The 144,179-nt window shown below is 29.2% G+C and overlaps 4 protein-coding genes and 1 long non-coding RNA gene across 6 annotated transcripts in view; 3 read left to right on the forward strand and 2 right to left on the reverse strand.

The window, feature by feature from the left end:
• Positions 1–3,989, forward strand: part of LOC129972420 (transmembrane protein 72-like) — a 7,798-nt gene extending 3,809 nt beyond the window's left edge. The window contains exon 6 of the mRNA XM_056086555.1: positions 3,537–3,989. Coding sequence (XP_055942530.1) covers positions 3,537–3,627 — 91 coding nt within the window. The 3' untranslated portion in view covers positions 3,628–3,989. The remainder of the gene's footprint in view (positions 1–3,536) is intronic.
• A 32,575-nt stretch (positions 3,990–36,564) lies between these two features.
• LOC129972592 (uncharacterized) lies at positions 36,565–63,225 on the forward strand. Of its 2 annotated transcripts, XR_008784874.1 has the most exons (4): positions 36,565–36,619; positions 40,053–40,148; positions 61,309–61,525; positions 63,136–63,225. It is a non-coding gene; the product is annotated as an uncharacterized LOC129972592 (long non-coding RNA). The 2 variants fall into 2 exon arrangements; XR_008784875.1 differs by lacking the exons at positions 61,309–61,525; positions 63,136–63,225 and adding an exon at positions 53,856–54,041.
• Positions 43,424–86,405, reverse strand: LOC129972591 (protein Skeletor, isoforms B/C-like). Its single transcript, XM_056086782.1, has 16 exons — positions 86,261–86,405; positions 71,843–71,995; positions 65,752–65,824; positions 64,745–64,853; positions 63,176–63,341; positions 61,722–61,794; positions 59,606–59,780; positions 57,005–57,110; positions 55,921–56,057; positions 54,057–54,198; positions 50,472–50,582; positions 49,891–50,073; positions 48,302–48,495; positions 46,739–46,799; positions 44,577–44,746; positions 43,424–43,628 (listed from the first exon to the last, which is right to left on the reverse strand). The coding sequence occupies exons 1-16, from the start codon at positions 86,334–86,336 to the stop codon at positions 43,476–43,478; spliced, it is 2,082 nt and encodes a 693-aa protein (XP_055942757.1). The 5' UTR covers positions 86,337–86,405; the 3' UTR covers positions 43,424–43,475.
• Positions 86,406–89,952: 3,547 nt separating this feature from the next.
• On the reverse strand, positions 89,953–98,337 carry LOC129972430 (ribosomal RNA processing protein 36 homolog). Its single transcript, XM_056086567.1, has 5 exons — positions 98,057–98,337; positions 96,941–97,045; positions 95,069–95,146; positions 91,738–91,855; positions 89,953–90,128 (listed from the first exon to the last, which is right to left on the reverse strand). Exons 1-5 carry the CDS (start codon positions 98,150–98,152, stop codon positions 90,001–90,003), a joined length of 525 nt encoding a protein of 174 aa, XP_055942542.1. The 5' UTR covers positions 98,153–98,337; the 3' UTR covers positions 89,953–90,000.
• A 209-nt stretch (positions 98,338–98,546) lies between these two features.
• LOC129972429 (transcription initiation factor IIB-like) lies at positions 98,547–112,500 on the forward strand. Its single transcript, XM_056086566.1, has 10 exons — positions 98,547–98,799; positions 101,623–101,733; positions 104,359–104,440; positions 105,477–105,581; positions 107,220–107,306; positions 107,426–107,555; positions 108,431–108,540; positions 109,225–109,319; positions 109,623–109,699; positions 110,641–112,500. The coding sequence occupies exons 1-10, from the start codon at positions 98,783–98,785 to the stop codon at positions 110,772–110,774; spliced, it is 948 nt and encodes a 315-aa protein (XP_055942541.1). The 5' UTR covers positions 98,547–98,782; the 3' UTR covers positions 110,775–112,500.
• The last annotated feature ends 31,679 nt before the right edge of the window (positions 112,501–144,179 follow it).

Below are 144,179 nucleotides of genomic sequence, written 5' to 3' on the forward strand. Positions count from 1 at the left end.
AAAACACTTTTATCATGTAGCATATTTGCCTCATATTATAAGAAAAGCTTGAACATATAAACAGGTCGAGTAAAAATGAATATATCTGTGCATTTTAACCACTTACATAAGCATTTTTATGTAATATATTATGTGACAAAACTTTTCTCTTATTAAGGTAGCATAAAAATTGTAATTTGGCATTAGAATAATATTCAGTATTATTATTTTCTTGCTTTTATTTTTTTTTCTAAATAAGTTCTATTGGAGTAAATTAAAATACAGTAATCAGAAGAATCATGATTATCTTCATTAAAAAATATTGAGATATTTGTTATCATAAATATGTTCCATTTTGTAATTTCTTAAATAAAAAATTGCCCATATTTATTTTCAAAATGCTCATATTGAAGCAAAAATTTAGATGGTCATTTCAGTTTAATTCAAGGAATGCTATTGTAAATTTTTTATGCTTGACATATTCAGATTTAAAAAAATTCACTATTTTCTGAAATATATTATTTTTAATTATTTTCCTAGAGCAGAAAGACATTGACACACTTTTGCATATAATGCTGCCTTGCTAATAAACTAGAGTTCTTATTGAAATTTCAATTCTTTCCATAGTTTTGGAATTGTGATTATTTAAATCATTTTGTTACAAAAAGGTTTTTTGTTAAGGGGAAAATACCTAGACTTCTGATAACTACATTCTTAAACAATTTCTGTACAAGGAAATAAAACAGTCCATTTTAAGATTTAACAATTCTACGTAAAGAAATATATATATATTTATTCCCTAAATATTTTTTAACCCCTACCACATATTAATTTTTATGGTTTCTTCTTATTTGCTTTTTGATTTATATAAAGATATTTTATTATTATTATTATTATTTATTTTTTTTATTTTTTTTGTGATTCTGTGTATAGGCTGAATTAATATTTGAAACATATTTTGCACAAACTTATATTTTGAAATGTCATAGGTCTAATAAAATGTTTGCTTTTATCAAAATTTTTTATAAATTTGAATTTACTCTAAAACTATTTGGAAAATATTAATGTTTATTCAGAATATTCATTTTTTTATTCTTTTTTTTTATGCATTTTGAACTTTTTATCCCTATTTTAATTCATTAAAGTTTTAGAGACATTTTTTTTTCTTTAAATGTAGAAGCAGTTGTGATCCAATTTCAAAACTCCTGACCTGCTCCTGGAATAAAAATCCTAGCACGGTTTCAAATCATTCAAACTTAAATCTGATACAATTAATTGCTTACACACTTATTGCTTTCAACAATTAAGGGATTTTCAAATGAAATAAAGTGATTATAAAAAAAGCATCTGATGTTGTAATTGATTAAACTATTAACTATACAATAAAAGCAAATGACAAGTCAAAGAAAGTTAGTGGTTCAATTACGCATTGAGAAGAAGTATAGCAAATCTTCCAGTGCCACCGACAACAGTTCTCAAATAGGGAATTTTCAAACATTAGTGACAGTGGACTCCTCAAGAACTACTAGGCACCTAGACCTCTTCATTTCTCATTGCTGTTAGTATTTTCTAGCAATGATCACAGAAGAATCTATTTTTGGCACTGTTATCCATTTTCATATGTTTCTCTCCATCACGCTTATGCCATTTGCTATTTAGACACATAATTGAATTTGTATAATAAAACAGCTTTCTTTAATTGTCATTTTCTTTTTTAATGTTCTTGTTTAATTAAAAAAAAAATTTTGTTGTTTCTTTCTTATTGCTACATATTCATTTCCTAATTATTATGAACAGTATGGACTAGAAACGTAAGTTTTGGGAATAAGCAATTTCGTGCAAGAAAGTAATTTATTCAGGGTGGCAACAGAACCAAGAAATCAGGGAATTTTATTGATCTGGAAAAATCAAAGAAATTCATAAAAATATCTAAAAATCTGGCAAAATTGTAGGTGAAAGCATTTTGTGCAATCAGCGATTTTGCACTATCTTTTCTCTACATCTGAAGCCTAATATCGCCAAAACAATCAGAAACAGCACCCAGACAAAAAAAAAAATTCAAGGTTATGATGACTTTTTGAAATTTTTGCACTGTCTTTTCTCTACATCTGAAGCCTAATATCGCCAAAACAATCAGAAACAGCACCCAGACAAAAAAAATTTCAAGGTTATGATGACTTTTTGAAATTTTATTATGACAGGAAGAGTAATAAACTGTTAAATGCTACTAACAGCAGCTCTAATGAAACTTTCAGGATGATTAGTTTTCACTTGAGACAGAATGAATAAATTTTGGTTTGACTTGTTAACAACTCAAAAATTGCAAGCCTCAAAAATTTTTAAAAATAAAATAAATAAACTTTTAAAACTTTTTAATTTACTCAAACCAGGACTGGTTGTTTTAAACCAAGTATATTATATTATAAAAAATAATATAATATAGAGCTATAATTTATAATTATAGCTCTAATAATTGATCTGTCAGTTCTGAAATTAATTGATTATTACTTGTAATATTTTACATTTTAATTGTGATAGTTAAGCAAATATTATTTGTTACTTGAGTTATTAGGATAAAATTAATATCTTATATTTAGCATTATTTGTAATAATAAATGGAATTAAAGGAACTTTTTATTTGTTATAAAAGCATAAGTTTTTGATTAAAAAAAATAATTTCTTATGAATTATTAAAGAAAAAAATTTAAAGTAATATTTTGGCAGTTTCTTTTTTTTTTCTTTGTTAAAATATATGTTATTAGGTGCACATGATAGTTCTATTTTGATATTTATGCTGTAACTTATAATTCTGATACTGTACACAGAATGCTAATTAGTAATTGGATTAATTTGAAATTTTGAATAAAGATCATAATAAACTTTACTGTTAACATAACTTAATTTGTGTTGTAAAGAGTATTTTTAATGTTTCCTAGAATTCTTATAACGTTTTAAAAGTAAAGTATTTTGTTAAAATTTCCAGTATTTTTTTTTTTTATAAGAAATGTAATGTACTGATTTAATAGCGTTTTTTTGGGGGGGGGGGCTGGGGGGTGAGGAATGCTCATTCCATTTTTTATTAAATTAAATTTTTTAAAAATATATAAAAAAATACATGATTTATAAAAATGTGTTTAATAAAATATCTTGTAAACTTACAGTGATTCAGAATAGGGAGAAAGCCAGGGAACTAATATGATTAGTGGCCATAAGTCAGGGAAATTTTATTCACTGTTTATGTAATCACCCTGTAATTGTCTTGAACAGCAACAAATTTCAGTAAACTTTCTTCCTCTTCTATAAATTATCCCTATATTCTTTATACATGAAAAAAATAATATATATATATTAAATAGAATTTCACAAGCTGACTTAGTACAATAATGATCTACTTTCTGTCATTATGCCTAAAACAAAATTTGAAAAAGTAAATGATTCTATTGTTCAATAATTTCAGATTTAAGAAAATAAAAATTATAGAATTCCAAAATTTTCATCCCTTATGAATATAAATCTTTTTATATATTTAAAAGGTTTACTTTCTTAACAATGCATAGGTTTGAAGATCTTCAAGATGAAATTGATGACAGCCTTCCCTCCCCAAACTGTGGCAATGTTGGTGATCAAGACACTATTCTGCGTGTTTGAATAATTTGTTATGCCTTTTATTCTACAAGCCAAAGAACAGATGGATTCTGTTATATTCAGCATGCTTCTACTGCTGCATTTTGTACTGTGGACAGCTGCTCGATTCTTTGCTGCCTTCTGTAGAAATCATCCAGTATTCATCCATTCATAGTTATTATTTTTCTGAAAGGTTTGTTTCTGAAAATATTATTATTGTTGTATATCGACTTGTTATTAATTTTGTCACCGGTGATTTTCAACTAGCTAACTATATTAGGCTTGGTATATTTATTTTTATTATGAAAAGTTGCTGATATAATTTGGATATGTTGTATGTGATTACTCAGTTATTGGAGCTTAAAGTTCAGTATTAAATTCATCATATTGCCAAAATGATATAAATGACTTTATATTGCATAATATTAAAAGATAATATATTCTTTAATAAGTTTAATTATTGTGTAGATTTAATTACCAGAATAAAAATGCCAGTATTAATAATTTGCATTTAATGCTGCAACTATTTATTTATAATTAATAATTCTTACTTATTCTTATTGAAGTTTTTTTCAGTAAATATTTTCCATGTGATAAGAATTGGAGATAAAAAGATGATGATGTACTAATCCTTCTAAGTCACTAACTATTAAATTATGTATTACACTGTGGACTACTAACTATTTATGTTGTATGTTTTTTGATTATCGATAGATGATGCATTGTAAAATTCTCTTTTCTAGCATTTACTAAGAATTATTCTAGCTATTTTGTCTTCCGATGGCTGCTTAATGTTGAGACAATCTAAGAATCAGCTGAATAACTGTAGTATACTATCAGTATATTGTACATATAACAATTTCTTCCTTTTGAATTGCCTTGTGATGTATTCACTTTTCCAAAATTGGAAGAATTTGTGCATTTAAAATTATTTATGTCTAATTATCAACTTACATATATGCACTAAATTTTAATTAATTTTATTTCACTTCATTGATTTTTTTTCATTTTATGGTTTCTTATATTTCTGACTAAACAAATGTATTAATTTTTGTAATTACATGCTTAACTTTATAATTTTAAGTATACAATGTACTGTAATGCTACTATATATTTCCATTTGATTGTGAAATATTTAACTTTTAAAATATTTTTGTCGTCTCTGAATAAGAGAGTTTCTAGCAATAAGGGTAGGTTGCTGCTATTGCCTGCTATATTTTCTTGTCTTTGTAAATAGTTTAAGTGTCATTTATGTACATATATTTATTCTATACATTTTTTATAAGTCGTTGTGTGATATAGCTCAATATTTTTGTTTATAGTCTCCTATATTTTTTCCTATTTATTTTATTGGTGCATTTCACTCATTGTTTTTATATTTTGTTTTTGTTCTATTACCTTTTTATTATATTTATGATTATTCTATCCATATTTGAAAGTAGGTTGCATCCTTTTTTTTTTTTTTTTTTTTTTTTTAATCATAAGTGTGAATAAGAATACAAGATTTTCCTTCTTATCAGAATTAAAAAAAAAAAAATGATTTTGTTTTTATCCAAGTACTCCATTCCCTTAATATGGGCTATTGGTATTTCATTTCAGTATGCAGAATTTCCACTTCATTTCAAATTCAACATTAGATTTCAAATTTTTATATTATGGGATAGTCAGACCTGAAAATAAAATTGCTTCCTTTGTATTGCATTGGTTGCAATAGTTTGTTTATGTAGACTTGTACGTTGAAATGCTATGGAATTTTTATATTCTTAATGCTTCTAAAATAGAAGTATGAATTGTTTATCATTGTCAGGCCTTGCAAACATCCTGGAAAACATTTTTTTGGATATCTTAATTCTGTATTCTTTATTCTCTATTTTGCTAATTTAAATATTTAGATTTAATTATTTGGTTATACAAGGAAAAAATTTTATTAAAATTTCTCATTTTTAATCTACTTTATAATATATATCTCCTTCAGTTAGTTTGTCATTAATGCTAAACTCCCTTAATGGCATTATGAAGTTAAAAGTTATGTAGTTAGGTATAAATGTTTAATCTCGTAAAGCAATAGAATTTGTGTTTTAAAAAATTATGTATTTTTAAATTCCTTCTTTTGAAAAGATTGCTTAATGCATTCTACATGCAATTAAGAATTATGTATGCATTCTACATGCATGCATAATTCTTAATTATTATTTTGATCTGTATTCTTTTAAAATCCATATAAATATTTTTATTAAAGAAAAGAATGTTGAATTTGTTATTTTTAATTCAGTATAGATGTGATTCCCTGATGCGTACGTGGGGAAAATTTGCCTATAGATTGAATTCCATGCTGTTTGCATGGAATAAAGGATTCTTATTTTTTCCTTAAGAAATTTTTTTCAGCTTTAAAATAATACCTGATTATCTGTCTTATATCAATAAAATAAAGGATAAATTATCTGCAGTTGTTAATTTCAAAATGACAAAACTTCAATCACAAATAAAAAATATATTAATTAACAAACTAATAAATACAGAAATCTACTAATTGCTAAGTCATAAGTATATGTAAAGTCCCCCTCCCCTTACTATGTAAATAAAATGTGTTCAAAAACATTTTCATGTTTTGTTGCATCCGGCCATTTTGTGGTTTATTCATGGTTACTGCTCCATCTAATTCCATTAATAATCAATAATTTATTGTAAATACATCATAATACTTAATTTTATTGAAAGAAGCCGAATTCCTTTAGATTTTTGTGGAAAATTTTAATTTTGTTAAACATTAGGGCTGAAAATTCAGAATTTAGATTAACATCAATCTAATAATTATGGTGTTCTAGTGTTTATTTGCTTCAGTGCAAATATTTCCTTAATTAGTTCAATTCAGTTAGTGGGATGAGCACCTGCAATTTAAAACTAATAGTTGTGTATTGTCTTATTATTTGATGCTAAACGATTTATTGTTTTAAGTTTTATAAAAAATCAAGTTTTGGACAGCAGTTGTAATTATAGCTTTTAATTTTAATTCTTTAAATAATTCTGGATTTTTTTTTTTAATGTTTTGACTATATATTTAACTCAGGTAAAATATTTTTTACCTACTTTTTTCTTAATAAATGTTGCTTAGAAGAATTTTATTACTAATGGAATCTGTGAAAGCATCTTATTGCATCAAAAAATACATATGTAATATTTTAAAAGATTTTAATTCCTTATTAGTTTCAAGATTTAACTATACAATAAGTAAATAATTTATAGCTTCCTGTTTTCATAAATTATTTTTATATTATGTTCTTTAGGATTTAAAGTTTTAATGCTCAGGCGATTTTTTTTTTTACGTTTCATGGTATGATACTTAATAATATTAATAGCCTATTTCTGCTACTTCAGATGTTTTTTATGGGTTACTCAGCATTATGTTTGGAAATTTAAAATGGTTAAAGTTTTGAAATTTAGTTCTTTTTTTTTTTTTTTTTTTTTTTTTTTTTTCCCATAAAATTGTTTTCAAAAGGTGAAGTAATGTTTAATGTTTCCTTTTATTGCCATTTTCTAATCTTACATATATACTTTTTAAACGTATAGTCATCTATCATTTAAGTGTTTTTAAAATTTAAGCATAAAGAGTTCTACTGTCTTTGCACACAATTTTTGATGTTTAATCATATTTGTATCTAAAGACTCAAAAAAAAAATCTTAACATATTTGTATTGTTTTTAAAATTATTTTTTAAATATATTCAACATTTTGTATGCTTTAGTAATATTTCATTGTTTGATAAATCGCAAATCATTGTTTAAATTAATATGGCATGTTTTGCATTTTCTCTGTGAGAAAATTTAGTTCACCTTTTTAGGTGTACCATCCAGTGAATGAATGTTTTGAAATGTGACTGACTATTTCTAATGTAAATTTTTACTTTTATACATATGTTGGAATCTTGATTATTCAAGAATGCATGCTGTATTTCCTGATGGCTAAATTTCTAGTCTTTTTCAACGTTTTAATATACTGCGTGAGTTTTAACTAACCTGCAGTTTTGTGCTAAAATTACACCTCATAATCTAAATAGATATCCTTAGAAATATATGCACTGAGATAAGATATAAAAGGATATTATTAAATTTCATCTGCATCCTTTTTCAGTATCACCCAAACTTCTATTAAAGATTGTACTTTAATTTTTAAAAATTGATATTCATAGCATGAAAATGTAACACTTTTCTAACAGAAGTTGTGTGTTTAGCATTCAAAAACTAATTTTAGAGCAATGGTAAAAGACTCAGGAAGAATGTTTAGTTATGTTCTAGTAGATTTCAAGGCAGTTTTTATTATTTTTTGACCAGGTTATATTATTGAATTGTTTTTAAACGTACTCACTTTAAAAACTTTATTTATTAAATTCCTTTTCCACTTTCCTTTCACTAATTAAAGTTTGTAGAACTATTGGATATGATTCAAAATCTATTTTAGTAAAAAGTTATAGGTTAATTAACATACTGTAGGTTTCTGTTCTTGCTTTTCGTATTGTAGATTTTGTTTCTGCTATTATAAAAGTTTATAATTGTTATTATTATTTTTTGATGAAATTAGGAATTTCTTGGTGAGGCAATAAAAGAAATTCCAATGCTGTTGCCTTCAATTTTGTTATAAATAATCACTTAAAGAAAATAAATTGAATAAAAACACTTTTAAAGGCATTTTTTATTAATATTCTTTACAATAAATAAATGTTTTTCATGCAGTCTTAAATTTAAGTTTTTTAAGTAATGATTATCGATAACTAATTGTTAAAAAATATACAATTTTATTTAAATAATTTTTTACTTTTTATTCTTTGATTATAAATCTTTGATTCTTCCATGATTATAAATATTATGGATCCAATTTGTCTGAATCAGAATTTAATGTAATTCATTGATGACTAAGCTCTGATAATTTTAAAATAACATATTACCACTGAGAGTATTTATGTGTGCAAAAGTTCTGCCATGTATGAAACTTAATGAAAATTCATTACAAATTCTGTTTTAACAAATATGAAATAAATTAAATAAAAGTGTATAAAAGAATTTCTATATAAAATAGTTTAGCTTTTTTTTATTAAAAAAAACACTTGTAGTAAGTAATATATCAATGAAATCCAAAATACATATTTCATTGATATTAACTAATTTTAGTATATTTCCATGAATAAAGTGAAGCATAAACTTATATGTTTGTGTATTAATTAGACATTTTTGAAAAACAACCTTTAAAAATTTCAAATTCAACATAATTTTTTTAAATATGATAAACTTTATCATAAATTATATGAGCAGGAAGTAGGTAATGTTGGCTCATACTTATAAATTTAATTTCGTTTCCCTTTTTTCTGGGTATGATTCATCAAAAATCGATAAAATGCATTTCTGTTATTCATAAAATATGCTTTGAAAGCTCAGATTTTTAATGTATAAATTTTTTGTTTATTTATTAAAAATTATTTGTTAGGTATACTTAAAATAAGCAATATTTTCAAGAGCAATATTATCTGTTTATTCATATGCTCAAACATCTTTAAATCAATGTTTGCTGATGATACTCTGCATAAAAGCATTTTTTCTCATCTTGTAAATAATATCACTTTCCTTTAAACTTGTGTGGGCTTGAGTTTGAAAATTAGGTGTGAATATGTATTAGTTCTGTATGTTAAGCAATATTACAAGTAACGATACAAATAGATTGAATAAATGTATATAGTCTGATTTGTTGTCCGTCCATTTTTGAGTTCCTTATTATTTAAACTAATAACATGCTAATTGTTTAAATATTCTTTAGAATAAGTAACAAAGGGTTGAATTATTATCTAGTTTTAGAAATTGTATTTTGTTACTTTATTATGTAGAACAATTATTTTAGTTGTTGCTTGTTTAAAATATGAAATTGTTTTATGCCTACAGAATATCAATATTTTAAAAATAGATCATGTTATCGTGTAATTTGAAATGGTTTAGGAGTTGATTAATTTCAATATGTGTCTTAAATTATTTATTAATGATTATGTATTATGTATGTTTTTTTTTGTCTTATATGATAAATGATTATTTTAATTCTTTATGAATTATCTTCTAATGCTTTGTAAACTTCTGTGTTGGACATTATTTATTGATTTCATTTTTTTTTTTTTTTTTTTTTTTTAAGTTTTCCAATCCTTAAGAAGATTAAATATTTGTAAATTTGTTCCACATTCTAGTAATTGATAACACTAATATAGAATTATGTCCAGAATTTTTGACATTTGTATATGAAAATTTTTAAATATTTGTAAATCCTATTTATCAAAACATTTCCTCTTGTACTATTTTATAATAGTTATATACCTTTTAAATTGTATGCATTTCATATAAATAATGCAGAACTTTGTTACTTGGTTCATTATCTACATATAAACATTTGCAGCTATTTTATGATGTTTATAATTTCAAATTGTAAGCTATGTAATTTAAGAAATGAAAAATAGTTAAATCATATCCGTGTACAATTACATTTTAATGGGGTTCTTAAAATTGATTTTTTTGCTTTAACTTCAGATCATTTTTAAATTACAAATGTTACAATGTCATTTTATTAAAAAAAAAAAATTTGTACGGTAAATTTAAATATTAAATTTTTCTCTGTATATAAAATTTATATTTTAAAAGCTTCAGAACATGAGTTAACTTTAATTTGAAGCAATTAATTTTTTTATTGTTATTGAAGAAAGTTGCAAACATAACTTTTTGATATTCTTATGCTAACAATATTTTGCAGTTATTGCATAGCTGAAAGATTACTCTGCGTTTTACATTGGATTTTTAAAAAAATGTATGAAATATTAGATAAATAAGACATGGAATATATAAAAAATTAGTAAGAGATTTGGAATGAAGTTATTGGGGATTTGTTTTTGAATTTGTAAAAATAAAATAGTTAGTTCTTTCAAAATTGTATTGAGAAGGTCTGGCTTATCATTTTTCTTCACTAAGTTATATTATTTTCATTGATTAATGAAGAAAATTGTAAATGCAGACCTGATATTTTTTTCTTAGATTTCAGTATTCTCGGCATCGAATTTTATTATTCATTAGATCAGTTAATTTTATTTTATGTATTAACTTTACAGTATTTTTTCTTAATATCAAATCTTTTTTTTTTTTTTGTATAAATTTATTCATTTTGTTGTCCAAATAATCATACTTATTTTATGTTTATGTTTGACACAATTCATTACTTTATGAAATTCAGCTTTATTTGTTCCAAGCTTCTATTATGTCTGTAAATGCTTGACTTTTTAAAAATGTTTTTATTGACTGCATTTTTTATCTAAAAATAATAGCATTTTTCCAATAGCTTTCTTAATAATCTTTGTGTGTGTGTGTGACAATGCATATATGCATCATTTTTCAGATATACGTTATGTTTAATGATTTATTAATATCTTTTTTCATTTTTTCCTTTCCTCTTTATATGTTTTTTATCCAAGGATATTAAAAATTTTCTTAGTTATTTTACCATTTAGTCCTGAAAAGACCACCATGTTTCAAAATTAGAAATAGATCTGAAAATTCAGGATTAAATAATGGTAAATAAAAGAAAAATCGATTTGAACTGTTTATTAAGTAAATTTTGATTATTTTTTCCTGGATATAATGTTAACTATTTGTACTTACAAGAAGATCTCTCTGCAAAAATTTGCTCAATCCCTTTGTCCCATTTCTTTGTCAGCCAAAATGGGATTATATTTCACAATAAAAATTCCTATTTTATACCAATATATCCGTATAATTTCATCTCATTTTTGGAACATGGAATATTATTACTTAAAGCATCAACTTGGTAATTTAGAAGGATACTGAAGTAAGATCTGTTATTCATATTTATGTGTGCTTAGCATTTGCCAATGAAAACTTAACTGGAAATGAAAATTAAATTTTATATTATGTAAGAAAGGAGCATTTTAATAATGCATTGTATTGCTCTGTTGCCAATCTGGCAGTTCATTGCCAAACTTGCCAATCTTTATAAAAACAAACTCGACTGCCTTAATTCTATGCACCAAATTTGTTGAATTATCAGTCTAAAGAATGTCAACTTTATGAGATATTTTGTGATGGACTATATTTAGTTATCATGGATGCAAATTATATTTAATGATTATATTTCTGTAATGAGTTTTCAATGTCTTATAACACATTTTAAGCTATAACTTGCACTTTTTATTGTTTAAGATTTAGCTTAAAACCTTTTTCTCTCCTTAAAAAAATTGTTAAATAAATATGAATGTGAATATATCTGCTTAATTATTGTACCAATTGGGAAATTTTGGTACTTTTTTTTAATTGTGAAATATGTGCTTTCTTTTGTAAAAAAATATGTAACTAGAATCCCCTCTCATTGCCTGTTTATTATTCCTTAAAAATAAGGAATTGTTTGCACCCAGCTGACTTTGTTTGAATTTCTTTTACTGTAATGACTTGTAATACCTTATAGCACATATTTTTGAAATTGTATTGTTTAATACCAAAAGAAAGTTTTTCTTTTGCTCTTCAAAGTATTCTGAATCTGATATTTCATAGTTTCATTTCTTTGAAACTGTATATGTGTGTATGCCATTTAATAAAATATTTTGCTCTTTTGAAAAATCTTATTTTTTATTGCATACATTGATTTATATTAATTTAAATAGAACCAAATGCATTTCTGTCTAATAGTATTGATATTGTTGGAGTTTCCAAAGATTTTTATTTGAATAAATTTACTTCATATTGACTGCAGAATAGATAACAGCCTTGAATTTTCTAAATGAAATATTCCATATCCAAAGTGTACTATGGTTGATTTTTTTTTAAATATCAAAGTATATTATAATATTTATTCTATCGAAAACACATAGGCTTAGTGCAGTAGAAATCAAAACTAAAAAGAATTATTGATGTTTTCAGATTGATTTAGATACAAACTATTATAATCACCAAATGCGCGAAACTTTCTCTAGTACTTACTTTTTGCTGTCTCGTACACGTAATATAAAGTATAGTAATCGTCAAAAATTCAAACTCGAGTTTTTAACGAATCTCCACGTTCCAGACCTCTTTGAATACGAAAAACATATATTTGGAAAATGTCTGTCTGTGACAAAGATTAATGCAAAAATGCTTTGAGTTAAACAGTTGAAATTTGGTATACGGTCTTTATACTAAATTTGCAGATTTCTATCAAATTTTGTGTAAAATCAGATCCGTCTGTCCGGCGTTTAGAATATAAGGTAACACGATAACTACAAAACAACGAGAACTAAATTAATAAAATTCAGTATACAGAATTAAGCTGTCAAATTTTGAGCTAAATTCAATAACGGGTTGATTGTCTGTCGGTCTGTAATTTCAGAAACATATAAACACAGTAATTCAAAAACACAATGACTTAAATATATGAAATTTGGAATAAGACTTTGTGATTTAAAGTACAGCTTTGTGTTCACTTTTTGTTTAAATCGATTGAGAAAAACGTGTCAAATTTTATTTTAGGTTGCTATTAACAGTATGTCGGGGGCCGCGGTGGCATGGTGGTTAGGTCTCGGCTTCGGAACCGGAGGGTTTCAGGTTCGTGACCCCATTCCACCGAAGAACCGTCGTGTAAGGGGGTCTGTTGCACGTTAAATCCGTCATGACCAAATGTCCTCCCGTTGGTGTGGAGAGGGGGTGCCAGCTCAGGTGTCGTCCTCGTCATCTGACCGTGGTTCAAAATTACGAGGCCCGTCCCAAAATAGCCCTAGTGTTGCTTCAAACGGGACGTTGATATAACCAAACCAAATAACAGTATCTCGGGGGTTAATCGCAAAAAAAAAAATTTTTTTAATGTCAAAGATGACACGATAACATCAGTAAAAATTATAATTTTACGTTAATATTTCGTAGCTATTGTACGCCAATACCATGCAACGCTTTCTCTGGCATGACAAGCTTATTAGAGGGTGTGCAAGTTTTGAAGATATCACTGCCGCTGATTATGCTAGGCCTCGAGATTCAATTGCTTGGATAGTGATAAAATTTCTATATCTGAGAAGTCATGTCGCCTGTTTTAGCTTAACCCTAAGATCGCCATTTTGGGCTATTATAAAGACGCTTCGGTCGCTTGTTAAATCCTGTCCTTATTATCCAGTACCAAATTTGGCGAGTTGACTCGAAAGGAATTAATGTTTGGAGTCCATACATTGTTGTTTAGCTGAACCTTTCTTTTGCTAATGTCGTTATTCAAAGGATGGTATGCTTTAAATGTGAATGCTGCTATGATATGTGATGATGATACATAAACAACAACGTTGAAAGCTTCCCAAATATTTCTTTCTCGGTTATTTGATAGGCATAAACTAACCTGGGAGAGGAATCAAACTGCCATATACTTAAGTTTGAGCAAAAGGAAAAAGTCTGATGAAAGCAGATCTAATGTTTCCAATCCAAAATATAATTCTTTGCGTAAAAGGTAAGCGTAAAGGTTTGCTTTCTACAAAGTCAAGGTGCGTTCACACAAGGCCAACTATTGCGCGCAATAATTGTCTTTCTGTTATTGTTCTAATATGAACAATTTTTACACTGCCTGATTAAAATAATGGCAAATATTTACTTTGATGAGGCAACTATTTGCCACTGTCCCATTGGGGCCACATGGTCTTCCTGAAGTAGATGTCTTATTCTATTTCGTCACAATAGTTGGCCTCGTGTGAATATTGCTTAACTTAAAACCATATTAATTTTTGCTATGAAATACAAATTTGCATTAATTTCTGCATTGTAAATGTTGCATCAGCATTTAGTATTAATAAATTACTATCAATAAAACTTCTCTAATTACCAAGATGCTGAAATATCAGATTCTTTTAATCCGTACAACTGATATGGAATTAGGCCAATTTGCCTGTGTGACAAAATAACGCTCACAGTTGTAAGAAAAGAATTTTAATGAAACTAATATTTTTTTTTTTTTTTTTTTTAAAGCCATACTGAAAAAATTTCCTGAAATTATTGTTTGCGATTTTTTTTTTCAAGAAATTGTTGAGTTGATTAAATTAAATCATGTAAGCAACAGTAAAGAAATGTCGAGTTTTTATTGTTTTTTTTATTTGTTACCACTTCTTTTAAAGATAGTTAATTAAAAAAAAAAAGAATTACGCATTTAATGCTATATATGAATGCGAAATTGCTCAACTTATGAGCAAGAACAAACAGTAATACTATGTTGGGTCCCGTTTTGTAAAAAAATTATATTCTTAAACTTTAAAAAATATTTTTAATGTCTTTAGCGACAGAAATTTTAAACTATATATTTTCGAAGTATTTTCAAATTATGCAAAATAAATTTGGTACTCGCTGATACTTTCTGGTTATCCTTGAAGCCCTGCTTCCCCTAAATCTGAAAATATTTTCCCGGAAGTCAGTATAACTGTCATATCCTGTTAGGATGGGTTTATTTCTTTGTAAACAAAATTTTTAAAATCACCATATCAAACCAAGTTTTTTTTTTTAGATCCATTGAAACATTTATTAATTCAAACATGTTTATTTTTAGTTCTGCCAAATTAATTACCAATGACGGAAAATTAAAATATTTTTACTAAACGTTACTTCTTTAGAGATATAAAAATTCGCCAATTTCAATGAAATGGATTTGTCTACTTCACAAGAAAATACCGGAAGTCATCAAGTAACAACGTTTAACTCTTCCACAGCTTGGGCCGATGTTTTGATGGCAGGAAATGTGAAGATTCAAGCAAAATAGTAACAAAAATACTATTTCCATTTATTTTTTAGATTGAAATCTAGTTTAGGGTGCCCCTTCACATCGCCATACTAACAATGCCAAGTCACCAATCAAGATGGCTGTCCTAATAAACAAATATTGTGTCATGCTTGATTTTTTTTTTATTTTGGCGGTATGGCATCCTTGGCGAGGTGAAAAAGCACTCTAGATTTCAACCCATTTTTATTTTCTCGTATACGAAGTATAAAGAAAGTTGAGCTATACTTATTGGCTTAAGCTAGATAGTTGAAATTTGGTATACGGTTTTTACACTAACTTTTTAGATTTCTATCCAATTTTTAGTAAAATCCGTTCAGGGGAAGTCTGCCTGCCCGGCTGTTCCAATATAACACGATAACTACTAAACGAAGAGAACTAAATAAATAAAATTCGATACACGGATTTAATATCTATGCTGTAGTCTCTAATCAAATTTTGAGCCAAATCCAAGTAGGGGATAACTTTCTGTCGATCTGTATTTTCAGAAACTTGTAAACGCAATACCTCAATAGTGCAATGACTTAAATATAAAAAAATTGATATGCGATTTCATGACTTCAATTGTAGTTTTGTATCTTTCTTTTTTCTAGAAGAAAAAAAACTTTTCTAAAGCACAAATTCGATTTTCGGATGCCATGGTTTAATCCACAAAATATTCACCAAACATCATATGATAGATTTAGTAAAAATGTTCAATTCACGCCAAAAGTTAATATTTCGTAACTATTGCACGCCAATGCCATATAAGGCGTTCTCTGGGATAGCATCTTTATTACAGTGCATGTGAGAAAGTTTTGGACAGACCACTGCCGCTGGTTATTTAAAAGTTTTTTTTTCATTATTTCATGCACCTTTTTCCCATTTATGGAATTTTCATACGGACATTCTGTTTTGTTGAATATCAAAGTTACAAGTAAAACTAAAAGCAGTTCAATGGATCCAAATTCTTTGTTAATAAATAAATACACAGTAAAATAACGAGTACAGCTCGTCATTGAATTTTCATGCGATGCAGCACGATGGCGAGCTACACTTGTCATGCGGTTAAAGTGGCTGTTGAATATGATAACAAATGTGGTTTAAAATTTTCAGTGTATTGAATCTGGCAGCATTTTTGTTTCTTATATTAATACTGTAGATCACTATCACATATTGCTTACCGTTAGAATTTCTTAATATAAATCACGACTAAATTGTTGTTAATCAGTGGGATTTCATTTTTATAAATATTTAGTATAAACATAGTCTGGCCAACATATTGTTTCGGATCAATGGGTTCGCTTGTAGTGGGTGTATAGTATGAAAAGACAATCAGCAGGCCTCAGTAGAAAACAACAACGACGTTTATTAAACACAAAGACACAGTCGACGAATACAAAGACGACAACTACATACAGCCAAGACGTACACACTGGACAGCACACTACAGCAACAGTAGCCCAGAAGTAGTAATCGACCACAGCACACAAAGCGGCGAGACAGAATCCAACAGGAGAGGGGATCCTCGGAGCTTCGCTCTACCGTCTCTTCAAACGGCTGAAGTTCTCACTGTCCCCTCGCTTTAGCTGTATCCAACTGCCGACTCACTACTAAACGATTGGCTACTCCACACGCGACATGACGCTGCTTCCACAGTAGACAACAGAATTCGGCACACAGCTCAGCTTAGCAATAGCTTGGGCACCACACAACGCTAGCACTCCGCAGTTGCTTCGCTATTCTCTCGAAGACTCGTTGCTTGTCTACGATTCCAATTTGGTTCACTGCAGCTTGAGACTTCCGGCCTTTTATAGCTTCCGGGAGGCGAACCGAGAATCTTCTAGGCCAATCCGGTGTATCTCGGTTCCTAATGAACGGATCATTAAAATTCTCGAAGTTTCCAGCATTATCTATTTTGTCGCCAAAGTCGCCGACATGGGCACCAAGTTTGTCGCCAAGTTCTGGGATTACTGGCTCCGCATCCGAACAGCATCCAATAAGATGATTGTAAATCAGTCTTTCCAGTGATAGAACTAACCGTGCTGGGAAGCAACTTTACAGGCTTATAACAATATATGTTTACTAAAGGAAAAACATGTTGTGAAATAAACTCATTAATGGATAGCGCAGACTATGAATATCAAGGTGATTGGAGGGATTCTGAAGAATCATAAGAAATGAGCAAATACTAATAATGAAACTCATGATATTGAGAAGACGAAAACATATTAGGCGACTAATAAGTGATTCTAGAAAATAATTTAAGGGAGTGCCTGGTATAAACGCTCAGATGTTGGGAAAACTAGGTGCTAATCCGAAATCATTAGAGGTTTTTAACGAAGTGCTGAATATGAACTCACGAATTGCAATGATATACATATCAATAATATAATTTTAATCAATATTATGTAAGAGCTATAAAATGAAACAAGATTTTTTTAATAAAAATTAAATGGTTATTTCATACATAACTTTTTATTATTAAATCATACCGGATAGGATTTTAAGCTGACATTTTTTCCATTATAGTGAAGGTGGAAATCCACCAATGTGTTGTGATGTGCTTCCATTAAACAGAGAATTTGCAGTGGGATGGTCTAATGGGATAATAGAGGTAATGTCTCTTAGAATGTTTGCTTTATTTAAATGAAAAAGTGGGGGGAAATTATGGAACATTAAGTAAAACTTCTGATGGGTGTTATACTTCTTAGAGCTAAAGTAACCGCATTAGAGGGAACAGTCCAAGTTTTCAACGTTTATTTTGGATTTGAAAAATCTTAGGTTGAAACAAAAGGATGCATTAGACTTTATTTTTTTCTTTTAAATAAATCATTCATATTAAAAATTATATTTTTAAAGATTGCTTAGAAATTTTTTTAATGTAACTTCTGTTTAATTCTTAACAGTTACTAAACATAAATAGTTGATCTAGTACTTTACCAGAACAAAAGTCAATAGCATTTTTTCTGTATCTCTATGTAATAAATCCATGACATAATCAAGCAGCAATAGCACAAGAATTTGTTTAGGACAAACTGCGCCGAGTTTACCGCTATTTATTGTAAGTACGATATGATCATCCTGTTTTGGATAATGGCAACTTTTTGTACCGTAATGCGTTTGAAAAAAATGATGAGTCTTGTATTAGGAACATTTTTATGAATAGACTACCACCTAGAAACGCCACATTTATAATTTTAAAAAAATTCACATTTTTATAATATTAAATTCAATATGCGATTAATTTAAATTGTAAAGATATTATTAAGAATTATCATTGTATTGATAGTGAATTCTTGATGCAAGAAATAAATATTGTTACTTTTCCATTCCATCGACGCAGGCGATAAAGTCGCCAAAAATGATACAACAGACGCCAAGTTCCAATATCCCCGCTGGTAACCTTTTACCGCCATATTTTCAAAACAAGTCGCAGCCGTTTCTTATCAATCACGTCATTTTTCTAATGCATGAAAATGGATGAAAAACCAATGAAAGTTTGGGATTTTTTTATGTGTATACTGTGTGTTGTTGCCAATAAAGTCTGCATGGCTAGATTTGCGCCAGTAAAATGGAAAAGTATCTAAAAATTATTGAAAAAAATATTTCACTTGTTTTTTCCAGTTTCACTATGTTATTCATTTTTAGAACATTTATAATTTTATACCAAATTTCTTTGTATTTACTGTTTTGTTTGTTTTACATAAGGGTTGTCATGTAACTTCCGCACCGGCCATAACGGAAGTTATTATTAAATGATAAAGTGATCATGTCTCAAATTAAATATCGATTTTTATTTCCATTTGTTCTAATAGCTGGACATCTGGAAATTTTATTTCAAAAGATTCTCCTACTGACAATTTTTTTAGTATGTTGTGATGCCAGTATACAGCATGTTAGAATAATGTATAGTGTAGAGTTAGAATTCTTTTCAGGATCAAGATAATAGATCGAGACTCTTAATGTTTGCCACTTTGACTTCCTTGTGCATGGCTGAATCCATCATAGATGTTTCTGTCCTTGCTTCCATTTTAAGATAACACATCGACATTCTTAACGTTTGCCACTTTGACTTCCTTGTGCATGGCTGAATCCATCATAAATGTTTTTGTCCTTGCTTCCATTTTAAGATAACAGATCGAGATTCTAAACCTTTGCCACTTTGACTTTCTTGTACGTGATTGAATCCATCATAGATGTTTCTGTCCTTGCTTCCATTTTAAGATAACACATCGAGATTCTTAACGTTTGCCACTTTGACTTCCTTGTGCATGGCTGAATCCATCATAAATGTTTTTGTCCTTGCTTCCATTTTAACATAACAGATCGAGATTCTAAACGTTTGCCACTTTGACTTCCTTGTGCATGGCTGAATCCATCATAAATGTTTTTGTCCTTGCTTCCATTTTAACATAACACATCGAGATTCTTAACGTTTGCCACTTTGACTTCCTTGTGCATGGCTGAATCCATCATAAATGTTTTTGTCCTTGCTTCCATTTTAACATAACAGATCGAGATTCTAAACGTTTGCCACTTTGACTTTCTTGTACGTGATTGAATCCATCATAGATGTTTCTGTCCTTGCTTCCATTTTAAGATAACAGATCGAGATTCTAAACGTTTGCCACTTTGACTTTCTTGTACGTGATTGAATCCATCATAGATGTTTCTGTCCTTGCTACCATTTTTGGGGAATTACCTGGCATGAATCCTTTCATCAACAACCACAGTCACATAGTACTAAATCATTTAACGTAAACAGATGTCATCAATTTTTAAGACTCGAATGAGCATGTAAACCAAATTATATTTATTTTTTATTTATTAACTAGGTTACTTATTTATTAGTAAGGTGACCACCAGAATTTCAGAAACAGAGTGCACTGGCAATTGCGAGTTCATTATTGCTGTGAGAATTGATTATCATTCGATATTTTTTAAAAAAGAAGTAATTACTATTTTGTAGTATACTTTAAGAAATTAAAGGTTAATTGCGTTAGAAAACAACTGTCATTTTCAAAATGTCATTTCTCGCATATTTTTTGGACCATCGTTTTCTTGAGCTGGATATCAAATACTACATCTGTTTCCATTCCTTCTTTAACCACAGCTAACTTTACTGGCTTTGACTTTATGAAACTGGCATATTAATAGTTTTTATTAATATATATCTGTGTTGTTATATATCATATTTGTATCATTATAGAGGCAAACTGTAATTGAGAACACGAAGTAACTAAGAAAGTTTAAGTCTTATTTAAGTACGAAACATTTGTTGTAATTAAGACACTTTCGCGCGGTTTGCAGTGTTATCTGCTGGCGTTCGTTAACTTTAATTGCAAACGTATTTTTAAAAAATTAAAATAAACGTTTTTAAAGTTTGATCTTTCTTTTTCTACATCTGTTATAAGAGAAGTAAGTTATTAAATTATATATTTCTTATATCTGTAGAATATAACTATTAAACGGAAACTTCAACTTCCGTTTTGGATTTTATTATGAGAGACAGATTAGTGTTGATCTCATTTGCTTCTGATAATTTTCATCACAGAGTTGTAAGTGCCTAATGTAACAAAAGTCTACACTATGTATTTAGAATAATATATTGTATTAAAAGGTACAGTTTAAAATTTAGAAACGAGAATAGTACTCTGCCCCGCCAATATTGTTTATTTTTTTGTGTCAAATTAAGAAATTTTTTTAAAAAATCTTTTTTAATCTGTAAATAAATGAATTTTTATTATTACTTTGACGGTGACACCAACATGGTACAATTGGTATGTCACCAGTAGATGTCATGTTGGCTATTCATATCAAATAAAAAAAACCATACATTTTGTGAGTAAATCTTGCAAAGTTGCGTTGCATTGGGTAGGGGGGGGGACTGTTTGCTATCTATAATCAAAAAGAAATATTAACTGAATGCAGAATTTTGTTTGAATGGAATTATTTTATTTTTAAGAGAAGTCTAATAATATATTCAGGCTTTGTAATATATATATTTTTATGGGTTTTTTTTTCATAACTTCGATAAATCACGTTTATTTACTTCCATCATTTAATAAAAAAACAATTAAATTTATTATGTGCAATGAATTTTGTGCTTTATATTTTAATGAACAACTTTGCAAAACGTTCCTACAACAGAAAAGAAAATTTTTGTTAACCATGTGGAGGTGAAAGTGTTAATCGTTATTTGAAATCGTTTGGTGTCAAACAAGAAAAAAATAGATCTGAAATTGATGAAAGAATCTAAAGATGATGGTTTGGTTCTTTTCAAAAAGAATTGGAAACTACAGAGGAATAAGGAATAATTTGTCTTGAATCATGGTTAATCTCTGTGTCTAAGAACACCTATGCCTGCCTGTCTGTCCAACAACATCTGCTGATTGTCCATATGGTATCTGTTGAAAAACAGATTATTCGTAAGCCTGTAGGATTGCTGGAATCGACAGTGATAATATATATATATACTAGCCGCCTTTGGCGACCAGCCAGTTCACCAGTATTACCGCTCGCTACAATTTTCAATTAAATATTTTAAGTAACTTGTCTCTTAATAGATTCTCAAACAAAACATTTTTAATCTTCAAATTTTGATAGTCATACCAAACTTATACCGTTGCTTAGATCGTTTCGTTCAATTTACTATATATATTTTGCTAATTTGTTGTCATTTCCGGTAAAACTTCAACTTTAATTTAAAATGGAAATGCTGAAATTGCAATTAATGTAAAGATATTTTTTAATGAAACCAAGCGTTTTATTTTATTTATCATTTTCGTTGTTATTTATTTATTATTATTATTATTGAATATGAGTACTGCAAACAGAATCGTTCGATATTTAAGTCTTATGTGAACTACAAAATATTTTTCATAATTTGCGTAATATCTCAAAGAATAATTCAACAAAAATTTCTCAGATTCAGCATAAAATTCAGTTTTTAGTTTTGCTTTCAAAAGGATTGAAATGAAATCAATAATAATATTTTGTTCCGGCCTATAAATATATTTCAAAAATTATGAAGTCTAAATTTTATGCAGTAAGGTATAATATTCTGGACACACCAAATTTTAAATAAATGAATGAATGTTTCTATTTTCCACTATTAACTAAGACTGATTTATGAAATTTTGAATGTTAAAAATTTAGAAAAACTCAACATTTTCATAATCTTAGGCCAATTAATCTTGAGAAACCTGCGGGCTGATTGGCGTATTTTCTTTAAAACGACCGATAGAAAATCTAATATTATCCTTTTTTTTTTTTTTTTTTTTTTTTGAATAGTGATATTCAAATTTTTATAAATCAGTCAGTTTAAGTGATTGATTTTGTTGATTGGAAATTAATTCTTTATTTAAAATATTAGTGTTTCAAGAACATTTTGTTAAACGTGATTTGCACAGCAGAAGCTTTATGTAAAATCAAAAATTCGTTATATATTAGAGTATTTATTGGATCAAGTTACATAAAATATAATCATTTTCCATTTAGACCAATTTAGCACATCTGTGTCTATTACTAAAGGTTTACAAATTAGCAGTGTGGCCCTGATTTGAAGGGATATCCTGTTCATATTAAACAAAACTTGCCTTAAAATAAAACTGATTTATTGGATTTATAATACAGATAGTGTAAAAGATCATAAAATAATTTTTCTTGAATTTATTTTTTAGAAAAAAATATTTCATATTTGTTTCATTTCCTACAGACACGTGACGAAAATCATATTTTTGCAGATTTCATTTCCAAAAAGATTTAATTTATTTTTAAATGGAGCTTTAATCGATGTGATGGCAACACTTTGAAAAAAGCTAATTTTTTCCCCATGAATGCGAAACGTGCTCGTGCAGCTTAAATTTTATTTTGTACGAAAAAAATTGTTGAAAAATATAGTTAAATTATTTATTTAAAAATTAATTAAAAATAGAAATTTAAGTTTAAGGTTAAAACATTGGTATCATTTAAAAGATAAATTTTTGATCTTTAACTTGATGTAAAAATCTTTTTTGTGCGGTAATATTTTCGGAAGTTATAGCAGAATCACGCTAAAATTTCGCTTATTTTTTCAATAAATAAAATTTTAATTAAAAATTCGAAAAAATAACCCCGACGTGCACATTCCCGGCCTCCAAGGTATACACGTGCCAAATTTCGTAGCTGTTGGTCGAACGGTCTGGCCTGTAGAGCGCCAACACACACACACACATTGAGCTTTATTATAAGTATAGATATATATGTATATCTGTGTGTGTTGTGTGTGTATGTGTGTGTTGTGTGTGTATGTATGTATGTGTTGTGTGTGTTGTGTGTGTATGTATGTGTGTGTTGTGTATGTATGTATGTGTGTGTTGTGTATGTATGTATGTGTGTGTTGTGTGTGTATGTGTGTGTGTATGTCTGTATGTGTGTGTGTGTGTATGTCTGTATGTGTGTGTGTATGTATGTCTGTATGTGTGTGTTGTGTGTGTATGTATGTCTGTATGTGTGTGTTGTGTGTGTATGTATGTCTGTATGTGTGTGTTGTGTGTGTATGTATGTATGTGTGTGTTGTGTATGTATGTATGTGTGTGTTGTGTATGTATGTATGTGTGTGTTGTGTATGTATGTATGTGTGTGTTGTGTATGTATGTATGTGTGTGTTGTGTATGTATGTATGTGTGTGTTGTGTGTGTATGTATGTATGTATGTGTGTGTTGTGTGTGTATGTATGTATGTATGTGTGTGTTGTGTGTGTATGTATGTATGTATGTGTGTGTTGTGTGTGTATGTATGTATGTATGTGTGTGTTGTGTGTGTATGTCTGTATGTGTGTGTATGTGTATATATATGTGTGTGTGTATATATATATATATGTGTGTGTGTGTGTGTGTGTGTGTGTGTGTGTGTGTGTGTGTGTGTGTGTGTGTGTGTGTGTGTGTGTGTGTGTGTGTATGTATACACTCCTAAATTGTATCATTGATTTAAATAATAGGAAAGAAGTGTTTGTTTTTTGAATGGTTCAATAGTGTATTTGAAATGAGAAAGCTCTACTTTCTATTACAAAATTGATCCGCCAGTTTTAGCTAATATTTACATGCATCTTTTAAGTCTTAAACATTTCTTTCCTGTATGTCGTCACATAGTATCATATTTGTTTATATTTACTTACAATTTTTCACATCATTTTTCGAAGAAATTGGAGATAAAATAATCATATTATTCCAAATTTAAGATAGTAAACAGTTACTTTTTCTAGTTTATATGAGATCTTTCATAAAGTGGAATGTATTTCTTCTGAGGAAAATAAATTGAATGGATAGTTGGGAGCAGTCAATAGAAAGCAATCTGAAGTAATGTACATTAATTTCTTTTCTCATTATTTCAAATGCATTCTCTTCAAATCAATTCCTTATTGTGATCAGTAATCGTAACAAATATCCCCCATTGCCCATTGTCTCTTGGATACTTTTCTTAAGTGAAACTGGCTAGTTAATAAATTATTTGGGTCTTTGATTAATGAGCCTCAGAAAATAATTACACACCAATAAAAAAATACAGACTTCTACAGCTCATATTATCATTTAAATTTGAAAAAAAAAGTATAAGAACATTTACAAAATTCAACTAAAATTATTTCAATTGGTCACATTTATTTATTATTATTATTTTAACCCTTTAAAAGGCCATTTTTTTCTAGTTATATTATGTTAAAATATTTTTATGCTTGAAATTAGAATAATAAAAAGGATTCATTTAGCTTATTAGATCAATTTAATTTGATTAATTAATTAATTTGGTTAATTAAGTAACACATCAAGACGCATCATTTTGTGTAAGATAAAGAACTGAAGCATCCAAGTTTCTGTCTTTCTAAAAAAAATTGTCAGAACTTATGCCAACCTATATAATTTCATACAAAGATTGATAAATTTGGTGGGAAGTATATTTCCCACGGCCCTAGAAAGGGTTAAAAGAAAGTATTTTATATTATAGAATATGTTAAACGAAGGAAGATTAAAGATTGATTTTTTATGATCTTTTGGCGGAAATTTACTGTATAGAAATAACGCTATATGTCAGCCTTATTTAAACTGTCTAAACCGAATCATAGTACAAGCTATGTTATTACCCCTCTTCCAAAATGAATAAACCCTACAAATGAAATTAATTCGAATCTTTTGATTTTTAAGGTAACCTAAGCCTTTAAGGTTGTTAATAAGTTTTCAATAAGTTCTTGGAGGATTGGCTGGAGAAGCGATTTAACAGGAGATATATACAAGTGAATGCTATAAGAATTAGTGTGCAAAGAAAAGGTTGAAAATCAGTAATCTTTGCTTTTCCTGTTTCCATTCCTCTAATAATGACATATATGTGCATCCATTTATGGAATATTTTGTACTGAAAATTGTAAATAAATCACTAATAGTAATTAATTTAGATAACAGTATTGCGTAGACATATTCTCACACTTCAAGGTGCGAGTGTGCACATATTTGTAAGCAAGTTTTTTTTTACTTATTATACTTGCTTATAATTAATTTCTCGTGTATATAGTATAGATAAAGTGTTGTAAGGGTTAAAATATTCTTACTTAAGATTTTGACGGATCTCTATGTTTTAATGAAATGTAATAGTGAAATGTAGTTCTATGTAAAAGGTCCCTCCATCTGTGACAAAGATAACTAAAAAACGCTTAGAGCTAGATGGCTGAAATTTTGTATACGGTTTTTACACCAAATTTACAGATTTCTATGAAATTTTGAGTAAAATTATTCAGAGGAAGTCCAGCTGTTGGAATATGAGTTAACTACAAAATGAAGAGAACTAAATATATGAAATTCAGTACACAGATTAATATCTATAGACTAGACTCCTGTAAAATGTTGAATCAAATCCAACTAAGAGTTGACTGTCTGTACTTTCCGAAATATGTAAAACCGATAGTTAAAAAAAGGTAATGACTTAAATATATCAAAATTTATTATGGAATTTTGTGACTACATGTGCAATTTTGTGTCACATATTTGTTTCAGTCGGTTTAGAAAAACGTGTCTGAAACACAAATTCGAATTTTGGATACTATTAACACATGCCAGGTATAAATCGCTAAGTAACTCGCCAAGGATGACACGATAGATTCAGTAAAAATACTAAATGCACACCAAAAGTTAATATTCCTTAACTATGGTACTCCAAATGCCATGTATGACAAGTTTATTAGAGAATATGCGAGAGAAAATTTTTGGGGAAATCACTCCGGCTGTTTTTTTAAATAAGTAAACTGTGATTGGAAGCATAAAATGACAATTTTAGCCCCAAAATTTTTATTGTATGCATATAGCAAATGGGGCACAATACAAAATATAGAAATGCAAACAACAGATCATCTTTCACCTTTTTTTCGCGCATCCATCGTACTCTCTCTCGCACTCACTGCATTCCCTCTTATCTCACATCCCTCCTAGAGGTTAACGATTAATTTCTCGCCAGGTTCTCGGAAGGGTCACCAGAACATGGCGACACCTTACAATATTCTTATAGGAAATGAAATAAAATTATATTTCCAGAGCAATTTGCTCAAAGATTAAGAAGTCTTTCAGGACAAAAAGTGAATTTAAAGCCTTCATTTTAAAAATGAAGTTGAACCCAATTTCTTCTCCCTATTAACACAAGAAACTATACGATATCTCCACGATGAATGCCTTCCAATATCGGGAAGATATCGCAACTATGTTGTTGGGAAATTTTGTGCCAATAGAGCTTGTACTTTAATTAAATAAATAATTCTGGTAAATCTGTATTACTTATGTCTTTACAAATTTATCTTCTTTTTTTTTTACAGGTGAGAGATGCGACTGCATTTAGCGTTAAAGGAATTTTGGAAGGCCCTGAAAGTCTAGCCGTCACTTGCATCAGTGCTGATGATGATAAATCCAGACCTAAACTTCTAGCATCCTGTAAGGGAATAGTTTTTGCACATTGATTAATATCACTTCTTATTTGTTCTTCTACAAATGGAAGGGATGAATTCATTATAACAAAAATTCTTCATCATTTCGATTAATGTCTCATTTTAAGCCACAAGAATACAATTTTCGAATAAACATTTTCAATTTTATTTGCAGTCTGATGAAAAGAAAGAACTCAAGCTGCAGGACATTTGATTCCAAACATATACAAACTGCACCTGCTTCTTGTATTTAGCAGAACATTAGGCAAATCGTATCCTAAATCACATATAAAAATGTCGCCAATTTGATTGGTTTTATGGAAACTTTAGTAAATTCAATGTATCTATTCTATGTGTTTTACTCTTTATTTAAAAAATAGAAGGGATTGATTCCCTCGTGCACTGGATCGTTCCATACTTTAATCGACAACTCACTCTGCTTAATCAGAAGAAAGCAGAAAGCTTTATTCCTCTAATTGTCCACAGTGTCCCATATGTTTGTGCAGCATGGCCAGATGTGGTCCTTGGGCCATTAAACCTGAAATAACGACAACAACAATTGTCCATAGTGTTAAAGTCCATCTTAAACTATTCGATACAAAAACCTATGTGGTCCCGATCGATTAACATGAATCAAACTTGCATTTACGAATAAAAGGATAATATCCTGACTGGCATCCTTTTCTCTAAAAACCAAAATTCTGCCAAAGCTATCTCTGCATATATACTTCAGAATATCTATACATTTATTTAAAAGAATTAGGGATACCAAAGAATTTTTATTTCCTTTGAAAGCCTATATGTTCCCTAAATATGTCTTCTGTAGTTGCCTATCTCACATACTCATTTTCAAGAGATATTTCAAAAATACTACGTCCCTGCAGATTGTCAAACCACGATAGAACTCCCTGAATCTAAATACTGTTCCAATTTCTCTAATTTTTATTTCAGATAGAATATGATGATTCCTAGATTTATAACTGCGATTGTCTGCCCTGATTATCCACTATTTTCTAAATAAAGACAAAAAATGGCATTTCCTTATAGCGCAATATATTCTCTATAGTGGAAAAGTTTAACAGAGTTCCTTACCCACAATCACGACATCGATTTCACCAAATTTTTTATTTCGTATAAAAATTTGGTGAACCAATGATCCTTAAATAAGTGATCTATGGTTGCTTGCTACTCTGTATCCTTTGTTTTCGAGAAATACATCAAAATGAAATCTTGAGAAAGCTACTAGCTTCAGCAGGTGGTTCTATTTCGTCAGTTAATTTTATCACTTTGAATACATAACTAACCAATTAAAATGTTCTATGTTTATGATAGCAGTATTATTTAGAATAGTACATCCATTTTTGTGTGATAGGATTTAGTTCATCAGATTTAATTGGCATTACTAAATTAATATGCAGCCACCAAATTATTAATTTGGCGGCAGTATTTCTAACTGATTGACGAATGCTGTTAATTTTGTATAACATTTAAGATTTGTAGTCCTGACTTTATATTCAAAACGAAACTAAACAGAGAAAATTCCTTTCATAGAAATTAACATGTTCCCTGCCATGATTCAAGCCTACTATTCAGACCATCCCTCTAATCAGATGAACCTATTTTTTGCTATCTCATAATTGTACACAGGGTGCGGCAAAAAAACTCGGACAAAGTTATTACAACAAAGAATAGAAGTTAATTAATATCTTTATAATTTTTGTTCATTTCTTTTTGTCTACCTCTTCAATTATAACATTTTATAATGTATCTTTTACTTTACGTACTGACTTTTGGCTTTTTTTACAATGCCAAGCTAAAACGAACAGTATGAAGTCGTTCGTTTGCTTAAAGTGCCTCGGCAAACAGTGTCTGACGCAATCTATTGTTTCAAAGAGCTTGGCAATGATGGGTAAAGTCCAGGAAGTGAACGAAAACGTATGGTGAACGTTTTAAGTAGCCGTAAGATTATCAAAAAGTGAGTTCAATGAAATTTGAGTGATTCAATGAGAAAGATCGCCCGTGAACTGGAATATGATACCGGTCAGTGCAGCGAATGGCAAAACAGAACTTAGACTGAAACCTTACAAGTTCCAAAAAATTCAGCTTCTCACTGAAGAAAACAAACTCATGCGGCTCCAAAGATGCCAAAAACTTTTGAAACGGGCCGCAAGTCAGCGCTGAGAAAGATTCCTTTTCACTAATGAGAAACTCTTTACCGTCCAAAAACTCATAACTCTTAGAACTATAGGATCTAGTCTGTAGACGTTCCAAGCACTTCTGCAAGAGTAAAACATCGCAAAAATCCAAAGTCGGTCAGGGTCTGGGGCGGAATTTGCTCAAGCGGCAAAACATCTCTGGGTTTTGTGGATGAGGGAGTTAAAATAAGTCAAAAAATCTACCATCGGGGCATTTTAGAAGTTGTTGAAATTCCGTGGGCCAAAACACACTTCGCCAATGTAAAGTGGGAGTTTCAACCAGCTCACAAGCCCAAGAAGACAGAAGAATGGTGCAAGGCGCATTTTCCGGACATGATATCATCTGGAGAGCACTGTAATCACCGAATCTCAATCTCATGATTATAGTGTATGGTCCATTTTGGAGTTCAGGGCTTGCACTAAACGACATAAAAGTTTGGACTCTCTAAAGCAATGGTTTCGGCGGGAATGAGATAGATTAAAGGTAGAAGACTTGCGGTGCATTGCTGAAAATTTCAATAAGTGTTTGCGCCTGTGCATCACTGCAAAAAGCGGCCACTTTGAAACAAAGTAAATTTATTAATTAATAAGAGTTTATTCTTATTAATATTTGTTATATTTTGTTAATTTATTTATTTTTAGTCAAGTTATATTAAAAATTGTTTGTCCGGGTTTTTCTCGCCCACCCTGTAGTAGTGTGACGTATATCATTGTAGTAGTATCTCTTAATTGAGAGGGAAATTATTACTATTCACACTTATTTATTAGAAAGTAAAGTAGAATAGGAGATTCACGTGGCTGTCAACACGTTAATATTCTGGTGGGATATGCAAACATTCTGTCCAAGGGGGCACAATTAGATTCCGGAATAAGAATTGAACGTTACATGTGAAAGCGAATTTCAGTTTCATTCATCTATAACTTAATCTCAGTCGAAATGAGGGGGAAGACACAGTTATTGACAGCAATGAATGGTTATATTTAATAATGTAATTTAATACGGGTTATTTCTCATCTCCAGACGCTTCTGGCCATACTATAATGTGGGATGTCAAAGAAGGACAAAAGATTTACACCTTCGTAAACGACAGGCAAACGCTGGCCAATGCTTTCAATTGCGATCGTACCTGCTTCGCAGTGACTGGATCCGACGCCAAAATCCAGGTGCACGACTTCGATACTGGGGCAGAGCTACAAATTCTCCAGGGAACGTAAGGGAAAGTTTTTTTTTTTTCATTGTAATGTATTCTGTCTTGAACTGAGACATTCGCCCAGTTCGTTTACATGTTAAGTATACAGAAATTATAACATGTTGTGAGTCTGTGGAGAATTGAATATCAGAAGGTGGCGTGTTCATATCACGTCCGGGTCACCAATGTGGAGAATTGAATTGAGCGAGGATAGAACCTGGGACCTTGTGGTTTGCAGCCCAGTAACGTGAACATGATACAAAAGCAATTGCTCGGGTACCGTAGCTGTTAACTGGCTTATAAGCTTTCACCACAAGTCCATTAAGTCCGTTACACTTTAAAACAGATGTAAAAGTGTAATTATAATACGTAATAGGAAATATCTGTGAAAAAGAATTGGAAAGCATGATACATTTTGTTTCTTTAAAAAGTTCTTTCTAAATGCAACTTAAAAATCATATCTTTTCATAATTACTGTTGGTTCCTGCCTTTTGTAGAAGAAAAGGGAAACTATATTCTTTCGTTAGCTGTTTTTAAATTTTTCATTCGCTTGTTTGCGGAACTCTTATTTGGTACTTATTCCCTGTACTAGATTCTGAAGTTACTTTGGATACTATTATTACACATATATTCAACCAAAGAAAAAAGAGGGACTCGGGAAAAATAACAAATGCCGTTTATTCCTCCGATTCTAATATTCGAGATTTTGTATGAATTCCAATAGAATGTTTATGCATTTTCAATGTAAGTTTCTGTATGCATATAATTAGTTAAAAAAAAGTTGGTTTATATTTTTCGATACTGAATGTGACGGACTCTGACGGTTGTCACGAAGAACCATCAGCAGTTGTCTCGACAAAACTTTCTCGTATACACTCTTATAAAGGTGTTATCCTGGAGAACGCCTTATTGGCGTACAATAGTTACGAAATAATAACTTTTGGCATGAATTTACTGAATCTAACGTGTCATCTTTAGCGAGTTATTTGGCGATTAATCCCTGCCATACTGTTAATAATATCCAAAATCAAATTTGTGTTTCGGAGGCTTTTTTCCCAACCGACTGAAACAAAAATTTGATGCAAAACTGCACTTGTAGTCGCAATAATTCAGTATCAAATTTCATATATTCATGCCATCGCATTTTTGAGTCATCGTATTTACATGAAGTACAGACCATCAGATTGTCAATCTCTTGTTGGATTTGGTTCAAAATTTGACTGACGTCTACATTATTGATGTTAAATCTGTGTACCAAATTTTATCTATATAGCTCTCATCGTTTTGTATTATCGTGTTAAATTATATTCGAACAGCCGTATAGATAGACTTCCATAGAACGAATTTTACTCAAAATTTGATAAAATTCTACAAATTTGGTATAAAGATCGTATACCAAATTTCATCTGTCTAGATCAAAGCGTTTTTGTGTTATCTTTGTCACAAAGAAACGGGTATTTTCCAAAAATGTGTTTTTCGAACTTACAGAGGATTAAAACGTTTAAATTCTTTAAAATCTCGAGTTCGAATTTTTTTTGACGATTATTATGCTTTCTCTATACTACGTATCAGAGAAAGTAAAAATTAGTTTTAGTAACTATTGTGAATTATTTCAAAATGCAAAAAAAAATTCCACAATTTGCCTCCAAAGCTAAAGACCCTAACATAGGAACTAAAGCATGCGCTTTGCATGTAGAAACTTCAGAAGCGTGCTTCTAAATTCTTCTGCATTGCATCTAATTTACTTGCATCTAAATTCACAATTTCAAAATAAGGAAAGGAAGTAAGTGGAAAAGCTTTATATTAAAAACAGCTTACAAAAATATTTGACACACGTATGAATTATTTATAGGACATTTTCTCTTAAAGGTTAGATCCTGAAACAATGGACGGTCACACGAATAGAGTTTTCTCTCTTCGTTTCCACCCTACCAGACAGAACGAGCTGCTGAGTGGAGGATGGGATGATACGGTACAGGTACTATCATTCCCACCTGTTTATAAAGTAAAGAGCAATTATTTAAGGATGAAGCAAAGTTGGTAATAATATTCAGCAAAAGCATACAACAAATTTGTACGTGTACAATAGTATTATTTTCCTCAATTTCAGTTTTTAATGAGATTTTCAAAACCACAGAGAGTAATTTTCCTGGAATTTTCTCTTACACTCCTTGATAAAGGCGTTATTTTCGTTTCCCCAAGAAAAAATCTGTCTAGTTTTCTTCGGTTCGTAGTTATCGGGTTACCCTGTACTCGAACAGCCAGATAGACAGATTTCCTCCAAAATTTGATAGAAATTTTCAAATTTTATTTAAAAGCAACACACTAAATTTCATCTACCTAACACAAAGTTGTGTGTTGTGACTTATGGCACTTTACAAGCCCGCTGACAGTTATTTGTCAGCGATTTAAGCCGAGTGAGCGTCTCTTGTTTTTTCAGTAGCGCCGACTAGAGCCAAGAGTACGACTTACCTACTTCACGCGTCACATTCGCTTGCACAACCCCTTTTAATAAGGGGGAACATTCACACACCTCACAGATAGAACATGGAAGTACAACCATGCCCGAACTGGGACTCGAACCCTGGACACCCAGATCACGGCGAAGACGCGCTACCCTTATGCCAGGACGCCGGCTAACACAAAGTAATTTTGAGTTACAACGTTCACACACAGCCATGTATACTCCAAAAATTTGTTTTTGGACTAATTTCCCCCTTTAACACTTTCCAATATCTCTAGTTTGGATTTTTTAGCAATTACAATATGTTCTGTTTATATACTTGGACAACGAAAAAGTAAAAATTTAATTTGTGTTTTCGTCAGCCCCTACTACTGTGTCGTGCTGAATTTCAATGCTTTATGTATACCGTTTCTCTATGTATTTTATTTTTCGTAGCAAAGTTGTTTCCAGGTTGCATAATAGAAAACTAGGCTTTTTTTTAATTCCTTCATATGGTTGAGAGGCTACAGATTAAAGGCTCTACAAATTAGATTACGACGGGTATAATTTCTGATAGCCTGGCCCTCAGTTCATGACTATAATTAGCTGATCTTAGTTAATGCTTGTAAATTTTGGAATTTTTTTGTCGATATTTTTTTTATTTGGAGTGGTAGAGTTTTGAAATTTTGTACACTTTTGTATTTTCAGCGCTAATAACTACTTTAATGTTTTCTAAACTATCAGACGATTGATATAATCAAATTTCTATCCCGGAAGAGTGGCGCCACCTGGAAACAAATTTAAGAATAACTGTTTTCAAGATTTCATAATATTTATAATAACGAATTATGTATTAAAAATTAAAAAGGGGAAATCATTTAAATTTTAAAAAAATCCCCTTTTTTATGCACTAATAAAAATGTATTTGAATGTAGTCGTCATTAAAAAATTGTTTGTATGAAATTTATTAAAAACTCTTTATTTATTAAGCTTTTCTTTTTCCAAACTAATGATAAATGTTAAATTTTTTTCTTTTTCAGTTTTGGGATATTAGATATCCCTATTCTAAAAAGTAAGTTCCCTTCGCCTTTACATTTAATTTTAGCTTTATTGATCAGACATGAAACGGCTATTAATAAGAAATTTTCTTTACAGGAAAATTTATGGTCCTCACATTTGTGGTTCAGGAGGCATCGAATTTTTAGGGGAAGAGAAGTTTGTCACAGCTTCATGGAGGAAAAAGAAATCACTTCAGGTAATATTGAAAACCTCTCTGAAATGTATTTATTTATTTATTTGCTCACGCCGACACAATTTACCGTAAGTCACTAGAAAGACGATGGTGGAACTAAGTACAAAAACAAAACAAAACTAAATTATGCCATTAAATTACATAAAAAACAAAGGCAAAAGTACAAAAAGCCTGAACAAATACAGAACAAAAAGCATCTCTCAAAAAAATGATCAATACTTGCAGTATAAACAGAAAAAAAAAACAGCTGGAGTGGTCTTCCCCAAATTTTCTCGCATACTCTCTAGTAAACTTGTCAGGCCAGAGAACGCCTTGCAGGGCAGTGGCGTATAATTATTACAAAATGTTAACTTTTGGCATGAATTTTGCATTTTTACTGGATTTATCATATGATCCTTGGCGAGTATGTTGGCGATTAATCCCTAATATGCGGTTAATAGTATACAAAAATCGAATTTGTGTTTTAGGCGTATTTTTCTCAACCGACTGAAACCAAAATTCGACACAGAATTACAATTGTAGTTAACAAATACATACCAAATTTGATATATTTAAGCACTTATGATTTTGAGTTGTCGTTTTTACATGTTTCTAAAAGTACAGACCGACAAACGTTAAACCTTTTTTGGATTTGTCTCAAAATTTGTTAAGTATCTGCACTATAGACGTTAAATCTGTGTACCGAATCTTATCTATCTAACTCTCTTCGTTTTGTAGTTAACGTGTTAACTTATATTCGAAGAGCCGAACAGACGAACTACCTCTGAATTGATTTTATTCAAAATTTTGTAGAAATTTGAAAATTTGGTGTAAAGACCTAATACCAAATTTTCAACCATTTAGCTCAAAGCATTTTTGAGTTATCTTTGCCGCAGACAGACATTTTCTAGAAATGTGTTATCCGAAGGCAGGTAGGTCAAAAACGTGCAGACTCGTCAAAATCTCGGGTTCGGGTATCTTTGTATGAAACCAAAATGACTATACGGCGCTGTATTGCAAGAATACTCGTCCTCGACTCGTACTTCTATGAAAATGCGATTTCCACAGATCTAAAAACGGACTTCTATGTAATATCGTAGAAGAATTAGTTTATTCCAGAGTTGCAGCAGTGAAATATTCTTAATGACTTCGTATGTATGAAAGTTGTCGCTCCACCACATATAGAGGCATATATTCCAACAGTACTTTGATGATAATCATTTCCTGAAACTTTCTTTTTCCTAGCAACTTTCAAAATAAATTCATCGAAATTGGACGATCACTCGTTCCAGCTTTAATGGATTTCTTTATGGAGGATATCTGAAATCGGAGGATGGAGTGAATTATTGAGGAATGCTCTGATTTAAAAAACGCCATCAAAGTTATCACCGTGAAATTATGCAGAGTCATGTGATTTACATAATTCACCATGTGATATAGTCATTGTTTTTAACTATCCCCCATGTGCAATGCTTAATTGCTAGTGCAGGTGGTTACATAGGGAATTTGTAATCGCAGGGAAATTTTTCTTTTTCCTCTGGCTTCTCTGGTGTTATTTTCTTTTTATTGTAAACGTTTATTTACTTATTTGCATGCATCCTAGAGCGCTGTCTTCGCTTTTACTATGAGTGCTGCTCTAGCATCATTTATATTCTTTCATTATTCTGATCATACTGAAATGGGGGGGGAATAGGGGTTGCCTTTTGAAAATTTTAAAATCTTTTCCCTATATATATGTGTGTGTTCAGCTCCTATTGTTATTCTTCAACCCTATTGCGAAGGCTACTTTCATATTTTTTAATTTCTTTAAATACAACAGGACAGTCGCTCGGAATTTATATATCAGCAAATTTTACTTATGTGTACCTTGTAATTATAATATTTGAAAAAAAAATATTTTTACTCTAACCATTGTGTTTTTTTTAAACTTTTTATTGACAATCAAGTAATATTGCTAAAACAAAGAAAACTTTAGTATTGCTTATGACTATCTACTTTATAGCAAACAATTTTTTTTAATTAAATTTCAATATTTTTAATATATAAAAAGGAAAACATACACGCACACACACACACTTTTGTCCTATTCTGTTGTTTTCACTTTTTTAACAAAATGACAGTTTTTAAGCAAAAAAGCAAATTTTCAGCAACTTATGCTAATTACAGAATATATTACAGGTGTGGGAATACGATACTGGTCTACTTTTGGATACTATAAAACCGGATGACGAGAATTGTTTCGTAAGTTCAGTACTTTCTTAATACCATAGAATAAAACATTATTATTATTCCAATCTCAACAATTCTCAATCAGAAATAACTACTTCCTTGATTAGATTTTTATGGCAACTATAATTTTAGTTATGTTTTATTTATATGATCAGTTTGATTCAATTCAATTCAGCCATATTAACATCCCGTTTTAAAGCAACACTAGGGCTATTTCGGGACGAGCCTCGTAATTTTGAACCGCAGTCAGATGACGAGTATGACATCTGAGCTGGCACCACTTCACCAAACCCGCGCCACACCAGGGGGAAGACATTTGGCCCCGGTGGATTTAATGTACACCAAACCCGTTTACACGGCGGTTCTTCGGTGGTTATTAGGTTTCGAACCTGAAACCCTCCCCTTTCGAAAACGAGACCTTACCACCAAACTACCGCGATCCCATGCGATCAGTTTCAATTGTGTACTAATATGAAATCTGCTTTGAAAAATCTTAGTATCCTCTTTTTCATCTTGTGATACCGCACTTTGAGAAAAGCAGATCTTTCTTGTTAAAACTAAATAATACTAATAAAATACATCTTAAAACCAGCTTTAACAGAACTTGAGATACGTAGGCAATTGAGAAATACCGAAGGTAAAGTAATTAAGTAGCAATTAATAGGCTTTACATCTACAGGGTATTCATTAAAATTCTTCTCTCTCACATTAACCCTTTAAAGGGCCATTTTTTTTCTAGTCATGTTATGTTAAAATATTTTTAGGCTTGAAATTAGAATAAGAAAAGGGATTCATTTTGCTTATTAGATAAATTTAATTGTATTAATTAATTTGGTTAATTAATAATTAAGTAACAAATCAAGACACATCATTTTGTCTGAGATAAAGAACTGAAGCATCTAAGTTTCTGACTTACTAAAAAAATTTGTCAGAACTTATGCCAACCTACATAATTTCATACAAAGATTGATAAATTTGGAGGGAAACACACTTCTCATGGCCCTAGAAAGGGTTAACTTGAGGACAGCGATAAATATAGCCACAAACTTGGTTGAATACAATTGGCCATGCTCTGCACAGTGAGATCAATTACAGCAGCACCTAGCGTCAAACAGAGAAATCAACGCTCTTTTCTCAGAAACGGTATCAAACATGGGAAATGTCAATTACAGAATTGTAGAGTGATTATAATTATTATTTGATTTAATATGAAAAAACACACCTTGAAAGCAATAATGCTAAGAAGAAAATGTGAAAGGCACATATTTTTTAATTCAATTTTCCAAACCTGTAACCGCAGATAAGATCCAAAAACAATTTCCAGATATACATTGTAGCTGATAAAGGATATTTCGAATACCGAAAATAGAATTATTTACTGAGAACTAATTGTTCTTATTTCTAAAGCTTTCCAACTGTTGGAAAGCGCGAGCAAACAAATGCACATTGAAGTTTTGTTCTTATCATTATTGAGGCACAAACTAACTTTTCATACTATATTGAAGACATACTACAAATCTTTGACTTTGTTCCCGTATCGTCTACTAGAATCGAGGAAAGAATGTTAATTAAGAAATAAAATAAATAAAAAATAAAAAACGCTATTCGATTTTCTGCTACTGGCTAGGTTAGAAGTGACTCCGTTGATAGAGACACGAATAAATGAGTTAAACTATAATACTAAAGGATATTATAGTATTTAATATTTTACTTATATACTATTTAATTTATTTGAAATCATTTTAAACTTGCCGTAATTTAATAACATCATCGTGTGCTGTATTAATTATTTCTAATACATTTTGTATAATTTGCTAATGTTTTATGAATAATTTTTTTACATAGAATTCTAGCCGCCTTTGGAGATCACCTGGTTCTCTTGGACTATTATTTGTGTTTACTTTCAAATAAATCTCTTATAGAAAAACCTAAAGTTCACGATGACGTCAAGAAAATATTTTTAAACATCTAAGACGTATTATTTTAAAAGCCTGATCTGTTTATAGCGTATATGAACCATTCTAAAATAGTCAAATCTCAAGATATCATAATATCATAGTACCTTGCTTTGTTCCTCATGTAAACTACACAGGTATTAAATAGAATAATTTTTCCATAACTTTCAGCAATGGAAAAAAAATCATGCAATTAAATATTTGCCGAAACTACGGAAACGATTCTACTTTCATTTCGACAATGAAGTTTATTTTGAAAAATTGTACAAAAATTCTTTTTTAAATAATTGTCAAAATTCAGGAAAAATTCGTTCGGCAGTTGATATTATTTGTAAGATATTTTTTTAATTTTTAAAATGCTAGAAAAATCAATTTTGCGTAATAATATTTTCTGGAGTTATCATGGGTAAATGCCAAAATATGGCTTAATTATTAATTAAAATTCTAATAAAAATATTAAAAACCTTTTCTAGAGGCATATTTTAACCCTCCAAAGTATATTTGGGCCAAATGTAGTAACTCTAAGTCGAATGATTTGTTCTGTAGAGTATTAATAATCAGACAAAAACACATACTCTTTTTTTTATTAGTAATAAAGATATGTTCAGTTAAAATTTTGTTCTTTAAATAATTGTACAGTTTTGAAAATATTAAATGTTAAAAGTTAATCTCATGCATATGGAGGCAAACTTAATTACATGTTAAAAAAATCTATTGAAAGTTGGTAATTTCTCGCCTAATTTTGCAACAGACATTTTTTATGGTTCAAATGGTTTTACAAGATTCATTTTCAAACCTATATTGAAGCCTATCTAATAATCTAGAAAATAGCATTAATTGACTATAATTGCTTCGATATAAGGATTACGATTTCGATGCGAATAAAGTAATTGATGATGCTATTGCTTAGCTTAGTTGCAAAATGTGAGTAGTATATTGCTCTAGGGAAATTTAAAATAATTCTTAGAATATTAAAAATTGGAATTCTTGGAATAATTCTAGCATTATTCTAGAATATAATAATTCTTAGAATAATACTAGAAGAATTCTTAGAATGCTATGAAATATTCTGTGTATTCAGAATAGTGGATTAATATTAGTGAATCATTCATACCACTCAAATTCATCGAAATTTATAAATTAAATTTGTCTTGTCATTTGATAAATCTTGAATCAGTTTTACTTTGGAATTCGCCGAAACTCACGTGGAAGTTTATGCAGTGGCATAAATTCCTATTGGCAAACATTTGAAAATCACAAGCTGTGACGGTTTTTTTTATCTTGTTTTGCTTATTTTAAATGATAATGTATTCCACAAACGCATTCCACCAAGTGTGAAAGTCACGCGCATTTAATCTTACGATATGGTAGTTATTTGCCTATTGACATATTCAGATAATCCGATTTGAAACGCTCCACTGACAATTTTGAAACTTGTGAAAGTGAAAAATGCATTATATTAAGTGTGAATAAATTTACTTTTTTTATAGCTTTACTGTTGCAGATACCTGGAATCTGAAGATGTTCTGCTTGTTGGTGGAAGTCACAGAAATATGTTGCGCATTGTAGATGTCACTGCAAAAATGGTAATATTGAATATCTATTTTTAATGTCAGATGAAAGTTTAAACTTTTTCTTAGAATTTTTTTCTCCTAAAATATAAATTTGTTCGACCAAAACAAAATCATACAGGAAAAGGAATTTTTTTAGCTAACACAGGAAAGACCAAAAACATTATTGATACAGAAAAGAATCTATTAGCTTATCTCTATTAGCACAAGATATTCTATGATATCTTCACGATACTGGTCTACAACATTATAATGTCCGTTGTTAAATTGTTACAAAACTTTCTCTGTATTGTTCAACTTTCAAGATACAGGTTCAACGATTTTTAAAAAAATATATAATATAATTAAAAATTAATTAATTTGTAAAAAATTCAAATTTTATGAATTATAAAATATAAGAATAGCAGCTGTACTATATCAAGTATAATGGCCAAATTCCTATCTCAGAAGTTCCCGGACTGTGAATCGCCACCATTTATAAATCGCGAGTCAATTTTTGATTGGTTCTGGCAAGATTTTGAATGAATATATATATTTTTACAATGGGGGATTAAGTATTCAATAAGTTACAAGTTAACAGAACGGGAAAAAAATACGAAAACAGACGACTCATGTCAACTGAGACCCCGCCTACCTGATTAGAAACTCCTTTTCGTAATGAACATTCAATTCAGATTGTGTACGCATTCATTTCGAAGTAGTTCAGTATCATTAGTGTAGCTATTTATTATATTTAATATTAAATGTTTTCCTTAATAAAAGCTCCTCTTTGTATCATAAACCTTGCTCTAGAAAAAATTGAAATAGGTTGCTATAGATTAGGTAACCAAAAAAAAAAAAAAATCGGTTGGAATATGTATTAAAGTTTAGGTGTATTATAAATGACAAGAACCATATGGATTTTAATTTGAATGCTAAAATAGATTAATATTAGAATTTGGGGAATTATGGAGGAAACATGTTCGAATTAATCCATATTGATGATCCTCATTTGCTGATTTTGGAATTTTACATACATCACTCGGGGCCAAAAATATAATTGGTAAAGCCTGATAGTTCAGTTGCATTCTATATATATCAGTCAATATTGTGTGTAACGAATTCCAGAAAGTGAATATTCTGGAATTCGTTTCTTTGCAACAAGCGAACAAATTTAAAATAATTTAAAAGTTATGGTAACGATCTGTTACTAACTCAGTTTTTAGCTTTTTTTTTATTAAAATGATTATTTAAATAATATTATTTGAATGTAGTTGTGCTGTATTTTTGTGCTCATAATTTAATTGGACAAAAAATTTAGCAATTAATAGGTTAAAACTAGGTGATGCTCCTCTAAAAATAAAATTAACTGATTGACTGATTGATGCTCCTCTAAAAATAAACAATTAATTAAGCGACTGATAATTTAATAGCGAGCAAATTAAAATTATATTGTCATCAAGAACATAAACGTCTGCAAATTTTTAAAAATCTACCATATCTTGAAGTTTGTGATTAATAGAATTTTGTAATTGATCTTTTAAATATGCAAAAAGGTAAAGTTAGATAAGAAAACAAATTTATTTGTATGTATATAATAGACTTTATTAAATACATTGCTAAAAGTTTTAAATCAGCAAATTAATGAGCTGTTTCATATTAATTAAAATTTTGGTACGTATGCATAATTAATATCACGAGAGATGGCTTTTATAAGAAATGAGGTCGTCAATGGAATTTCAAGAAGGGAAATCCGCGCAAATGGACAAATTTTTTTTCACCACATTTTTTTTTTATTTATTTATTTAGTGAGGGGGATGTGAATGTTCACAAATCATCCAGAATGATTTGTAACCAATGTTAGCACCTTCAACAAAATAAAATGTCAAAAAATCCTACCTCAAATGAACTTTAGTATACTGTCTGTAAGTTGTATTATGGCATGCATTATGAAAAAATCGTTTAAGAAGACTTGCAGGACGGACCATTGGATCTAGAACATAGCCATTGAACTGTACAAATGCGGCATTTGTTACTTCTTAAACCACAAATGCTCATTAAAAAAGTGTTTTTTAAAATTTGAAAGAAAATTTTAGCTTGTTTCTTCAATAACTTATGTACTTATTATTACAGAAAAATATTCTTAAGATACTAAGGTTTTAAAAAAAATCTGCTTTACTGTGTTATTAGTTTTACTTTTGTTCAATTTTTCTCTAATTTAATAATTTTTTTTAAAAGAGTTTAAAATATATTTTACAGCAATATTTGTCATTTTAGTTATTACGTTTTCGCGCATGCGTATTGTGAGGGTATTGAAAGCGTTTCTGTTCGAACTTTATAGTTTGACGCACGTGAACCGTAATTAAGAAAATAACATACTAAATGTTTACTATGCTGGGAGTATCAAACTATTTTAGAGTTCACATTTTCCTTGTTGTTTAATTATTCATTTTGTACAGACTATCAGCAGCATCTGGAATTTAAAAGGAGCCGTCTACTTCGTGAGAGAACTGCCGAAGCTCGACTCGACATCGTTCTCTCGCAGCTTTTGTTTCTGTTCGGAAAACAGTTTTTACATCGCTCAGACAGAAAGTTAAAGAAAGCGCATATACTTTAGAAAAGTTGGAAAATGTGCAGCTTTTTGGTGATTTACCTTGCATGTAATATTTTAGAATCCGTACTAACATATCACAATTAAATGGTATTGAACTAAATAAAATTATCTTGATGATTTTGTCGTGGCAAAAACCATTTTAATTATTCATAGTTATCAGTCATAATCACTTTGATACTTCGATATTTTTAGTTTCGCCAAAGAATCGGTCTTTTATTTACAAGATCTCGCCAATGCCGAATAATTAGATGTTTCTAGAACTTCTGTTTTTGTTTCGTCATGCCATGTGTAGAAATGACAGAGTGCGAAGTGAATTGATAGCGCTTTTCAGTCTATCGGCGACAAGCAACTAATATCGAAATTCTCAGATTATTTAAAATTGAAACGAAAATATTTATACATTTTTACATATTTCCTAATCATTTTCTATGAAAACCTTCCAAACGCATGATAATTTGTAGCACTGTGAGACAGTACTTCCAATTACGAGTTTTCAATGTCAAGAATTGCAAATTGTTTTGATAGATATTCCAGCTGTAGTCGGACTTAATCTGAGTCAAAGGAATATTCAAACTTCCCAAACAAGTCATTCGTTTCTGCAGGCGTCTTTTGGAGAGTGTCTTGCAAATAAAATGTACCTAGTCTTTAAAAAAGTTGTCCCTTTAAAAAGTTAAAAAAGTTGTGAAAACCCTTTTTATTCAAATAAATAAAATTTAAAATTTTTATATAAAACTATGTACAATTGCATATCAAGAAATAGTCCGCTTATTTTCTGTATAAAAAAGCACGATAAAAACACACATTACACTCATCAGCGAACTCAGTGGTGCACTAGAGGGCGCTGCGTTGATAATTTCATCCACAATATGTATTTTCCAGCCCATGTCTCTCATTGAATAACTCTGAAAGCAAAACAGAATAATAAATATTAGTTTTAAAAAATTCAGTAAAAACATCTAGTCAAAAAAATAAAAGATTTCATAATGAATCTGCTAAATTAACTTCACATTTTGAAACTACATGAACTATTTTAGAATAGAATTGATAATTTTGAATAGCTTTTAGCTAACGACGACCCAACTTGAGTTGGCACCGTACCACATCATCACGAGGATGTTTGATCCGAAAGCGGATATTGAAAGAGTGGTCATCTTCCCTTTATTGGTTCCAGCATTCGGATTTCAAATATCTAATGAAATATCCTGTACTATCGCTTAACAAACTACTCTACCAAGCTCAATTTTCCAAACTTTACTAATAGAAGAAAAATTTTCAGACTATCGAATATGCCAAGTTTTTTCCCCATATCTGTTATGAACAAGTTACGATAGTAAATATATTTTTGGAAGAGAAAAAAACAGCTCTGTAAGTCGAAAATCAGTCGATTTATAATCTAGAGAAATATACTTTTTGAATTACTATAATTAAATATTAGACGAAAGAACTTTTTTTTTCGCATAGTACCCATTAACTTATTTGTCTTGTTTACACATCATACAGATGTCAAATAATCGTTTGTTAAATTTATAAGGTGAAATTAAATCAATTATAGACTAGAATTCAGTAAAAAATTATACGAAATCTATAAACACCAAGTATTCTATGGATTCTTAATTCATTCAATAAAAGCAGCATATTCTCGAAACTGAAGATCTGTTTTAATTTATTGGAACGTATATTTGCGAAATCAAACTAATAAAATGTCTAACTTTGCCGTAATTAATCAGATTTTAGACGAAGAATCTAATGAATAAATCTTCATTGTTTTTAAAATTATCTTATTGTCTTCTAAATGAGCTCCAATGGACATCCTGCAATGGATGTCCAGCAGAATTTTCTATCCTACTCACTTGGTAATAGAGAAGATCCGGGACGGTTGCGTTGGGCGTCCAATAGAGGACTGACGGATCTCCGTCAGAGCAGTGCAGTCTTAGTGATTTTCGAAATTTAGGATAAGATGGATAGTCATCTACAGAATAACGATGAGAGGTATTGTGAACCCATGAGCAGAGGCGGCCAGCTGCAAGGGAAAAAATAGTATTTTAAACCTTCTTATTTCAAATATAAACACCAAATTGATGTTAGAAATATGTTTCTTGAGCTTGTAGTGAATGCTTATCATAAATCATATCAGATATTGGTAAACTACAGGCTCCGTCGAGGCTGTGTGTGGCGCCGCTCATCATCCGGGTATGCTTCTAGAATAAGCTATTCTCTCTCCTTTTGTCTTCGGAACACTCTCGCGCACACTGCCTCGGTGAAGTTCGTAGTAAAAATCAAATGTTTAATTTTTTTAGTTAAAATGTGAATAAAATTACTTTGTCTAAAGCGTCTTAATACAACAAATACACGCAACCCTAATTCCGACAAACTACTAATGAATCTTAATCATATAAAATTACAATATAATTATTTAATTCGTAGGATTTGAATTTGGATTTCTGGATTTTATTGGCCAAAGAGCCATGATTTTGGCTATGCTACGCCAAACTGTATTTTTCAGAATTAAAATATAAAATTTCAGTTATAAAAGCAATATGAAAACTTTTGAGAGAGATGAAGAAAACTTAAATATGTGGATAAAAACCTATTGATTTCAAAAATGCAAAAATTTGAACATGTGTTGTCTTACCAAGTAAGAAGGGTAATGGAGTGTTCGTATTTTGAAAGAAGTGCAAACGTTGAGCATTGAAATTTGGACATTCTGACAATATATGTTGTACAGACATTTGACAGTCACACTGGGAACATAGAGGTGGTTGTTCACCTAGTAACAAGTGGCGATGGGTGAATCTCGTATGTCCAATGCGTAAACGGGTTAATACTGTGTCTGCTTTTCGATTAGGTAATGAAGGCCACGGTTGTACATGAGGTTTAATAGTATGTAGTTTATTGTTAGTTTCAAGGTCCCACTGAGCTTGCCATTTGGAATAAAGAAGCCTTTTATTGTGCTTATTTAAGTCGCTTACAGGAATAGATGTGAACGCTGGAATATTTGCCAATTTAGCAGCCTTGTCTGCCTCTTCATTGCCCAGAATTCCTACATGAGAGGTATTTAATTCGTAATACTTGAATGTTGCAACAATTTGTTACCTACTAAACCTGTAAGATGATGCACCATGCTGACATTTGTACTTTGTGACAAAGATCTATTTAAGATAATGCGATTTTCAACTTAACTTTTTCCTTACAAACAGGATAGATGGAGTGGATTTTTTTCTCTGTACTTATCTGTATTGAGCATTAGAGTTTCATTACTCACAGATAACCATTCAGAAGATGATTTTACTCCATTTTTCGATTGCTAATAAAGCAAAATAAAAGAATTCTATGGATGTTCATGAAAGGGATCCTATCGCACATGCCCTTTATTTTTAGACTTGAAGAGTAAAAACCTGCACACTCTTCTTTAAAATTCTAGTTTTAAAAGGATGTTCGAAATTTAGTTTTTAGCCAGAAATTTTAAAAACATTTGACTTTTGAAAACATTTAGAGCATTATTTCTGCTATAATTTCTTACATTTTATTTCTAAAAAGACTTTATTAAGAGTAAAAATGAGTTCGGCGAAATGACTTCTATAATATAAATTATATTTTTAGTACATTTAAATTTTTATTAAAATTTGAATAGGTAATTGTCATGCCATAAGAGCCAAGAAACTGCAGGATAATTATGACCATTCAAAAATTTTCTAGTTATTGTTATAAAATATATAAATAATCAAAATAATGTTTTGGAAAATTATATAACGAAATATAATCGATTCATATTACAATGAATCATTTTAGAATATTCGCACATTTTACTTACGTTCTCTATATAACATTATTTCAGAGTTCGATAAACATTAGGAAAGAAATCAAACTTTCAGATGTTTTTCAAATCTATAAACTTAAAATCAATGATTAATAATAGAGCAAGATTATTTTTTAAAAATATTATAACATTTGTTATACAATCATTCTTTAAAAATTAATTACGAACAAAGTTTCTACGTTGGAAAAAACTTACCCGCCGATGGATGAGGTCGACCACGACGGTCGAATTCCACGCCAGCGTAGACTCTTATAGACTATAATAAACAAAGATGCAATTAGAAAGCTTATTGTACATCAGCAGGAAATTCTCAACTATTCATTGTTTCAAAAACTGAAGTTATAAATTTGAAGACGTAATCCTGACTTCTAATTTCAATTTTGGTTTTGTAATTTTGTTCCGTTGAAAATAACTCACACAGCAATCAACTTACGCGGAAAGATAAGTTGTTTATGAAGCATAGATTAAATCATAAAAGTGTTGAAAACAGAGAATCGCGCAACTCCTCCACTTTGTTTTCATTAATTTTTATGAAGATGACAACATTAAAAGAATAGTTATTCTTAATTTGAAATTAAGGCATGCATATGATTATGCTTTAGGAGGCTTGAGGGCCACTGACGGATTTTCAAATAGGCAGAATAGGTAGCTGCATAGGACGGCTAGGCAGAAAGGGAGCCGTAATCAAGTCGACTAACAAAACTTTATTTTCATAATTGCCAAAGAAATAAGTTCGTAAATATAATATAAATTTTACGAATGATTAAGTACTACAAAAATCATTGGTCAGATTCCTGTATTTTTCATTATAGACAATATTTATTAACACTAAATCTTTACTTCAATTGCATTGTGTACAAACATGGAATCATTTAGATAGAAATAAATACATATTTGCATTAAGCTAATAAAGTAGAAAAGATACTCCTAAAATAAGCCATTAACATGTTGAACCAGCAACAGTCTCCCCAAAACGTTCAAAAATAAAGGTGTTATCCCAGAGAACGCTTTGCATACATTGACTTTTAATAGTTACGAAATAATAACCTTTGGCGTGAATTTAGCAGTGTTTATTGAATCTATCGTTTCATCCTTGGCGAGTTATTTGGCAATTAAACCCTGACACATACTTAACAGAATCAGAAAATCGAATTTGTATTTCAAGCGAGTTTTTTCCAACCGATTGAAGCAAAAATTCGACACAAACTACACTTGTAATCACGAAATCTCATATCAGGTTTGATTTATTTCACTGGCAGCATTATCGCATATACGTATTTTAAAAAATACAGACCAACAGACAGTCAATCCTTTGTCGAATTTGGGTAAAAACTTTGAAACATGACTGCGTTATAGACGTTAAATCTGTGCACCGAATCTTATTTATCTAGCTTTTTTCGTTTTACAGTTACCGTGTTAACTTATATTCTAACAGATAATTTTCCTCTGAACGGATTTTGCTCAAAATTTGATGAAAATTTACAAATTGGGTATAAAGACCTACACCGAATTTCATCCAGCTAGCTCCAAAGCGTTTTTGAGTTATCTTTGTCATAGACAGTCGGACATTTTCTAAAAATGTGTTTTTCGAACTCGGGGCGATGTAAAATGTGAAGATAAGCCAAAATCTCGAATGAGAAATTTTTGTCGATTACATAGCTTTCTTTACACTTCCTATACCAGAAACAGCGTTTTTTATTGATAGTTATGCTCAAAAAGACTACTTCATGACTATACAACAACAACAACAATCTCTACCTTTCTTTCTTCTTCGGAGTATCTACCGTATCCTCCATGTGCATCGTCTGTTATATAAAAGGGGTGGTAAAAGCGAGCATTGTTGGGATCGTTGCCACCTTCCACCACGAAAGTGTACCTTCGATTTCGCTTCAAATAGAGCTCGGGACTCATGAGTCCGTTCACGTACCAAACAACTCCCGGAGATGGATTTCCTAAAAACAATAATTTTGTAAATTAAAAGAACAAAATCAATAGTGTAATGCAAAAACTATTGAAGCGAGAAGGCTTTGAAATAAATTTCTTTTCTTAAAATATAATTTGAGATAATTCACCAGATTTTAATTAAATAAATCAGTTTTTAATTTGGATGAAAAACAAAACTTTAATTCCACACACCAAATTAAGATCAAACTTTTGAATGTCAGATTGGAATTTCAAAAGAAAGAAATGAGTCGATAATAAAAAGAAAATTTTAAGAATTGAATTAGGTACGGAAAAATCATAGCCATTACGTTCCGTAAATACATTCATTCTTTAATGTGCGGATAATATCATTGAAAATGCGAAAGGCTGTAAACCAAAAAAACAATTTCACTGAAATCCATTATTCGATACGTCTTTCCTAAAGAATGTCTTGCCAATGCTGAAAAGGAAGATGGTTTATAATAAAATGTCCAAATGTAAAAGATATCAAATAAGCAATATGAAATACTGCCATCTGGATCTCAACTAAATAGAATTTTTGATATTGGACCTTTTGACCATGTTGAGGGACTATTTAAAACTCCTATTTTTTTTTTTTTTTCTATTTAAAATATTTATATTGGGACTAAAACACGGCCATAGAAATATTTTAATTATTTAAGTATATTTTCGTCTTCATGCCATTGAGTATTTTTGGTGAATTATGGCGATATTTTGCCAATTCTGTTTGTGTTTGGCGATCTTACTTTCTTTGACGTCTGTACGTGGTTCGATTCGCCCCTCGCCAGTACGTTTCATGAACTCCTGTTGATATGTTGTGAGGTTGGAACGATCCAATATTTTAAGAACTTTTGATGATAAGTGTTTAGTCCGGCTGTCTGAATTCTAGTGTATTTTTATTCCTATCTGAAATATTACTAGAATTTATCGATTTTAGATCGCCAACGTTTTCCTTCCGGTCGTTAATGTTAACTTTAACGTCCGAAAAAATTTATTAACATTAATAAGAATCAATTTATTTTACTTTTCATCGTCTTTCAATGGAATAATACACCTATAAAAAGTAAATATCCAAATCGGCGAAAGGTGTTACGAAAAACTTCAACATCAACATTTTTTTTTAATACCTAACTAATGAAAAAAAAAAATAAATTAAAAACCCATTTTAAGTATGTACAATTATAAAGAATATCAATTGCTGGTGCTTAAAATAAAGGAATTAAAAAATTTCATACATGTATAAATGATTTTCCTTATTGAATTCATTATGATTTTATATAGAGAACTGCTTGATGTTGCATTAGTTAGCTTTCATTCAACTGCATTTCCTTGAGCCAACGCAGACCGCAGACAACTTCTCAACTGAAAACAGCAACAGATCAGGCTGCTCATAAAATTCTTACCCGTGAATCCGGAATAGCCTTTCGATCCTCCAGGAACTCCAACCCTAACGGTGAAGGTCGTGACCTGGGGGTCCCGAATTCTCAGTGGACCCCAAGATCTCTCGGAGGCGTTCCTTTTGGGTCGAATGAAAGGTTCGCAGTTTTTAACCCCAGGCTTCCTTCCTAACTCTAGTTTCAGATCACCTACAGAGAAAGAAAAGGACTTTTGAAGTTTTTTTGCATTATATAAGCATAAATATATTTTTTAATGTGTTTGTGAAACAATAACCTTACAAATACTAACTATATTGTTAATTTGACTTCAGATTACAATATGTAAAGAAATTTAATTTAAGTAGGCTTCTTCTCTTAAAACTTCACAACATCAGAGAAAAAACATTTGCTCCAAACAGACGAAGAAGCCTCACTTATGATAAGGATCTTTGTGTTCCCGAAGTGCCCAAATTTCGTCATTTGAAGAGGCTTTATTCCACTATCAAAGTAACTAAACGATGGTTTCACAGAAAACAGAAGTCATTACGCATACAATATAAAATATATCTTATATTTCTTTAATTCTTATAACGAGAACTATAAAATACCTCGGAGCACCAATCTGTGATATGTCGGTTCTTTGAAATCGTTGTATTTTCCAATGGCCCAAATGAAGTATGTGAATCCTTCCTGCTTGAATACCTTATCACCGCTGTCCTCTGGAAATAAAATTATAAAATTGCACACAAATTCATTTGCATTTAGAGTTGAATTAACAAGAAATGAAAACTAATTCATTTAAACCAATAGTAAAAAAAATCCTGATTGCTTAGTAATTATTAGAATGCATTTCTGAAAACTAATTAGGCAATTGTTATCATTTATTGACTTTGAATTGACATGTTCAGAGATATTAACGTCTCAGTTAATATCCCTGAACATGTCATGGTTCATGGATGTCAATGTTCATGTCATGTTCAACTGAACATGTTTCCTCCTGATTTGGAAACAATGTTTCTCTGCCTATTGAATCAGTATACGTGGAAGTAAAATGCAACCACACCGAAGGCGTCCTGAAGCCCAACAAAAACACTGCCACCAAAGTAATTTTATTTTATTTGATTAAAAAAATTTTACAATGCAAAAAAACACAGACAGTGAATTTTTATTACCACATTACCCAAGAATGATTATGAAAAGGTGAACTTAATTTACAATACTGGTAATAGAAACCAGTTTCTTGTGCTTTATTCGCTCTTATTAGTATCTATTTCTAATGTATTAAATGCTTCATACTTTTAGATTATTACCTAATAATCACGGCAATCCTTATTTGATTATTTAAGCAATTTAAAATTACTATCATTTTCGTCCGTACATTTAAAGAGCAATGTTATTGAAGATCTCAGACATAGCACAGAAAATAACATTTATTAACGTACTAGTTGATTTGTTTTCAGTTTGTAATTTCAACAATTGCTGTATTTTACATTGATATATATGGGAAATAAAAATTTTTGAACTTGGATTTAGTACGAAATGTTATTATTGAACCAATGGTAAATATACAGTTATTCATAGTTTATCCATTATCTAATGAGTGGTAACGATATGTTAAAACTAATTGTTTAATTGCACTTGATATTATTATTGTTTTAGATTCAGGGTTATTGAAATATTCCTATTGAAGTATTGACCATGATTATAGCATTTATACAAACGATTAAATAGGGGGGGGGAACTACATTGGAAGATAAAGTTAATTAATCACAAGAGATATAAATACTAAAATGAAATAATATATAAAGCAACTGGCAAAAAATACAGTGCAGAAATAGAGCACAAATTATTTGAAGGCATCTAGTTTTAGATTGAAACATTGATATAGTATTACACATAAGCAAGAGCGAATTTTCGACTAGACATGTGGTGGTAACATCATAAGCCAGATAACAACTTCCGGAGAAGTGTGTACACTTTTGCCTAGTGGCTTTGTTACTCGGCTACGAACCCTAACGTTGCGAGTTCGAATCTCAAACTTGCACATTGGCGACCCTGGTTCTGAACAATCGCATCCTTCATTCAGCTGTCGTGGCTCCATCTACCGGCAGCAACCACTCGCACACGCTCGTCGTCGCCCGCCATAACACTTGGCGCGATAATCACGTTCGTCGCTCGCCATAACTGGCGCGATAAACTCTACCGACTCAGTGGTGGGGGATTATTGTGGTGGTAACATCATAAGCCAGATAACAACTTCCGGAGAAGTGTGTACACTTTTGTCTAGTGGCTTTGTTACTCGGCTACGAACCCTAACGTTGCGAGTTCGAATCTCAAACTTGCACAGACAGAGTAGGCAGGTGCCTTCGAAGATATGCAAGCTGATTAAAATGTTATTAGACTAGCAGCAAAATAAGTTTGTAAGTGATTAAAATCATAAAGTATAATTATATATGTGTAAAATATTGAAATATTAGTTATTTAATTAGTTACGTTACTTTCTATAGCAAATCCTCTAAAATGATTTTAATTTTATATTTGTGTGAAATTTAATATTTGTTTTCTAATTTGGCCATGATAAATTTTTTTTTTGTAAGTCAGGAAAACATTAACAATTAGGGTTGGTTTTTCAAGGATTTTATAGCTAAGCAATTTTTTCATGATATAAGTATTGAAAATAAAAACATTTTCACAAAATTACTAAATCAAAAAAATTAACCAAAAACTTTATCAGGATGTATATGTGTTCAAATGTGAAACTAGAGTGACTAGTTATTAAACGAGAGGCTCATATAATGCACTGTCTTGGGAAACAAAATTCCAAAGAGAGAAACAGTATATAAATACAGAATTAGCTAAGTGAGAAGTACAAGCTTAATTACAGAATATACTACGTGCATTGCTAAGTGAGTGTAATGTTACTAAATGGTTAATCTGTTCATGGATTTATTAAATGTTGTTATTCAAATGCACAGTATTCTGTTACTCTTTGATTGGTTTACTTAAAATATTAGGACGAGAATTTTCCCTTTCACACAATATTTAATAAATTTTGTTACTGAATTAACAAAAGACACAGAAAAAAAATAAACAATTTAAAACTATAAATGTGCGCAGAAAAAAGAAAAAAAAACAATTTAAAACTATAAATGTACGTAGAAAAAAAAACGAAAAAAAAAAAATTTAAAACTATAAATGTGCGTAGAAAAAAGAAAAAAAAAACAATTTAAAACTATAAATGTACGTAGAAGAAGAAAAAAAAACAATTTAAAACTAAATGTACGTAGAAAAAAGAAAAAAATAATAAACAATTTAAAACTATAAATGTGCGTAGAAAAAAGGAAGAAAAAAAAACCAATTTAAAACTATAAATGTGCGTAGAAAAAAGGAAGAAAAAAAAACCATTTAAAACTATAAATGTACGTAGAAAAAAGGAAGAAAAAAAAAACCATTTAAAACTATAAATGTACGTAGAAAAAAAAACGAAAAAAAAAAATAATAATTTAAAACTATAAATGTGCGTAGAAAAAAGAAAAAAAAAAAACAATTTAAAACTAAATGTAAGTAGAAAAAAGAAAACAATTTAAAACTATAAATATACGTAGAAAAAAGAAAAATAAAATGTTGCAAGATTATATATACGTATATGAATGTAATTGACTGGATTTTGCAATTTTAGATTGCGATTGACTATACATTTACTCACAATTTTTTGTTTCGAACTTGATTTTACAGAGTACTCGCAAGTATTGCACGTTTTGCCAAAAACTGATTAGGGTTAACGCAATAAACGATGAAGTCAAATAAGTAATATAATCGGAACTACTTATAGTCCCTAGATTTTTCTTTGTCAATTAATATTTACTTCACCTAAATAGCAGTACATGTCCTATGTTTGGTCGTATATTAAATTGACAAATTTATCTCATTTATGTCTTCATACGTCAAACAGACAAAAAAATAATTCTTAAAACCTTTTTTGTTTGTTTCAGATGATTTGAAGCATGATGATCCACCACATCTTGAAATCGAATATTTAGACAATCACAATGATTTTTTTCGTATGCGAAAAAAATAAAATAAAAAATGAAACTGTATAAAGGTTGATCAATATAATTACTTCAATCGTGGGTCATTTTGCGAATACCAGATATTTGGGTTGCATATGTGTATAAAGAAGACAGTTAACTTACCAGTATTGAGCAAATTCCTCCTGAAGGTGATGCTCGTTATGCCGTCGTTTCGAACAAATGTGTGGATCTGGTACCCGTTGGGCACACCTCCAACCTTCTCGTCGGGGCAAACTCCTCTGTATCTACCCAAGACATTGGTGCACTAGAAAAATTATTATATATGATAATACTGGATTCACATTTCTGCAGATTTAAAGATAAAAATTTTTACAATTTAAAAAAGTATGGGACAAAGCACCTCGAAGTATTCATTTATACAAATAATCGAAAAATAGTTATTGTTTGTGTGAACTATTCTTAAAATATAAGTGACATTTTTTAAAACTAATCATAGGAAAAATTCAATTTTCCGTTTTAGTTTGATTTCCTACTTCAATCATTTGATTAGGATGCCAACTCATTTTTGCCTTAATCAGCAAAGAGAAAGAAAAGGTTTATATTTCATGTCATATTTCCTAAAAAAAAATGACTAAAAAGCATAAAGAGTGCCTTAATATAGATTATGCTAAATATTTATCACTGGTTTTAATCCAAAGTATTTTTTTTAAAAATATGGAACTGGCTACTGGATTATTTTAAGTCGTTTTCATCCAACAATGGTTGACAATATAAAAGTACAGAATGACCAAGTGTTTCAAAGTTTGTTTAGTTTAGTTATATTAACGTCCCGTTTTTTAAAGCAACACTAGGGCTATTTTTGGGATGGACTTCGTAATTTTGAACCGCGGTCAGATAACGAGGATGACACTTGAGCTGGCACTCCCCTCTCCACACCACGCCAGCTGGAGGACGTTTAACGTGCACCAGACCCGTGCACACGACGGTTCTTCGGTGGAATCGGGTCTTGAACCTGAAACCCTCCAGTTCCGAAGCCAAGACCTTACCACCAGGCCACCGCGGCCCTCTCAAGTGTTTCAGAGAACATTGGGAATAGAGTTAAAACCCTCAGAAATCGCCATATGACAAGAAGTTTGAATTGAAGTATAGAATTGTGGAAGATATAACATCCCCAATCATGTTTCAAATCGAGCTCGTATTATATCTACTATAACAAATGAAGTTTCATAATAATATGCTTCAATGTATCTAGAGAGAATTGAATTACCATGAAGATGAGTATCAAGAAATGAAAGGAGGATATCTTATTAGTACAAAATGCACAACAACATTATTATGATACCTTCACGATATCCCGGTATTTAGGATATCGAACATCGAAGTTATATCATGCAGTGTCTGCTAATTGGATATATCAAGCATTTGTAACTATTCTAAAAAACTTGAAACGTTTCAATTTATTTTTTATGAAATGTTTATGAGATTATGATACTTTTAGATACAACGAGTTAAAATCTTAAGATACATCATCTAAATATCGTACATTTTTTAAAATACACTCGGAAACAATTTCATAAAAGAAAGTATGTTAGTGAAAAATATGATCAATATGGTGGAATTAACCAGAGTTCGTTAATTTAAAGGATCTTAACCTTCAGATATATTACTACTGATTCAAAAGGAAAGGTAATATAAATCCAGCAACTTGACTATTTGAATAATCCAAGTACGAATTTCACAATTTTATAAACAATTATTTTTTGTTTTATAATTTTTAAAATAAGTCTAAATAACAATAGTAATAAGCAAAGTTAATAAACCATTGATCTCAATGTAATTTTATAGATAATTGATTACTCCAATGAGTTTGTTCAGTGAGTCATCCGATCATAAATCTTCCACAAATATTTTCTCTATCCGATTTGCTGGTAATTCGAATCGTTCGTCTACCAACCATCTGCTGTTTATAAATCTGAATATAATTAAATAACAGATTCATTTGAATGCAAATTAAGAAAGGACTCACTGGAAATTTCCCCGATATGTTGTAGTCTGCCGTGACTCCCAGCAGCCCGTCCATGTAGGCAACGACAACATCCGCACCTTCCATCTGAGAACTGGTCTCGGAACCGCTGATTCCGAGAGCCATGTATTCGTCCTCATCTGAAGTGGGGAAAAAATTATTTTAATGGAAATTCTAATATCTAATCCAAAATATCGTTAATTTGATGATATTTCAAACTTAATTAGAATGTATATTATTTTTGAACTAAGTAATGTACTAAGTAGCGACAGAGTACATAAAATATATATTTAATATAAAGGCAACGCAAATCCAGAGACTGAGAAAATGAGAAGTATTTTTATAAAATGTATTAAAAAATATTTTTGAAAAATTTATCAAGTTAGAATAAATTTAATAATTTAATTAGAATTGTTTTATAACAAGGATAAAATTATCACTAAAAGTTTAGTATTTTTGTATTTTAAATTGCTGTACAAATTTAATATACTTCAAAGTTACTGAGGAAAAATGTTAAATTTTCAATTCTTTTATTAAAATAATTAGAATTTTGAAAATTTTTCTTAATGAGCCCCTATTTTTTAAGAACTATTTTTGTGTCAAATTAGATAGTTCTAAGTCCTTCTTTGTAAAGCATTTTGAACAATTTTTCCATGAATATTGCATTTTATGGATAATATGCCAATACATAAACATCAACAAATTAATTTTAAAAGTTTTTACTAACACTTATTAATATAGAAAAAAAATAAAAGTATTTTTTCTCCATTTTATTCTTTAACTGAATTTAATCTAACATCAACTGCACAACTTGTCTTTCTCTGTGCCATGAAAAATCGCCAATGGATTCCAGAACTGAATTGGCGCAGAATAGGACATGACACACAAAATCTCCAAGTAAGAAATTACATTAGTTTACTAAGTTTAGATACGTTTATTTTATAAAAAAATAATTTATCTGTTTTGAAACCTTATTTTGATAGTTCTAAATGATATTAAAATATAGGAACTTTATTATTAATGCAATTTAAAATATAATCAAAGGACAAATTTCGGAAATCTGCCCAGTATGATTCAAACAACATACCTATTTGCCCTGAGAGTTCGAAGGTGATGGCAGGTCCAAAAATTTCCCAACTCAATCTCAAATCTCGATGCAACTGCTCGCAATTAGGTAAAGGCGATTCTTTTTCCTATAAATAGAAACTTTAGTTAAACAATCGATTATTTGAAATATACAGTCCAAACAAATTTGGAAAATGCTGAATTATCCTTTTTGGAAAAGCAATATACTAGCGATTCCCAAGCCTTAAGTTCCTCATAAGAGAACAGCGAAATATACAATTTTCATAAGTTTATTTGCATTTTTAATCAACTTCTTTGGGTCGTGATAATTTTGCAGAACATTTCATGTAGATTATATGCTGTGTTATGGCAAACATACTTTCAAAATGATTATATCGATAATTTTGCATAAATTAAAATACATTAAATACCATTGCTTCATTTTCATTTATTGCAGAAAAAAAGATAATCCTATTAAGTTATCTTGTGACAATTCATTAAAATAAAATTCAGCAGGGTGGAATGAACAAAATTTTGGCTATTAGTGAAAGACGATTATTCATTCCCGGTGTTGAAATGCTCGTAGAATTTTAATTCCATTTGTTACTTCATTTCTCAGCAAAATCGCATTCCTTGTACTTGCTATCAAAAGATAGCCGAATCCATTGTAAAATTTGAAAAAGTAGGGATCAAAAGTTTAACTAAACCCACCGATTAGAATGTGTTTTGATCTAATCTCTTCATAGAGCCCAAAACGTGTTATTTTTATCTAAGTCATTCAAAAATTATTGACCAGTTTGTCTATAACTGTGTTGACAAATTTTTACATACTGCGACCCACTTTCTAGAAAACAGATTTATAGCTAACCATTTCCTTATCGGAGCACTGAGTTTTTTCAAAGTCAATTACATTCCTTTCGAAAACGGTTTTACAAACAAAACAAAAACTTTCTGAAGAATTATGCGTGTTCACACAAATGATAACGATCTGCTACGCAAACTGAAATGAACATTCAGAGTAAAAAGGAATTCCTGAATAAAGTAAACAGCGTCTCAGTTACTACAAAAAAATCTTATGCGGAACCGCAGATTGGATCAACCGGCTATGTGGCGGATATATCTTGTGCAAAAAAAAAAGTCGATTCCTTATGTACAGGGTGGTTATAATTAAAGTTACCCTGTTTAGACCTACGTAGTGTCCGCTCTAGTGAAAGGATATCGAAGAAACTTGATATTTAGGTTGTATGGATCATGGGAAAAAGAAATCTCCAATTAAAAATAGTTTAAATTTCGGCCGGTAGATGGCGGTTTCATGTACGATAAAGGTCGTTATGCAAATTTAGAGTAGTTTCAAAAGCCAGTACTCATTGCCTCAAAATCATTCTTTACCGTGCCGTTAGAGAAGGAAGAGCTTTACCGATAAAGTTGTTTTATCAAAACAGCAGTAATTTGTCAGCTGCACTACGAGAATATCTGAGCTTGAAAGGCTTACGGAAAGGGCCTATGTCCAGGCAGGCTTTGAAAAAGATGATTATTAAATTTGAAGAGACTGGAAAGTTGGGTGTGATACAAGGCAGAGGACGGAAACGGATTTCAAATGGAACTGCGGAAGAAGTCGCTCTTGCCGTGGTCGAAACAGTGTGCGGTTCGCAACATTCTTCATCAAGTGCTCGAGCAGTGGCACGTGATTTGTCCCTCCCTTGGTCTACAGTACGAAAGATTCTTCGATCCATTGTAAAGTGGTATCCATACAAGATCCATCATGTGGCAAGCGCTGAATCCTGCAGACCCGGAGAAACGAAATCTATTTGCTAGAATTTTTTTAGCCAGAATAGTCTTTAACAATGCATGGCCTTGGAACATTTGTTGCAATTATTGAGAAACCCTTCAACACCACTGTTGAACACGCCATAACACGCTTTGAACATGTGCTTGACGTAAATGGAATGCACATTGAACATATATTGTAATTAAAGTTAAATTCCAAATTGTGCTTTTTTGTTTTTCAAGCGAAGCCTTCTCACCTGGCGGTTGAAATTTGAACTAATTTTTTATTGCAAATTTCTGTTCCCCATGATCCATACAACCTAAGTATCAAGTTTCTTCAACATCCTTCCACTAGAGTGGACACTATGCAAGTCCAAACAGGGTAACTTCAATTATAACCACCCTGTACATCATTTCCACGTTGAAAAGACTTTCGTTTTTTGTTTATCCCTTTCTTATCACTCTGTAAGAGTCACCTGTTTGCGTATTGTGCTATCTTTTCTTGTCGTGTTGCTACCATACATTCCAATAATTTTATACTTAAAATCCATTTTTGTAAATTGTGGAAATATCCTTATTATATATATTCAAAACCTAATCTCGAACCACCAAAAATTTACTCGTGATTCACAGTTCGGGAATTCCTTTATTCTAAAGTATTATTTATGTAGAACGGATCGGACTACACAGTAATATTATGTATTTCTATACAGAACGGATTGGAAGAAATCTGGACTCATTAATCACGTTTAGAGTCGGAAAAATTGAGGAATCGTAGCTAAACGGGCATCAGTTTAAAAATACTTGCTATCATTTAACGAACAATATTACCAAATATTTGCATTCTGCAACTTACAATAATGTGTATGAGGGAAGGCGGAATGTTGAGTCTGTCTGGAATCACAGTAGATCCGTAATTTTCTTCAGTTCGGAAATTGTAGATACTCAACCAATCAATGTCGTCCACAGTCATCTTTCCGGGTAAAATCAAGGTCACATCTTTGCCGGAATATGGGTACAATGAATTAAGGCTAAAAATGCACACAAATTAAAAGTTTAAAAAAAATCTAAAAATAAGTAAAAAAAAATCAAAATTGAAAAACAAAAAATACATTAATTCTAAATCAAACTCGTAAACCGAAGGACAACCATGATTAGATAATATTTTTTTTGCAAATCTTAAATATTTGGCATTGCAGTGACTATCTCAATACAGGAAATGATTAATTATAATTTGTAAAATTAAGCATTTGAAATTTATGTAGGAAATTGGACTCAGAATCATACGAAATGTAATAGAAGCATTACATGTATTACATATTTCGTTATACTTATTTAGTACGTAAAAGAAGTCTCTCGGAAACTTTCTCGCTTACTCTATTATGGCCATGAACACAAAGTTTTGTTTACAGCGTCTCGTAATTAAAAAAATTTGTACTTCGTAGAGCATTAAAGAAAAATGAAATATGCATCTTGGACTACTTTTTAACCAAGCAGTCGAAACCAGAGTTTGATATGAACTACAATTTTAGTATCAAGATCAAATATTTGATTTGATTTTTCTAAGTCAATGTGTTAAGTTATCGAGTTTATATGCATGCAAACATACAAGTTGATAAATGGTCAATCAGTTTACAGATTTGGTTCAAAATTTGATATGGAACTTATCTACATTATAGATACTAAAACTGTATACATATTTTCCTCCCTTCATATTTCATAATTTGTAGTTATCTTCCACCTAGAGCTCAGATAGACTCTTGCAACTTTTGAACTTCAATCAGAATTTAAACTAAATGTATGAATTTGATGTAAAGCCCATAAAATATATTTTTTCCGTCTACCTGAAAGAGCTTGAGTTGTGTTCATAGACAGAAAAGCATAGTTCAAAAAATGTGAATTTTTTTTCCGTCTACCTGAAAGAGCTTGAGTTATCGTGTTCATAGACAGGCAAGCTTATTTCAAAAAATGTGTTTTTAACCCGAAGGGGTTTGAAATATGAAGATTCGTCAAAATCTCGATTTCTGACGCTCTTCGTGTATATTAAAAAGTAAAAAATAAAGCTTTTGAATCAATATTTCAAATTTGCACGCACCGTTTTGAAAAAAAAAAATTAAAGTTCATTTAATTTAAAAGTTTGATATGCGAATGCTTTATTAGTTAAAGAGGTTGATTTAAAAGGTATTATTTGCTTAATCTTTATTACTTTGGCTTTACATCGACGGTACAATTTTTTAAAAAGAAACAGAATGATGGATATTTCCAGTGTGGTGAAGAGTAGTCACATAGAGCAATTACATACTCAAACAAAAATATTTCCCTTTGTATTGTATTTAAATATTTTCTTCCTACAGTATTTTATAAGAAAATTTTATCTATTTCAATCGACAAAATTTTGAATAAAACTGTATCAGAAAATACCGCTATTCTAATAACTTAATATTAGACATTTTTTAAATTGAAAATATTTTTGATTCTTGGCGATATTTTAGGTGCGAAATTTGGCGGTTTAGCGATAGACTTCGTGATATACATTATGATATTTTTACTCTTTTCTAGAAAATTCGGGATCTTTCGAAAATATATGAAAGTCTTGCTTCAACTACTGATCAAAAAGTTGCTATTATGCTTCCACTGAGTGAATTGACACGTGATCATCACCGTTGTTGATGATACTGCTGAATTTAGTTTGAATCCTAGCCAATTCGCCATATCATGTTTTGAGTTTCTCCTAGTGGCATTGTGATCAAGTGAATTTTTGCTGCAATCTGTTGAAGTATGGTGTTTTTGTTTTCTTCTCTTTCAATAATTGCAAATAACTACTGTCAATTTTTTATGTGGGGTATTTTAATTAAAGTCTATTCAATTTACGAATCCATCCGTAAAGTAACAGAATCATATACATTTAAAAAAATGACCTTCACAGAAGAAAACGATACACAGAATCTGAAACCAGAATTTTAAATACATACTATCCTCTTTCATCCGGTATTTTGGTTCCATGTGGTGTCGGTTGAGGGCCAAGCCCAACACTGAAGAAAACATCTGCAATAAAAATTGCACACAAGTTTAGTAAAAATAGATCAATCTATTTATAATAGAATATTCATTTCTATTAAGAAGCGAGCAATACTTGATTTTATAGTTTAAAATCTGCATCACATATTTATATCTAATTAGCACATTAAATAAATACTGAGCATCATCATTAACATGGTTAATTTAACAGAATGATATTGATTGAAACAATTCACGTGCACTTAAACAATTAACAGGTAACGTTCTCAACATGAATATGTTGAGAATAGTTTTTTCTCGACTATACTCTAAAACCTAATCTTTCAAATTTTGGTTGTACATTTTTTTTCTACCGCTCTATTTACTTAATTAGGTCAGTGCTGTAGGTTCGTTTTCTAACATCTTCCCCCATAAAGTATTTCATGATTTTCAGTCTGCATTAATTTATTTTTAGTCAATAGTTATGCCTAAGCCTAAAATCTTTTTTTCACATTAAGTATCTGTCCAAGTGATAATTGAAGAATATTCTTAGCTTCAGTTTTTAAAAGAAAGGAGAATAAAGAAATTACAGAAATTGACATCACACTGAAAGGAATACGAAAGAGATAATAAAAACAAAGAATAAATGGATTTTCACAAGTGATATCTTATAGTAAGTGGGCTTTTGATATATAATAGTTTTTATAATTGGGATAAGAAGAAATAAATTTCATTTCCTTCTCAAATTTATCACATTAGCAGGTGCCTATAAAAATTTTTGTGTCTTATCGAGTCGAATATAAATGAACTAGCTTACGTTGGAGTCTTTCGTTAGTTGCTGTATTATTTATCTAAGTATCTGAAAGAGCAAACTTCGCTTGGCATTTTTTTTTTTTTTTTTTTTGTAAAATTGTAAGTAAAATCTTATCTTTTGATCGTTTAATGTTACAATCCAAATCTAATGGAGCTGCAAACGCGGGATCAAATGTGAGAAAAATAAGGGCTTTCGAAGCCCTAACCATTACTCCATCTCTAATACGCTTATGCAGGTCATGAATAACCACATGTAAATATTTATATTATAATTTTTTTTTTTTTTTTTTTTTTTTTTTTTTTTTTTTGCGGAAAATTGCGGGGTTTTTTTTGGGGGGGGGGATACATATATAGATAAACCTAAAAAGCAAAAACTTATCTAAATATAAAATTTGATTCAAATCTTTGAAGTCGATTCCGAGATGCATGAAATAAACTGTAACACACACACACACACACACACACACACACACACGCACACGCACACGCACGCGCGCGAATTGCTCGCTTAGAGTTAAAACATTATATCATATCGAATTGTTTAAATAAAACAATTATTCTGTTTTATCAACGCAGGTTAAATTACTCACAAGCTAATGGAAATGAAAATTCTCACCTGTGTCGTTGCCGTCGTAGAAGAGGTTGAGTATTTTGATGGTCTTCGAATCCATAACCATGACGCCATCCGATTTCACCCCGTGAGAGTTCCGACTCATCTCCGAGATGGCCTGAGGGGAAGGGGGCTCCAGGCCTTCGGGAATGTACACGTCGGCGAGGTTTTTCTGCAGAAAGAATTATGAGGAAAACGACAGACAGACATTTTTAGTACAAATTATGAGAAGCACAGGTTATGATCTGAATGGACTACGTCATCAAGCGAAAATGTATTGTTGCCATATGCATCTTCAAAAGTGAAAAAAGTTTGGTATAAACTATGAAGAGGGTTGTTTTTTTCTTTCAGAATGCTATTATGATCGTCAAATTCAAAAATTATTCAATTAGCGTAAATTATTTATAACAAAAAATAATAAATGATACCTCAGAATGCTTTTTTCTCCTCGCGTCTAGTTCAAAAACGATCTCGCCCTCAATATGGTTCGAAAATGATCTTATGCAGGATTATTCATATAGAATGTAGTCCAATCTAAAAAGGAACTATAGCAGAGGGGGGGTCTAGAGATATTAAACTCATCACGTAGAATGCTCAATCTAGTTATTATATACTCTTATGCTACCTAATGACTCGAGAACAGAAAAATAATCTGCTTATCAGTGGGTAAGAGAATACAAAGCGCAAACACAAATTTGTTTCAGGTAAAGCGAATTTTTATTGCAAAAAATTTATTTATATTCCAAGAAGAAATCATACCAAGAAATTGGGAAAAAAAAATGGCTTAAGAATTAACAGCAAATGAAGACAGTATTAACCATATTCTGGTTTCGGCGTTCAGGTTAAATAGCCCATAACACGATCCTTCCATTAAAACTGACGAAATCAATGATCCAGTTTGAACATTTACTGCAATATACTTTTTTGTACTTTTATAAGCATAAAAGCTTATTTTCCGTTTTTTTGGATTGCAATTTAAATTCATAATATTGTGCTGAACAAATAGCACATGAGGTTAAAAGTGTGGTTGCTCATTTTCAAGAGTGCTTTTAGGCACTTCTTTTATGATTTGGCAAGGATGTGCCAACAAGATATCAAGATAGGGAAAGTAGCAAATTCGAAAATCATCGATTTTTATTCTCACTTTAAACATTCTAAAAGATTAATAAGAGGACTTTGGTGAATAAATGCTACCAATATAGATGGTGTATTTTAAAGCTGTCCTAAAATTAAAATAATAAACATCCAAAAGAGCTGTATTTCATAAACATAGTGTATTTACAGTATAAGCAAATGAGAATGATTCTTTCAACGTAAGATGATGAGAACTCTTGTGTTCAGTGCAAAGAATTATGTTCTTTATATTTATTAAATGCACTGATTAAATCATTGGATCAATGCAAATTCTTAATCTAAAAAAAGAGAAATATATTAAGTAATATACAAAAACGGAAAATAAATTCTAGCTTCTAAACGGGACTTTCACTCACCAAACCACTTCCCTAAATTGTTTCCTTTGATGCCGCCATTGAGGAATAGTGGAAAAAAAAAGCATTTAAATGGAATTCAACTTACATATTCCCTGAGATCCCACACGGCGAGCCATTTGATAGATGAAAGCTTTCGATTATCAGGCAGTCGTAAAGTCACATCAGCATTCACATATCTTTGAAGTCGATTCGTTCTACAGGGACAAATGAGCGTTATTTGTAAAATAAAATACGAGTTAGAATTTCTTCAAACAAATAGTTTAGAAATTACAAAAGAGGGGAAAAAATCAATTTTTTCCCAATTTATTATATGTTAACATGAAACTAATTATAAAATTAGGTAGTGTGTGTGTGTGTGTGTGTGTGTGTGTGTGTGTGTGTGTGTGTGTGTGTGTGTGTGTGTGTGTGTGTGTGTGTGTGTGTGTGTGTGTGTTTAGAGAATTCGAGAATCTTTATGGTCTTAAAAATGTTCGTATCTTATATATGTATCGATTTCATGCTACAACATTGCGCATCTTCAAATTTGTTTAATATTTTTGAAGTTTTTAACACTATGCGGCGGTTAATATGACACGCCAAAATAATGATGTGTATCTTTTGACATTCCCAATAAGTTAGAGTGTTATGAAAACTGAAAAATGCTGAAAGCTACGCATTAATTTCTAAGCATTTATTACTTTACATTTGCTGTCTTGTATTTTGTAGCCCTTCAAATGCTAAATGAGCAATCACACTAAAATGCGTATAATTACTCATCAAATCCTTATCAAGAATTAAATATTTTATGTGTGCGTGAGCGGGGAAGAACAAAAGCACTAAAATGCTATTGCAATATTTCCTGGAAAGGGCTTAATGAAATTGGACATAGGTAAATGCTAAAATAATATTTACTTATAGAATATTTAAAATTTCTTTCACCATGGTAAAAAATTATTGAAATAAAATCTGAAATGCAATTCATTTGTTATACTTCATAATGATATTGTGTTATGATATTTTGGGAATTTTCTCAGCAAAAAATATTGTAGAAAGCAGATTAAAGACAGAATGCTGGGTAATGATACAATTTTAGAACCAATCAAGAGCCATTACCTTCCTTCTTCATCGGGAACAATAAACCCGATGTTGCTTGGTCGAACGGTGGCCCCGGCCCAGAAGAAGGTGTCTGGAATAGAAGTTAAGCATATTTAATGATGAAAAGAATAAATCCATACTGAAGAATATGGCTGCATATGATATGACTAGGGATTGCAATACCGGACCAAAATTTCAATACCGGTATTCGGTATTTTTTAGATCTTAATACCGGTATTAAAAATTTTAGAAAATGAATGAAAACGCAGGTGTTTCTTTGTTTTATTTGCCAATTTTATTAGAGAGTGTAAATATCACAAAAAATAATTTGTAACTTATAAATTATAACAGTATATAAAGAATCACAAAAAAATAAAGGAACAACTTATTTATTTAAATCACAAAAAAGTGTAAATATCACTATTCAGTCTGTGGTACTAATACAAATTTTTGAAATGTGATCCTAAAAAACATAATGCATCAATTGTACTGTCATTAAGCCTGAAAAGTAATTTTGTGCAAAAATTACTAGCTGTCGAAAACGCTCTTTCGGCATTTATGCTAGTTGGTGGTACTGTTAGCAATGCGTGATATACTTTTTCCAAGTATTTACCTCTAAATCCCTCATCTTCAAATAAATCGATTTTTTATCGGATGATTTTGGATATAGCTGATTTCTGTATTGTATTTTGGTTCGTTGAAATTCTTATTTATTGCTAATTCTAATTTTTGTTCAAGAGACAATTCCTTTTCACTATCGACATTAGTATCATCATAATCTTCGATAACTAAACCGAATTCTTTTGATTATGGATAGGTTTGTGGGTAAAAATTTTAAGAAAATTTACTATAAACTTAATCAGATTTGAATTATTTTCTTTTCTTCTTTTTCATTTTCATTTTTAAAATCATTATAATTATGTAAATACCATAAGACATTTTCTATTTCGATATGCCTTTCTTCTGTGCGATTTTTCAATGTAATATATATATCTTCAGATCGTGATGTGTGCTGTTAGGAGTAAACGGTTCCAACGTGTTTTAAAATCTAATATTAACATATATTCTATTTTATTTTTAGTTAGTATGTATTTTAGTAATATGTCATCTTTTATAGCGGAACGGTTAAATATCTTATGAATTTTCCGATCTTTATAAATTATAGAAAACAATTCTTGACGGGTTAATATTTCATCCTCATTAGCAATATCTTCTTCAACAATTACCTTGTCATTACCTTCATTGTCAATATCACTCTCACTCTTACTCTCTTCAAAATTGGAAGCCGAAGTTTCTATATCCACAGTATTTGGATTCTTCTGTTCTTTATTTTTTTGGCATAATACATCTATTGCTCCTAACTGAATTCCATGAGCATAGCACAATTGCTGATTTGCACCAATCAACTTTCCAACTTCCTTCATAATTGTTGCTCCATCAGTCGTTAAGATACAATATCTTCGTTCAGGAATAATTCATGTTTCGCTAATTTAGTTTTAAGCAATTAATTAAGCCATTAATTAGTTAATTTCGCCCGTTAAGGAGACATAAAAACAAAAACGTATACTATTTTGCTATGTTCGCGATCCCTGAACATATAGTGGAGACAATTTTAAAAATTGCAAGTAAATAACGAAAAACCGGTACTTAAACTTGTGAATACCGGTATTACAAAATTTTACAAATGGCTCAAAATACCGGTATTCGGTATCCCGGTATACCGGTATTGCAATCCCTAGATATGACTGATTTACAAGAAATTTCAAATTTAGGCGATATCAAAAAGAACTATAACTGCACGAGAACCAATGGCCAGAAATATTATCAGAATTCATTGGGAAATACAATTCATCAAAGTATAAGGAAAAAAAAAATCAAAGCTGCATTCCTTGTAGTAAGAGTGCACATTTACATTAAACTTACATCCCGGCCTTACGATAAAACGATGAACCATTGCTAAATAACCCCATACAGCATGAGAATACAGGCATCAGAACAAACAGAAGAACAACAGAAGAACAATCAGCTCCTCCACACCAAGAAGGTGAAGGAGGAGTTGAGTGGTCACCAAACCTAAGAATTTTCAATAAGAACCCAAATTTGTTCACCGAAAAAGACTTACTTTGAATCCTCCATCTGGCAAAGGAGCACATGTGCCATAATGAATATATTATCTTTATTTCCTTTTATGCACGCTTGAATACGTGCATAAAAAGAAAGTCAAATTAGTAAATTAAAATGAACTAAGATGCTTAATCTATTTACAGTCATCGAGCGTGGTTTTCTTGAAACTTTCTCACAAATTCTCTATTAAATTTAATTTTGTATTAATAACCGCATGCCATAATGAACAATAATTATGAAAGAGCCTAATGGCATTCCGTCTTAGGCAATTTTTTGGGTATGATCAATCGTTGGACATAAAAAAACCAGGAAACCGAATATGCATTTTGGACGCTATTTCCAAACTAATTAAAAGCAAAATTTAGCACAGAACAATAAAAGTCATGAGATCACGTATCAAATTCCATATATTTAAGTTATTGTGTTTTTGAATTATCTCCTTAGTATGCTTGAGAAATCGGTTAATCCTTTGACAGATCTGATTTGAAATTTGATAAAGATTTGCACTTTAAATGCTAAAAGTATGCTGAATTATATTTACTTAAAATGTGACTACGTTCAACATGAATTTTTTGAAGAATGTTCGAAAATAATTATATTTTTGAATATTTGCATTAAAAAAAAAGATATATGAAACCAAAATATAAAAATTAAATGGCAAATTAAAAAAAAAAAAATAGGGAAAAGGCTTTTTTTTTTGTTAAAAAGAGGTATAAATCAAAACTCTTTTAGTTTAAAAGTTTATCACATGATTTGCTTAAAAATATATTACCCAGTTCCTGAACTATAAATAAGCTGTATTTCGTTTTATTTCTTAAATATTGAGATTCAACTTATAAACAGCTTAAAATTTTCAATTTTTTTCGCACTGTGAAGCATTAAAACAAACATAAAATAGTTCTAAATGAACAGATTAATTATTCTCTAGCTCAGGAATTGCAGAACATATTGAGAAATTATTATACCAAATTTGAACAAAAAATATGTATTAGATTTTAATTGATGAGGTTTTTAGTAAGAAAATTCTATCAGAGATTGGAATTTGAGAAAATAGAATCTAAAGATGTAAAATAACGTACGTAAATACAAATATAAAAGTGTAACTTCTCAAAAAATAGATTCAAGAAAAAAAAAATTCTAACAGATTTATAAAGAAACTTTTTCAAACTTTAAGAATATTTTTAAAAAATCATTATTCCGCGAAAAAAAAAAAATCAAGTTTTTAAGTAGTCACCTACCTTACGTTTTTATATACTTATATGCGTGCAAATATCAAGACCGAGAGAAGGTCAACTCTTTGATGGATTTCTTTCCAAATTTGATATATATCTACACTGTAAATATTAAATTTATTCACCAAGTTGGATCCATTTAATTCTTTGTTCTATAGTTATCGAATTGATTTATATTTGGACAGCCAATCAGACCTTCTCAGAATGAAACTCATTTAAAATTTAATAGAAATCTACAAATTTAATCTATATAATAATTAAAACTATATACCATATTTCATCCTCTTGGCTTCAATAGCATTTTACAGTTATGTTCACAGAAATACACGATTCTAAAAAGGTGTTTTTCGGGAGTTCTGAAACTTGTAGATCCGTCAAAATCTCGAAATGCTTGACGAAATATACTTCGAAAGGATATACTTCCTCATATACGAGGAAGTATTAAACCAGAAGAAAATTAAAATACCATAGCTGATAATGAAAATGTTCAGAACAATCATTTTTTATATTCAATTGGTGGATAAAAAAGCAAAAACATTCTTGTTTTGACAATGGAGAACTTGCTGCAGGTAACTGTATTTGAATTAAGCGTTATAAACGCTTTAATTCAAATACGGTTAAATCCTTGGAAATTTCTCCCGTTTATTTCATATTACTCCGTTAAATATTAAATTTTCGGGATAGTACGAATTCCATCCTTTAGGTCGCCAGAATCTCGTATGTTTCTATTTTTCGCAGCGTTTCATAACGCTGTCTATTTTACCTTCGCATCATGGAGATTTGCCAAAAAAATCTTTGCTGCTGTTTTCGAATTATATCGTGCACTGTCAGCATCGGGTTACTATAAAGATCACCTTTTAATCTGCCATTGTTGACACTAACAGAATGCACATTAGAATTTGAAATCGGAATTGTTTGAAATAGAGTTAATATGTGGATAAAGAGAGGGAAATAGACGAGCGTAAATAAGGTAACATGGTATACCCAAAAAATATTAGACGCGTTATGTAAAGTAGATGAGTAAAAGGCAAATTACGCGCCTCATACCACAAAATGTTAGAAGCATACTGTGGTCTAGAATACAAAGATGCGAACAAGATTACATCTCGGAACTACAAGTCATAATCGTCGTGAAATGGTATATGAAACTACATTTAGAAGTTGGGCTCGTTGAGAAACTCGCAGCTCTTATACCACGCCAATTCTGGATATGTTCTGCAGTATACAGGAATCGATATACGTCGGTGTTCGAAATGAATGACATATAATGGTGAAAATTTCGAGTTTCTCTCGTGACAACATTCAATATATTTATCTGTTAAATCTTAAATATTTTTACTTCCTACTGGCAGATGGTGTTTCTGCATCGTGTACTGCTTCTAGTATTTTCTGGTAATTTTTTTCTAGGATTCTGCTTTGTGATTATAGCTCCTTCCAATATTATCTATGTCATCTAGATGTATTATTAAATTTCAGACACCTTTTATAACCAGATGTTTAAATGTACAGAAATTTAATGTATTATAAAATAATTGAAATTCAATAAGTAATATGTGGAGATTGCTGTATCACTATTCACTATGTAATCTGGCCGGCAAAAATTTAATATTTCTTCGCCAACTCCAAAGAGATACTTCCACTTGTTCTGTTAATTTTTCTTGTTTTGTTCTTTTTTGTATAAAATAAATCTAATCTAGTTCTTGTTAAAAATGCCATAGATTTCTTGAAGCTTTGAACATTTAAGTTGAAGAATCAATCCGTACCCCACAAATATTTTATTATTGCAAATTTTTATTATTATTATTGCTTACTGGTAAAATTTCTGTTATTAAGGGAAAAAATATTAAGATACTGAGAAAACAACTGAACACGGTCTTTATTCTGTATAGATTTTTCTAAGCTTCAAATAAATTTTTGAACCTCCATTGAAGTGAAAACTTAAAACAAGAGTGAGCATTTACTTTTAACAACTAAACAAAAGCTTTTGCGAAACATTAAAAAAATCTAATACTGCATTTTCTCAAAAATAGTTTATGCATCGTATTTTAAATGGTTCAGTTTTATATAACTACACATATTTTGGCTCAGTTTTAAATAATAGTTTAAAGCAAACTTGCTTTGCTTCCAGTTGCATAATTATATTCAAGTAGACAGTTCAAAAAATTAAATATTCATTTCAAGTCATTTGATTCTAATGGGATGTTCCTCGAAACAGGTCCGAGTTACATTACGGATGGCAGAATATCCCGCCAAATAAAGTTTTAATACTTTTTTTTTCAACTGACACGTGCCTATAGAGTGAATTGAAGTTAATGGATTAGATTGGCATTATTTTGTGACAGAAATTTTATGAACTACATTAAAATTGAAATGTATTGTCATTTCATAGAAAAAATTTAAAAGAAAGAAAAGCACTTTATCGAATTCTTTCTATAAAGTGCAGATTCCGGAGACAGAAAGTATTCATACATGTCCGATAAAATTTAAGTAAATTATTCGATATGGTAGATCATTCCTTAACATTTTTTATGGCAAATTACCTTTGACAAAACAACTTTAAAACAATATTTCTAAGATTATTTCTCAATCTATAACGCTCCTAATTTCTCAAAACTGTAAACTATGTTTATCAATAAAAGTTCAATATATTTCGTGGATTAGAATTTATCACTGCTAAGATATCCTCCCAATTACCAAATAAATAAATGCTTAAATAAACAAAAAAACATGAACGCTGAAGGAAATGTCCTTACCTTGTCCCAAGCCATCATAGAAAAAATTCCTGATGAGAAGTGTATATTCATCTACAGCATAAACTTGCCCAGTAACTTGGTTCGCATAGGTGTTCAGCTTTCCTAGAGGAAGGCCAACGTAGTCTTCATCACCCAACACAATAGGTAACAAACCTGCGAGGAAAGAATTAAATGAATAACAGCATGTTAAATTATAACATATGCAGCAAGTATTTTGATGAACAACATATATCAATAGTATTCTGCGTAAATAAAAGTGAAATTCATAACTAGTTTGTATGTTGTAGAAATCCAAATAAGAAAAGTGATTTTTTTTAAAGTTTTGCTTATAAGTACTATGAAAGGGGAGAAAAGTTTTCTGATATTTAATTAAAAAGTTAATTTTTACTTTCTCGTATATCTAGTATACGGAAAGCATAGCAGTGGTATAAAATTCGAATGCGAGATTTCCACGAATCACCACGTTTTAGTCTTACCTGAGTATGAAAAACTTATTTGGGAAATGACCGTCTGTTTATCTATGACAAATATAACTCAAAAACACTTAAAGCTAGACGGTTGAGATTTGGTATACAGTTTGCACTCCTCCAACGTTTATTACAAAACGAAGAGAGCTAAATAGATAAGATTCGGCACACAAATTTGACATCTATAGTATAGACAGCTGTCAAATTTTGAGTCAAATTCAATGGGAGATTAATCGTCTGTCGGTCTGTACTTCCAGAAACATAAATGCGATAGTTCAAAAACTCAATGAATTAAATATATCAAATTTGGTATGGGATTGTATGCCTCCAAGTGCAATTTTGTGTCAATTTTGGCTTTCAATCCGTTCAGAGAAACGGTCTGAAGCTCAAATTTGATTTTCGTATACTATTAATTACCTGTCAGGGATTAATTGTGAAATATCTCCCCAAGAATCACACAATACATTCAGTAAAAATGATAAATTCATGCGAAAAGTTAATATTTCGTAACTATTGTACGCCAATGCCATGTAAGGCATTCTCTGGCAGGACAAGTTTATCAGAGAAAGCGAGACATTTTTGAGGAGACCACTCCTGGTAGTTTCATAAATAAAAACCGTACTTTCATTTATATTTGCTTACATGTTGTGCACACTTGAAATTTTTGCTACAATCACAAATATCACTTGGTGCTACAGTGCTTGATTCCTTGTAGCTAATGCTGTAACAAGACGAATTTAAATTTCGAACTAATTTTGTTTATTCAATTTCATTCTTTCATTCTTTTTTTTTTCAAACTGACATCAAATTTGCCAAATGGTCACCAAGACGCGGCATCAATTTAGTAGCTATTACTATATGTGTAAAAATATCTCCATTGCCAAGTGATTTACTGGACTGGGAAGCAATATTACAAATTCATAACAATGTGATGAATAGGCTAGAAAAGATTCATCGGCAGTCATTTACTCGTTTTAAGCCACCGGTGACGATTCGAAAAAGAAAAAAAAAAAAAAAAAAAAAAAAAAAAAAACGACAAAAAACATAGGGAGTGATCACCTTGAAACTTTCTCGCTTCTTCTTTTAATAAAGGCGAATTCTGGTGCTCGTTATATTGCTCTCGCATAAATATTGTGTCCCTCGGGCAAGGTCATATGTGTCGCGAATGCTCAAACATTTATTTTCAGAGTTCTGCATATGAACGTTTTGCAGCATAATGCAGAAAAGCATTTGAAAGCTTTCGAGTAACCATTTCAGACGCTTTTTTTTTCTGGCCGTCTGAGATCAAAACTTGACAAGAAATTGTAATTTTCAATAACAATATTACCTGTCAAATTTCATCTATCGCGTTTACGTGCATAACTTGTTAACTCTATAATTTCCCTGCTTCAATTAGATAACATCTTTAAGTTTGGAAAGACGGACGCACTGATTCAACTAAAAATCTCTGGAACAGTTGATGTGATTACAGACTTTAACCCCTTGCCTGCCGCGGAAGTATATATACGTCTCCCTAAGTCAATGTGTTAACTGCCCCTGGCGTATATATACGTCTCGCAACTATATACGTATATATACGTGGCACTGGGAACCGAATCTCGCAAGTTACCCTCGGCAGGTAAGGGGTTAAGTAATTTGTGAATCGAATAATAACGACTGTGAATGACTCATTTTAGTTTGAAAAATATGTTATTTGACGCATAAATCCCACTACAGCACCATAGTCAAAAGGTAATGGATTTGATTCAAAATTTGATACCCATTTACAGTTTAGTGTGAACATGGTGTACCAAACACACATAAATGAGCGAGACATTTATGTGGCGACCTGTTTCAGAAAATGGGTAGATAAGCTGGAGAAGATAATCATCGTCTATCCAAATGTACAATCAGTCATGCATCTTTTGCTAACTAATGATGAGTGTCCAATTCAAAAGAGTTCAAACAGCCATGAAGGAAAACGATGAAGATGAAACAATTCACATCCGATTATAATCAATGTTAGAACTCATAACTAGTATATTCCTGGAACAATTATAAAATACTGGAAGATTATATTGCTCAGAAATTATTTCAAAACTAGAGATTTAAAAATAGATCCTGGAATGGCACATTTTAGGTTCAATAATACTTATTTCGATAGCCAATAAAAAAATGAAAGGAATGCATGATTGATAAGATTTGTTGTGATAAGAACTTTTCTGGACCCTTAATATTTTTTACAGAAAATGAATACAGGCTCTTTTTAAATGCATAATTTCAAATGATTACAATTTTGGGTAAATCAACAAAGTTGTGTATCAAACTATGTTATGTATACAAGGCGAATTATGAGAGAATTGTAAACATAACAAAATAGATCCAATTACAAGAGTTATGCGCAGCATCCTCACAGGGAGGTACTTGCCGTCATTGGCAATAGAAATGTTAACAAGTCCCACTATCATTAATATGCTCCCAGGAAAAGAGGGAGCTTACATCCCGAGTTCGGCAGCTTCTCGTCATTGAGCATAAAATGCCTTTGTTTTGAGGAATTCTTCGTCAAAAGGAACATCATTATAAACGTTAATGAAATAGGCAAGAATATTTGCGATAAAAAAATAAGAAAAGCTGCGTTTTGCAAAAATCTTTAATTTCTGTTTCAATTCTTCAAAGCCACATTTTAGGTTATAATTTTCCTTCGAAATCCATTTGTAGTTATAAATTTGAAAATTCTAATGTTACATGCTTATTATCAATAAAATGTTTTTGTGCTGGTATTCTTTTTGTAAATTGCGTGATGTAAAATTTGTTATGCATATAATGCAACGATTAACATAATTATGCCAGATGAAGACAGTACAACGAATCAAGTCTAATGATGTAATCTTACGACGATGTTTCACACGAGGTGTTCAATTCCTCCCTCCCTCCCTCCCCCGTCATCCTTACTAATAAAAATGAATGTGTATGAGTGTGAATTGGAGCTGCGCAGACCTGATCATTTGACCTACAGCTTCCAAATTTGGCACATATATACTTTTGAAAGTGGAAATGTAAACCTCGAAGCGTTTTTGAAATTTTAATTAGAAATTTATTTAAAAATTAAGCGAAATTTTGGCGTTTTCCTACGTTAATAAAATATTGCCAAAAGAACTTTTACACTTTTTTCAAAATTTAAGATTCTTTTTTTCAAATGATACTAATTTAATAGTCGTAAGAATATTTGCTGAAATTTGGCAATTTTTTTAATTTTATTTTTGTTTATGTATTATTATTTTGTTTAATTTGTGACAATTATAGATCGCATTGTTTTCCTGAAGTTCAAACCGTTTTCATTGTTTCATCAGTTATCAGATGGTTTGATTTTCTTCCATTGTTGAAAATTAAAGATTTTATCTGTATATGTAGTTTACGAGACAGATAAGCAAGTGAAGTTACAATACAGCCAAATTTATAAAATAGATAAACCATACATTTACATTTTCAATAGCATTATGATGTCGTGGGACAAGAAACCATTAGAAAGTTTCGAATACGATACATACATGAGAATTAAAGGAACACATCTTAAATGTCCGACACTTTTAAAGTATCATGTTTATGAAGTTATATCTAAACGATTCAACTCAAAGTAATGATAACGAATATTTCCGATCAACCAGCTGGTCGCCAAACGCGACTAGTATAAGATGAAGCTAAGAGTACAAATAATAAAACATAGTACATAAACAAAAGTAAAAGAATATAAGTAAACCTTCAATAATCTGAAATAAAAAATATTAGAATCAAAATCTACAGAAGCCTACTTTTCTATAGTTTCTTCTAACAGAAACAAAACAGTTCTTTAAACAACAGCTAAATGCTTTATTAAAAAAAAATTACAAAGATCAAAACATTTGAAAAAAAAAAAAACAGTTTAGAGAACGAAAAAAAAAAAATAGAATTCTTTCCTAGAAGAAAATTGTTTCATAATGGCGGTCACGGCATATCAAGCCACGGTGAACACACTTTTTCAATAGGCCATCTCACGATTAAAAAGATTCGAATTCTCAACTGCTCAATTCGATGCAGCCGAATTGAACCAAGCGAAGGAACGTCATTAATACGAGGCATTCTCCCCACGTACAGAATCAAAACTAGGTCAAACGATTGTTTAGTTTTTGAAAGGGTATTTGACGCATGAGTAAACGTTGTCCTTTGTCACTCGGTGTCCTTGGTCGAGACGGGATAAAACTATCCGAGTGAATCAAGCTTCGATTAAAACAACTCTCGCGATTAAAAGAAACAGATTTTTTAAAAAATAATGAAACCGGAATTCCTTCGGATTGGGTAGAACTGGATCAGGTTGCAAAGGCTGTTGGAATAGAGAAATTACAAACTTGCAAAGGAGGAAAAGATTTAAAATATTTTATGTCAAAGGGTTCAGCAGACAAGAAAATATGAGCAGAGGAGATGTTCTTGGCTTTCTGGTGCCCATTTTAATTATTCTTAATTCTTATTCTTAAATGAGCAGTGTTTTGTTGTATACAAAGCACTGCTCATTTAAGAATAAAATGACAAAAATCGAATCCATGATGGATCTTACATTAGATCAAAGATCCAATAAAACTTGCAAGAGATCCAATAAGAGTTGGGCCTTGCAAAGTTGACTTGTAGAGTCTTAAAACAAATTTCGTACAGAATAAAGCATTTTATTGTTTATGAAACTGCACATATTGGTGTGACAAGGTTCTTAAATATATAAAATGATAAAAATTCTTTTAGTATTAATAATTACATTCTTTTAGTATTAATAATTACATTCTTTTAGTATTAATAATTACATTCTTTTAGTATTAATAATTACATTCTTTTAGTATTAATAATTACATTCTTTTAGTATTAATAATTACATTCTTTTAGTATTAATAATTACATTCTTTTAGTATTAATAATTACATTAATTACTAGCATTTCAATCGCCCAAATAATTAATAAATTAAATAATATACCCAACTGCTTCATAAACGTATGAAATTTTTTGGCATACGAATTACTAGAATAAGGTTATATGTAATCGTGTTCACATTTTTTACATATTTATATATTAACATAATTTAGTTTTTATTTTTTGAAGAGGAAGGAAAGGGGGACAACCTCTGGTTTAGTTATATTAACGTCCCTCCGTTTTTAAAGCAACACTAGGGCTATTTTGGGACGGACCTCGTAATTTTGAACCGTAGTCAGAAGACGAGGACGACACCCGATAGCAATCTCTGATACGACAACTAAAATGTCTCCGAAGGCAATTCATTATTTTCAATTTAAAGAAAATTCTTCCTGAAGATGAGACAATAATTGATAAGGCCAATATTAATTTTACTATGCTAGCAAATTTTAGAAATAATTCATATATAGTTTTTTAAATAAAGTTCGTAATGCTACTGCCTTGGGAGACAAAAAAAAAATGACAAATTTTGATGAAGCAATGCAATGAATATTGTTAGCAAAGCCGGATTGAAATCTCGCCAACATTTAAGAAAATAATCTTCGATCAATTCGTGAATATAATTCAAATTATAAAAGATATGACACGAGTTCGTGTCAAATCGCGTGAAAGACGCGATTTGACACGAACTCGAACTTTAGAAAACCAGCGAGAGTGGTCTTCCAAAACTTACTCGCATACTCTAATAAATTTGTCATACCAGAGAACTTCTTTCATGACACTGGCGTTACAATAGTTACGAAATATTAACTTTTAGGATGAATTTAGCATTTTTAATAAATCTACTGTCTCATCCATGGCGAGTTTTTTGACGATTAATCCCTGCCACCGGTTAACAGTATCCCCAAATCGATTTTTTTAGACATGTTTTTTTAAGCAGATTAAAACACAAATTTGACACAAAGCTACACTTGTAGTCACAAAATCCCATAATCGCATTTCATATATATAAGCCACTGCATTTTTGAATTATCACTTTACTTGTTCCAGATAATCAACCCATAGCTGAATTTGGCTCACAATTTCACGAGTGTATACACTACAGATGTTGTTGAATCTGTGTACCGAATTTAATCAATCAATCTGGCACTCTTCGTTTCATAATTATCGTATTAATTTATTTCGAATAGCGGGACTTCCCCTGAACAGATTGTACTCAAGTGTAAAATGTACACTAAATTTTGTGTAAAATTACCGTATAATAAATTTCTAAATTATAAAAAAATAAATTCATGGCATGCAGATAATAAATCCAAAAATTGAATGTGTTTCAGTTACTCAACTGATTGAAACAAAAATTTGACACAAAACTACACATGTAGTCTCAAAATACCGTATCCAATTTTAATACATTTAAGTCATTGCGTTTAGATGTTTCTGAAAGGACAGACCGACCGACAGTCAACCCTTCGTTAGCTTTATCTCAAACTGACAGGTATTTATACTAAAGATGTTAAATCTGTGTGCTCTTTTATATCCAATTCTTTTCATTTTATAATTTTCGTGTTATATTCGAACAACCGTACAGACAGACTTCCTGTGAAGAGATTTTCTTAAAATATGTCAGAAATCTACAAATCTGGTTTTAAATCCGTATACCAGTTTTCATCCATCTAGTTCAAAGCGTTATTTGTCTTTGTCACAGACAGACGGATATTTTCCAAAAATGTGTTTATCGAATTCAAGGATGTCTAAAACGAGATTCATCGAAATCTCGAGTTCAAATTTTTTGTCGATTACTATTCTTTCTCTATACTTGGTATAAAAGAAAGAAAAAATAATAATGATATTTTCGATAATGACAAGTTGTGTTGTCTGCAATCGTAGAGAAGATTAAAGCAATAAACTTTACCTGAAACTGGTGAACTTAAAATATACATAATCGTTAGTTAATAGCCAAAAATATGTATATTCAAATTATAATAAAAAAAGAAATTAAAAAAAGAAATTTCCCAACATCACTTAGCGGTATGTGAGCCTTCAGAAAGAAGGCTTTGTGCCCTAGCATCATTTGCAACCATTCGACAAGAACCCTGGGCCCAGAATCTAATACACAGCGCAATTTTCATAAAAACATTTACCAAATTTTTATTCGTCTCGATGGTTCTATTTTTGAATTATTTTCATCACGGCATAAATCAAAGGCAGATTCTCTAAAACAGTTTTTATTGGACAACAAAATCTCGAATCAAATCTTTCGACAATTACAATATTTTCACCCAGGAGGGTGACAATGGTAACTAGGGCCCAGAAAACGGCATTTTTTTTTTCAATATTAAAGATATTTCACTTTAAAAAGAAGCATGAATGCACTAATGTTTTATTTCCATGTGTTCCATAAGACTAATGCCTCGGGTTCTATATCCACTCCCGTTGTTCATTGCCCCTCCCGGACCGGTCGTTATGTCATTGATTTCTCCCTTTATACAATACCCTTATAGTTTGCACACGAGAAAGTAAAAAAAAAACTGTGCAAGACAATTTTTAAACTTTAATCCCGTAATCATGGTATATCAAAAGAACATCGAATTATCACTTCTCAGTGCTTCAAGCTGAAATTAAATCTCACTTGCATCAAAATTCTCCCCAAAATTACGTATAAACCACAAACACATTATGCATTCTATAAAATCCTAATTAAATCAGTAGTGCTGTAAATTTCAGAAACTGAAACTATTCGATTTGATAATAAAAATTAATTAATTAATTAATATTTAAATTTCATTACAGCTTCGAATAAGATCCACCAATTAACATTTATTCTTTGAGATGACTGCTAATTGCCCTAAAATAATGAAATTAAAAGCTTCATTACGGAGTCAGTTTTGGTCGTAGAAGAAGTTTTTTTTAAAACGTTACTGCGTGAAAAATATTTTACTAAATGTGACCAATAAGACCAGGAGAATTGTATAAAAATTTAGAAAGCAATTTCTTTAGTAGTAAGTTTATTGACTGAAACTATAAAAATATAATTTTTTAAACCATTTGAAACCTTTTAGAAACTATCTTTAAGGGTTTAGAAATTAACTGCCGTGTTACAATTAGAGTGAACAATCCACTTTTTCCTCAGTTATACCTCTACTTAGACCCTTAATGATGATTCAACTAAAATACTGATAATATACTTTTTTTAGTATAGCTAGAAACTCATAAAATTATCGCAATCTTCCACTAAAATCCCTCCGTAATGGAGAGCTCTGCTATAGAAATATCTTTTGGGAGTGTCTGCTAAAAATAATCATCAAAATTCGATATTGAACGTTAATCTGCCATTTTGTGAATTTAATGAATAACTGAATATTTTACATATAGGTACATACATAATATTTTACTGAAATTATTATATATGTTATGATTTGCAAGTTGTTGATAAAAGTAATAATGTTCTTATAATATTTACTATTGTATAAGAACCAAAGTCAAAACTAAGCCCTTCTGTATTTTAAAATCTTGCATTCGATTAATACATATCAAATTTTATAGTTCTTTAAACCCAATCCGTTGTGTTGCACGTCATAATGGTCACGTCATATTTCCTCAAACTTGCATTCTAAAAGTCAATCATTCAAAACTAACTGTTAAGATTCTATCTGGATTTCCATTTCATTCAGTCGTTTCTCTACTTAAAATACTTTTATGATGTGGCTTCATAAGACAATAACAAATATGATAATCTGACTTCATTTAGTTTAGTACTAAAGATTAATATTTACAATTCTATTTACGTAGCTGTTGCCAATCTCAAAAAAGAAAACTTCATTTCGAGCGCAACAGAGAACTTAATTTTAGCCCGGCGCCAGCGGTCGCTCATGACAGAGGCTATAATTCGACACAAAAATTACACATTATCCACAAAAGCCTGGAGTATTCAATGAATTCTTAGATAAATCAGTAAAACAGTATATTTCCAAAGTGGAAGTTATCAGCCGTTATAATAAATATTATAAGAAAAGCAGTTGATGAAAATTTAAACCTTAATCTACGAATTTATTGTACCTCCGAATTAGGTGACATACTATACCGCCTATTTTTTACTTTAATCCATATCAAAATGTTACAGATATTTGAGATAGTTAAGAAAGAATTTGCGAAAAATAAAAACAAATATTATATAATTCAATAAATGCAGTTCGAAGGGATAGACAGACATTGATCCCAATAACATTAAGACAATTTTTTTGAAAAAATCAGAATTTGATTTATAAAATTCCGAACTCAAAACCAGGATTTTTAAAAGCTTATTTGCTGTCTTAATATTGATTTATTTAAACAAAACCCTGGAAATAATGTTCACAAAATAAATAATATTTAAATGAAATTTTTAACGAATGTTAATACCATATATAATTTTGATTCCACATTTTTCAACATTTGATAAATGATCAATTTCATATTGTCAAGCGAGGAACGTTCTATTTTTCCTTTCTAATTGTGTTTTTAAAATGGAATAAACTTGATAGAAATATTATAGAAAATATAACTATTAAGATAGAAAAAATAACAATTTATATTATTATTATAGAATATAAATTATAGATATTATAGAGAATTATTCTAGATATTATAGAAAAAATAACTTAATATAAAAGATTTTATGCAATATCAATATCTTGTTTAAGCATCAAAAATAAATGTATGATTCATATAAAAACAAACAAGTGGTTGTCGATACATAAAATTTGTTCTCTCTCCACTTTTGATTATTTTGGTTTTAAAACAAATGCATTAATATTTTGCTATTCCGACATTTTCCAATCCACCTGTTACATCTGCTCTTTATCCTCAACTCGTCATCATACTATTGAATCGGGAGTCTTTTCTTTAGACAAAAAAAAATAAATAAATAAAAAAAAAATAAAGATGAAAAGATTTATGAAAAATTTTAAAGGCAAGAAAAGCATTCAAGAAAATATATTTATACCAATAATATTTTTCTTGAATTAAATATATTTGTATCCAACCTGTGCCGCTTTATTTCACTTTCAAAATATTATTTCGTTCTTTTTTTGCTATATATCATTTAAAAGAAATTTAGGGGAATAGATGCATGGATGCAATTTTTTTTTATTTACATTTTTTGATTTACTTAATTTTATTTTTTAATTTATTTATTTTGATTAACATGCAGACGATATTTGACAGAAAACCAAGAATTATGATTTCTTGCTCATTAACAAGCAGTAATTTGTTGAAGGCAACAAGTTATGAAGATTTAGAATTGTTAAAAGAACTCTTTTTGCTTATTGTATCTTAATAAATATAAAGAATCGGAAATTCTGACAACGAATGATGATATTGATAAAAAACTAAAGAACTCGTTTACCTAGAAACTAAAAAGCAATTCGCTTGTAAAAGAATGCATGAAAAATAAATAAAAATATAAACACGTAAAAAAAAAAAACGGCGACTGAATATGAACTAGATTTTCTGCTATAATTTTCCTCCTAACTACTAGAAACAAAAATAAGATTCGGGAAACAAGTTACAATTTGTTACAACTGACAGTTCACTGGACGCGTTTTCATTTGAAAGTTGTTTACTCTTCTTTCTTAAATGGAGTTCTCATGAAAATTTCCGGTTTTGAAAATTTCACTGAGACGAGAAAAGCAAAATCAACAAAGAATAAATAAAGCATGGTCAGCGACTTTTTCTTAAGGGGATGAATACAAATTTATGATTTTATCCTAAAATTTTTTGCTCATTGAATGATTGTGTAGTATTTGTAAATACTACATTTTATAGTGCTATCAGATCAAAATAGTAAAATAATATCAAGCATACTTAAAAAAAAAAAAGTCTAGATAAATTGATTGTAAAGCATGGTTTTTGTTATCTTTTAACGAAAGCCTTTCATGAAAACGAAATTACCCTTTGCAAAGACATTAATACATGCAAAATGTATTAATAAAATAAATATTCAATGGGAAAGAAAGAAAAAAAAAACTAAAAATCTCCATAAATCCCTTACCCGTGAAATCTATCCATACAATATTAAATTAAATAGAGCAGGAACAAAGCGAATTATCTCAAGTTTCAAAAGTAAGTTATTTACATTAACTTACTTTTAAATTTTATTTATAATAAAAGAAAGACGATTTCATATACATAATAAAATTTTAAATTTTAAATTCCATTTAAAAAATGAAACTGATTTCCGATTAAAAAAAATAGCTAAGAATTTTCAAAATTTAAAATTTTCAAAAATTTATTTTTAGCTTTGATATTCAATTAATTTCCAAATTCATTCCATATCATTTTAAATATTTTTGAAAGCTTTGTTTATTGTATTTAACAAATGAAAATGCTTGCTAACTACTTGTTATTAAATTCTAACTGTTAAGGATTAAATTCAATACCAAATATATAAGCATGATTTTTTTAAATGAGTTTTTTAAAAAATACATACACTCTTTGCTTTTCAAGGAAAAAAAAAAAAAAAAAAACTAAACTAAAATTTAAGTTTTTACGTGTTAAGTAACTATTCATTGGGCTCAGTCAAAAAAGGGGGGGATATTAAAGAGATTATTATTTCGATGCTGTGCTCAAAAAGTTTAATTTGTAAAAACAGAACATGTGTTAGAGATATATTGGTTAGAAGAATCTGGGAAAAGGAAGCAGGCACTTTTTTCCATTGAGGAACAACTTTTTGGTCTAATAAACTGGATCTTCAGGAAAATGCCAATTTTTCTAAATTTTGCCTTTAAAAAAAGCAAATGCGGAAGTCTGGATCATACTTGCTACTTTTTTAATGAGACAAGAGAAATGAGGAGAAAAAAAATTTAATAAATATAAATAGAATTTATTTTTGTATTTTGACATTCTAAAATATTAATTTGTCCATATTGAGATTATAACAATTTTATAAAAAAAATATTAAATAAGTTTACATCCTGCTCATGTTATATACATTAAGAGCGCCTCATCAATTAAATTTTGAAATCATTGATCACAGTCAGACAATGTGCAATCAAACGTTAGATTGAAAACTGGAGTAATGCTTGTCAAACGAATCGCCTGAATTATTTTCACTACCATAAATCTTTGCACCAACCTCAGGGGAATGGCTTTTAAAACTTCCCATCTTTCCAATTTGACTCATCATAGTGAAGCCTTGCATCAAGTCGTGCAAGATTTGTAATGAACATTTCAAATTTTACTAACAAATATACAATTTCAAATATATTCTTTATAATAGAGTTAAAAAATTTGTATTTTTAATTTATACAAGCCACTTCATTCTCATGGATTTTAAAATGCAAGTCTAACAGTTTATAAGTGTAATAGAAAAAGCTTTAGTTCGTTAACATATCGTTTCGAAACTTACTCTGTGGTTTTAGTCTTGACTAGCAAGTTGTCTAATTAAAATAAAATTATTGATTAGTAAATGAATCATGCACAATTCTGAAGGAATCTTAACACGTATTAGTATTTTTCATAAGATAAATGATGTGATCTTAGGTTAAAAGTATTTTTTATAGAAGCATGCAATTTTCAAACATGCCAAATAATAACAGTTTTTTTTAGAAGAATTGAATGAAAATTATGTGCAAGAACCACCAAATTTGAATTATTGAAATACAGCAAATAATTATTTGAAGGAAGTTTCAATGAATCTAGAGATTTGCTTTCTTTGATAAACTGGCTAAATTTCAAAAATTTAATCTGGAAAATTCATAAGAATGGCAGAAGTGAGAGTGTTAAATTAAGATAGTAAATAAACTGGACTGTCACGGATTTCCAAATCGTTAAACCTCTAATACTATTGATAGTATGAATGTATAACGAATTTTGTATTACTCAAAAAAGATTATGAAGCTGGGATTATTTATTAAAAGAAGCTGTTGAAATGTTATCCATAAAGAAAAAAAAAATGAATTTTATCAGAAGCTAAGTTTTCGAAATTAAATCGAAGGAATCTTTTTTTTTTTTTTTAAATTTTAGCAACTTTATTATGCGTAACAAAAGAACCTTATAACAATTTTTCTTCATATAGAACAATGTTTTTTTTTTCCTTCAAAGGATAGGGGAAAAAAATTTTTTTAGACTGGAATTTTACTAGCTAATTTGGCATGTTCGTTTGTTTTTTGAGCAAGCGTATGCGATATACTTTCTTCTCGACAATACCATTATGTTCAAATGTTCTTTTCAAACCGCAATTACAAGAATTGAGCAAACGGATGATTCACGATTTGTGAATCATTCTTTTTCAGCATGATGATATGTATTGATAGATAAAAAAAACTTTCAGCAAATATTTGGATACCCTATTTTTTTTAAACATCACTCCGGAAATATCCCATTGCGAGTTTTTCTTTTTTTTTATTTGACAAAAGTTTTTTTTTCTTCCATTTTTTGACAAATGTGCAAGATATAGTAAATAATTTCATTACTAGATGCATGTTTTTATACCAACATTCATATAAGACTTGAAAAATCGAGCAGTTAATTTCATTGGTTTTTAATTTCATATATTCGAAAAAAAAAATGTTTTTTTAAGTGTTACTAGAAATAAGACGTTTAAAAATAATCTTGGGATCAATTTGAATCATTTTGAAGCTATACACTAAAGTTAATCTAAAGTATATCAAATCATCGCTTAAAGGTTGCATCTAAAAACCAATTATTATGAGTAAACATTTCTGAGAATCGACATACATTAATATTTTTATTAAAATGTAAACTAATTTTTTTTTTTAATTACTAAGAACACATTTTACATAGAAATAATAGTTTGTAACTTTTCTGCAATAAAACAATTTTTAACAGCCCCTTCATGTACAGATTGCACATAACGTATTTCTCCCAATCACAAAATGGATTCAATCCACTTATAACCAAAACAATCCATTTTCGTGTACAACAAACTAACAAAAAGAACAGCGAAAGCCACCAGCCCACTTGCTTAACATCAAAATACTCAAACTTGCTAAAATTCATTCAAAATACTAGTTAGAAAGTGTTTCAATATGACAGCAATATTACCTGCAAGGAATAAGAAAAAATTAATCGTCGGGGAGCAGTCGTGGCATCCGCGTTTCAGAAGGCGTCCGCCGAACATTCTGTGCTGTCAGCTGACCATAACGCGACTGAGTTAAAGAGGTAAGGCAAGAACCGGTCTCCAAGTGGGTCGCCCACAAGAAAGTTCAAGACTCCGTTACCTGACGTCAGGTAGAGAGACGCCCAACAGGGAATTTCGAGGACTTTTGGGATTTTTAAAATCCGATTTTCCCCTCCCTATAATGAGGCGATATGGCTTTCATTAGGTTTCTGAATATTTGTGATAGCTTCGTGCAAGAGTAGCACAAAAGTTAAATTGTAAGCTTTTATTTCTTAAACTAATGATCTGCTTTAAAATATCCGAGGACAACTGGCGACATTTTGTGCCAATTTGAATCAGTACCTCCTGTTACAAACCACATCAAAGTATTGTTGTGAATTGTGGGACCAATTTATTAGATGAATTTCCCATGTTGATAATTGTGAGAGTCGACTTTAAATCCTAAAGAAATATAAAGAAGAAACCTAAGCAAAACTGTCATTCTTCGAACCTCCACATCACGCCAACTTAAGACACTGACTCACAATAATAGATTTAAAAATTTATCAAATCCGCGTACCTGATAGAACAATTGGGTCTCGAATCCATTATTCTTCTATCTCAAAGGAAAAAAATTGTCAGAATTCTATATTTAATTTGTGAATTAAAGCCAAATTATTATTGCCAGGGGAAACGAAATATACACTATAATGCAGTAAAGTTAGGCCAATAAGTATGATAATACCAGTATTCTATCTATTAACTTACCATGCCCATTTCCGGATTGAGCTGCGCAGGAGCTCTTAGACAATATTAATTTCGGCGATTACCAAAACTAGTGTTTTACTGTCGATTTTAATTTAACATTTATATACAATATTAGTTAGCTAATGTTATTAAGGCAACGTGGTAAAATAAAACATTTCCCATGAGTCACCATCAAGAAAGTTGGTACTATATATCTATATAAATATATATATATAATTCATAAATTGAAAAGTAATTTCAAATAAAATGGTGTGTAAAAATTACAAATATTTTCAATGCATTCTACACACTTAAATACAAACTTTACCAAGACTATAGGAAATGTAAGTCATTTCGTCAACTATAAAACAAAATAAAAATGGACTACAATGATTTGCATGTTAATTTGGGAACATGGCAAAAGCATGACTATATTTGAAAAATACGTGATTCTAATTTGAATACATTCGAGTATATGGCGCTTGCGAATCAAACGGAAGCATAAAAGTAGATTACTCTGTAAATATTGCAAAAATATCTCTCAAGATTGGAGCCCTTATAGTTTTGGGTTTCCCAAGTAGCTGCCTATTTTGCTTATTTGATAATGCTTGCCTTCTATTAGTCAAAATATGTAATAGGTGCATATGTCATATTAAGATTATCCTTTCTCTATTGTTATATTCTTCTGTTAAGACTTTATAATTCAAATTCTTCGTTCAGGATATTCATTAGGATGTTTTCAAAGGAAAAATCATCAAGCTTGGATGACACATATCAGTGAATAGATTTTGTATCTGTGAAGATAGCATGCGCCGCATTGAATATGAAACGATTATAATAATGGAAAGTTAATACTAAAATCATTTTTATTTCCTTTATTAGAAATTATTTAACACATTCGCATTTTTTTCTTTTGATGAATTGCTTGATCTTGCAAGCGATATATTTAGGATTCAAATCTCGATTCGATTCCACAGATGATATGCTACTTATAATTAAAGACCATGAAAATTTGGATGTTTTAACGGTTTTGGAAGTTTACAGAGCGATCAACCACCGCACATTGATATTTGGGAATAATTCAGAATAGTAATTTAACGAATGAGATTACGCTTGCATTATTAAACAGAATATTCCGATACCTTTTGTTTAGTTGGGTATCAGCATTTCCAAGACGAAGAATTTTTTTCCTATACCCAAAGGATTGTTAAATAATCATCATAGTTATAGAAGATGGGATGACATTTTGGGCATATGTGTCAAATGCCGTTGCGAGGATGGATAAGAAACAAGAATTTTTTCAGAATAATTCAATAAATTGATGGCCAGATTAAACACAGATGTTTGACTAGTTTGTATTTATCCAATTAATTTTAATTTTTTTTCTAAATGTCAATCTATTTCAGCAGCAATACCATTTTTTTTATTATTATCATTAATGTCTATTAGAAAAACAAATGAAATGATTCATTCATCAAACCTTCACACTAATCAAAGGTGCTCAAGTTTGTGTTCATATATACAAAGGAAATCGACAAACTTTTTACATTGAATAATAAATAAAATTAAAAGTTGGCAATGCTGCACTGATGTTTATATGGAGTAGACAAAAACTCATGAGCTTTTTTTAAATTTCTAATCCGACTCTTGTTGAATTTTTTCTGATCTAATTTCTCATTTACTGTTGATTTCTGATGAATTATTCAGTCAACAAGTTCTCTAAATTTAAGATTTTGTATAAGATTTACAATCGTAATTTAAGACAAAAAGTAATTCAAGACAAGCTAATTACGCTTGTTTTGAATTACGATTTTCCTATAAAGGCAAAATTTTATTATAGAAGAAAATAGAGAATGTTTCTTTAGTTAATTTCATATAAGCGCAAAATTGACTTTATGGCTTTCAGAAGTAATAAGATGAACAGGAGCATAAAAATTGTTTTACTATCATGGCCTCATATAACGAACCATATGATAGTTAGTACTAATTAGTTAGATTGTACTCACATACAGAAGGGCTTATTCCATTTCCCTAAACAAAATATATTAAAAAAACTAATAATAGCTATTTAAAAATAATGGATTACAAAAAATCATCTATAAAAGAATAAAGTTGCTCTATAACAAAAGATAATAACATAGTTAAATAATGAAATAAAATAAGCGATTCTGCACTTGCATTATTGAAAATAAAATAAAAAAAAATTTACACTCTTCTTTTGTACATTCTTAATGTGAAATGTAAAAGTTAGTTAATGTTTTAAGGATTAAATAGCCACTGAACAAGCAACAATGAGGTGAGACTAAGAATGTTGATGACAATTTTCTATGTATGTGAAATTTTCTACCATGTGAAACAAGAATATAGATCAATTTCCTTTAGAAAGTCTTTCAAATATCTATTCTTAATATATATCAGTAACAAAAATGCTGACTTTTCACAGATGCATCCTTAAAAATAAGCATTACTTGAATCTTTTAAAATTAAAAAAAAAAAAAAAAGTTTTAGGTTGAACTATCTAAGATTTAAAAAAAAAAAAGTTGATATGTTAAATTAGCTTATTGTTATCTTGATATGATTAAGCTGGACCTCACTAAGTCTTTTAAAACAACATTATTTCTATCAGGAATGTATACAGAGATAAAATTTGTTAGATTTATTAAAACATACTTTACTGATAGAATATATGGATGTCACAAGCATATGGGCAGGTGTTTAAAATAAGGCCATTTTCATTAAATTTCTTACACTATATGCCTAGTATTTTGCTATTATTATGAATGAATACTTCTTTCTTTAAAACTTTGCTAAATTGAATCATATGGCCTTCTTAACATTAATGTAAACAAGATTAAGTCTCATTTTAATAATAATGAACACAAATACAAAATTGTGCTAATAATTTTTATATTTAGATCTAATTCAAAATTATGTACATTTATTTATAAAATCGTTTTGTATCTTTAGAAAATTGCTTCTTTCTCTTTCTTTCCAAATATTTCTCAAGTTTTCCACTTTTCTTCAAAGCTTGATAAGATTCAATTAGCTTCTTCTTCTTTATTTCCGCTAGAAAAGAAAATCAAACACATATATAAATTATTTCCATTTCAGATGAATTTCTTTAAAGATGATTAACAACGAGTGACACTGATTTAAAAATTAACTATATCAGTGTAATTTTTAAACTATATAATTTATTTTTGACAAAAAGTTTAGATTTATTTACAAAAAGAACAAGAAAAATGCAAAATTACTTCATAGTTTTTGAAAAAAAAATAATTAAAAAAAATCTAAACAAACAAACAAAAAAAAAAAAAAAAAAAAAAAAAACTTCCAGCAAAACCATAGTATATTTAACTATTTTTTATCAATGCATCAAATTAGAATAGTTACACCAATATTAGATAGCAATACAATATATTAGTGAAAAAGTGACTATTTTGTTTACAAAAATGTTTCCCTAATGTCTAGTTTGTTTTTTTAATAATAAAATTTATCACTTGTTTTTACCAGATAAAAAAATCATTGTTTGTTCCTTGATACTTTACAAAAAAATAATTAGACTCATAAAAATAGTAAAAATTCTGAAGATGTTTATAAAATAAAAACTAAAGGCTGAAAGTTTAGTGATACTAATGAGAAATCAAACAGTATTTTTTCATTCTCGGACAAAAATTGTTTAGAAAAGAGAGAGAGAGCAAAATAAGAGGAAAGTTACTAATTTAAATAATTATCAATAGTAATTATACTTAGAAAGATGAATATTTTCTGCTACATTTCTTTTTTTTTTTTAAATGTTTATTAATGTTTTTCTTATTTATTTGAGATTAATATTAATCAGAGAAAAACTACAAATATCCCAGAAAAGTTATCATAAATTCTACTATCAATAACCATTTTTAGATTAATAAAAATTTAATGATTTGTTAAGTCAAATCAGTATAACATTTTTATGATAGTACAAGACAAATAAAAGAAAAATATCCAGAAAATTTGAATATTATTTGCTAAACAAAATATATACGAAAAAAAAAAAAAAAAAGACTGGATCAAAAACTATCAATTTCTGTCACACAGAAAAGTGTAAAAATACATTATTCCTAATCTATCTCATTTTAATTCATAGTTTAATTAATAGCCTTTAATGGCAATAAAAAGTAAGGTCTCTTTTTTGAAACACCACAGGAAATAAAATACAACAGAAAATGCTATAATCTTAAGTATATATATATATATATATATATATATATATATATATATATATATATATATATATATATAAAGCCTTTAAAAATTCTTTTATTTAAACTTTACTCAAATATTGGAACTAATCTAAACTGCAACTTAAAAAAAAAAAAATCAAAGTTTTTATCTTTCTTTGTATACTAAAATGAACTTTAAATATCAACAGTTGCACATATGAAACAAACTGATAATGAAAACTGCTGGGCTTGATTTAAATTACTAAAATTAAATAAATGATTTAAATTAAATTCTAAAGAACATACAAAATTCTTTTTGAATTTCAATAAAAAAGCAACAAGAAAATAAAAATATTCACATTAAAATGAACTAATTATAAATGTAAAAGGAGTATTTTATAACATAAATATTGGAACTATAAAATAGGTATGAAATTCAGCATTGTGTAGCTAAAGATAAACCCAATACTTACACTTTTTGGGAATATAAGGCTTCTTTCCACTTTTGGCTGCTTCCATAATTTCTTCTCGTTCCTTTTCACGCTCAGCCTTCTGTTGCTCAAGCAACTTTTTGGTCTTTTCTTGATTTTTCTAATACAAAAAGCAATTTAATAATATAGAATCAATGTACTGTGGGTTAATAAAAAAATCACATATTAAATATTATCTTTACTATAAATATTGAATTTGGAAGGAAAAAAACCATTGATGCCTTTAGGTCAAGATATTAAAGTAAAGTGAATTATAATAGTTTTAATCATATAATATCTTATTTATTACAAATTATAAAATGTCATTTGTTTAATCAAATAGCTGACATATTATGCATTTGAGAGAAAATACATAAAATTTGACAAGAATTCATTAATCTGTTTTCCCTTTTTTACACAATCTAAGGATATAAAGCTTCACAAAGGTCAATGGGAAGAATAGTTTCAAAATAAAACATTGGCTGGAAAGTAAACATGAAAAATATACATAAAAATATAATAAACATAAATAGCATATACACTGCGTAAAAAAAGTAGAAGGACACTTGATTTTGTAACAATAACCGAAAAATATTTTATTTTTACTAAAAATTTTTATTAGAAACATTTAACAAATATTTCAAAAATACAATTTTAACATCAGAATTATGATGTTCAAACATAAAATATTAATGGCAACAAAAATAGTTTCTCTTTTTTGAAACTTTGTAAAAAAAGTAGAAGGACAGCATTATAATGAATGAAAAAATAGTGACTTTAATAAGGAATGGTCTTCCCATTGGCCTTTATAACTTCAAATATTCTGTTTGGAAGTGAATTGTATAGAGTTTGAATTTCAGTTTGACAAAAATTGTCCCACGGGTCATTCAATGCTTCTCGAAGCTGAGTTTGTGAATCAAATTGCCTTCCATCAGCATAAACTCGACGAACTAGCATTGCCCAGATGTTTTCCACTATATTAAGGTCAGGACTTTTGGCTGGCCATGGTAAAACATCCACATTATTTGTTAGGAACCAATTTTTGACTCCAGTCGAGGTGTGATTGGAAGCTCCGTCTTGCTGAAACTTCCACTTTTCACCACCCATGTCAGAGGCATAAGGAAGAAGCTCGGAATTCAGCACTTGAATGTAGTCTGTATGTTTTTACCTACCATTTAAGAAAACCAGACTTATCCTTCCTCCGTATCCAACAGCCAACCAAACCATTAAACTCCCTCCTCCCATTTGTCGTGTTGAATAGTATTCGCTTTCAGTCCCCAGACAATGCCAGTAGTGCTGATATCCGTCTGAACCGTCTAAGTTAAATTTCTTTTCATCGGGAAATATCACAGAAGTCCATTCCGTAGTTCAGGACATGTGCTCCTTAGCCCACGCTAAACGGTTATCAATGTGATCTTGTTTACACTTAGGATGATGTTTCCGTTTTTTGAAAATGAATTTTTTAGATCTTTTAATATAGTTGTAAACTGTTTGTTTCGTCACATGATTAGGTCCTGCTTGATTTCTTGCCTTTGAAACACTTCCTTTGTTCTTCTTCAGCACACGAGCAAGTTTTCTTTCATCACGTGATGTTAACTTCTTCGATCTACCAGTCTTCTTTTTATTTCCATTTTTATAACGATTTCTGATAAAGTTTGAAATTGTATTGGGGCTCACCTGCAACAATCGAGCAATCTCTCTGATACCTTTACCATCATTTTGATATGCGGAAATTTGCCCTTTTTGCAAATCGTTCAAAGGTATTCCTTTAGGCATTTCTGAGAACGGAGAAACAACGTAACTTTTTAACAAATTAGATTTTTTTGACAGAAAAGGATAAACAAAGTACAAAATTACTATTTACATAAAGAACAACTCACTAAATTAAATCTATTAGCAAGTGTCCTTCTACTTTTTTTACGCATTGGAAATTATATATACTAATTTTCTTAATAATATTAGTGGTAGATGTTTAATTTTTGCCTAAAATGAAAACAAGGGTCATTAAACTAAATCTGCATAAATATCTGGTAGTAAGGAGAAAATAAGAGATATTAATTGGCAAAAAGACACTGTCCTTCTACTTTTTTTACGCAGTGTACAATTAGAAATGTATATGATATAATAAAAGTAAATAGTATTAAAAAAATAAAAAATTACAATTATATCACAGTATTCATAAATAATATAGATGGAACTCCATCTGATAGTGCTGTGGTAAGAGAAGCAAACAAAATAAGAGAGGAGGACAGCGCAGACTTCCATTTACTTTTATTAATAGTATTATCAGTTATTAAAATAGTTTGCTACATATAGAAATACTGATTTTGAAAATCTCACAACTTTTTAAAATTACATTTTTATTACGGAACACTTTTTTGAACTTTTTAGAAAAAGAATATCAGCAGAAATATTAAGTTGAAAATTTTTCATGTGAATGTAGTAAAAAGCTAATACATTGTCTAAATATATAATTAAAATGCTTAAGTAAATTCCAAATGCATCTAAATTTTGATGTTTAATGGTTGAGATTTTTTCAGATTTCAGTTTATTGCTGGAAAAAAATGTAACTAGGTGACTGTAGTCTCTCTCTCTTTAACAGACACAAACACATACCACTGAATTAAGAATTTTTAATTTCATCTTAAAACTAGTAAGCCCAATAGGCCAAACATTAAAAAAAATTATTTTCCCTTGAGTAAAGAATTACATTTATAACTTAGAAAGCAGTAAAAAAAAAGAGGTTTTTTCCCTTTTCTTCAATGATAACTATTAGTTTATTTTTATTTATCCTGCGATCCTTGTTGAGTTTTTTGGCGATTAATGCCTGGTATGCAGTTAATAGATACAAAAATCGAATTTGGGTTTCAGGGAAGTCTTTCCCAACTGATTGAAACCAAAATTTGACACATAGCTATAATTATAGTAAAAAAAATCACATGCCATATTTTATATATTTAAGTCATTATGTTTATATGATTCTAAAAGTACACAGAAACAGATGTCCAATCACTTGTTGGATTTGGCTCAAAATTTGATAAGTTTCCACAATTTAGGATAAATCTGTGTACATTTCAGGAACTAACAAATTTTTCTATCTTTGCTTTAGTATTGTTCTTTTCTATCAGTAGCTACTGTCTGATGGTGAGAATTTCAAATTTCTCTGATGAAGAAGTTTTTATTTTCAGGAAGAACTTTCTTCTTTTAAGAATTTTGATTTTATATTATTATATAGCAGATTTTTATGTGAATATAAAATTATTTCAAAAAGTCTTCATAACAACCATTTGCATGACAATGTAAAGTAATAATAAAGAGTAATATAAATGGTTACCATTCTCTGTAAAAGATACAAAATTTGTTTTCTTCTTTCTTCATTATCACCAACAGTTTTCAATTCTTTTTCGAGTTCCTGAAATTTGTAAGATATAAAATACAAAAATAAATACAAAACATCAACAAAATCTTTTATGAACAATATAGAATCACACTTATATGTAATATAATATTATACATACATGACATTACATATGTCATATTACATATATGACATATTTACATATATGTCATATATGTAAATATATACGCATTAAAGAGTAGAACATATTTCTTTCCACAAGATGTTCCAAAATATAGATGATATTTTTTATTAGAATAACCATTAATCAACGCTTAGTGTTCCTTAAAGTACTCATGCAAACTTACAAATAAATAAGAACTAGGCCAAAAAATTCCAAATGGTAACCATTTATGAAAGCCATAAATAAGTTACAAGAAAATATTAAAAATCTTTCGATCTGCAATAACAATAATAAGGAAATTAAGAAAATGCTTATTAGGTATTACGATATTGAAATACATTATAATTAGAAATCAGTTATGTGATTAAAACTGATAATCTGAATTCTGTAACTATATCTCCTCCTCACATATAATTATAATAATATAATTTTATTGCATTGTTATCTGTAATGTAAATCTAAGCCTTGTATAGTATTATTATTTTCTATGAATAAATTTTATTTCTTTAAATTATAAAATGACCTTTTGTATGAGTCCAAAATCATCTTTATTATTAACTTTTATACTTAGTAAAATTTATGTGATAACCAGTTTATAATCAAAAGTAACACAGTTAATAATATAAAAAAAAAACACTACAAGTAAATTATATTGCAAATTAATGGCATAATATTGATTTCTAGATGCGTAATATCTATCTTAATTAAATTAAAATGAAATGCAAAAGCAAATTTTAACAAGAGTTCATTTTCATAAAATATTGATTAATGACATTTAATATTAAATTATTTTTCCAACATTTGTATTACTTTAAAAAATATTATCATATTTTGAAGAATTCATCTGATGTGATGATATACAAGTTATTTTTCTCACTGCTTTAAACTGGCTATTTCATTGATGACAGAAAAAGGTTTTTAGGTCTACGTTATTAATAAGATTACAAATTGACATGTAGAATTAGGATATTGATCTCAGCAATTACTTAGAGAAGATAAGAAACAAGATAGATATTACAATGATTTGGGAATAATTCAGCTTGGGTTACATATATCCGAAGCAATCAGCATTGTTATGAAGTTTAAATTTGTCATCTATAAAAAATTAATAACAAAATAAGTAAGTATTGCAGTTCATTAATTAGAATAATTGAGATTTGGTGGGTTAAAACAAGAGGATACTACATGGAGCTCATATTTCTCCATTAAAAATTCTAATATTAACATAAATCTTAAAAAGGAAATATTGCAAATAATTGAAACTTTTTCTAAAAAAAAAAAAAGTATTTTAAATTAAGAAAGGTCTGTTCAAAAATTAAACTGGTATAGTTTAAAAAAAAAAAATGTATTTTAAAGTTTAAAAATGGTGCAAAATTCCTCTTAATCTATTTATTTTGGAAGTTATGATGAAGAAGTACAAAAACAACACTACTTTTTTTAAAATTAAATTTTAAAAATATTACAGTGAAGTATACTTCCCATCTTTCAATGTATATTTGCATCAAACTTCGTAGCCTCAAGTAGAATAGTCGACTTATCACAACAATAACAAGCATACATATATACATTTGCTTATGCTATTACATATGTATATACATATATACTTTGCAATAAGATCTTAAAATTTTAATGTTTGTCAGAAGAACCTTTATAAATTCATGGAATTATGTAAGGAAGAAATTTACCTCTTTCTCCCTTTTTTTGATATCATTAATAAATGAATAATTTTCTTCAAATTCTTCGCTATTGAAAGATCCCGATAAATCATCAAACCGTGGATCTCGATGATGCTGAAAATAATAATTTTTAAAATTTCATTGTGATAACATGGAATCAACATTTGAATGAGAGTATGTGAAGACAACTTTCCATCCACTATAAAAGTAAAATTTTTAAATAATGAATTAGAGGCAAGTTTTAAGGTTAAATGATAATTATGCTGGAGTCGGTTTATACCTATGTAATATACACACACACACACATATATATATAGACCAATTAGTAATAAAAACCAAGTTAAAGTTCTTTTCATAAAAAGACGAAAAACATTAAGAAATTTAGTATCTAAACAATTATGATAATATGAATTCAGAAAAGAAAACTTTCATTAAACAATATTCAATCTTTTATCTTATCATGCTTTTAATTATATAAATTTTACAATATACAACTTATATTTTGATTTTTGACAATTCAATGTATGAATTTAAAAAAAATTTTCCTGACAAGAATATACACAATTTATACAATTATTACCTTCTATGCTTATTTTTATAACTATTTAAATTTCATAATCGAAATGCAATGTTTATAAATTCTAGGCATATCTAGCATTAATTAATATTGAGTTCAGCACATAATCAATGATGGTAATTAGCAATAGATATAAAATGAGTTTCTGTTTCTGAAGCACAGCAGATAAAATTCAGCTGAATTTTACTACACTAAGAGCCAGATATCGGAGAATTTATATATTGCTGATATAAGTGCTACCTCTCTTTCAAGCAATAATCTTTTTTAAAAAAAAGTGAAAAGTGAAGCTTTAAACATTTCCTTTATTTTTTTAAATCTGACTTTCTCCATTTAGGTTGAATCTGTTTGGATCGAACAGTTGATTTGTTGTTTATTGCATTCCATTAGACAAATTCTAAAGCTTTGAAATATGGAATTATTACTCTCTGCCTTTATTTCTTCATGATTTTCACACGTTAACACACCGTTTCTTAACAATAACCATGATCATAAAAACATGAAAAAAAAATATCTACATGGGTGTTTCAAATCGCAAATTTCATGCGTACCTTCTTTTTTATTTGGAATACTTCTCGAAACACTGGGACAGGAACTTTTGAAGATTCTTCTCTTGGTCTATTTTTATTAGCTCTATGAAATGCCATATTACTAAAAAAAATAAGATGATATTTCTAAATCATTGGCATTTATTTGACTCACAATGAAGCTAAAGAGAGTTTTTACTGGTTTATGCTGCAAGATAAAATTGTTTATGTTAGCATTCCTTCGAACTTAACACACGTGTGTTTATATTTACATTTAAAACTCGTAGCAATTTAGGTTGCCAGATCCGTAGAGCAGACAGATTTGGAAGGGAAGAAAGCTTTCAACATTTGTGAAAATTTTGATACATAATTTTAAGGGGAAAAAAGTACTGGATATAGATATCTGAAAGATTTTTTTAATCAGGATTTGCCCAAATCATAATTATTCTATTTTTTTTCTCTCAACTCTATCATTATGCATGCGTATGAAATGTTGCTTATTATTTGCTTGAGGAAAAGTTTTGCAATCCCTTCGAGATTATTTCAGCGTTCAGTCGTGGAGTTGAGTTCACTTGGTCAAGATTGAAATCTATCATTTGTTGCTAATGCGCGAAGTGCATTAAACAATCACAGAAGGATATTGTTGAATTGTTATTATTATTTTTTTTTCATGTTGCTTTGGAAGAACTGACTATAAATTTTTAAAAGATTCTTGTGGGATTTGCATAGCGGTTTGATTTCCTGATTATTATGGCTTCTAGTTCGAAGTAAGCACTGTCAAACCATATTTTATCCTCTAAAAGAAAAGTGTTATTTCATTTGTTTACAAATTGATTTCTATTTCGTAAGCAAAGTTTTATTGCAAAGAATTTATTTCTTAAATATATTATTTAATGTTTTGTTTATTTTCAATATGTTACTGTTATTTTTAAAGTAATTTATTCATAAGATGAAACTGATCCCTTTAAATGATCTGAACTATTCATTTTCAATAATTGTTTAGAAAAATTCCATTGTTCGGAATTTCTTATTTGTTTAATTAATTATTTCTGTTTATATCTTTCTATTTACTTAATTTCTAAAGGTAAATCAATTTTGTTTTGAGCATAATTGCTTCAAAAACTCAAATTTATACCGTTTTGTTATTTGTACTTTGATAAGTATGTACTGTATCAAGGAAATAATTTCCAAAAGTGCCTCAAATATAAATTATAAAAATTAATTTGATTTCTTTCATGATAAAGCTGTTATGAATTACTAACGTTTTTAATCAAAGTCTTTTTTTTTTATATGTATACTTTGTTAAGACAACTTTGTTAGTCTTTCATTAGGCTACTTGTTTGTACTTTATAGAGACATTATTGGCCTTTCATTCAAAATAGGATTTTCATGGCATGATCTTGATGAGATGTTGATAAATAATTTGTGAAATTGGCACAGTGCGTGATGAAAAATGCTTTTCAGTTGACTGTGATGAGATAGTTGATTTTAATTATCTTATGGATCTTTCAAATCCATCTACTATAGGCTTAAGAAAGTTAACATGCATGGATTGTGGGAATAGAACTAAACAAAGTAAAATCTCCATGTTCTTGAAATCATTTCTGTTCAGTACTATTATGGAAGGATACATTATCTTTCTGAAAGCAGCTATCTGTTTTGGGATATTTCATCTGGTTAAATAGGATGTAATTCATTAGTGATAATTTTAACTTCTACATGCACGATGGTACTTCATTCATTGATGTGAACATGAAGTAAAGAGATTAAAACATGTCAAGATGCCATTCCTTAAAAATCTTATTATTTTTATCAACTTGAAGGTCTTTTATGTTTATAATATGCATATTGTAGTTTTTGCCGGCAAATGTATTGAAATTGGCCTTTTACTTGCATATTTCATATAATGTATTGTGTTGAGATTATTACAAAAATTCTTTGAGATGATCTGATATTAAGATCAATTTATGCCTCTATCATCTTGAATTCTTAGATTTTCTCTAAAAAAAATCAGGTCACCTTGATATTATATACATTTTTTTCGGTAGTTTCATTTGTTATAAAAGTGGGAGATAAAAAACTTTTTCTTGCTTTGTAATAGGATTGCTCTGATAGATATGCGTTTTATGAAATTTTGATTCTTTATTTATATTATCTTATTTTGGTTTCTGTCTAAAAATTATTGGCTTTTGTTTGTACTTTTGATTTTGATGTTTATGCCATTATAATTTTTTAAGACTCATTTCATTTCTACAACAGCATTAGTAGCCAAAAATAGAAGCAATTGTCTCTTTGTTAATATTGTAAAGATTAAATTATTGCCTAGGTAGAGAGATTATAGCCTTAAAAGTGCTAGATAAGAATATTTCCCACTGTAAAGCTGCTTTATTTGCACTTATTTTAATTAATGACCAGTTAATTGAAAAGTACCGAATATTCTATGATTTCTGAAATAGATATTTATTAAGACATACAAAGAAATAAAGATTTCAGAAATAAATTCAAACAACAATGGAAGAAAGTTTATTATTGAAAAATGTTTGTTAACCGCTGTATGCCAAAAAAAAAAAAAAAAAAAAAAACACTAAAGCAGTCTTATTTATGCAGTCAGTGATTAATTGCCAAAAATGTCTTATTAATCAATTGATTATATTTCCCAATGACATGCAATTAGGCCAAAAAAATTCACCAGTGGCATGCAGTTTAGACAAAAGTTTCTTAATGACATGCGATTAATACACTAATACTGAAAAATGATTTCTTTGTTCATATGGCTAAAAATATAAATAAAAGTAATACTCAGTAAGGCAATTTTCTGTAGCAAGAAAAAACAAGAATATTCCTTTGCATTGAAAATTTCCTTATTAAATAATATTAATAAATAAAAAGTAAAATTAATAATATATTTAAATGCCATGAAGTTTTTATGCTTTAGTATATTTATAGAAATATTAGCAATATAAAATGAATCGCCATTTCATAATATTTAGTTTTGTTTCAAAACCAAAATATGGATAAATTTTCACATTGGTATTTAAAAAATTCTGTGCTTTAAATAGCTTTTCTGTTTCATTAATAGTACATAGAAAGATTATATATATAGATTTACTTGTAATAAGTATATTTAAGCAAATCAAGAGATCTGTTTACTTATAAATTTATTATAGTTTTGTTTTGAATGAATAAAATAATAAGTGATATATTAATTATATTCTTGTTTGTAATTTGGTTTTCAGTTTTAATTATTTTATAAACGTTGTATTATCAGTAACGTGTTAAAACCAAAGAAAGGAAATGACTCAATATTTTCCTGATATTTTATAATTTATACCCTACAAGAGATGTGTATTTTATATACTCTATAGTAGAAGAAAATGACATATTGATATTTTGTCAGTGTATTATGTATAGACACATATATTAATATGCACAAGTATGGCGATGCACTTTAAAATAATAGGAACACATGAACTTGTTTTTCTTTCAACTTGCTCGCTTTTAACAGTATACTGATAAGATACTGTTTTTTCCATTTTTTTTTTATTTTAAAAGTAATAAAATTTAAAATCATCTTTTTTAATGTGTTATAGGGCTTATGGGGCAGCAGTTGTCTGTCCTTACCATCCAGATGCTTCTCTTATTGAAGATTATCGTGCAGGCGATATGATTTGTTCTGAATGTGGACTTGTTGTTGGAGACAGGTAACATTTTTGGACATAATACAAAAATGCTTTATATTCTACTGATTTTATTTAGAAATTATTTTATTTTTGATTGCTATTTAAGTACAGAGAATGTTTTCTGGAAAGCTGCTTCTATTGTGTTTTATTTTTTTAAAAAATGTTTGTTATCCTAACAGGAAAATCTTCTATCAATATATTCATACCTAGTTTGTTATTATAATAATGATAATTTTTCCCTTATTAGCTTTGTAAATGCTCAATATAAATTTCAATAACTTGCCAAATTTTTCCTTTTTTAGCATTACTTTAAAACAGGCATTTAATTAAATGTATTTAAAGTATTAATTTTTTAAAAATTAATATAAGAACAGTCAAAATGCATTTCAAATATATGGTTTCAAAACATGCCAACATTAATATAAAGAAAAAAACTTTTTGAATTTGTTACCATTGCTATAATTCCGACAATATAAATTAATGCTTATTTAATATAGCTTTAAACTTGTATGAGAACTGCTGTTTTACTTGAAATACATATTTGAAAATGTGAATTGCACTGTCATTCAAATAAATAAATTATCAGTATGCAATTGGATGCTATATATTTAAAATTATTAAGCTCAAAACTAATTAAGGAGAGTTTTGATAGCTTGTCTCCTTTCAAACTGCAATAACAAAACCTGTTTAAGAATGTAAATTAAAGTGATTTAAATTAAGAAAAAATTTAGTTACACAACGGGAAAGAATTGTTCGAAAGGAATGTAGTTTATAAAAAAAGTAATATTGTTTATTTCTAGTATTATTGCATGTTCAATGCCACAGAACTTTCTTAAAAGGTGTGCTTATGTATTTTTCACCAATCATTCTCACCAGAATCATATTAGCCAAAATAAGGATTTTGTACCACTATAATGAACCATGATATTACAGTATATTGTGCAAACTTAATCACTGGAGTAGAAAACACCCAGTTATTGTGGTAAACAAGGGTAATATGTTTTTTGCATGCAATGGCCTGTTTTAATTTCGAGAACATGATGTTGTTTTGGTTTGGGGTTTTTGAAGCTTGAAAGCGCATAGGCAATGAATATTGAAGCTCGAAATTACATAGGCAATGAATAAAGCATAAATGGCAATTTTCATCATCATCTTTTAATTACATATGTTTTTTTACCTGCTTTTACCAGTATTGCATTATTATTATGTATGCTTCTTTGACTGCAGATGCATTTTTAAAAGGTTGACGTAGAATTATGACATCATAGCTGTTATTTCATCTCAAAATTGGTCGAGCTCCAAAACTTTGTCTGCCAGCTATAAAAATTGAAAATGAGTTTTAAAGAATTATCATTATAATTAGAGAGAGAGGGATAGAGACTGATAGAGAAGTCTCATGATTGTTTCAAACTGGTTTAAACTGGTTAATGACTTAAATTAATTAAGACAAATACTGACTTAAAAAATAGTAATGTTCTCGCATGATAACTTATAATTTGCAATTGTAGATTTCATTTTAATTTTTCTCCAGTTGATTTAGTTTATTATTATTATTATTATTTTAATTTTTCTTCTTGATCCAGTGCAATTTCTGTTATCTTCAGAATCTTTAATTTCAGTCTGCTATCAAAGCTGTAAGGTTCTTGTTCCTTTTGCTACTAAGTCTATATAGTTTTTTTAAGGTCAAAAGTTCTGTCAGTGTCATTTTTAGATGCTGAATTTATCATGTGCTTGATTTGACTTTTATTAAAAAATAAAGTCCTTATATTAATTTACTAGTAAATCTACTAGGTCCCTGCTTTTAACAAAACGAGATTTTGGGGGGGTTAAAAAATTCTGACCAGTGTTTGCTCCAGATGCCAAAGATGTGTTCTTATATAATCTGTTGATTATTACAACTAAAATTAATGTTTTGCAATAGAATTTTTTTTTCTTTTTGATTTTTTTAGATATATGTTTATATGCTACTTAATTCTGTTTTTACATTAGGTTTTTAAATCTCAAATTGTTTCACTGAACGATATTGATTTGTATAAAATATCAATATTATATTATGCAAGTGGGAAGACAATGCATATTATTTATTTATTATGCCACCACCTGTGGCAAGAATTGATGTAACATTTCACAAATAGTAAAACAATATGATATTATCACTTATTATCCAATAATCCAAGGGGGATGTGCCAGATAATAATGATTAGTAAGACACAATGTACTATGAAATATTATTTTGTTTTTTGTTTCAGGATCATTTTTTGTTAAGTGTCTTGTGAATCTTTGTTGCATGAAAATGGAAATAAAGTTTTTTTTTTTTCTTTTTTTTTTTCTGATGTCTTTTATAGTTGACAATAATATTTTATTTGTCCTTTTTTTGGTGTTTGGTGTGAATTTCTTCAGCAAACTTCTGGTCTGATAGATGGAGTAATTTATAAGTGCCAATTAAAATTATGCCTTCTCATTGAATGATTTATTGTTTTTGTATTTCATTACTTAAAAATAATGAAAGCCATATAATAATTGGTAATCATCCATCTTTTTAAATTTTGTACCTTATTGTGTATGTTATATTTATCATTTTCAAGTAAATTTAAATGTATTTAAAAATTAAACATATATTTCATTGACATTTTTTTATTTCGTCAGAGTTATTGATGTGGGCTCAGAGTGGCGTACATTCAGCAATGAGAAGGCTGACAGTGATCCTTCTCGTGTTGGTGCTGCTGAAGTAAGTTATCATTTTTATCTTGCTGTAGAAAAAAAATTTAATAAACATGCAATTTATAGCATATCCATTTGAATCATTTAGTTCTGTACCTAGTTCTTTCAGAAATCACAAAATGTTATTTTTAGTAATGCAATTAACGTTTAGTAATTATAAAAGAAGAAAGTGGTTTTTAATAATACAAAATATCTTTTTCCTGAGCCTTAAATAATAATAATTCTGTTATATAAAAATATAAAAAAAAATTGACCTTTTTTTGCTGATATATTTTTCAATTTTATTAATATGTTATGTGTTTTTTATGAATAAACAATTCCATTCCAAAATATCCTGTTTTATTATTAAATGGGGTTTTAAATTTCATCATTCAATTTTATCTTGAATATTGTGCAAAGTTAGTTTGAATTTTAAAAAATGTTTAATTCATTAAAATTATATATATATATATTGTTTGAAGTCCATTATTTATTATAAATACCTTTTTTTATTTTCTGTGAAGTATCTTACAATTTGAACTAATGTGAATTATTATCAAGATGTAAAACATTTTGCTGTGAGCTTTTATCTACACATGATATGTGCTGTTGAAAATATAGCATGCTAAACATTGAAAGCAAAAGGTAACTTATAATACAATAATGAAAGAAAAATAAGCTAAATACAGTAGAAGAAATATAAAATGATTTGAAGATTCTAAAATAATTTTCAAACCATTCACAATTTGTAGTAATAACAAATTTTGAGCCACAATGCTAGGAGATCATTATGTATTACTTCTAAGCTATTATTGTTAAATCCTTCCTAAATGTTAACTTTCTTCTCTGAAAAGCAAAAGAAATATCCCATATGCTAGGGTATTCTGATTTCCTCCAGCTCTGTATTTACTATAAATAATATCACTTTTTTATGTGTATAATAAACTTTTGAGATGAAAATCAAGAGCTAAATTTTCAAAATATTTTTGATTGCAATTTTTCAGTCTTTGTGTAGTAACGAACCTTTTTTGTTCAAAACTTAATTTCTCTTTTATCTGTTGTAGAATCCTTTATTGAATGGCAGTGACTTATCCACTGTTATTGGCAGAGGAACTGGAGATGCTAGTTTTGATGAATCAGGAGTTGCAAAGTATCAGAACAGAAGAACTGTAAGTATTTTATTTCAAACTCTTTATTATTCCAAAAATTATATTATTTATTTGTATCACATTTTTTAAATATTGCTCATGAAATATGATGCGAAAATTAGTATTTGATGCCTCAATTTAGTGTTGTTGAAACGGATGTTATTTTCATGGACAGTTGCAGGTCTAATTAATGCAATGGAATGGCCCTTACTTGTACTGTATAAAAATGTAATTAAATTTGTTATGCATCTGAAATTTACAAATATGCTGTAAAAATAACAAAATGAACTTCATAGGTTATTTTATTACTTTATTTATTGTTTTATTTATTGCAATATTGTTTATTTTTTCAGTTTGCATGCCCTCTATTTTTTTTCTCTCTGTTTTTGCTTATAATTAGAGACCTTATTTCTTTAAATCAAAGATTGGCATGCTTATGGTGTTAACATATATATAGTTCAATATTGCTTGTTGACCTCTTATCCTAATTCTGCTTTACTCTCTGTTTGAAACAATTCTGAGTACAGTTATGGCTTTTTAGTTTAGAAGATAAGAATCAAGATATTTATTTTAGAAGTGGTAAGTTTCACGAAATTACCAGAAACTATCTAGCATCTATTTAACAGCTGTTGTTGATGTTTTATAGCTTGGAGATTAAATTCTTTGTAAGGAAAGTACCAACTCAGTCATGTACAAACATCAAATTTTTTAGGTGAAAGCAAACATTTCCAGGAAAACAATATTGCATTGTGCAGAAAAAGTTATGAAAATGCAATCATAGCAATCTTCATAGACTTTAATAAAATAAATAAATGCTTGCCATAGGTTTAATATGAAGGAAAGAACATGAATTTGAATTTATATCAAATTTAAATAGCTTATTGGATATTGCTCAAGATAATGCTATAAAAATTATAAAAAAATTAGAAAGAAAATGCATTATTTTTCCAAATAAACTTTTTTCTTAAGTAAAATTTTAGTAATAATCTTATCAACTGTATTTATTTGGCATTAATTTTTGATTTTGTAATAGCAGTTGTCATCAAATCATCAGTCTTTTAATCATTTATTAAATTTTAAAAAAGATTTGCTAATGGATATTTGCCTATAAGTCATTCAGAATTTGGATATATAGAGTCTAATATACTATTTCATATTTTCTAAAAACTTTTGTGATACTGAATTATACAGACACTTATACAATCAATTTAGATAATCAAGGATGACTGAATAAAAGTTTTGAAAAATTTGACTGAAAAAAATCTCAAATTTAATTTACAATATTTCTACAATGTGCTTTTGTACTTAATATTCACTTATTTTTTTTAAGAGCAGACATTTTCAGTATGGATTTTCTTGTTAGATTAATCATAATGCTTTAAATTTCTTCAATAAAAATTTTATATAATGTTGTATTCTTTCATGCAGTTTAGATGCTTGCTTAAAAATTCATCAATTTCCTGAATGTAACTAGTTAAATATTTTAATACAATTTCATAACCAATGAAATTTTATTCATTCTTACGGAGATGTAATGAAATGGAGATCTTTGAAATTGAAATTGTTTGTGTTTGTCAAATTTTAAAGAAAGTTTGAACTGTAATAGAAAAGAAAAGATATTTGTCTTCATGTTATAATTAAAGTTTCTTCTATTTACAGATGAGTAGTTCTGATCGAGCATTGATAAATGCATTCAGAGAAATCAGTAACATGGCTGACAGGATTAACTTGCCGAAAACTATTGTGGTTGGTATATTTATTTCATTTTATTTAAAATTGTTTTTATATTATCTGTGTAAGCACTTTTTCTTTTATTATATACATTTAAAAAAATATTTAGATTTTTTTTTCTATATTTTCATTAGGATAGGGCTAACAGTTTATTTAAACAAGTTCATGATGGCAAAACACTTAAAGGTCGTAGTAATGATGCCATAGCTTCATCATGTGTTTACATTGCTTGCAGACAAGAAGGGGTACCTCGAACATTTAAAGGTATTTTAATTTAAGCATTTTAAAGGCATTTTTGACTTTGTCATAATGTATCAATAGATGGGTTTTAAAAATTTATTCCATGTGTATTTAGCTTCCATCAGTTATTTGATTGCATTGTTAAAAGCATTATTATAGTTTGGATTTTTTTAGTTATTGCATTGAATAATTTTTAATTGTTACATAAAGTTGAATAGGAAAAGCAATAAAAAAAAACTAATTAATCTCTTAAAAATAAGAAACTTTGTTTTGCTGCATTGTTTATGAATAAACAGAATTGTGAAAAGGGGTAGAAAATAAAACAGGATACACTGGCAAATCAATACTTTTGTCATCGAAAAAATCAAGCAGTATTTTAAAAGGTTGTTTATGTTTGAAAATTTCCATTCATTAACAAAAAATATATAATGGAACTGAATAGAATTAGAAGTTCTATTATATATGCCGTATGATAAAGCAGACAAAAACCTCTATGTAAGATTGTGAACCATAAACAATGAAACTTATTTTGGAAAAAAAGAACAATAATTTCATTCTGTTAAGATGAAAACTCTTTCATAAATTTTTTTATAGTCAACTTACGAATTTGTCATAAACCTTTGTTATTATTTGGTATTCATTATTAAGGTACAATTTAGTAGCATATAATTTTTACAATATTCAATATATTAAATAGCATTTTGTATTATATATAATAAAATTGCATTTTATTAACATGATTTTTATTGATGATTATGTATATGATGTATTTTATGTATTATTTATATGATGTGTTTTATTAACATGATTTTTATTTATAATTGCATTGTAAAAATTAATTTACTTTTACTTTATTTTTTTATTTGAAATGTAAAGTTAATTGCACTTTATTATTTCAGAGATTTGTGCTGTCTCTAAAGTATCTAAAAAAGAAATTGGAAGATGTTTCAAATTAATATTGAAAGCTTTGGAGACCAGTGTTGACCTTATCACAACTGGAGATTTCATGGTAATACTCATAAATTTTATTCAAAATATCTGTTTTTACAGCACTAATCTTGGAATTAAAATTACTTGTATTTATAGGCAAAGTTAGACCCCTCATACATTTCATCGATCCTATCTATTAAAATTTTGGATATCACTGTATTATTCATCTGAAACATATCGTTGTAAAAACATTTCAATATTTTTCTTAACATATGGTTATTATTATTTTTTTAAATTTTAGCAGACAAAAATGCAAATATATAATCTTAAGTCTTTTAATAATTTTGAAACATACTATTACTTTTTCATTCTTGATATTGTTTAAATGTATGATATAATTATTTTCCTTTTTTTTTTTTTTTTTTTTGCTTAAATTAGTATTTTAGTTCTAATAAAGTAACAACTCAAATAATAAAAAAAGTATTTGTACAAATTATTGATCATACACAGGGCAAATCATGCTTAAGCTTGCCAACTTAAAATTTTTTTTCTCTCATAATATAGAATTGCGTCTCTTTATTTCATACATATTCATAATCTTATCAAAAATTAGTGATATTAGACTTATGATAAAGAATATGGCTAAAAACAATTTCCTGTTACTTTTACAATCCCTGTTAAAAAAAAAAGAAAAAGAAACTTACGATTAGACTTTTCACAAATTGCACATGCAAGTATTAATTGTTTATTAATTTATTTTTAGTCTCGGTTTTGTTCTAACTTGGGGCTCCCAACAAGTGTACAAAGAGCAGCAACACATATTGCACGCAAAGCTGTGGAATTGGATATTGTGCCAGGGTATGTTTTTATTTTTTTAAATGTATTTTCAATTCATATTCTAATGTAAAAATTTGTGTATGCTGTCTCATAGCTCGTACTTTCTATTGTTTATTTTCATTTTTGTTTAGTTTGCTTGTTGCTTTTTTTAAAATTTTGAAATCATTGTTTGTTTATAATATTTGCTTGTATATAATATATGTATGTTTGTATGAAATGATTATATTTATAAATTAATGATTGTTTTGATTTTTTAATTAATATATTACTTATTTAAAAGATATATTAAGACATATTTTTTTAAAATGTTATATCTTCTTCCAGCCGAAGTCCTATATCAGTTGCAGCTGCAGCTATTTATATGGCTTCTCAGGCATCAGAGGACAAGAAATCTCAGAAAGGTGAGCGGTTTTATGCTTTGTTAATACTCCTAAAGAAATTTAAAATAAAAATCACTATTTTCTTGAAATCTTATTGAAGTTGATCTTTAAAATTATTTTCAAGCGATTAATTTTTCAATCCTTATAAATTATTCATTCTCCCTTGCTATTGGCATGTTTTTGCTTTCGTAATAATTTTTATTTATTACTATTCTAAAACCTCTTAATGATATGTTTAATTTACTTTAAAATGTGGAATATTCATCTGCTTTATTTAGTTAAGTACCCAATCTAAACGTTATAAATAATAATTTTATTAATTATTTTGGAAATAATAAGAGATAGTATTTTTGTAATTGCTGTAAAATTTCTTTGATTTAAAAAATCTATTTGTATAAATTGTCTTCAGTGAAAATTACAATATATATGTGTATATGAAAATTAGATATTAAATATTTGTTTAGATAATAGATTAAATAAATATATCTTCAAAGAGAATTTATTTTTATAATAAAAATCAGTGAAAACAATTTTCCTTGTTTCCTTTTACTTAAAACATCATAACCGTGTTGAAATAAAAAGTAAAGTTCCAGTTTTCATTCCTAAAGTTACATAATTTTGCTGGAAAAAAATATTGAAATCTATCTTTACAAATCTATTTATATTAATAGGTTAAAGAAGAATATGAATTTATGTTATGGTGCATATCTTTCTTTACCTTTAGATGTTAAAGATAGGTAGAAACCAAAACATTTCAACTTAATTACTTTCTGTACTAAATTGAGTAATATAACATTGTTTTAAGTTTATCACTTTTTATACTTACTATACATACATTTATTAGGTATTTCAAATTCTCTTTACTTATTTAGTTGTTCTTTTCCATTTTTAATCATGTTTTGTACGCAGGTATTAGTATATCTTGCATGAACTTTAATGTCACATATTATTTCATATTTCAGAAATTGGAGATATTGCTGGTGTTGCTGATGTGACTATTCGACAGTCATATAAACTGATGTATCCAAGAGCTGCTGAGTTGTTTCCTGCGGATTTCAAATTTCACACTCCTATTGAAAATCTTCCTCAACTATAAACAGGAAGCTCAGGGACTGAAAACCATTTGGATGTGCTTCAGAGGTGTAAATAAAAATGTGGAATTTCAGACTTTTTAATTTTAAGAATGACTACACAGCAGTGTGCTGAAATATTCTTTTTATTGTGAGAAAAGTATAGTGCACACATGGGGGGAAAAAAAGAAAACTTATAATTCCATTTTAAATTTGTTGTTACCAGATGACTGTGTGAATTAAAGAAAGATATTATTATTTCAGTGAAATAATTTAACCAGAATCTCACTGTTCAATATTATTTGTTTTCATTCTTTATTAAGTTGATGTAACAAAATAAAAAAAAAGTTGCTTTACCTATTAAAACTATTACATCTAAAAGTAATTCTGTCATCAAATGGTTCTGTGTTTGTTCCACCTGAATTGAAAATTGTGTATGAATACCAATTTAAATTATGAGGATTTTATATTTCTTGATTAAAATGTAAAAATCATGTTAATTGATGAAATTATATTGCATGAAGTTTGACTCTCCTCTCTCTTTTGCCATAATACACGTGAAAATTGTATTATTTTAGTAATGTCTGTTCATTTATTGAAGCTTAAAAGATAGTAATTTTGATTATTAGAATCCTGAAGGTCACATTTTGTTACCTATAGCATATTAGCCAATTAAAAAAAAATACTATCAAGCCTTGTCCTTTTTTTTAAAGCAGATCTTCCCGCCGCCTTCAAAATTAAGTGTGCATTATGAAATAATATTCATTTATTATATAAAAATTTTTATGTATTTATTATATAAAAGTTTCATTTATCATGAAGTTTCATTTTATTTTTCCACTGGATGTAAGGTGACATTATTTATTAGTTAAAATATTTTACTAGGCTTAAAAAATTTGCTTCAATATACATAAAATTATCCACATTTTTTAATGAAACTCCAAAAGCTAAGTAGTTAAATCATCCGCATAACTGATTTAATTATTAGTTACTAGTAATTTGACTTTATTTTATTCTGAACCATTTCTTCATAGTCATCTCAGGATCATTAGAGAAGGATTTTATAGGACAGATTTATTGTTGGAATGTCACTTTAATTCTTCTTTTCATTCTGGTCAAATGTATTTTCTAAAATGTTTGAATCAAGATATTTCATCTGTGTCTCTCATGCACGATATTTCAGCTTTGCATCCTTATTACTTTAATCAGGGTTGTACAAAATATTTTTTTATATGTATCTTTTAGAATATTTTGAAAAGCTCATTTTTTTCATTCATTGTTTTATAATTAAAATCTGTTGTCAATTATTTGTAAAAGCTACAAACGACTCATTTATTTGGCAAATTTAAGAAAATGTTGAACTAGAAAAGGCAAATTTCCTAACATGAAAATACAATTCTTATGAATCATTAATTGCATTTTTCAATTAACTAAATAAAATTCATATTATTTAAATAAGAATTTTTAAGGAAATTTAATTAAATGGTTGGTAATATGTATATTTTTTGTGAAGTAATCAGTATTTTGATAGTATAATATTGGTATACTTAAATGATACAAGTAATCTTTTATCATTGAAAATATCTGTTATGCCAACAAGCCAATTATCATTTTGTATTGAAATATAAAGTAAAATGAGGTATATTTTGTATATATAGTACAATATAAACTATCACATTTTCATGCTTTAAATAACCAGAATACTTTGTTTTGCTATAAACAGTTAATATGTATATATGTACTTCAGCACTGTGTGATTTGTTATTGAAATAAATCTTAAACAAAAATTATGTCTTAATGTTTTATGTACAAATAATATACATCTACATACAATAATATGCCTTTAAACTAAATGTTTATTCAATTGTTCTTTTACTTATTTAGCAGTGTATAGATGAAAAATCATTATTTGAATTTTTACTCAAGCCATTAATAAGAATATTAGATATCAAAAATAAAAGTCCAACTTTCAGGATATCCATATTATATTTTGACATGAGAAAAAAAAGTTATATTTTCACTTTTTTTAAGTTGCTGGGTTGTCCATCCAAACCTTGCCATTATATTTAATACAAATAATAACAAGATAAGGGTAAGAGTTATTTAAAACAATTTTGGCCTTTAAAAGGAATTATATTAAACGAATAAAAAAAATTTTTATTGGGAAATTATTGTTAAAAAAAATTGTAAAATGAGTAAGAGTTTATTTAAATCAGAAACAAATTTCACAAAAAGTGGAAAGTTTCAGCAATTCCGCTTAAATATGTACTATATAAAAGGGATGTTCTTGCAATTTCACATGAATATTTACAAGACTACAGGTTTTAGAAATATTTAGATTGATACATACATTAAACTTTGATGATAAAAAAAAAAGCAAAAAAACTTAAGTGCTTTTTTAGATGACCAGATTTGCAAAGTTGAAAGAAAAGGGAAAAAATCCTGTTCTAAAAGTGTTATTCTGCATTTTCGAATGAATTCCATAAAAGAAAGAACTGAATTTTAATATTTTGCTTTGATTACTATGGTTGAGTGCATACAAGCTTATTTTTTGAAAAATTATTAAAAATTCTGAACATTGCATCCCACATCATTCACATAACAACTCTTCAGCACATAGCCCCCCTCCCATATCTGTATTCTTATTTTAACCCTGACATATATTAAGCAGAAAAAATTAATTTCAGAAATATGAACTCGAGCAAAGTAACTATAATTCATGAATTTCAAAGAAGAAATCTGAAGCATTTAAACCCTTAACGACCCAGATTCAAATCTGGGTTTATTTTTAATTACCTGGATCTGAAGTTTATTTAATTTCTGGATATTTCATCTTTCAATGCTTATTTTAAAGAAATAGCATACTTTTTTTTGGTAATGATTATATTCTTTGTTATTCTTAATTGGGAATATTGGCTACTAATGATTAAGTTTATTATGCTGAAATATTAGGTCAATTAATATACAAAGTTAAAAAAAAAATAGTTTGTATAATTAATATGAATTTAAGCGAATAAAAACTGTATTTTGTGTACCAAAAATACTCTTAAGTTGAATTAATAACATTTTCATACTACTCTAGAAAGTCATTCAAAACAATCCTTTCTTTTGGATAAGGGATGTTGTCTACATTGTACATATAAATCTTGAATTGTTGTTTTAAGCCACTACTTTTCCAGAGTAACACATAGATGTCAAACTTTTTGTCCTAGGCTGATTGGTAAAAAGACGATTTCTGTTGAAAACTATAAACGAGTGAGTTGGTTATTTCTTCTGTGTATTGATGTAGATAATAACTATTCAGTGAAAAACTGCTATATCAACAAATTTGTAAATGAATTCCACTACCACTCCATATTGCAAAGACGTAGCAAAACCGTATAACAAATATTTTGTGCAACAGAATAACTCCACTCATATTAGAATTATGTCTATGAATCATAATTGGTTGTTCTAAATAAGCCTTTTTCTTTTAATGCAAAAGAATAATTTTTAGTTAATTTGGTTGGTAGAAATGAAAATAATTTGAAGAAACGGCCCCTACAGAATTATCATTCCGGTGGTACATAATTATTAATCTGTCTCATCTTAAATCGGATATCACAGATAAAAATTACAAAATTAAATTAAAATTCTTTTTTAAATTTTTAATTGAAAGATTTTCAATTATTAAATATAAAGGATTCTCTCTTTCTTTCCATTTCCAGTTGAAACTTGCAATATAGGAAATTCTTTCTTTTAAAGATTAATGACAATGTCTTCGTAATTAGAAACATGGATATTTATTGAATTACAAAACCTACATTTTTTATTTATATTATTAATTTTTATTAATATTATTAATGTTTTTAATTGTGTCCACAGATTTTTGCAAGAAATTTTAGATTATCACAATATTCAAATTGTGTATTAAAATATAAAAAACAAAAACACTGCTTTTTCTATAAACAATTGTATTTTCTTTCTCTGTAAATATGAATGGAATTTTATTTTTGAATGAATTTTCAATTTGATATTCCCAATAGGAGATACTAGGTAAGATGTATAACATATTTCATATAATTAACATATAACTTTACTGTGAAGCATAATGTGTGGTTTACATACTAAAAAGAATTTAATACTTCTCTTGCAATTAGCATTTATAATCGGTTATTTTAAGAAGGATTCCTTCTACCTTGTAAGCTTTAGTAAAATTTCATAATCTTTACTTTTTTTACCTCCATCTATGTCTATAAGATATCCGAGGATTAAAATCAAAAATAAATCAGATCTTTATGAAATACTCTTTTACTTATCAATACTAATATAATGCTGATAAACAAGATGTACAGATGTATTAATTTTCATAGTTGAATGCAAGATATATCATTTGCTACTAATCAACATAATAATTAATCATTATTAAATCATTTATTTCAATAAATATACTGGTTAAATACACATTTATTATTATTAATGAACAAAAAAAATCAACATAAGAACTAATCTATTTTGATTAATATTAATCCTAAAAATAGTTAACACATATACTTATATTCAACAAAATACAATTGGTCAAGACATTAAACTTACTCTGTTTTTATGATTACTAAGTTTAATTAAGCAATGAAAGAAATAAAGACAATTTTAAAAGTTTATTCCATATATATGTGTGTATCTATAACATGGCACATTCACAATTCAATATTTACAATATTCAAGAGATAAGAAAAGCATAAAATAAATTTTAATCTTACAATTCACATTGTATGACTAAACATTATGAATTGAAATTAACTGTTAATATTTTAATAAAACTCAAATTTTACTGATAAATTCAGAATTAAATTTCTAAAAGAAAGACAGCAACAAAATTCAACCCATTAGCACATGCACAGTGTCTTTTTGACCCCATTCTTTCTTTTTTCTTCAGAAATTTTAAAAAAAAAATATGAAAGCTTACACCTGTTACTTTCTGTACCTTCAAAGGGGAGATAGATGATTAGAACAGCAGAAATCAATAAAACAATACATCCTAATCTTTACCGGAGAGTTGGGATCAAATTGACCCTTGTGTGTAGTAGCATTTCAGATACATTTACTGTTATGGCTATGACAGCATACAAAAGAGATCTTACAAGTGTTCATATTGGTAATAAAAATGAAAACAATGCAGATTTTGAATAATCTATAAAATTGGACCGAAGATTTTTTTCCGCTCATGGAAAAGTAGGAAATTCTTATATAAAATATATTCTATTATAATAATATTAAAACTGTCTTGAAATTTATGTTAAAAATTAATTTCTCTCTGAATGGGCAAGAATAAAAGTGTTTTTTGATTATGAATATAAAAATAAAAGAAGAAAATTTTCAAAATTGCTCATTTAAGATTTTTTCTCCGAAAAATTCAAATGTAAACTATATGTAAAATATAAAATTTCTAATTCTTTTAATAATTTTATGGAGAAAAATAATTACTTACTTTAAAAATAATATTTATATGAATGGATTAGGAAAAAAGGAAATGCATACAGAAAATATATATAAAAAAGGGGTTAAGTTCCATTTTGGTTTTTCACATTAAAAATCACATTTCTGACTTAAAAAAAAACATATTTTATTTTTAGACAAATAACCAACTGGATAAGGAATAAGTTTCCAAGAATTTGGGGTTAAAATGATCCTATACGTGTGCTAATGTTCAAAAAATAGGTGTATGTGCTGAAGGGTTAATAATAAAACTGACCATAATACTTTACATAAGTGCTTTCTTAAACATTATTTTAAAGCATATATATAAATATATATTTCATGATCATCATTAACAACAAAAAAATTTCAGCTGCTAAGAAAATTTTAATGATTTCAGGCTATCTTCAAACTGTTGATTACAAAACTTATGTTATTTTTGCTAAATTGGTTCTATAATTTAACCCTTAACTGGGGCAGTATCTAAGACAACTAAGGATGGACTATTGATCACCCTTCTTCTATTTTTAACTCAACTGAATGGATTGACTATGTAGCTTCTTGTTTCGTGACTTCCACTACACATGCATTTTTTTAACTGGTTTCAGTGGAAGCTTTTTAAAACATTTCAGCTATTTCTTTGTGCAATGCCTTTCAGAATGCACCTCCTTTTAGTGTTCCAGTATTATACAAAGTTTAGCAGATGGCTCTAAAACTTGGTCCTTGAAATATCATCCCATCTACTGATCCTTGTCATGAAGCAGTTTCAGAGACTTTTAAATGAAGGATTCTAGTGATGAGGATAATTATACAGAAGATTTTTTTAAGAAAGTTTGCATTTGATTCAATCCGTTCTTGTTCAAATAGAATTAATTTTTCTAGTGATAATATATTTTGAAAAATTTCAAAAATATATTAATATATCACGAGAAATATCTACAGAATTTACAGGCTGATTTTATACTAATATTTAACCTGTAAGTTTAAAATGCCCTCGAAAACAGTGCTGTGAATTTTTATAAGTTCCTTCATAGAAATGATATTGGTAAAAATAGGGCCAATTTTACCTATTGTCATTTATTTTATTTTTCCCATAATTGTTGAATTTTCCATTATATTTTTTTCTATATACCTTTGTATACTGTAAAAAGGAATATCATTTAAAAAGTAATGTTTTTTCAGGAATATTATTTTTTTAATAAGTAATTTGAGAAGAAAATGTAAGTTCAAATGCAATTACTGTTTTCAATGATAATATATTTTGAAAAGTTTCTAAAACATATTTATATATCAAGAAAAACATCTGCAAAATATATTCAGGCTTTCATAATAATATTTTCATTAGAAAATTTAATATGAATATTAAGAAAATGCAGTCTTATAGACTGCATCTCCCCAGTTAAGGATTAATTCACAAATGATATCTACAGCCACTAATGTATGATACTATATATACTATATATGGCGTAATCTATTTACATATTAAATATCGCAGTTATCCATAATATCTGAAATATCCTTTCAAATATTTTAATAAAAAACATTTACATCAAATATTAATGAATACTTAAATCAAATCAGGCAATCAAGATAAGACTTGAGTTTTTACAAATTATGTACAATCTTCAAGAAAGTAAAATAAAGAGGATAAGGAAAGTTTGAATATTTATAGCCCTTAGAAATTATCACAAAACACACTAGAAATATCACCAAGATGATTACATTAAGTATAATGGAACTTGATTTTGGCATACTTAAAAAATTGTCAAATAAATTCGAAGCTGTAAATATCCACAAGTACCAAAGCTCGTAATCTGCTGTGTCAATGACATATAGACAGTATGGTAATTGGTTTTCTGTCTTGTTAATCATTATAAAAGCCAGGGAGAAAACTGTTTTGGAAACAGCAAGCTAATCTAAGCATACAAAGAGGATATACCTACATTAATTTCCATATCATTGCTCAATACATTTTACTGACAGATAGAACAATGAATATAACAGTGGAATAAAATAAGACAGTCATCATCATAATAGTTTTCTCAGGAAGAAAGTGTTTCCACCATATTGTTCTTTCTTGATTTGATTCAAGAAAATCATTGGCTTTCCTGTCAACATATATAACATATGAAGTCTAGATTTAAGAGTAATAAGAACCTTGTGGCAAGGTAGAAGATTCAACTTGTCTGGAAATACATGAAATCACCTCAACTCTATTATCCCCTTTCATTTCATAAAAGTTAGAGCTATGTGGATGAAAGTCATGAGAGCTTTCCAAAGAGATGTAGCAAGTTTAGCTTAAAAGGTATTCAGAAATTTAATTAAAATATTCCTTTTCAGCATCTATTGCACCCAACAAAAAAATCTTTTGATACAAAAGACAACTCACCTAATTTTAATTATTTTTCTATCTTTAATTCTAAGAGAATTAAAGATTTGAACTCTAAAGCCTTTCCATCCCCTTTGAACAGGATAGTCCATGTATGAAATTGGATGAGTTTTTTACTTCTCCTGTTATTTATTTTTTAATGGTCCAAAACTGCTCTAGTTAATTTGTGAATGAATTAATATTAGCAAAGAATTATAAACAAATATTGATTTAAAAGAAAACCTTTTGAATTGGGAGTAGTTTAGAATTTTAAGAATCATGCACAATGCAAATTTGCAAAAAAATTTTAGAAGTTGTGTTATGGGATCCGTTGCAATAGGCAATATTCCTATAACAAAATTGCCATAAATCTGATGTTAAATTAATAGCTTAATGAACCAGGGAGGAGAATTGTGGAGACAGAGAGCTTGTATATTGTAATATTATCCCTCTTCTTTTTCAAGGCGGAATAGAATACAATTCAAAAACTGGAGGCTTTTTATAGATGCTTTGACTAGAAATTTGAATTACTGCTCAATATCAATTACTATCACCACTAGACAATTGCTTATTCAAAAATGTGAAAATGATCTTTGTTATCTGGAACATCAGTTATTTATTTATGCTCATTTCTTGATGTTCACCTTCCTACTGGAACAACCAAGAAAACGTTTAAAGAACTCCTATTTCATTTGTTTATAAGTTTATTATTTGCTACATCTTTGGAAACAAGTGAAATACTGATAATAGGGGCAACAAACATTATCAGGGAGCTAATAGTTATTAGAAATGAATTAATTTTTCAGCCACTTCATATAAAAGGAAACTGACAAAACAATGTATAAGAGCATAAAGATTACAATTGCTCCCAATACATTTGTAAAACATTTCCAGAATTCAGCAATAAAAGGTAAAAATATAGATTCTTGCTAGATGTCAGATTTGTAAGGGATTTAGCTTTTCATCACTTATACAGGATAACGAGTTCTCTAACTGGTGATGTTGCATCTTGGTTGTTAAGAATTTTTTGGATGAATAAAAAGTAGCTTAAAAAAGTAGCAGAGAGTAAAAATATCTCTGCTTTTAACATAATAATCATAATTAACAATGATAGAAAATATGATGAAAAATTTAAAGGAAATAAAATGGTGCACTTTCTGCACAGTCTTCCAGTCAGATTTCCAGACAATCTAGCTCATTATTGTGAAGAACTATATCAAAGCAGGTGGAGTATCCATATAATAAGTCAACTGAAGGAACTTCCAACGCTTAGCACCATGACTTATGGAACATAAAATAGATTGGATGGATATTTTTTTAATTAATAGAACCATTTCATTTAGTTTTCTTCCTATTGAAAACAGCAGAATTGGGTACTATTTTTCTCACCCATGCAGATAAAATTCTAGCCTAACTAACTAATATAAAAAATTTAAAAAAATAAAAAAGATGAACACATTTGGCAATTTATCATTAAGAAAAATTACAATTTGGCCCCATTTACCACCATGCAACTAATTTTCCAATACAGCCCATATCATCCCATAAGGGAATAATGCCTTATCATGCAAAAAAAAAAAAAAAAAAAAAAAGCATTATTATGCATTTGTTTAACATACCATTATTGCTGCTATAATTTGATTGAAATTAATTCTTTATTTCATTTATTAATACATTTTAAATTTTAGTCTTAAATTTATAATTAAATTTCAAGTAATTTCTGCACTAATTACTTTAGAGTATTAAATTGATTTATTGCATTAGCTTTTATCTTATTATTAATTTGCCTCTGATATAGTTTCAATGCAACCTGAATGATGCAAATATATTACTATTAAAATTTAATTTTCACAAAAATTACATCATTCTTATAAAAATAGTCTCAGAATCAAGAAAACTAATTCACCCATGATTAGAATATCATTGTCAATAAAATGAATGCTAGTAATATTAGGTTTTAAAATTCTATCACTTATAGTTATAATGTTACATATATATAATTTTTCATTAGATAATTTAATAAAAAAACATATATAATAAAATAATAAAAAGAATATATAATTTGAAATATTAGTTTATGCTCATTCACTGTTTTTATTTACCCATTTTAAACATCAAATATACTAATAAGGAAAGAAAAAAAATTTCTTTTTGATTATCCCATTTTAGTTATCCTGCAGACAGCACATCCTTTAATCTGTGCATGAACCATAATTGTCAAGGAACGCAAAATTTCTTTTGCTAATTCAATACTTGATTCAATTAAACGGTTCCATTCAGGCATTTCTAAAATGACATCAGCATGGGCACAAATAAAATCCTTGGTATATGTCTTTAGGTCCATGTCACCATGCATATCAGAAAAAATAAATATTTCACAACAATTGAAGGCTGATAAATCTTTTTTTAAAAAAGTGGAACAATGTTCTTTTAGTGCAATCACTTCATATCTATCTGCTGCAATATATAATTTCAAAGCACTATCATAGTTCAGAGTCTCCACTTTGGCCGAATACATGTAAGTTAACATCATATTCAGGATTGCCACGTCAATATCCTTTATATCAACAATCCCACTTTTTTTCTCAATCATATCGTTTTCAAACATCCTTGCAAAAACTGGTGATCTTGCTGCAAGAATAACTTTGTGGGCAGGAAAATTCACAGCTCCAACAGTAAGTACCACATCTGACATCTTTGGTAGGAAAATATTATACAGCGACCCGAGATCATTACACAAATTGCTTGCATCTTCACCACGATCAGCAAAACTTTCATACCTTCCAAATGAGCAATGTTTTTCTTCAGTATACACAATTTCACCATTAGAAACACAAAATTCACACATAATAGTTAATTCAGTAAATGTTTCTTCCTCTTCATCCTGAAAATCTCCTCTTGCTATAGGAATGAAAGAGGGAAAATGCCATTCTTCATCAGAATAAAATACATGTTCTGCAACTCTGGACATACTTTGGACACTCAATTTGCATTTGACAAAAATAGGATTATCTTTATTTGGAAATAAGTGGTGAATGCATATTTCTAGAGAATCATTACTGTCAGATTTAGATGAAAGGTAGCAACTTAGTTTCAAGTCTGACCCAGGAATTATGTGTCCGGCGAATGAAGGACTATACAACTTTTTGCCCTCTTCTAAAATCTTTGTGTCTGGAATCGACCATATAAATTCATTGCAATCCACTTTAATACAAGTACGAGCAGTGACTTCATTAGGATAAGAAAATAATTTTTGTTTGAAATCAGTCAGCTCATAAGCATCAGCAGCCTTATATAAGCTAGTAGGAATATTTTCGGTACATGTATCTAATTTTCCAGAATATGCATATGAGAGTAGGATACGCAAGGCTGATGCATCTAAATCAGTGACAACTTTACTTGCCAATTCATCATCAGCTTCACTTTGAAGTTCTTTTAAGAATTTAGGAACTCTAGCATGAAGAACAGCCTTATGAACGGGGAAATTTTCTGTACCAGAAGAAAGACTTAAATCACTAAATTGTTTACAAATATATATTTCTTCCATATCTTTAGATAACAAATCTATGTCCTTTTTATTTAAAGCTATTGGGCCACCTCTACACATAATAGAATCCTTTTGAGAAAAATGACAAGTAACAACCAGAGTTACTTTAGTAAAATCATCAGCCTTTCCTTCAGATAAAGATATATTGTTCTCTTTTGGCCTCTTAAAACCCCATTTTAAACAATCATTGACTTTTCCAATAGGGAATTTAGAGAATTGTTCATCAGATATGTAATCCCCCTTAAGTAAATTTATATCACAATTTACATATGTATGAGGAAGTTTTGTACAATTCTTTAAACAAATAGTTATAGAAGCTTGATCAGGGTCTAATATGTCTCCTTTTGGATAGAGTTCTAAGAACGTTGAATCCGAAAGATGAACATTAAACAATGGACTTTTCAGAGCTTTACCACGTTGTGATAGTAAAAAGTTGTAATTTTCTATTTTCCAAATGAATTTGAAATCTTCCATAGTAGACAAATCACCAGATCATCTTCATAAAACAGCACAAAAAGAAATTTTGGATTTCAGCATTAGAACGAACGGCAAACTTTGCATAAAAAAGTACGATATAAATGTCAAAGTTTCAAACTTAAAGTTATAATAATATTTTCTTTTCTGTTAATACGAAAAATAACAATCAACAAATAATCACCAACATCAATAACAATTGTAAAGAAAATAATATTCAAATCTCAGTAGATGGAACTAGGAGTTGAGTAGAAAGGAAAGGACGAATTTTGTATTAATTTGCTTCCAAAGACATGAATCAAGCAGCGTAGAATTTACGCCTTGATAAAAGTTAATTGCATTAAATGCTTGATGAATTTATGAAGCCTTTTTTTTAATTTATCAAATTAAATTTGGCCACTGAAATGGGGTGCGACGTTTGTTTACAATTCCAATTGCTGTTCTGCCGCTTCATCTCAACTTTTCGATTGTTGCCAGTTGTTGATGATTACTAGTAGAAGAAACTACGAGAATGAAAAATGTCAAATAGTATCATTAAGGTGAAATCTAAGAATTAAAATCAGTAAAATACCTCATGGGGAACGAATTTCGAGTATTGAGAATTAACAAGAGATTAAAGAAATGTAATGAAAGAAATTTTTTAAAATAAAATTTAATCTACTTTTTATAGTTTCTAATATATAGAAGGGGAAAAAAAATTAGATTAAAAACATATATTATGTAGAGATGCATAATCCACGATTTATTTAATAACATGTATTTTTATTATTGTTATTTAAAAATATTTTTTCCAAATAACTGTTATTTTAATCACCCTTTTTATTAAAATTTATTAATCAATATTAATAATAAAAACTTATTAATTATAATTAATATTTAATTTATTAATTTAAATAACGTGCGATTGACTAATTTATCTATTTGAGCTATAGTTTTAACTTTGATTTTTTTTTCGAAACCATTTATTTATTGGAGTAAAGCATTTTCTGAAAAAAATTGAAATAAAAAAGTGTCATTTCTTTAAAATTTTCACTTTAGTTCTATATTCTACCAATAGATGGCGCCAACAGAATAAATGCAAATAGATGTCACAGGCAATTAGAAATTATATTCATGGGATACTGTAATTATTCATTGCGAAGTCACTGAAGTTAAGAAGTTATTGATACTACTGATCAAGCAGTGACTTCACACTTGCAAACACTATCTGTGAATAGCTCCAATTACTGTTGAAATGCGGTTTCGAATGATTTCAAAGGTTCTGTAATTCTAAAAATAACTGGTCCGTTCACCTGTCAACCTATTCACAGATTTCTTCCTTTCCCTTTATGAACTCAATTAAGGGGACGGGAGCGTAGTTTTCCTAAGGCTAAAAGTCTTTCTGTGTTTTCTGGCCTTCTGAGGGGGATACCCTAACTTTTCTTTCTTTACAACCCTTTTTTCGGAGGTGTCAATCTGAGGCGATTTCTGTCTACAGATGTTCTCTGTGGGAATCTGACTTCCTTGACAGTGAATAATGGTTCCATCAGTTAATTCTATTAGTATATATATTTTAAATGCAAATGAGAATACTTTTTTGAAAATGATTACAGAAAATCTAAATATTGGCAGAAGGTATATATCAATGACTTTTATACATCATCAGTAATATGGTTGGCAGTGTGGTAAAGAAAACAGTTTGTTTATTAAAATTTCTAATTTTTTATTATAATATTAATTTTTTTTCAGTGTAATGTAGATTTCTCCCTAGCGGAAAAAATGATAATGTTCGCATTAAAATAATTTATTTTCTTTCTTGCTTATTTTTCAGTAAACTAATTTTTTCCTTAAAATATTATTTATAATGCAAATGAATAAATTGCCACTTTAAAATAAAGTTTCTCGTTTATTTATTTATTTGCTAAAAAAAATTATTTTAGAAGTACATAAAAGAAAAATGAAATCTTTGGTTTTGTAGACTCGAACTCTCGAAAATATAATAACTCATAAATTTGCTATAAATTAGTTTCAAAAATATGGTAATATATGGTAAAAATATGGTTAAAAAATCGAATAAAAACGGAATATTTGAAAAATTGAAATAAATGCTAGTAAAACTGAATCTATAGTTTTTAATAAAAATAACTGTAAAAAGAATTTCTTTCCAGTTAAAATTGAAAATCAAACTGTCCCGTGGTCTAAGGAATGCAAATATTTAGGCGTTATTCTAGACAGTAAATTAACTTGGAAACCCCACTTTATTTACACAGCTAAAAAGTTTCGAGACCTAACTCGTAAATTTTATCCCTTAATTTCTCGAAACTCCAAAATGAGTAGACAAAATAAAATGCTTAGTTACTCTGCCTACTTGCGTCCAGTATTAACTTATGCCTGCCCTGTGTGGGGATGTGCTGCCAAGACTAATCTTAGACTTATTGAACGCCAGCAAAATAACTTAATTAGAAATTTCTGCAATATGAAATACTACATGCCCAATACAAATATGTACTTATGCCTAGACTATCCCCCTCTTAAAAAATTCATTAAAAATCTAGCCACTAACTTCTTTAAAAACATGGAGAAGAATGAAAATGAAGCAATAACTAAAATCCCTAAATATAAACCATCTACAAACTCTAGAAGACCCCGTAATATACTACTTTAATTTATCTCAGCCCTTTAGTTTTTATTCCTAACTTTCATTTTTTCAAACTCAAATTAAACAGAACAATAGCCAATTCTAGCTCACAAGCAGTAAAAACTTACTAAGCCCAACGGCAGCGTACCCCCATCCCCACCCTCACCCTAATATCAGATAATCACAATGAGTCCTGACACTTATCATCTCCAAATTTCGTCGAAGACGGCCACGGCAAAGTATAGACAGCAAAGCACTGTGAAGTCTCTCCTTACCGGGGATAAGCCCCTGCCGGGGCTAGGCGCCCCGTCAACCCAACCATCAAAAAAAAAAAAAAAAGAATGGATGAAAAAGGGTTGTAACCCGACTTTTGAGTGTCAGTCAAGTATATTCCAGTGTGTAATGTTTACATGTTATTTTTATTAGAACTTTATTTTTTATTTTTTCAGAGAAAATTTTAATAGGAGAAACGCCCATAGGGTATATTAAAAAATCGTAAAATCTCATCAATTAGAAAATATTTATTAGCAAGATAAAAGCATTTTCAAATTACCAGTTTTAAATGTTAAAATAAATGCTACATAAAAAAAAAAAAAAAAATGTGTTGTAAGTTTCTTAACTATGTTTTATAGAAATTTTTCTGTATAAGTAAGGCACAGCAAAATGCAGTGTTTCTGACTCTCAATACTATTAGTTTTAGGAGTTAAAAGAACTTAACACTAAAGTTAATATATTATTTCGATAATATAAATAATATTTATCTATACTTATATAAAGCCCAATGTGTGTGTGTGTGTGTATGTTGGCGCTCTACAGGCCAGACCGTTCGACCTACAGCTACCGAATTTGGTACATGCATACCTTGGATGTCGGGAATGTGCCCTTGGGGTCCCTTTTTTGAATTTTTAATTAGAATTTTAATTATTAATTAAAAACTAACTTTCCCGCTAAAAAATCTTTTCATTTCCCCACCGCCAAATGAGTAAGACTTCAGTTTTTTTCCCCCACGCTAAAGAGGATAGGCTTAAGAAATTTTCGACAGATTATTTCAAAGGATTCTGTTTATTTTCTTCATGTTTGATGCATTTAAAATTAAACATTGTTAATTAATCGATCTTTCAGATTCATTCTGAAGTACTTTTGAATTAAAATAAAACAGAATAAAGGAAATTAAAAATTTCTAATCTGCATAATGTTACCCCAACTGGAGTAGAAAATTCACGCATTTGCGTTACCATAGTTGGCGTTGAAAATTCAAGCATGCGCATTGTGTTCCGATTGTTGACAACTCTATTTTCAACTGATAGGGATTTGGTTTTGAAGGCTTAAAATGCTTCCGACAGATTATTTCAAACGATTCTGTTTATTTTCTTAGAGTTTATGCATTTAAAACTAAACATTGTTAATTAATTGATCTGTTCATTATGTATCTGTGAACATTTTGTAGAAAACTTCTTGAGATATTACATAAATTAAGAAAGATATTAAGAAATTAAGAAGTTAAGAAAAATATTAAGAAAGATAGTCCCCATAAGTTTAAATACTCAGCGACTTTGTTTTCAGTACTCATATTTAAAAAAATGTTTTGTTTCAGTAAAAAATGTTCTTACATTAATTGCAATTTAACCATTTCCTCTTTAATTTAAAGCATAAATTCTACGGGAGCTAACAGAAATTTATAGAAATACATATTACGTTATGGCTGAAGGCCTTTATAATATTATGAATGTATTATACGACTATCAAAATTGGAAGCTTTAAAATATTTTGATGAAGAAGCTATTAAAATGGGAGTTACATAAAATATTTAATTATTAAAATTTTAACGAGCATTAATATAGGTGAACCGGCTGGTCGCCAAAGGCGGCTGGTATATAATAAAATTATATAATTTCATATTTAAAAATAAACCTATAATTTCAAAATACTGTTCAACAAAATCATAAAAGTTTTAAAGATCGAAATTTTTGTAGGTCTCTCCATCCCTTAGTGTATTTTACACTTTAACAAAGTAATCCAGTAGACAGCAGCATGAATCTCATTCTATTTACATAATTTTCGAAAAAATCTGTCTTCTGTTGCTTAACGATTCAAATATTCAATTTATATGTAAACACACACACACACACACACTTTAGCGGTATTAGTAAAAATGATAATAATTTTGACTTGCTTATTCGTTAAGAGTGTAAAAATCAAGTTGAGTCTATAAGATACTCTTATATAACTCACATAATACATAAAATTGGTTTACATGAATTTTATATATAAGTTAAATAATTCCCAAATTTGGCTTTTGCAGAGTATTAAAAAAAATTTATTAAATCTGATCAGTTAAATACAGAAATGAAAATTATTCGAACCAAAATTTAAATCACTTTTAATAATTTAATTTAGTCGAATTTAATGACAGAAGAGGTATACCAATTAAAGTATACCAACCTTTCCTCTAAATATATACATATAACTTTTTATATTTATCATCTCGGATATCAAAATAAACCTCAAAATCTCAGTTAACGATATTTTGTCAGAAGCACAAACCACTACTAAACAAAAGTCACAAGTAAGCTCTCAACTTAAGGATATTTGTAAACCTTTCTAAAACCTTTATATTGTTTCCATATGAAAAAGGCCGAGCATTCCAGTAAATTTTTATTAACCGCTTAACTGTTTTGCTTGAATGCCATACGTGAATCGATTTATCGAATTTTAATAGTTGTAAGCAAAAAATAAACCATTCATAACGATTATAATTCAATATTAAAATTACTTCGAATAAATTGATAAGTCAAGTATTCAATGGATTTCCATTTGAATCAAATTAAGGGAACATTCCTAAAATAGATGGTGTCATTTTATTAGATAGTAAAAGAAATGAAACAGTTAAGGGGTTGTCAGTGGGAAAAGGTTCGACCCGCGCTCTAAACGTTCATTTTACTTTTATTTTCATTTTATTTATTAATTTTTCAATTTTAAGAATAGTGAAAATTAATATTTTTCTTTTGAAATAGTTATATTTTGAGCAGAATTTACAAAGATTTCAATATTTTATTTAACAATACTTCCAAAATAAAGAAATTGTAAAAATAAAAGACTAATTTCAGTCCAAGATTCTGGGCATGCGGAGACTCATTCTTTTTGATATACACATGGCTTTCATTCACACATTTGCACCATTATAGAATATAAATGAATAAATAATCATGAGGCTTAAAATTCGTTCTACTAACGGAACGTATGTGGCTGTCTGGTACGAGTGCCAACCTGCAAGATAGTGACCGTAGGTTCGATGCTCACTCTCGACATTCATTTTATTTTTATTTTCATTTTATTTATTAATTTTTTAATTTTAAGAATAGCGAAAATTAATATTTTTCTTTCCAAATAGTTATATTTTGACCAGAAATTACAAAGATTTCAATATTTTATTTAAAAATACTTCCAAAATAAAGAAATTGTAGAAATAAAAGACTAATTTCGGTCCCAGATTCTGGGCATGCGCAGACTCATTCTTTTGATATACACACGGCTTTCATTCACACATTTGCACCATTATAGAATATAAATGAATAAATAATCATGTGGCTCTAAATTCGATCTCCAAACGGAACGTATGTGGCTTTGTGGTCCGAGTGTCAACGTGCAGGACAGTGGCTGTAGGTTAGATTAGCGCTCTCGACATTCATTTTATTTTTATTTTCATTTTATTTATTAATTATTCAATTTTAAGAATAGTGAAAATTAATATTTTTCTTTTCAAATAGTTATATTTTGACCAGAATTTACAAAGACTTCAATATTTTATTTAAAAATACTTCCAAAATATAGAAATTGTAGAGATAAAAGTCTAAATTCGGTCAGAGATTCAGGGCATGCGCAGATTCATTCTTTTTGATATACACATAGCTTTCATTCATGTATTTGCACCATTATAGAATATAAATGAATAAATAATCATGTGGCTTTAAATTCGTTATGCCAACGGATCGTATGTGGCTTTGTGGTCCGAGTGTCAACGTGCAAGACAGTGGCCGTCCATTCGATCCGAGCTCTATACATTCATTTTACTTATTTTTTTCATTTTATTTATTAATTTTTTAATTTTCATATTAGTGAAAATTAATATTTTTCTTTACAAATAGTTATATTTTGACCAGAATTTACAAAGATTTCAATATTTAATTTAAAAATAATGCCAAAATAAAGAAATTGTAGGAATAAAAGACTAATTTCGGTCTGAGATTCTGGGTATGCGCAGAATAATTCTTTTTGATATACACATGGCTTTCATGAGGGATTTGCACCATTATAGAATATAAATGAATAAATAATCATGTGGCTCTAAATTCGGTCTCCAAACGGAGCGTGTGTGGCTGGTTGGTCCGAGTGTCAACGTGCAAGAGAATGGCCATAGGTTCGATCAGCGCTGTCGACATTCATTTTATTTATTAATTTTTTAATTTTTTGAATAGTGAAAATTAATATTTTTCTTCTGAAATAATTATATTTTGATAAGAATTTACAAAGATTTCAATATTTTATTTAAAAATACTTTTAAAATAAAGAATTTGTAAAGATAAAAGTCTAAATTCGGTCCGAGATTCAGGGCATGCGCAGACTCATTATTTTTGATATACACGTGGCTTTCATGCAGTGATTTGCGTGATTTGCACCGTTATAGAAAATAAATGAATAAATAATCATGAGGCTTTAAATTCGTTCTTCCATGGGATCGTATGTGGCTTTGTGGTCCGAGTGTCAACGTGCAAGAAAGTGGGCGTTGGTTGGATCCGCGCTCTCGACATTCATTTTATTTATTAATTTTTTAATTTTAAGAATAGTGAAAATTCATATTTTCCTTTACAGATATTTATATTTTGACCAGAATTTACAAAGATTTCAATATTTTATTTAAAAATACTTCCAAAATAAAGAATTTGTAGAAGTAAAAGACTAATTTCGGTCCGAGATTCTGGGCATGCGCAGACTCATTCTTTTGATATACACATATCTTTCATTTATACATTTGCACCATTAAAAATATAAATGATTAAATAATCCTGTGGCTTTAAATTCGATATCCGAACGGAGGGTGTGTGGCTGTTTGGTCCGAGTGTCAACGTGCATGACAGTGGCCGTAGGTTCGATCCTCGCTCTAGGCATTAATTTTATTTTATTGTCATTTTATTTATTAATTTTTTATTTTAAAAATAGTGAAAATTAATATTTTTCTTTTGAAATAGTTATATTTTGACCAGAATTTACAAAGATTTCAATATTCTATTTAAAAATACTTCCAAAATAAAGAAATTGTAGAAATAAAAGACTAATTTCGGTCCGGGATTCTGGGCATGCGCAGATTCATTCTTTTTTATATACACATGGCTTTCATTTATACATTTACACCATTACAGAATATAAATGAATAAATAATCCTGTTACTTTAAATTCGATATCCAAACGGAGGGTGTGTGGCTGTTTGGTCCGAGGGTCAACGTGCATGGCAGTGGCCGTAGGTTCGATCCTCGCTCTAGGCATTAATTTTATTTTTATTGTCATTTTATTTATTAATTTTTTATTTTAAAAATAGTGAAAATTAATATTTTTCTTTTGAAATAGTTATATTTTGACCAGAATTTACAAAGATTTCAATATTCTATTTAAAAATACTTCCAAAATAAAGAAATTGTAGAAATAAAAGACTAATTTCGGTCCGAGATTCAGGGCATGCGCAGACTCATTCTTTTTGATATACACATGGCTTTCATGCATGGATTTGCACAATTATAGAATATAAATGTATAAATAATCATGCGGCTTTAAATTCGATAATCGAACGGAACGTGTGTGGCTGTTTGGTCCGAGTGGCAACGTGCATGACAGTGGCCATAGGTTCCTTCCGCGCTCTCGGCATTAATTTTATTTTTATAGTCATTTTATTTATTAATTTTTTAATTTTAAAAATAGTGAAAATTAATATTTTTCTTTTCAAATAGTTATATTTTGACCAGAATTTACAAAGATTTCAATATTTTATTTTAAAATACTTCCAAAATAAAGAAATTGTAGAAATAAAAGACTAATCTCGGTGCGAGATTCTGGGCATGCGCAGACTCATTCTTTTTGATTTACACATGGCTTTCATGCATGGATTTGCACAATTATAGAATATAAATGTATAAATAATCATGCGGCTTTAAATTCGATATCCGAACGGAGGGTGTGTGGCTGTTTGGTCCGAGTGTCAACGTGCATGACAGTGGCCATAGGTTCGATCCGCGCTCTCGGCATTAATTTTATTTTTATAGTCATTTTATTTATTAATTTTTTAATTTTAAAAATAGTGAAAATTAATATTTTTCTTTTCAAATAGTTATATTTTGACCAGAATTTACAAAGATTTCAATATTTTATTTAAAAATACTTCCAAAATAAAGAAATTGTAGAGATAAAAGTCTAAATTCGGTCAGAGATTCAGGGCATGCGCAGACTCATTCTTTTTCATATACACATGGCTTTCATGAGGGATTTGCGCCATTATAGAATATTAATGAATAAATAATGATGTGGTTTTAAATTCAATAATCGAACGGAACGTGTGTGACTGTTTGGTCCGAGTGGCAACGTGCATGACAGTGGCCATAGGTTCGATCCGCGCTCTCGGCATTAATTTTATTTTTATAGTCATTTTATTTATTAATTTTTTAATTTTAAAAATAGTGAAAATTAATATTTTTCTTTTCAAATAGTTATATTTTGACCAGAATTTACAAAGATTTCAATATTTTATTTAAAAATACTTCCAAAATAAAGAAATTGTAGAAATAAAAGACTAATCTCGGTGCGAGATTCTGGGCATGCGCAGACTCATTCTTTTTGATATACACATGGCTTTCATGCATGGATTTGCACAATTATAGAATATAAATGTATAAATAATCATGCGGCTTTAAATTCGACATCCGAACGGAGGGTGTGTGGCTGTTTGGTCCGAGTGTCAACGTGCAAGACAGTGGCCGTAGGTTCGAGCCGCGCTCTCGGCATTCATTTTATATATTAATTTTTTAATTTTCAGAATAGTGAAAATTAATATTTTTTTTTTACAAATAGTTATATTTTGACCAGAATTTACGAAGATTTCAATATTTTATTTAAAAATACTTCCAAAATAAAGAAATTGTAGAAATAAAAGACTAATTTCGGTCCAAGATTCTGGGCATGCGCAGACTCATTCTTTTTGATATACACACGGCGTTCATTCACACATTTGCACCATTATAGAATATAAATGAATAAATAATCATGATGCTTGAAATTCGTTATTTCAACAGAACGTATGTGACTTTGTGGTCCGAGTGTCAACGTGCAAGACAGTGGGCGTAGGTTCGATCCGCGCACTCGACATTCATTTTATTTATTAATTTTTTAATTTTCAGAATAGTGAAAATTAATATTTTCTTTTCAAATAGTTATATTTTGATCAGAATTTACAAAGATTTCAATATTTTATTTAAAAATACTTCCATAATAAAGGAATTGTAGAAATAAAAGACTAATTTCGGTCCGAGATTCTGGGCATGCGCAGACTCATTCTTTTTGATATACACATGGCTTTCATTTACACATTTGCACCATTATAGAATATAAATGAATAAATAATCATGAGGCTTGAAACTCGTCCTTGCAACGGAACGTGTGTGGCTTTGTGGTCCGAGTGTCAACGTGCAAGGCGGTGGCCGTAGGTTCGATCCGGGCTCTCGACATACATTTTACTTTTATTTTCATTTTATTTATTAATTTTTCAATTTTAAAAATAGTGAAAATTAATAATTTTTTTTCAAATAGTTATATTTTGACCAGAATTTACAAAGATTTCAATATTTTATTTAAAAATACTTCCAAAATAAAGAAATTGTAGAAATAAAAGACTAATTTCGGTCCGAGATTCTGGGCATGCGCATACTCATTCTTTTTGATATACACATGGCTTTCATTCACACATTTGCACCATTATAGAATCTAAATGAATAAATAATCATGCGGCTTTAAATTCGGCATTCGAACGGAGCCTGTGTTTCTGTTTGGTCCGAGTGTCAAGGTGCATGACAGTGGCTGTAGGTTCGATCCGCGCTCTCGGCATTAATTTTATTTTTATTGTCATTTTATTTATTAATTTTTTAATTTTAAGAATAGTGAAAATTAATATTTTTTTTTTACAAATAGTTATATTTTAACCAGAATTTACAAAGATTTCAATATTTTATTTAAAAATACTTCCAAAATAAAGAAATTGTAGAAGTAAAAGACTAATTTCGGTTCGAGATTCAGGGCATGCGCAGACTCATTCTTTTTGATATACACATGGCTTTTATTTATACATTTGCACCATTAGAGAATATAAATGAATAAATAATCATGTGGTTTTAGATTCGGTATCCGAACGGAGCGTATGTGGCTGTTTGGTCCAAGTGTCAACGTGCAAGACAGTGGCCGTAGGTTCGATCCGCGCTCTCGACATTCATTTTATTTTTATTTTCCTTTTAGATATTAATTTTTTAATTTTAAGAATAGTGAAAATTATTATTATTTTTCTACAAATAGTTATATTTTGACCAGAATTTACAAATATTTCAATATTTTATTTTAAAATACTTCCAAAATAAAGAAATTGTAGAAATAAAAGACTAATTTCGGTTCGAGATACTGGGCATGCGCAGAATTATTCTTTTTGATACACACATGGCTTTCATGCAGGGATTTGCAGCATTATAGAATAGAAATGAATAAATAATCATGTGGCTTGAAATTCGTTCTTACAACGGAACGTGTGTGACTTTGTGGTCCGAGTGTCAACGTGCAAGACAGTGGGCGTAGGTTCGATCCGCGCACTCGACATTCATTTTATTTATTAATTTTTTAATTTTCAGAATAGTGAAAATTAATATTTTCTTTTCAAATAGTTATATTTTGATCAGAATTTACAAAGATTTCAATATTTTATTTAAAAATACTTCCATAATAAAGGAATTGTAGAAATAAAAGACTAATTTCGGTCCGAGATTCTGGGCATGCGCAGACTCATTCTTTTTGATATACACATGGCTTTCATTTACACATTTGCACCATTATAGAATATAAATGAATAAATAATCATGAGGCTTGAAACTCGTCCTTGCAACGGAACGTGTGTGGCTTTGTGGTCCGAGTGTCAACGTGCAAGGCGGTGGCCGTAGGTTCGATCCGGGCTCTCGACATACATTTTACTTTTATTTTCATTTTATTTATTAATTTTTCAATTTTAAGAATAGTGAAAATTAATAATTCTTTTTCAAATAGTTATATTTTGACCAGAATTTACAAAGATTTCAATATTTTATTTAAAAATACTTCCAAAATAAAGAAATTGTAGAAATAAAAGACTAATTTCGGCCCGAGATTCTGGGCATGCGCACAGTCCTTCTTTTTGATATACACATGGCTTTCATGAGGGATTTGCACCATTATAGAATATAAATGAATAAATAATCATGCGGCTTTAAATTCGGCATTCGAACGGAGCGTGTGTGGCTGTTTGGTCCGAGTGTCAACGTGCATGACAGTGGCCGTAGGTTCGTTCCGCGCTCTCGGCATTAATTTTATTTTTATTGTCATTTTATTTATTAATTTTTTAATTTTAAGAATAGTGAAAATTAATATTTTTTTTTTACAAATAGTTATATTTTGACCAGAATTTACAAAGATTTCAATATTTTATTTAAAAATACTTCCAATGTAAAGAAAAGGTAGAGATAAAAGTCTAAATTCGGTCAGAGATTCAGGGCTTGCGCAGACTCATTCTTTTTCATATAGACACGGCTTTCATTTATACATTTGCACCATTACAGAATATAAATGAATAAACAATCATGTGGCTTTAGATTCGGTATTCGAACGGAGCGTATGTGGCTGTTTGGTCCGAGTCTCAACGTGCAAGACAGTGGCCCTAGGTTCGATACGCACCTTCGACGTTCATTTTATTTATTAATTTTTTAATTTTAAGAATAGTAAAAATCAAAATTTTTCTTTTCAAATAGTTATATTTTGACCAGAAATTACAAAGATATCAATATTTTATTTAAAAATACTTCCAAAATAAAGAAATTGTAGAAATAAAAAACTAATTTCGGTCCGAGATTCTGGGCATGCGCATACTCATTCTTTTTGATATACACATGGCTTTCATTCACACATTTGCACCATTATAGAATCTAAATGAATAAATAATCATGTGGCTTTAAATTCGGCATTCGAACGGAGCCTGTGTTTCTGTTTGGTCCGAGTGTCAAGGTGCATGACAGTGGCTGTAGGTTCGATCCGCGCTCTTGGCATTAATTTTATTTTTATTGTCATTTTATTTATTAATTTTTTAATTTTAAGAATAGTGAAAATTAATATTTTTTTTTTTACAAACAGTTATATTTTAACCAGAATTTACAAAGATTTCAATATTTTATTTAAAAATACTTCCAAAATAAAGAAATTGTAGAAGTAAAAGACTAATTTCGGTTCGAGATTCAGGGCATGCGCAGACTCATTCTTTTTGATATACACATGGCTTTTATTTATACATTTGCACCATTAAAGAATATAAATGAATAAATAATCATGTGGTTTTAGATTCGGTATCCGAACGGAGCGTATGTGGCTGTTTGGTCCAAGTGTCAACGTGCAAGACAGTGGCCGGAGGTTCGATCCGCGCTCTCGACATTCATTTTATTTTTATTTTCCTTTTAGATATTAAATTTTTAATTTTAAGAATAGTGAAAATTATTATTATTTTTTTACAAATAGTTATATTTTGACCAGAATTTACAAATATTTCAATATTTTATTTTAAAATACTTCCAAAATAAAGAAATTGTAGAAATAAAAGACTAATTTCGGTTCGAGATACTGGGCATGCGCAGAATCATTCTTTTTGATACACACATGGCTTTCATGCAGGGATTTGTAGCATTATAGAATAGAAATGAATAAATAATCATGTGGCTTGAAATTCGTTCTTACAACGGAACGTATGTGACTTTGTGGTCCGAGTGTCAACGTGCAAGACAGTGGGCGTAGGTTCGATCCGCGCACTCGACATTTATTTTATTTATTAATTTTTTAATTTTCAGAATAGTGAAAATTAATATTTTCTTTTCAAATAGTTATATTTTGATCAGAATTTACAAAGATTTCAATATTTTATTTAAAAATACTTCCATAATAAAGGAATTGTAGAAATAAAAGACTAATTTCGGTCCGAGATTCTGGGCATGCGCAGACTCATTCTTTTTGATATACACATGGCTTTCATTTACACATTTGCACCATTATAGAATATAAATGAATAAATAATCATGAGGCTTGAAACTCGTCCTTGCAACGGAACGTGTGTGGCTTTGTGGTCCGAGTGTCAACGTGCAAGGCGGTGGCCGTAGGTTCGATCCGGGCTCTCGACATACATTTTACTTTTATTTTCATTTTATTTATTAATTTTTCAATTTTAAGAATAGTGAAAATTAATAATTTTTTTTCAAATAGTTATATTTTGACCAGAATTTACAAAGATTTCAATATTTTATTTAAAAATACTTCCAAAATAAAGAAATTGTAGAAATAAAAGACTAATTTCGGCCCGAGATTCTGGGCATGCGCAGAATCCTTCTTTTTGATATACACATGGCTTTCATGAGGGATTTGCACCATTATAGAATATAAATGAATAAATAATCATGCGGCTTTAAATTCGGCATTCGAACGGAGCGTGTGTGGCTGTTTGGTCCGAGTGTCAACGTGCATGACAGTGGCCGTAGGTTCGTTCCGCGCTCTCGGCATTAATTTTATATTTATTGTCATTTTATTTATTAATTTTTTAATTTTAAGAATAGTGAAAATTAATATTTTTTTTTTTACAAATAGTTATATTTTGACCAGAATTTACAAAGATTTCAATATTTTATTTAAAAATACTTCCAATGTAAAGAAAAGGTAGAGATAAAAGTCTAAATTCGGTCAGAGATTCAGGGCTTGCGCAGACTCATTCTTTTTCATATAGACACGGCTTTCATTTATACATTTGCACCATTACAGAATATAAATGAATAAACAATCATGTGGCTTTAGATTCGGTATTCGAACGGAGCGTATGTGGCTGTTTGGTCCGAGTCTCAACGTGCAAGACAGTGGCCCTAGGTTCGATACGCACTCTCGACGTTCATTTTATTTATTAATTTTTTAATTTTAAGAATAGTAAAAATCAAAATTTTTCTTTTCAAATAGTTATATTTTGACCAGAAATTACAAAGATATCAATATTTTATTTAAAAATACTTCCAAAATAAAGAAATTGTAGAAATAAAAGACTAATTTCGGTCCGAGATTCTGGGCATGCGCATACTCATTCTTTTTGATATACACATGGCTTTCATTCACACATTTGCACCATTATAGAATCTAAATGAATAAATAATCATGTGGCTTTAAATTCGATATCCCAACGGAGCGTGTGTGGCTGTTTGGTCCGAGTGTCAACGAGCATGGCAGTAGCCGTAGGTTCGATCCGCGCTCCCGACGTTCAGTTTACTTTTATTTTCGTTTTATTTATTAATTTTTTAATTCTAAGAATAGTGAAAATTAATATTTTTTTTTTACAAATAGTTATATTTTGACTAGAATTTACAAAGATTTCAATATTTTATTTAAAAATACTTCCAAAATAAAGAAATGGTAGAGATAAAAGTCTAAATTCGGTCAGAGATTCAGGTCATGCGCAGACTCATTCTTTTTCATGTAGACATGGCTTTCATTTATACATTTGCACCATTATAGAATATAAATGAATAAATAATCATGAGGCTTGAAATTCGTTCTTCCAACGGAACGTGTGTGGCTTTGTGGTCCGAATGTCAACATACAAGGCAGTGGCCGTAGGTTCGATCCGCGCTCTCGACATTCATTTTATTTTTATTTTCCTTTTATTTATTGATTTTTTAATTTTAAGAATAGTGAAAATTTTATTTTTCTTTACAAAAAGTTATTTTTTGACCAGAATTTACAAAGATTTCAATATTCTATTTAAAAATACTTCCAAAATAAAGAAATTGTAGAAATAAAAGACTAATTTCGGTCCGAGATTCAGGGCATGCGCAGACTCATTCTTTTTGATATACACATGGCTTTCATGCAGGGATTTGCACAATTATAGAATATAAATGAATAAATAATCATGCGGCTTTAAATTCGATATTCGAACGGAGTGTGTGTGGCTGTTTGGTCCGAGTGGCAACGTGCATGATAGTGGCAATAGGTTCGATCCGCGCTCTCGGCATTAATTTTATTTTTATAGTCATTTTATTTATTAATTTTTTAATTTTAAGAATAGTGAAAATTATTATTTTTCTTTTCAAATAGTTATATTTGACCAGAATTTACAATGATTTCAATATTTTATTGAAAAATTCTTCCAAAATAAAGAAATTGTAGAGATAAAAGTCTAAATTCGGTCAGAGATTCAGGGCATGCGCAGACTCATTCTTTTTGATATACACACGGTGTTCATTCACACATTTGCACCATTATAGAATATAAATGAATAAATAATCATGATGCTTGAAATTCGTTATTTCAACAGAACGTATGTGACTTTGTGGTCCGAGTGTCAACGTGGAAGACAGTGTTCGTAGGTTCGATCCGCGCACTCGACATTCATTTTATTTATTAATTTTTTAATTTTCAGAATAGTGAAAATTAATATTTTCTTTTCAAATAGTTATATTTTAACCAGAATTTACAAAGATTTCAATATTTTATTTAAAAATACTTCCAAAATAAAGAAATTGTTGAAATAAAAGACTAATTTCGGTCCGAGATTCTGGGCATGCGCAGACTCATTCTTTTTGATATACACATGGCTTTCATTTACACATTTGCACCATTATAGAATATAAATGAATAAATAATCATGAGGCTTGAAACTCGTCCTTGCAACGGAACGTGTGTGGCTTTGTGGTCCGAGTGTCAACGTGCAAGGCGGTGGCCGTAGGTTCGATCCGGGCTCTCGACATACATTTTTCTTTTATTTTCATTTTATTTATTAATTTTTCAATTTAAAGAATAGTGAAAATTAATAATTTTTTTTCAAATAGTTATATTTTAACCAGAATTTACAAAGATTTCAATATTTTATTTAAAAATACTTCCAAAATAAAGAAATTGTAGAAATAAAAGACTAATTTCGGCCCGAGATTCTGGGCATGCGCAGAATAATTCTTTTTGATATACACATGGCTTTCATGAGGGATTTGCACCATTATAGAATATAAATGAATAAATAATCATGCGGCTTTAAATTCGGCATTCGAACGGAGCGTGTGTGGCTGTTTGGTCCGAGTGTCAACGTGCATGACAGTGGCCGTAGGTTCGTTCCGCGCTCTCGGCATTAATTTTATTTTTATTGTCATTTTATTTATTAATTTTTTAATTTTAAGAATAGTGAAAATTTATATTTTCCTTTACAAATATTTATATTTTGACCAGAATTTACAAAGATTTCAATATTTTATTTAAAAATACTTCCAATGTAAAGAAAAGGTAGAGATAAAAGTCTAAATTCGGTCAGAGATTCAGGGCTTGCGTAGACTCATTCTTTTTCATATAGACACGGCTTTCATTTATACATTTGCACCATTACAGAATATAAATGAATAAATAATCATGTGGCTTTAGATTCGGTATCCGAACGGAGCGTATGTAGCTGTTTGGTTCGAGTCTCAACGTGCAAGACAGTGGCCGTAGGTTCGATACGCACTCTCGACGTTCATTTTATTTATTAATTTTTTAATTTTAAGAATAGTAAAAATCAATATTTTTCTTTTCAAATAGTTATATTTTGACAAGAAATTACAAAGATATCAATATTTTATTTAAAAATACTTCCAAAATAAAGAAATTGTAGAAATAAAAGACTAATTTCGGTCCGAGATTCTGGGCATGCGCATACTCATTCTTTTTGGCATACACATGGCTTTCATGCAGGGATTTGCACAAGTATAGAATCTAAATGAATAAATAATCATGTGGCTTTAAATTCGATAACCGAACGGAGCGTGTGTGGCTTTTTGGTCCGAGTGTCAACGTGCAAGACAATGGCCGTAGGTTCGATCCGCGCTATCGACATTAATTTTATTTTTATTTTCCTTTTATTTATTAATCTTTTTAATTTTAAGAATAGTGAAAATTAATATTTTTTTTTTTACAAATAATTATATTTTAACCAGAATTTACAAAGATTTCAATATTTTATTTAAAAATACTTTCAAAATAAAGAAATTGTAAAAATAAAAGACTAATTTCGGTCCGAGATTCTGGGTATGCGCAGACTCATTCTTTTTGGTATACACATGGCTTTCATGCAGGGATTTGCACAATTATAGAATCTAAATGAATAAATAATCATGTGGCTTGAAATTCGTTCTTTCAATGGAACGTGTGTGGCTTTGTGGTCCGAATGTCAACGTACAAGGCAGTGGCCGTAGGTTCGATCCGCGCTCTCGACGTTTATTTTACTTTTATTTTCATTTTATTTATTAATTTTTCAATTCTAAGAATAGTGAAAATTAATATTTTTCTTTTCAAATAGTTATATTTTGACCAGAATTTACAAAGATTTCAATATTTTATTTAAAAATACTTCCAAAATATAGAAATAGTAGAAATAAAAGACTAATTACGCTCCGAGATTCTGGGCATGCGCAGACTCATTCTTTTAGATATAAACATGGCTTTCATGAGGGATTTGCACCATTATAGAATATAAATGAATAAATAATCATTTGGCTTTCAATTCGATATCCGAACGGAACGTGTGTGGCTTTTTGGTCCGAGTGTCAACGTGCATGGCAGTGGCCGTAGGTTCGATCCGCGCTCTCGACATTCATTTTATTTTCCTTTTATTTAATAATTTTTTAATTTTAAGAATAGTGAAAATTAATATTTTTCTTTACAAATAGTTATATTTTGACCAGAATTTACAAAGATTTCAATATTTTATTTAAAATACTTCCAAAATAAAGAAATTGTAGAAGTAAAAGACTAATTTCGGTTCGAGATTCAGGGCATGCGCAGCCTCATTCTTTTTGATATACACATGGCTTTCATGCAGGGATTTGCAATATTATAGAATATAAATGAATAAATAATCATGTGGCTTTAAATTCGGTCTCCGAACTGAGCGTATGTGGCTGTTTGGACCGAGTGTCAACGTGCATGACAGTGGCCGTAGGTTCAATCCGCGCTCTCGGCATTAATTTTATTTTTATTGTCATTTTATTTATTAATTTTTTAATTTTAAGAATAGTGAAAATTAATATTTTTCTTTTGAAATAGTTAGATTTTGATCAGAATTTACAAAGATTTCCATATTTTATTTAAAAATACTTCCAAAATAAAGAAATTGTAGAGATAAAAGTCTAAATTCGGTCAGAGATTCAAAACATGCGCAGACTCATTCTTTTTGATATACACATGCCTTTCATTTATACATTTGCACCATTATAGAATATAAATGAATAAATAATCATGAGGCTTGAAACTCGTCCTTGCAACGGAACGTGTGTGGCTTTGTGGTCCGAGTGTCAACGTGCAAGGCGGTGGCCGTAGGTTCGATCCGGGCTCTCGACATACATTTTTCTTTTATTTTCATTTTATTTATTAATTTTTCAATTTAAAGAATAGTGAAAATTAATAATTTTTTTTTCAAATAGTTATATTTTAACCAGAATTTATAAAGATTTCAATATTTTATTTAAAAATACTTCCAAAATAAAGAAATTGTAGAAATAAAAGACTAATTTCGGCCCGAGATTCTGGGCATGCGCAGAATCCTTCTTTTTGATATACACATGGCTTTCATGAGGGATTTGCACCATTATAGAATATAAATGAATAAATAATCATGCGGCTTTAAATTCGGCATTCGAACGGAGCGTGTGTGGCTGTTTGGTCCGAGTGTCAACGTGCATGACAGTGGCCGTAGGTTCGTTCCGCGCTCTCGGCATTAATTTTATTTTTATTGTCATTTTATTTATTAATTTTTTAATTTTAAGAATAGTGAAAATTTATATTTTCCTTTACAAATATTTATATTTTGACCAGAATTTACAAAGATTTTAATATTTTATTTAAAAATACTTCCAATGTAAAGAAAAGGTAGAGATAAAAGTCTAAATTCGGTCAGAGATTCAGGGCTTGCGTAGACTCATTCTTTTTCATATAGACACGGCTTTCATTTATACATTTGCACCATTACAGAATATAAATGAATAAATAATCATGTGGCTTTAGATTCGGTATCCGAACGGAGCGTATGTGGCTGTTTGGTCCGAGTCTCAACGTGCAAGACATTGGCCGTAGGTTCGATACGCACTCTCGACGTTCATTTTATTTATTAATTTTTTAATTTTAAGAATAGTAAAAATCAATATTTTTCTTTTCAAATAGTTATATTTTGACCAGAAATTACAAAGATATCAATATTTTATTTAAAAATACTTCCAAAATAAAGAAATTGTAGAAATAAAAGACTAATTTCGGTCCGAGATTCTGGGCCTGCGCATACTCATTCTTTTTGGCATACACATGGCTTTCATGCAGGGATTTGCACAATTATAGAATCTAAATGAATAAATAATCATGTGGCTTTAAATTCGATATCCGATTGGAGCGTGTGTGGCTGTTTGGTCCGAGTGTCAACGTGCAAGACAATGGCCGTAGGTTCGATCCGCGCTATCGACATTAATTTTATTTTTATTTTCCTTTTATTTATTAATTTTTTTAATTTTAAGAATAGTGAAAATTAATATTTTTTTTTTTACAAATAGTTATATTTTAACCAGAATTTACAAAGATTTCAATATTTTATTTAAAAATACTTCCAAAATAAAGAAATTGTAAAAATAAAAGACTAATTTCGGTCCCAGATTCTGGGTATGCGCAGACTCATTCTTTTTGGTATACACATGGCTTTCATGCAGGGATTTGCACAATTATAGAATCTAAATGAATAAATAATCATGTGGCTTGAAATTCGTTCTTTCAATGGAACGTGTGTGGCTTTGTGGTCCGAATGTCAACGTACAAGGCAGTGGCCGTAGGTTCGATCCGCGCTCTCGACGTTCATTTTACTTTTATTTTCATTTTATTTATTAATTTTTCAATTCTAAGAATAGTGAAAATTAATATTATTCTTTTCAAATAGTTATATTTTGACCAGAATTTACAAAGATTTCAATATTTTATTTAAAAATACTTCCAAAATATAGAAATAGAAATAAAAGACTAATTACGCTCCGAGATTCTGGGCATGCGCAGACTCATTCTTTTAGATACAAACATGGCTTTCATGAGGGATTTGCACCATTATAGAATATAAATGAATAAATAATCATTTGGCTTTCAATTCGATATCCGAACGGAGCGTGTGTGGCTGTTTGGTCCGAGTGTCAACGTGCATAACAGTGGCCGTAGGTTCGATCAGCGCTCTCGACATTCATTTTATTTTCCTTTTATTTATTAATTTTTTAATTTTAAGAATAGTGAAAATTAATATTTTTCTTTACAAATAGTTATATTTTGACCAGAATTTACAAAGATTTCAATATTTTATTTAAAATACTTCCAAAATAAAGAAATTGTAGAAGTAAAAGACTAATTTCGGTTCGAGATTCAGGGCATGCGCAGACTCATTCTTTTTGATATACACATGGCTTTCATGCAGGGATTTGCAATATTATAGAATATAAATGAATAAATAATCATGTGGCTTTAAATTCGGTCTCCGAACTGAGCGTATGTGGCTGTTTGGACCGAGTGTCAACGTGCATGACAGTGGCCGTAGGTTCAATCCGCGCTCTCGGCATTAATTTTATTTTTATTGTCATTTTATTTAT

This window comes from Argiope bruennichi, chromosome 6, assembly GCF_947563725.1.
Source record: "Argiope bruennichi chromosome 6, qqArgBrue1.1, whole genome shotgun sequence".
Lineage (NCBI taxonomy): Eukaryota > Metazoa > Arthropoda > Arachnida > Araneae > Araneidae > Argiope > Argiope bruennichi.

Coding starts and splice junctions, on each gene's coding strand:
- LOC129972430 (XM_056086567.1), bottom strand. CDS start 98,152: ATGGCATTTCATAGAGCTAATAAAAATAGACCAAGAGAAGAATCTTCA. Junction 97,046..98,056: donor TATTCCAAATAAAAAAGAAG/GTACGCATGAAA, acceptor TATTATTTTCAG/CATCATCGAGATCCACGGTT. Junction 90,129..91,737: donor GCCTTATATTCCCAAAAAGT/GTAAGTATTGGG, acceptor TTTCTTTTCTAG/CGGAAATAAAGAAGAAGAAG.
- LOC129972591 (XM_056086782.1), bottom strand. CDS start 86,336: ATGTTCGGCGGACGCCTTCTGAAACGCGGATGCCACGACTGCTCCCCG. Junction 57,111..59,605: donor CTTCCCTCATACACATTATT/GTAAGTTGCAGA, acceptor TTCTATTTATAG/GAAAAAGAATCGCCTTTACC. Junction 46,800..48,301: donor ACTCCGAAGAAGAAAGAAAG/GTAGAGATTGTT, acceptor TGTTTATTATAG/TCTATAAGAGTCTACGCTGG.
- LOC129972429 (XM_056086566.1), top strand. Junction 107,556..108,430: donor GGTACCTCGAACATTTAAAG/GTATTTTAATTT, acceptor TTATTATTTCAG/AGATTTGTGCTGTCTCTAAA. Junction 109,700..110,640: donor GGACAAGAAATCTCAGAAAG/GTGAGCGGTTTT, acceptor TTCATATTTCAG/AAATTGGAGATATTGCTGGT.